At 42.9% G+C, this 134,023-nt stretch overlaps 9 protein-coding genes and 1 pseudogene across 13 annotated transcripts; 5 read left to right on the plus strand and 5 right to left on the minus strand.

Moving 5' to 3' along the window:
• The first annotated feature begins 6,383 nt into the window (after positions 1-6,383).
• LOC311148815 (thyrotroph embryonic factor-like) lies at positions 6,384-11,087 on the plus strand. 2 transcript variants are annotated; one of them, XM_084185810.1, is made up of 4 exons: positions 6,384-6,608; positions 7,272-7,664; positions 8,125-8,342; positions 8,634-11,087. In XM_084185810.1, exons 1-4 carry the CDS (start codon positions 6,569-6,571, stop codon positions 8,847-8,849), a joined length of 867 nt encoding a protein of 288 aa, XP_084041936.1. In that variant the 5' UTR covers positions 6,384-6,568; the 3' UTR covers positions 8,850-11,087. The 2 variants fall into 2 exon arrangements, with proteins under 2 accessions (XP_084041936.1, XP_084041935.1); XM_084185809.1 differs by having other exon boundaries at positions 6,386-6,608; positions 7,272-7,688.
• Positions 11,088-15,970: 4,883 nt separating this feature from the next.
• Positions 15,971-25,174, minus strand: LOC311103333 (protein Tob2-like). Its single transcript, XM_084144891.1, has 2 exons — positions 24,988-25,174; positions 15,971-21,302 (listed from the first exon to the last, which is right to left on the minus strand). Exon 2 carries the CDS (start codon positions 21,024-21,026, stop codon positions 19,809-19,811), a length of 1,218 nt encoding a protein of 405 aa, XP_084001017.1. The 5' UTR covers positions 21,027-21,302; positions 24,988-25,174; the 3' UTR covers positions 15,971-19,808.
• A 1,689-nt stretch (positions 25,175-26,863) lies between these two features.
• Positions 26,864-39,184, plus strand: LOC311144906 (aconitate hydratase, mitochondrial-like). Its single transcript, XM_084181087.1, has 16 exons — positions 26,864-26,903; positions 28,232-28,374; positions 28,623-28,881; positions 29,317-29,409; positions 31,921-32,079; positions 32,219-32,369; positions 32,538-32,642; positions 32,794-32,885; positions 32,999-33,104; positions 33,309-33,466; positions 33,562-33,747; positions 33,851-34,129; positions 34,379-34,570; positions 35,074-35,206; positions 35,617-35,738; positions 35,858-39,184. The coding sequence occupies exons 1-16, from the start codon at positions 26,868-26,870 to the stop codon at positions 35,987-35,989; spliced, it is 2,346 nt and encodes a 781-aa protein (XP_084037213.1). The 5' UTR covers positions 26,864-26,867; the 3' UTR covers positions 35,990-39,184.
• A 1,003-nt stretch (positions 39,185-40,187) lies between these two features.
• Positions 40,188-56,428, plus strand: LOC311137701 (DNA-directed RNA polymerase III subunit RPC8-like). 2 transcript variants are annotated; one of them, XM_084172249.1, is made up of 7 exons: positions 40,188-40,383; positions 40,715-40,829; positions 41,031-41,127; positions 47,147-47,233; positions 54,533-54,596; positions 54,816-55,032; positions 55,675-56,428. In XM_084172249.1, exons 2-7 carry the CDS (start codon positions 40,719-40,721, stop codon positions 55,723-55,725), a joined length of 627 nt encoding a protein of 208 aa, XP_084028375.1. In that variant the 5' UTR covers positions 40,188-40,383; positions 40,715-40,718; the 3' UTR covers positions 55,726-56,428. The 2 variants fall into 2 exon arrangements, with proteins under 2 accessions (XP_084028375.1, XP_084028376.1); XM_084172250.1 differs by lacking the exon at positions 47,147-47,233.
• A 3,472-nt stretch (positions 56,429-59,900) lies between these two features.
• LOC311144141 (cold shock domain-containing protein C2-like) lies at positions 59,901-61,638 on the plus strand (the record flags this gene model as incomplete). The annotated part of the gene is made up of 3 exons (XM_084180134.1): positions 59,901-60,082; positions 61,129-61,251; positions 61,464-61,638. 3 exons carry the CDS (start codon positions 59,901-59,903, stop codon positions 61,636-61,638), a joined length of 480 nt encoding a protein of 159 aa, XP_084036260.1.
• Positions 61,639-63,018: 1,380 nt separating this feature from the next.
• LOC311101393 (phosphomannomutase 1-like) lies at positions 63,019-73,849 on the minus strand. 2 transcript variants are annotated; one of them, XM_084142526.1, is made up of 8 exons: positions 73,482-73,849; positions 71,232-71,349; positions 70,369-70,445; positions 70,049-70,140; positions 69,613-69,712; positions 69,142-69,217; positions 66,870-66,985; positions 63,019-66,511 (listed from the first exon to the last, which is right to left on the minus strand). In XM_084142526.1, the coding sequence occupies exons 1-8, from the start codon at positions 73,560-73,562 to the stop codon at positions 66,389-66,391; spliced, it is 783 nt and encodes a 260-aa protein (XP_083998652.1). In that variant the 5' UTR covers positions 73,563-73,849; the 3' UTR covers positions 63,019-66,388. The 2 variants fall into 2 exon arrangements, with proteins under 2 accessions (XP_083998652.1, XP_083998651.1); XM_084142525.1 differs by lacking the exon at positions 73,482-73,849 and having other exon boundaries at positions 71,232-73,471.
• A 6,398-nt stretch (positions 73,850-80,247) lies between these two features.
• LOC311105285 (guanylyl cyclase C-like) lies at positions 80,248-100,665 on the plus strand. Its single transcript, XM_084147377.1, has 27 exons — positions 80,248-80,488; positions 80,666-80,778; positions 87,558-87,625; positions 87,899-88,117; positions 88,326-88,444; positions 88,636-88,732; positions 88,829-88,934; positions 91,763-91,919; positions 92,551-92,636; positions 92,753-92,870; positions 93,600-93,672; positions 94,055-94,157; positions 94,424-94,486; positions 95,605-95,676; positions 96,109-96,213; positions 96,454-96,540; positions 96,847-96,979; positions 97,112-97,249; positions 97,537-97,625; positions 97,715-97,806; positions 98,598-98,756; positions 98,968-99,160; positions 99,283-99,457; positions 99,636-99,734; positions 99,894-99,988; positions 100,083-100,159; positions 100,267-100,665. The coding sequence occupies exons 1-27, from the start codon at positions 80,278-80,280 to the stop codon at positions 100,469-100,471; spliced, it is 3,252 nt and encodes a 1,083-aa protein (XP_084003503.1). The 5' UTR covers positions 80,248-80,277; the 3' UTR covers positions 100,472-100,665.
• Positions 100,666-103,501: 2,836 nt separating this feature from the next.
• Positions 103,502-106,130, minus strand: LOC311138269 (uncharacterized protein). The gene is made up of 3 exons (XM_084172952.1): positions 105,731-106,130; positions 105,168-105,332; positions 103,502-104,493 (listed from the first exon to the last, which is right to left on the minus strand). The coding sequence occupies exons 1-3, from the start codon at positions 105,822-105,824 to the stop codon at positions 104,186-104,188; spliced, it is 567 nt and encodes a 188-aa protein (XP_084029078.1). The 5' UTR covers positions 105,825-106,130; the 3' UTR covers positions 103,502-104,185.
• A 66-nt stretch (positions 106,131-106,196) lies between these two features.
• Positions 106,197-111,617, minus strand: LOC311138277 (phospholipase B-like 1; annotated as a pseudogene). The gene is made up of 12 exons (XR_014615223.1): positions 111,432-111,617; positions 109,988-110,035; positions 109,662-109,878; positions 109,496-109,579; positions 109,238-109,379; positions 108,993-109,133; positions 108,658-108,802; positions 108,239-108,439; positions 107,699-107,839; positions 107,396-107,580; positions 107,140-107,246; positions 106,197-107,015 (listed from the first exon to the last, which is right to left on the minus strand). The product of XR_014615223.1 is annotated as a phospholipase B-like 1 (transcript).
• A 9,125-nt stretch (positions 111,618-120,742) lies between these two features.
• Positions 120,743-130,586, minus strand: LOC311146442 (PRKCA-binding protein-like). The gene is made up of 13 exons (XM_084182947.1): positions 130,407-130,586; positions 129,794-129,859; positions 127,932-128,043; positions 126,198-126,326; positions 125,123-125,189; positions 124,363-124,452; positions 123,784-123,837; positions 123,593-123,655; positions 123,269-123,402; positions 122,964-123,056; positions 122,786-122,836; positions 122,513-122,657; positions 120,743-121,895 (listed from the first exon to the last, which is right to left on the minus strand). Exons 2-13 carry the CDS (start codon positions 129,832-129,834, stop codon positions 121,639-121,641), a joined length of 1,236 nt encoding a protein of 411 aa, XP_084039073.1. The 5' UTR covers positions 129,835-129,859; positions 130,407-130,586; the 3' UTR covers positions 120,743-121,638.
• Positions 130,587-134,023: the final 3,437 nt, after the last annotated feature.

The following is a 134,023-nucleotide window of genomic DNA, read 5'->3' on the forward strand; positions in this document are numbered from 1 at the left end:
ACACAGCATGGTAGCAACACAACATGACAACAACATGGTAGCGACACAACATGACAGCAGCACAACATGGTAGCAGCACAAACATGGTACAAACATTGTTAGGCACAGACAACAGCACAAAGGGCAAAAAGGTAGAGACAACAATACATCACGTGAAGCAGCCACAAGTGTCAGTAAGAGTGTCCATGATTGAGTCTATGAATGAAGAGATGGAGATAAAACTGTCCAGTTTGAGTGTTTTTTGCAGCTTGTTCCAGTCGCTAGCTGCAGTGAACTGAAAAGAGCGACCCAGGGATGTATGTGTTTTGGGGAACTTTAACAGAATGTGACTGGCAGAACGGGTGTTGTATGTGAAGGATGAGGGTTGCAGTAGGTATCTCAGATAGGGGGGAGTGAGCCCTAATAGGGTTTTATAAATAAGCATCAACCAGTGGGTCTTGTGTTGGGTATACAGAGATGGCCAGTTTACCAGTGATGTGTCCTATAAACAGCATTGGTAGCAAATCTGATGGCCGAATAGTAAAGAACATCTAGCCGCTTGAGAGCACCTTTACCTGCCGATCTATAAATTACGTCATCGTAATCTAGCATGGGTAGGATGGTCATCTGAATCAGGGTTAGTTTGGCAGCTGGGGTGAAAGAGGAGTGATTACGATAGAGGAAACCAAGTCTAGATTGAACCTTAGCCTGCAGCTTGGATATGTGCTGAGAGAAGGACAGTGTACTGTCTAGCCATACTCACAAGTACTTGTATGAGGTGACTACCTCAAGCTCTAAACCCTCAAAGGTAGTACATTTGACATTTTAGTCATTTAGCAGACGCTCTTATCCAGAGCGACTTACAGGAGCAATTAGCGTTAAGTGCCTTGCTCAAGGGCACATCGACAGATTTTTCACCTAGTCAGCTCGGGGATTAGAACCAGCGACCTTTCGGTTACTGGCACTACACTCTTAACCACAAAGCTACCTCCACACCGGTGGAGAGAGGGGGCATTCTTCTTACCGAACCACATTACCTTTGTTTTGGAGGTGTTCAGAACAAGGTTAAGGGCAGAGAAAGCTTGTTGGACACTCAGAAAGTGTTTAACACAAAATCCGGGGAGGTGCCTTCCGGATAGCCTGAGTGCACCTATTTCTCATTTGCCTGAACGACAGCCAGTCAGCCTGAGTATTTGTGTGCTGAGCCTTTCGCCAAATAGTGTTCTTGAGGTGGAGTAACTCTGCCAGATCACAGTTGAATCAGGGGCTGAACCTGATTTTAATTCTAATTTTCTTTATGGGGGTGTGCTTGTTAACAATACTGTTGAAAATATTAAAAAAATAAGATCCAAGCGTCTTCGACAGAGGGGATCAAGCTGATTCTATACCAATTTACAGAGGCCAGGTCATGAAGGTCATTTAGCAAGCGTCTATAACAAATCAGGACAGGTAATTTAACTGAGCAGCCATTACGAACACAGGCTGTAAAACTGATCACTAAGGTCATTACAGAAAACACCAGACTGATACTGATCAGGATTATTTGTGAGGATAACATCAAGGAGAGTAGCCTTTTCTGGGTGTTTGGAATCATACCTTGTGGGATTGGTAATAATCTGAGAGAGATTTAGGGAGTCCCATTGTTTTAAGTCTTGGTTAGGTGGTTTAAGCATGGCCCAGTTTAGGTCACCTAGCAAGACAAATTCAGACTTACTGTAAGGGGCCAGGAGATGTGTGTGTTGGAGCGTGAGTGTGTAGAGTCCTGTGAGTGAGCATAGAGACGATGCAAAAATAAATACAAGCGTCAACTCAGATAGTCCGTGTAGCCATTTTCTTAGCTATTTAGCAGTCTAATGGCTTGGGGATAGAAACTGTTCAGGAGCCTGTTGGTGTCAGACTTGATGCACTGGTACCACTTGCCATGTGGAAGCAGAGAGAACAGTCTATGGCTTGGGTGGCTGGAGTATTTAACGATTTTCCGGGCCTTCCTTTCACACCGCCGGATATAGAGGTCCTGGATGGAAGGGAGCTCAGCCCCAGTGATGTACTGAGCTGTCCGCAACACCCTTTGTAGCGCCATGCAATCGAGGGCGGTGATGTTGCCATACCAAGCGGTGATGCAGCCAGTCAAGATGCTCTCAATGGTGCAGCTGTAAAACTTTTTGAGGATTTAAGGGCCAATGCCAAACTTTTTCAACCTCCTGAGGGGGAAGAGGCGCTATCGCTGTGTGGGTGTGTGTGTGGACAATTTTTAGTTCTTAGTGATTTGGACCTCGAGGAACTTGAAGCTCTTGACCCGCTCCACTGCAGCCCCGTTGATGTGGATGGGGGCTTGTTTGCCCCCCCCCCCCCCGTTTCCTGTAGTCCACAATCAGCTCCTTGGTCTTACTGACGTTGAGGGAAAGGTTGTTGTCCTGGCACCACACTGCCAGGTCACTGACTTCCTCCCTGTAGGCTGTCTCATCGTCATCGGTGATCAAGCTTATCACCGTTGTGTTGTCAGCAAACGGGGGCCGAGCTCCCTGCCATCCAGGACCTCTATACCAGGCGGTGTCAGAGGAAGGCACAAAACAATGTCTGACTCCAGCCACCCAAGCTTCAGACTGTTCTCTCTGCTACAGCATGGCAAGAGGTTACCAATGCACCAAGTCTGGAACCAACAGGACCCTGAACAGCTTCTACCCCCAAGCCATGAAACCTCTAAACAGGACTGCTAAATAGCTAATCAAATGGCTATCTGCATTGAGCCTTTTTTGGACTAACTCTCTTGCACCGTGCACACACTGGACTCTACCCACACCCCAAAACACACACACTACATACGCCCACACACACATAACATGCACACACATGAATACTGAAGCCACACACACACTTTCACACTCACAACATACGATGCTGCTACTGTTTTATCTATCCTGTTGCCTAGTCACTTGACCCCTACCTATATGTACAGTACATAGCTACCTCAATTACCTCGTACCCTGCACATCAACTCGGTACTGGTACTCCCTGTATATAGCCATGTTATTTTCTACTCCCTATACACTGAGTGTACAAAACATTTAAGGACCCCTTCCTAATATTGAGTTGCACCCGCCCCTTTTGCCCTCACCTGATAACCAGGTGGCGAATCGCATCTCTGCATGTCTGGCAGACATATCAGTGTGGATGTAGGATCACCACCTCAAGCTGAACCTCGGCAAGACGGAGCTGCTCTTCCTCCCTGGGAAGGACTGCCCGCTCCATGATCTCGCCATCACGGTTGACGTGTCCTCCTCCCAGAGTGCAAAGAGCCTTGGCGTGACCCTGGACAACACCCTGTCATTCTCTGCTAACATCAAAGCGGTGACCCGATCCTGCAGGTTCATGCTCTACAACATTCGCAGAGTACGACCCTACCTTACACAGAAAGCGGCACAGGTCCTAATCCAGGCACTTGTCATCTCCCGTCTGGATTACTGCAACTCGCTGTTGGCTGGGCTCCCTGCCTGTACCATTAAACCCCTACAACTTATCCAGAACGCCGCAGCCCGTCTGGTGTTCGACCTTCCCAAGTTCTCTCATGTCACCCCGCTCCTCCGCACACTCCACTGGCTTCCAGTTGAGGCTCGCATCTACTACAAGACCATGGTGCTTGCCTACGGAGCTGTGAGGGGAACGGCACCTCCTTACCTTCAGGCTCTGATCAGACCCTACACCCAAACGAGGGCACTACGTTCATCCACCTCTGGCCTGCTAGCTCCCCTACCTCTGCGGAAGCACAGTTCCCGCTCAGCCCAGTCAAAGCTATTTGCAGCTCTGGCACCCCAATGGTGGAACAAGCTCCCCCACGACGCCAGGACAGGGGAGTCACTGACCACCTACCGGAGACACTTGAAACCCTACCTCTTTAAGGAATACCTGGAATAGTATAAAGTAATCCTTCTACCCCCCCCCCTCCCCCACCCCCCATGAAAAAAGAAGGAAAAAAGTGGTTGTTCCACTTGCTATCATAAGTTGAATGCACCCATTTGTAAGTCGCTCTGGATAAGAGCGTCTGCTAAATTATGTAAATGTAAAATGTAGAACAGCCTGAGTTTGTCGGGGCATGGACTACAAGTTGTCGAAAGCGTTCCACACGCTACACCTGTTATCTACAAAGCATGTGACAAATAAAATTTGATTTGCACAGAATTGTTGCTCCCAGCGGTTAAAGCATCTCCACTCCAGTTACTGAATGTCCCAGACACTGTGCATCTCTGCTTTCAAGTCAACACCAAGACCAGTTTGGCGGATGTTAAGATATGTGAGATTAGTTAATTATTACATTTCTCTAAAGAGGGATATGTATACAGACGAATGTAGGAGAGGATGTGCTGGAATCTTTTATTTCAGCTCATGAAACATGGGACCAACACTTTACATATTGCATTTATATTTTTGTTCAGTATAAATTGATCGTAAATGTTGTGATCTGACTAAAGAATAGTCATCTTCAAGTACTGTCTGTACGGGTCTATTAATTTGGCATTTGTACAAGCTTGTCAGAGTCTATATAACTTGTGACTTTTTTTTTAGGGTCAGTGCTAGTCTAGATACAAGATAGCCTACTGACCTATTTCCTGGGCTCATATCACCTGTATTTTAACCTAGATAACTATTTGTGGCTAGTACCTACCTCATGTACACACTTAGACTTTTGTTTACTCTGTAAAAGTTCAGATGTACTGTTACTGTACCACTCTGTTGTGTATCTTGTACAGTGAGTGAAGAGTTGAGCTGTTGCATATAGAGACCTGCTAGAATAACATTGCATTGCATCATATGTTGTGTTGCCATAAATGTTCATATTGTCTGAAGGTCAGACCTAAATCCACTGTACAAACTGTCTTCATACAAAATATGACACTGACCTAAATAGATAAGACATAGGTGAACTAGAACTAAACTAATCAGATTGAATTCACACAATGAATAAAGCCCTTAATTGGTTCCATGTATGTGCAGCATGGGCTACTATGTATTGTTACTATTTTTTGGAATGACTGATGTTTGTACTTTTCAAAAAAGAGCAGCGGTGGAATATGTTCAGTACATCATGTTCCTGTCTGAACATCCTGCAAAAAAAAAAAAACATACTGACGTTGGAGCCCCATTGGATGCGCGTGTGCGCGCGGAAATGTGAGAATATTCGCCTATTGGCATATCGGATTTTTATTGATATAACAATTTTATTTATGTGTTGTAAGGTGAAGGGATATGACTCATGTTCTTCACACATTTCCAATCCAATGGTAGAACGGTTGCGCTGGGTGTAAATAAATGATAGGGACACGCCAGCTGTTCAGTATAGTGCGAGCTCGTGCTTCATAGGCTACCGCGGCTGCCGCCGCCTTGCTTTTGCACGTGCCATAACCACGCCCCTCAACAGCTTGTCTCTGCACGTGAAGGAGAGAAAAGAACACACGTGTGTTGTTTGGCCAGGAGTGTGGATACAAATGTATCAATGTTTAATGTATCCTGTCATCATGTGTTGCAGAGGAGAAACTGGATACAATGCATCTTCATATAAAATGAAAGTAAGTATCCAACGTTGGAAACAGAGATAAAGCCTAAGACAGGGATCATCAACTAGATTCAGATTCAGCCACGGGCAAATGTTTTCTTGAACAGGTGGTCTGAGGGCCGGAACATAATAAACATATATTTTTTTAGACTGCAAATTTACTGCAAGAAGCCTAAACAGATATCATATTTATCTAAAACATAATTTCAAACCTTGATTACATTTGGGAACATTGTCCTGATTAGGGTGCCGTCTTTCGGATGGGACGTTAAAACGGTGTCCTGACTCTGTGGTCATTCAAAATCCCATGGCGCTTATTGTAAGAGTAGGGGCGTTCTCCCTGGTGTCATGGCTAAATTCCCAACCTGGCCACCTAATCATCCCCTATCATTCCTAATTGGCATATATCACTCCTCACCTCTCCAACTGATAGCTGAACCCTGGCCTACGATTTGATGTAGCCTAGTAGTTGACATTAAAGGGGCAACTTAAGTAGCCTATGTCGTGAAGCATCCTTGTCCTCCTCCAGTTCCCAGGGTCAGTGAATGTGCTGTAGCTGGCCATAGCTCTAGAGCTATATGCCTATCTGGTTTTGCTAAATGCAGCCTACAATAGGAGTCAGGAGACACTATGTTCACATTCTGAACGCAATGTACAGTTATTTCTGTACGAAGGATTGAAACGGAGTGTTCCTCCAGCCAATGAGCTCCGGGTGTGTTCTACTGCTTCTGTTTTGACTGGCTCACCAGCGAGTTTTCTATGTCAGCTACTTAATATTAAAAACTACATATGTGAGCAATCCGCGCCGAGTATTTTCTGAAGAGGCGTATAGCTCATGAATAACAAAACAGCGCTCGCAGTAGGCTACGACCGACAGGATCCGTGGTGTTGTTTTGACAACGTTATAATTTGTGAACCAGGTTTCAAAGCAACAGACTGAAACACTGCTTTGCCTTCATTTATATACGGATATTTCAAACAGTGCCTCTGCAGCCTACGTCGGGTCTACATAAATCGTTTCCTATTGTTTTGAAGAAGATTATGGACATTCCCCCACCTAATATTCTCGAAGGCGACGATGGTAAGACTAGCTTATTCGTGTCGTTTTGGATGAATTGAGAGATCCTTTCCAATGTACACATTTTTTATGTGAACTGCATAGATCTGACGCGGACATGTTGACTGGTGTATAGAGACGTATTAGTGCTTTTAATGAGCGTTTGTGTACCACTCAAACAACTGGACACATTGGTTGTTGTTTTGTTTTTTAATCAGCTGTGTTTGATCATTATATATGACTAGTTAAATAGTGGTTCAAATGTGTCAAGTATAGAGCAGTACTGGGGAAGTCAACCCTTCGTACATTGAGTGCTGTGCCAGTTTCCCCTGAGGCACTGAACTGAGGGGGGGAAAAGAACATAAAGTTCTCACACCTCCCTGCTTGTTCTTGGGCTCTGCAGTCAAACCATTTTTCACATACAATATGAGTACATCATTTTCTTACATTTGAAGGTGCAATTCATATTTTTTTCATGTTAGTTTTTGTGTTTAGGGGCTGTGTTGACAAGTCCAGATTTCCCTTCCCGTTGTTTATTGGTTCATGCCCCCCCCCCCCCCCCCCCCCCTTTCATTTCCCTCATTCTGTAATTTCACCACTTATTTTTTTCTACTTCTTTCCATCTTGTCTGGGTTCACATGGTCATGCCCCCTTCACTCATTATGCTCTTCACTGTTATCTCCACAGAAATAGAGAAGAAGAAGTTGTGCTCCGCCGATAACAGCGAGGCCGGTGTTGGAGGGGGCAGTGGTGGGACCGGAGGTACAGGCGTTGGAGGGGTGTCCGCCTCCCTCACCCCTGCCATCTGGGAGAAGACCATCCCCTATGATGGGGAGACCTTCCACTTGGAGTACATGGACCTGGATGAGTTCCTGCAGGAGAATGGCATCCCAGTCACCTTAGAGGAGGAGCTGCAGAAGAGCCTGGCCCAGGAGGAAACCAAGGGGACAAGACCCCCTACCGCCACAGTCACCTCTGACACAGAGACCGTCACACTCACCCTAGAGCCAGCTGAACAAGAGAAGGAAGAAGAAGATGGGGAGGAGGAAGATGCTGTGTCTGGGTTTGAAGCAGCAGAGGGTGAAGTGTCTAAAAATAAAAAAGGTTCATTGTTGGGGCCCATTGTTAAAGGCCCAGACAAATTCTACCTTTGAACTCAGCATACACATATACTGACACTGAAATAGACGCTTGCAACATGCTGACACTAGATACTTACATATTGTATTCAAATGTCAAATAGACGTACCCATAAACCACTGACTCTTGGACACATGGTGTTGCGCACTTGACTTTTCCACACACATGGACACACTTACATGTGAAACCTGAGCTACAGCATTGACAAATAGCAGTATTCATATAGGGCTGACCTTAGAGTGTCTTAAGGAAATAATCTAGCAAACAGCAGTGAATTTTCCATTAACTATAGCCTTCAAGATTATAAAAAACATACTTAACAGCCACCAAAATAAAATAAAAAAGTAAGGTTTCTCCATGGAAATATACTGCTCATTGATTTCAATTTGTCTCCCTCTAGAAGGTAAGTCTGCAGACCGACTCACGCCCACTCCCATCGACCCGGAGGACATTGAGGTGGACATCAACTTCCAGCCGGACCCTACAGACCTGGTGCTGTCCAGCGTGCCCGGGGGTGAGCTGTTCAACCCACGCAAACACAAGTTCTCTGACGAGGACCTCAAACCACAGCCCATGATCAAGAAGGCCAAGAAGGTCTTTGTGCCCACTGAGCAGAAGGTAAGATGATCTGTGAATATTCGTTTCAGGGAGGTGATGAACGATGGAACTGGTTGTTCTGTAGTAGGATAATGAGAATGTAGGCACTGCAATTGGGCACCAAATAATCATTGGTTGATGAAGATTGTAGTATCACTATGTTACACCAGCAAAATGAATGAGCGAGTAGTAAGTCATGAAATAAGGGGGCTTGTCTGGGATTAGGGATGTTTCCACAACACTGATTCTATTATTCTCTATTAAAATCCTCTGTTGATGTCTGGTTCTGTTGTTCAACTCTGTCTCTCACAGGACGATAAATACTGGTCGAGGAGGAAGAAGAACAACGTGGCAGCTAAACGTTCACGTGACGCCCGGCGGCTGAAGGAGAATCAGATCACAGTGCGCGCTTCGTTTCTGGAGAGGGAAAATGCGGTGTTGCGGCAACAAGTGGCTGAGTTGCGAAAGGACTGTGGTCGCTGCAAGAACATCATGTCCCGATATGAAGCCAAATACGGACCATTGTAAGGGACAAACTTTTTCTTTCAAGAAAATAACCGAAAAAGAAAACCGCCCCACAAAATGCAGACACAAACACAAAGGGAATCTGAAATGTACTGCTTTCATGGTGAACACCGGTCACTGCGTCAAGTTCTAGATCCTCTCCAACACGACAGTGGAGGCATGGATACACACTGTCAGTGAGCCAGCCAGCAACATGGCGAGAGGTGGACACGAAGGGTTGTGGAGAGCGACTGGCTCCTACACATACAGGGACTCAATTACGGACACAACATGTATATTGTCTACTGCTAGTCAGGTCTTATCACTGGCCAGAGAAGTCAGAGAAAGGTCTTATTACTGGAGAAAATCAGGCTTGTGAAAAGAAGCGCATTAAAAGTTACACACATTTATAGAGTGTATTAACGGGTTGTTTTGTGGACCAAAGCATGAACATCGTCAGTGATAAGTAGTGAATATTGAAAGTTGTCCCCCTGCCCTGCTCTCCCCCTGTTTGCAGTAACTGACTGTCTCTCTCCTCTGTTTCAAGTACTCGTGCAGAGGCTCTAAAGAAAGACGTGAACTCTTGATTTATTCATAATGGGGTAGGGGAGAAACCAATTAAAAACAGAACGGACAGATCGAGGGTTGCACCTCCGTGATCGTACACAGAGGAAATATTTGATATTGGTCAGAGAAAGGGCGAGATAATGGTGTTGTCCGGTCACAGCTCTTCCTTCTATGTCTGTCTTTGCTTGTATCACACACTGAGGTGTGTGTGTGTAGAGAACTCTTTGTACATAGTCTTCTCCCTGCACCACATAGATTGTGTTACCCCTGTTTTGCACTCAACCCTTCCAAAGCAACACCTTGTGTGTGAAGATTAGATATAGGGTTGGGCAGGTACTTTTTTCCTACTATGACATGACCCACTAATTTTAAGCAATTGTTTATACAAAAACCAACTCCGCTTCTAATATCTTTAACCCAAAATACTGTTTTTTGGGAAAGAGGAGTTTTAAAAAGTAGTAGGGAAAGGACTGTCTTTTCTCAGTATGTTTATTGCTCGTAGGTCAGGCATTTATAAGGGCCCTCACTGGTGGAGGGGTATTTACTATGTATGTTGGTTTATTTCACTGCACACTGCAAGTAGAGGGCACTATCTATTTGTGCCTCGTAGTTTGCCTGGGATTGTGAGACGGTTATTCTGTCAATAACTGTATTTTTATCTTAATTTACTGCTATTCCTTATGTTTGTTGAATAGCCATTATGATCAATGCTGTATTCTAACAATGCATCTATTGATTGATGTGCAGCAATATGTCAGATTATATTTCTTTAGAGAAAAAAAATACAATGAACCAATGACTAAGCAGGGATCTCAATGGACAAACTGTGTTTTTTGATTTTTTAAAACAGGTTTTCAACCAGAATTATACAGGAATATTTGTTTTTTCTAAAGACAATTTCATATTTACCTCATCCAACACTTTCATTATTTAATGCTCCTATCTTATTGGATACCAATAATTATGAATGTTGGGGTGCCTACGACAATGTTGACAGGAATTGTGAGCACAAGAAAGGTGGTTTTGGCAAAAGTTTGTCAAAGTGGCTGTGCCTCAATTAATTGTTGCAAATACTACATAGCAGACTGTTAAGTAAAGAGACTCAATCTCTTAAGTGTCTGATATGAATTTGTGTTCCTGTGCCGGTCTTCATTATGGTAACACATTAGAAACATACATGTGGCAATAATATTCATTTTACTCAATGCTTTGTTTCTGGTGTGTTTCTGTAAAATAACTATGATAGACTCCCGAGTGGCGCAGTGGTCTAAGGCACTGCATCCCAGTGCTAGCTGTGCCTCTAGAGATCCTGGTTCGAGTCCAGGCTCTGTCGCAGCCGGCCGCGACCAGGAGACCCATGGGCGGCGCACAATTGGTCCAGCGTCGTCCAAGGTAGGGGAGGGTTTGGCCGGCAGGGATGTGGGTTCGTTTCCCACGGGGGGCCAGTATGAAAAAAACAAAAAACATGTATGCATTCACTAACTGTAAGTCGCTCTGGATAAGAGTGTCTGCTAAATGACTAAAATGTAAAAATGTAATAGACAAAATGTTGCAATGGCCAAAAGTCATGTGTGCTTCCAATTAAGTTTCCCAGTAATCCTGCTGCACGAAAACGTGTTAATGGTGTAATGTTTGCATATGTTTTACACTAAGTGTATGTACTTATGTCTGTAAATTAAAGGATCAAAACAAATATTTACTGATTTTACTTCTATGGAAGGCATTGCATTGCACTGACATTCTTATCTTGTCTGCTTAGGCAAATAGTTGTTTAAACAGTGATTTTAAGCTTGGGCAGAATCTTGTCAGATCATAGACCAACATTTAGGTATGATAGTCATTTTTGTATGATATCAAGTTACAAACTGGCTTTGATCCAGCTTTATGTAGAAACAAAACTCCTCAAGTTGTCCGAAACTATGTTCATTTTCTTTGTAGAAATTCTTGATGTGCAACATTCTCTGTTGCATCATATCAAATTATGGTCCATTCACAGACACGGTGTATAACTGAAGAATCCATGTGTACTACTACTAGTCTACATACTCTATACAGTGCATTCAGAAAGTATTCAGACCCCTTGACCCTTTCCACATTTTGTTATGTTACAGCCTTGTTCTAAAATTGATTGAATAGTTTTTTCCCCTCTTCAATCTACACATAATACCCCTTAATAACAAAGCAAAAACAGGTTTTTAGTCATTTTTGCAAATGTATTAAAAAATATCATTTACATAAGTATTCAGACCCTTTACTTAGTACTTTGTTGAAGCACCTTTGTCAGCGATTACTGCCTCGCGTCTTCTTGGGTATGATGTTACAAGTTTGGCACACCTGTATTCTCCCATTCTTCTTTGCAGATCCTCTCAAGCTCTGTCAGGTTGGATGGGGAGCATCCCTGCACAGCTATTATCAGGTCTCTCCAGAGATGTTCAAGTCCGGGCTCTGGCTGGGCCACTTAAGGACATTCAGAGACTTGTCCCGAAGCCACTCCTGCATTGTCTTGGCTGTGTGCTTAGGGTCAGTGTCCTGTTGGAAAGTAAACCTGAGCGCTCTGGAGCAGGTTTTCATCAAGGATCTCTCTGTACTTTGCTCCATTCATCTTTCCCTCGATCCTGACTAGTCTCTCAGTCCCTGCTGCTGAAAAACATCCCCACAGCATGATGCTGCCACCACCATGCTTCACCGTAGGGATGGTGCCAGGTTTCCTCCAGAAGGGAAGCTTGGCATTCAGGCCAAAGAGTTCAATCTTGTTTTCATCAGACCAGAGAATCTTGTTTCTCATGGTCTGAGAGTCCGTTAGTGCCTTTTGGCAAACTCTAAATGGGCTGTCATGTGCCTTTTACTGAGGAGTGGCTTCCATCTGGCCACTATCATAAAGGCCTGATTGGTGGAGTGCTGCAGAGATGGTTCTCCCATCTACGCAGAGGAACTCTGGAGCTCTGTCAGTGACCATCGGGTCCTTTTTTTTTTTTTTTTTTTTTAGGGGGTAGATCAGCTTTAATATTTCAGATTGTAACTTCCATCAATGTAATTGTCTGCATCACTTCCAATCCCCCATATGTTTTTTCCTTGCGAATATATATATATATATATATATATATATATACACAGTGGGGGGAAAAAAGTATTTAGTCAGCCACCAATTGTGCAAGTTCTCCCACTTAAAAAGATGAGAGAGGCCTGTAATTTTCATCATAGGTACACGTCAACTATGACAGACAAATTGAGGAAAAAAAATCCAGAAAATCACATTGTAGGATTTTTAATGAATTTATTTGCAAATTATGGTGCAAAATAAGTATTTGGTCACCTACAAACAAGCAAGATTTCTGGCTCTCACAGACCTGTAACTTCTTCTTTAAGAGGCTCCTCTGTCCTCCACTCGTTACCTGTATTAATAGCACCTGTTTGAACTTGTTATCAGTATAAAAGACACCTGTCCACAACCTCAAACAGTCACACTCCAAACTCCACTATGGCCAAGACCAAAGAGCTGTCAAAGGACACCAGAAACAAAATTGTAGACCTGCACCAGGCTGGGAAGACTGAATCTGCAATAGGTAAGCAGCTTGGTTTGAAGAAATCAACTGTGGGAGCAATTGTTAGGAAATGGAAGACATACAAGACCACTGATAATCTCCCTCGATCTGGGGCTCCATGCAAGATCTCACCCCGTGGGGTCAAAATGATCACAAGAACGGTGAGCAAAAATCCCAGAACCACACGGGGGGACCTAATGAATGACCTGCAGAGAGCTGGGACCAAAGTAACAAAGCCTACCATCAGTAACACACTACGCCGCCAGGGACTCAAATCCTGCAGTGCCAGACGTGTCCCCCTGCTTAAGCCAGTACATATCCAGGCCCGTCTGAAGTTTGCTAGAGTGCATTTGGATGATCCAGAAGAGGATTGGGAAAATGTAATATGGTCAGATGAAACCAAAATATAACTTTTTGGTAAAAACTCAACTCGTCGTGTTTGGAGGACAAAGAATGATGAGTTGCATCCAAATAACACCATACCTACTGTGAAGCATGGGGGTGGAAACAAGGGACCAGGACGACTGATCCGTGTAAAGGAAAGAATGAATGGGGCCATGTATCGTGAGATTTTGAGTGAAAACCTCCTTCCATCAGCAAGGGCATTGAAGATGAAACGTGGCTGGGTCTTTCAGCATGACAATGATCCCAAACACACCGCCCGGGCAACGAAGGAGTGGCTTCGTAAGAAACATTTCAAGGTCCTGGAGTGGCCTAGCCAGTCTCCAGATCTCAACCCCATAGAAAATCTTTGGAGGGAGTTGAAAGTCCATGTTGCCCAGTGACAGCCCCAAAACATCACTGCTCTAGAGGAGATCTGCATGGAGGAATGGGCCAAAATACCAGCAACAGTGTGTGAAAACCTTGTGAAGACTTACAGAAAACGTTTGACCTGTGTCATTGCCAACAAAGGGTATATAACAAAGTATTGAGAAACTTTTGTTATTGACCAAATACTTATTTTCCACCATAATTTGCAAATAAATTCATTAAAAATCCTACAATGTGATTTTCTGGATTTTTTTTCTTCTCATTTCAACTGTAAAATTTGGTAGAGGAGGAATAATGGTCTGGGGCTGTTTTTCATGGTTCGGGCTAGGCCCCTTAGTTACAGTGAAGGAAATCTTAACGCTACAGCATACAATGACATTGTAGACGATTCTGTGCTTCCAACTTTGTGGCAACAGTTTGGGGAAGGCCCTTTCCTGTTTCAGCATGACAATGTCCCCGTGCACAAAGCGAGGTCCATACAGAAATAGTTTGTCGAGATCGGTGTGGAAGAACTTGACTGGCCTGCACAGAGCCCTAACCTCAACCCCATCGAACACCTTTGGGATGAATTGGAGCACCGTCTGCGAGCCATGCCTAATCGCCCAACATCAGTGCCCGACCACACTAATGCTCGTGGCTGAATGGAAGCAAGTCCCCGCAGCAATGTTCCAACATCTAGTGGAAAGCCTTCCCAGAAGAGTGGAGGCTGTTATAGCAGCAAAGGGGGGACCAACTCCATATTAATGCCCAAGATCTTGGAATGAGATGATTGACGAGCTGGTGTGTCCACATACTTATGGTCATGTAGTGTACTTCCTATTTTTAGCGCCACCTTTACTGTTGTAGCATTTGACCTTGGGAAGTCACAAGGTTACAAATGATTATTTTTATTTTAGTGTGAAACATCTTGTTAAAATACTCTATTTATTTTGAAATTAACTGGACGTTAGCTTTTGTGATGTCAGATGTTTGTTTTTGGTTCCTTATGTTACACGTTTCAGGATAATGAAGTCTTCTCAGTGAGGTGGTGGAGACTGAATTATTCCTTTTTAAATGGTTCATGAATACAATTACAGTTACTTCCTACCAGAAATGCATAGAAAACCGTTATAAAAAGATACCAACTCCAGGCTGAAACGAATAGCCTAAAAGAATAGCCTATTTTTTACAATGGTCTCTTTTAATAGCTATAATATTCCTGATATGATAAACATTACATTGAGAATATTTCAAACTTTGCCTATCAAGTGCATTTTTTTCTTCTCTTTTATATAAAGATGCATTTCCTGTTGTAGTTTTTAAATCTGTATGTACCCATGTATAGGATACGTATCATGCATATTAATGAAGTGGAATTCAATGAAAGGTGAGCCCTTGCCTGAACAATTGACCAACAGCAGTGATTTTGACCAATGCTGACAGGATGCACATTGTGATGCTGGGAGACAAACAGGGAGCACATCACTCTTCTTGCCTCATGCACACAAACACATGCGCTCTCTATCACACATGCACACACAAAAACAATAGAGATTTGAGGTCCTCTGTTTCTGCTCTGCCTATCACCCTACCTCACCTTCATTAGTATTCCAATGGAGTATGAGATGTTGCGTAATGATCACATCCACACACAGGGGAGCAGTGTTGCATAAACACAGCCTCAAAGTCAAGGGGGGGAGGAGGATGGGCAATAGAGGGGAGGGAGGAGTGTGGAGGGATGAGAGGGGAGGGAGGAGTGTGGAGGGATGAGAGGGGAGGGAGGAGTGTGGAGGGATGAGAGGGGAGGGAGGAGTGTGGAGGGATGAGAGGGGAGGGAGGAGTGTGGAGATGGAGAGGGGAGGGAGGAGTGTGGAGATGGAGAGGGGAGGGAGGAGTGTGGAGGGATGAGAGGGGAGGGAGGAGTGTGGAGATGGAGAGGGGAGGGAGGAGTGTGGAGGGATGAGAGGGGAGGGAGGAGTGTGGAGGGAGGAGAGGGGAGGGAGGAGTGTGGAGGGATGAGAGGGGAGGGAGGAGTGTGGAGGGAGGAGAGGGGAGGGAGGAGTGTGGAGGGAGGAGTGTGGTGGGAGGAGTGTGGAGGGATGAAAGGGGAGGTAATATTAGGTAATATTTTTCTACGGTCTAAGTAGAAGAGTTTGAAATTAGCTATTTGAGATTTTCATATCTGGGTTGAATTATTAATTACACTTCAATTTATTTACATCAATATTAGAACATATTGCAATTATATGAAATACAGACAAAAATGACAAGAGAATTTGATTATTTTCCATGCTTATTTTTGCCATTCTGTTTTATTACAAACTTAAAAAAGAATCTGATACAATAAGAAACTGCAGTAGTAAGTCCCCATTCCCATGGGGGAACACAGAAAACAGGTCATTGCATTTCAGTAGTGAAAGGTTCATATACATCTACAGGCTGTACAGATCAGATACAAAATATGAAAATTATAACAAAATACAGGCAAAAAAGAAAGCACTATATTAATATCTCACTTTTTCAATTATATCCATTTAGTCTTAAAAGTTAAAATCTTAAATAGAAAATAAACGTCTTTATTACAACAAAATATTCCGAAGTGCTAAATAAAATACAAACGTAGATAGATAAGCAAAAAGACAATAAAAACTGTTTTCCCTCACTTTTATTAAATCCTGGTGGTAGAGCAGCCTGCTTTTAAAAAATAAATAAATAAAAACATTTATATGGAGAGGATAGTGTAATCTGTTACTCATTTTTAATGCAAGACGTAAACCAACGGCCAACCACTATACCGCAACAAACACTGTCCACCCAGTGACCAAAAAGCCAATGTTGTGAAACAATATTTATAGTCTTCCTATAATCCATCAGAAGTTCCAACTTCCCTCAAACGTCACAGTCCCCTGGCCTTCCCATTGGCAGACGGTCAGTGACCGCAACATGGCCTCCAAGCCACCACTCACAAACCTCCAGACCCACTTTGCAGGCCCAGGGAATTAAAACACAGCACACATCTGATTACCAAGAGTAATCTGACCAATGTTTTAGCAATGGGGGCTTGTAGGGATTTTGGAAACCAAAAATCTCACTGAATCAACAAAGAAATAAGAAATAAACAAAAAATAGCTCTATCCATTTCTAGGCTGTCCACCACCAGAACTGACCAGTCACTGATCATAATCACGGCACATTCAATGACTATCCTCCTCCTAAACCTGCTTGAAGCACTGTTGACTTATTGAAGAAATGTATTGGAATATTTGTGGTTGTAAAGGGCCAAGACCACCCCCCCCCCTCCCCTCAATTGTGGTCTAGAATATGGCGTTAGTTACACATTGCACTGGACCAGGGTCAGTGTCTGTGTGAGTAAAGACAGTCTAGTTATGGCTATAGTAGCGGGAGCAGGGGAATGTTACCACAATGGATGTGAGGTGAATACTCATCAAGGATTAGACTGCAGGAACGGGTTTTTTGCTTCCCTCAGTCTTTGTGTGAGAATGAAATTGGCAGCCATTTCAGTCACAGTGGGACTGTTCAGGCACACAAATAAGGTTAGTGGTATAGGTTGTGTAAAGTAAAGATGTATAGTCCCGTGTAGCTCAGTTGGTAGAGCATGGCGTTTGCAACGCCATGGTTGTGGGTTCGTTTCCCACGGGGGACCAGTATGAAAAAAAAAAAAAGAAGTATGAATTCACTACTGTAAGTCGCTCTGGTAAGAGCGTCTGCTAAATGACTAAAATGTCAAAATGTAATGGCACTGGAAAATATGTAGATGGAATATGAATAAGGGTCACAATTAGTACAATATTAGCACTACTAAGGGGATTTGGTTTAAACGTGGAGATTTTTGGTTTAAGTGTAAGAAATATGAAGGAACAGGAATCTTACAAGTTATCAGACTGCCCTTAGAAACACACATACTGAGAATGATGCTGTCAGACTTTCTCTCTCTATCCACCCATTGTAAACATTAATCGAAGTCTTCAAAAACCCAATTTAACAAATTACATTTACCCGTCTTTTATTGGACAGATTCTGTACAAGGTACAATACACATTCAATACTTTATTTTCTACATCTTTATTTTTAGTCCCAACTTGCATATATATTTATAGTTATTTTTTGGTAAAAATAACTTCAGCACATAACTAAACAAAGGAAACCTGAACATAAGAAATATATACATATTCCTATTGTTATAATATATATCTCTATCTCTTACCTTTACAAATGTACTTAATTACTTGTGAAAAACACAGGAAAAATATAGAAAATGTAAAATAAATTACAAATGTAAAAATGCACCCTTCCCTCACAACCATTACATTTATAAAAGAGATCTGACCCTCCCCTCCCAACCCCTGGAAGCAAAAAAAAAAAGAAACACCATTTTAATGACTGCATACATGCATATGACCGACTGTCACACAGCAATTACCAGTGTGAGCACAAGTCAAGGGTCCTTAGGTTAGGTTATACACAGATGTTTATGGGCACAATCTAGATAACATTCAGATGATGGCTAGGGACACGTTCCCCTTCCCATTTTATCCAAATACAAATCTCATCGTGACAGAACCAACATTTCCTAGCAGATGCAGCTGTAACATAATGGGCCAATATAAGAAAGACAAAGAAAATGAACGTTTAGCTCCTAACATGACTGGGGGGAATCACATGGCATCTATTGCCCAATAATATAAAGTGCTGGATGTCTCAAAAGGAAAGGTGAGGTTAGGGGGCTGCCTGAACCCTGGTGACATACCAGCCCCCTCTATTACCTATATGGAGCCAGGGTATCACCACCTTCAATATGAGAATGATCTGACATGGCATCATAAAGTGACAAAAACACAGGTTTAGGTAACATTCATAGTCCTGGAAATTGAAATGGAAAACAGCTTTCATTATATGATTCTGGTCTCCCACTGCAGCAGCAACTGGAACAGATAATTAAGGGAATAAAGATCAGGGGAGCTAGCATGAGCCATTGGCTGCAATGCCACTGAAGCTCTACAGAAACATGCTCCGGGTTTTAAAGTGTCAGTCTAAAGCCATTGCACCCAAGATGATAAAAGGTGGTAAAACGTAATCGATGCCCCTGCCTCGCCATCCCTTTTTTCCTCTCCCGTCCTCCTCCTTTCCCTGCAGAGTAAGACCTCTCCTTCATAGTCAAAGTCACGCTAAGCCATTTATCACAATCCCCATTGCTTAACTGCATCCCATCCCCTTCCAACAACGCCCGTTCACCTTCACACACTGCTGACAGATTCTATGGGCCTGTGTGTGTGTGTGTCTGTGTGGGAGTGTGCATGAGTGTGTGTGTTTGGGAGATTGGTACATCGGATATAATGAAGACAAAGATCAACTTCCCTCTCACGTTCACCAAGGTTTGCTGACCTCCCTGGCAGTAATTCTTCCTGTCATGACAGATACATTTCCTCATACCCTGCACATTCAACCCTCCCTATTCCCAAGACACTACACACAGGCTCCCTTTCTTAGCATGTTCCATGAACACATTTCAGAGCTGATGAATGGCAAATACTGATTCCTCACGCCAAACAGATTCCGACATGGTGTGTGATATGTTTCAAGGCTCTAGTAACAGGCCAACTATATTCACGATGACCATAAGCCACAGAAGAGCACATTTAACACTTGTTAGCATGAATAAGTCCTCACCAAAACAGCATAAACCCCACTGTGCATTTGTGGCAACTAAGGCCGAGCAGATTGCAAAGCGCTAAGCTTTCCAAAGCAATCTTACAGGACATTGGTCCATTTTCACAGCATGACAGTGAAGTGCAAAATACCTAACATGCTGCTGTCAATAGTCCAAAGCTGAAGGGCATTTTACTCAGTTGAACATTCAGTAAAAAAATAAAAATAAATGTCTGTGCAATAGGAGGCTGGTTACTCCTCTGGTTAGAGAGAAACTGAAATCAAAATCCTCAAAACAAAATCTGAACAGTAACGATGATATATTTAAATATATAGTGGAGGTTGTAGTAGTAATAAAACTAATTCTACGCTGTAGTATCACTAAGAACAATTTTCGAAAAAAAATACTTGAGCATTACTGCTCTACTGCTGCAACAGCAATACTCATCATAAAGGCTTAGTTGGCCAGCACCACAGGCTGGAAGGCCTGGCTGGGATATTGCAGGTTATACCCCCCTATACCCTCCACAAATGAGGGCTTCTCCATGTAAGAGATCCCACCGCTACCACCAATGATGCCAACAGCTGGACCAGGTGGGGGGCTAGAGAATGGGTCAAAGGAGGGGTGGGAGTGGGCGGGGTGAGGGTGCTGGAAGGGGCTCACGTGTGGTAGCATGGGTGGAGCATCATTGTCAAAGTAGAGGGGCCCTGGGGATGCTGGGTAAACAAACTCTTTGGCATTGGGGGAGAGCTGGCTGGGGATCTGACCCCCCAGGGAGTGCAGGGAGACAGAGAGGGGCTTGTGTTTCAGCAGCACTGGGGGAGAGATGTTAGTGGGGGAACGGGAGAGCATCCTCTGTGGCGGGGGCACGCCTATACCTGAGCTGCCAGCCGATCCGGAACCGCCACACTTCTTCATCTTGGTGGAGCCAAATTTAGTGGCAGCGAAACTGGCCGTGGTGAAGGTGATGGGCTGCAGCGGTGGACGGGTGCTGGGCAAGGCGGGCGTTGTCTGCTGAGAGGGGAGGTAAGGGAGTCCCCCACTTGGAGGGGAAGGTGTGGATGTGTTAGAGGAGTGGGCCGTTGGGTTCGTGGGTGTGCTGGAGCTGGGATAGCTGAAAAGCACTGGGCAGGATGAGGCCGAGAGAGGTGTGGGTGAGCTGGAGAGGGAAGGAAGGAGGACTGGAGATATCTGGCCTCCAATTGGAACAAACACCTGGGCCTCAGGGTTGAATCCTAAGATCTTTGCCTCCTCTACCTCCATGTCACCTTTACTCACTCCACTTACTACTTCCACCATTTCTCCTTCCCCACCTAAGCCGGGTGGATCCTCCAAGTACAGCACCTTAACGGCTCCCTTCTCCCCAATTTGGTAGGACACCTCATAGGGGTCGATCCACACACTCAGCTCTGGGGGGACATTGGCGCGCACTTCCTCTGTGTCCAGTCCGCTTCTCCTGGCAGCTAGCTCCACCACCGGGTCCCTGGGGGCCCCCAGGTGCAGGCAGCGGAAGGCAGAGCCCCGCAGAGGAGCTTCAGGGTACCAGTGGCCCTCATAGCGCGACACCAGTATCTGCTCCAACTCCTCCCCGAAGAGGTCAGCACGACGACGGGGCAGTTTGTTGTACAGGTAGGACACAATGAAATTGAGAGCTACCTTTACCTCTAGGTGCATGACTGTACCTGGCCAATGCAGTTTGGATAGCCAAGTTTTCAAATCAAGTCCAAGATGAGCCAATACTGGAACAGTTATCTCTGGCTTGTAGAAATCTGATGTTTTTTCTCCACTACATGTAATGCAGGTAAGTTGAAGTTCGGCAGAATCTTTAAACCCTTTCCTGTGTGGTCAACATGGACAGACTTGGTGGCCAGGAGGCCAAAAACTAGTCCAACCAGTTGTTTTCAGTTGCCAGGTAACAAGACTTGCCAGGTAACGTGATGAAGAGTCCAACTGGGGGAAAAATAAAAACATGGGGTTAGTCCTAGGGAGGTAAAAGGCAGACAAATAAACTCAGCAAAAAAAGAAACGTCCTCTCGCTGTCAACTGCGTTTATTTTCCACAAACGTAACATGTGTAAATATTTGTATGAACATAACAAGATTCAACAACAGACATAAACTGAACAAGTTCCACAGACATGTGACTAACAGAAACTGAATAATGTGTCCCTGAACAAAGGGGCGGGGGGCGGGGGGGGTGTGTCAAAATCAAAAGTAAGTGTCAGTATCTGGTATTGCCACCAGCTGCATTAAGTACTGCAGTGCATCTCCTCCTCATGGACTGCACCAGATTTGCCAGTTCTTGCTGTGAGATGTTATCCCACTCTTCCACCAAGGCATCTGCAAGTTCCCTGACATTTCTGGGGGGAATGGCCCTAGCCCTCACCCTCCGATCCAACAAGTCCCAGACGTGCTCAATGGGATGGAGATCCGGGCTCTTCGCTGGCCATGGCAGAACACTGACATTCCTGTCTTGCAGGAAATTATGCACAGAACAAGCAGTATGGCTGGTGGCATTGTCATGCTGGAGGGTCATGTCAGAATGAGCCTGCAGGAAGGGTACCACATGAGGGAGGAGGATGTCTTCCCTGTAATGCACAGCGTTGAGATTGCCTGCAATGACAACAAGCTCTGTCCGATGATGCTGTGACACACCGCCCCAGACCATGACGGACCCTCCAAATCGATCCCGCTCCAGATACAGGCCTTGTTGTAACGCTCATTCCTTCGACGATAAACGTGAATCCGACCATCATCCCTGGTGAGACAAAACCGCGACTCGTCAGTGAAGAGCACTTTTTGCCAGTCCTGTCTGCTCCAGCGACGGTGGGTTTGTGCCCATAGGCGACATTGTTGCTGGTGATGTCTGGTGAGGACCTGCCTTACAACAGGCCTACAAGCCCTCAGTCCAGCCTCTCTCAGCCTATTGCGGACAGTCTGCGCACTGATGGAGGGATTGTGCGTTCCTGGTGTAACTCGGGCAGTTGTTGTTGCCATCCTGTACCTGCCCCGCAGGTGAGATGTTCGGATGTACCGATCCTGTGCAGGTGTTGTTACACGTGGTCTGCCACTGCGAGGACGATCAGCTGTCCGCCCTGTCTCCCTGTTGTGCCGTCTTAGACGTCTCACAGTACGGACATTGCAATTTATTGCCCTGGCCACATCTGCAGTCCTCATGCCTCCTTGCAGCATGCGTAAAGCATGTTCACGCAGATGAGCAGGGACCCTGGGCATCTATCTTTTGGTGTTTTTCCAGAGCAGAAAGGCCTCTTTAGTGTCCTAGGTTTTCATAACTGTGACCTTAATTGCCTACCATCTGTAAGCTGTTAATGTCTTCACGACCGTTCCACAGGTGCATGTTTATTTATTGTTTATGGTTCATTGAACAAGCACGGGAAACAGTGTTTAAACCCTTTACAATGAAGATCTGTGAAGTTATTTGGATTTTTACGAATTATCTTTGAAATAATAATAATAATAATAATAATAATATGCCATTTAGCAGACGCTTTTATCCAAAGCGACTTACAGTCATGCGTGCATACATTTTTGTGTATGGGTGGTCCCGGGGATCGAACCCACTACCTTGGCGTTACAAGCGCCGTGCTCTACCAGCTGAGCTACAGAGGACCACAAAGACAGGGTCCTGAAAAGGGGACATTTATTTTTTTGCTGAGTTTAGGTTCAACAGAAGGGATAGTGAGAGAGTTAATTGGTTAGCCAGCCAACGTGGAGGGGGTGTAACAGATGCCGTGATCGAGGCAGAAATCCATGATAATCTGCAATCCCTCAGCTGTCACTTCTGCCAGATGCTCAACTACTCAGGATTACACAATTAGAGAAAGTTCCAAATCAAACAGTGTAAGTGCGAGAGTAGGCTGTGGGTGTACAGTTCACATGTAGGCATGTATTGCATACTGTGAATGGCAGGGTACTGGCTACAGTGCATGAAGGACACCATTTCCCACCATGCAGCATTATTAACGTCATCACAACATGTGCAATACATAGTCCACCTACGCATCATAAACATTGCACTCAGTCACAACCAGCACAAGGAGGGTTTCAGCAGCCAGGATTACCCAGAAAGCTACATTTTTATCTACGAGAACATGGGTATAATGTATGCATCAAGGACGATGAATGCTATATTGTGAATCAGATTAGGTTGACCAAGAAAATATCATTATTGATATGAGATATAGCTACTCTGTTTGCATGCAGAACATTGCATAGATGGCTACCAGATGGGCAAGAACAAGACACAATCGGACTTGTCTTGTTATTTAAGACAGTGTTTCACTTGTGTTAAATCTATGAAGAAACTAATTTGGAGAAGTGTGAAACTGTTCAATAGGAGATGTTTGGAAGATAGCAAACAAACCTCCAAAGATGTTCACTAACATTAGGTGGCAAAACCAGACTTTTGACTCTTACCTTTGACTAAATTTAAACCAATGATAATAAAGTTTACAGTATATCTTCGAAAAGCATTAACCACCATAGTCATTTCCAATATCCAATGTCATTCAATGTCAACCCTACAAATCTGTTCTTTCATGCCAAATGCAGCTGGGACTTTATGTACAGTACACAGTAAAACCTGTCATGGATCAAAATGGATCCTAGTTGTTAATTTTTACAATTGACCTATAGTGCATATACTGTATTATTTAATGCAACATTATTCAACCATGAACATGTTTGTTTATCATGGTTGTGACCTACTACTAAGTAGACTACACAATCCAACAGTAGGTTACATGGCCTAATCTGATTAAATAGTTATTGACATATTGTTTACAGTGCATCATCATCACCACAATAAAGCACACCTTTGTCCACTCATTGTAACAATGTAGCTTATTCAAGTGAATACTATACTTGCATATAGTAACAGAACACATTTCCTTAATTGATTTATGGGCAGGTAGCCTAATAATAAAGAATTTTAAAAAGAGAAAAAGTAGCAACCATGGATGTTGATGATAAGGGGTGTGAAAACAATATGTAGGCCAACTTCGTTAACTCAAGCAAAACAATAGGCTACAGTAAAGCAATAGAGTGATGTGCAATGTGAAGACAGAGTAGCCTATATGGTTTTGAAGTGCCGTGGTGAAGCCTATCCCAAAGGTCCAATAATTACTTATCTCCATGATGGCAATTCCACCTTTAAGCAATAAGGACACATATGATACTCTTATTCTAACAAACTGGAATCCCTTACAAATTGGCACTGTAAATAAATTATAAGGAGACTAATAAAGTGGTAAATGTTGCAGTCTCATGTCATTATATCGACTGATGAGCAGGACTACAACAGCTCAAGAATAAATTGGTCCTGCCCGAAAACAGGAAGAAATGATTAGCTGTATATGAGAAGAATAAATACAACTTGACTCTCAGATACGAGTTTGATGGGTTTTCCGTCTAAAAAACAAACAGAATCTAAAATGGATGACAGAACCAATTACAGATTCAGTTTCTCAAAAGGCAGGGCATCTTTGGAGAGTCGTAAAGCCTCTTAGATTAAATCATGAGGATCCACAATCTAGCCAAATGTACCGTTATGGCTGATATATAAAAATGTATGTCAATGCCATACATGTTTATATGCGGACGCTGTGAATACTTACTAATGCAGCTTGTGTTCAGTTCAGGCGCTTTTAATTCCCGTATTTTACATTGAATTTGAAGGTGATGTGGCTTTTCAAAGTAGTTGTTTAGAAGCAGATATAATGTCGTGTGTTAAATGGGTCTTGAACTGTATGTTCTTCAGAGGGTCTCCATTCCCACAACTGACAGGTTGACTAAAACTGCCCTAGCAAACTTTACTGTTTGACAACCTTGCGCATTTATACAGGACCAATTCGCCAACACCCCCTGTTCTGTGACGTTGGTCTGAATAGGGACTACTTTCTTACATTTTACATTTACATTTTTAGTCATTTAGCAGACTTCTTGATACTATTGTAATGTATATTATCAAATAAACTCATACACACCAAGGAGAGAATAGTCGACCCTCATTAATAAGCCTATAGTTTCAAAAATAAGTAAATAATATGAAATAGGCTACGGTTTATTGAGGATTGCAAATGCTGGTAGATATGATTGAACATATTGGTATGAACAATGGTGGTAAATAATCAAATGCATTTTCCAACTTATGACCGACACAATTACATCCATGGTTCTGCAAAACCAGAACGCGACATCCTAGTTCAGTTGGCGAACGGATATTTGTAACTCCAAGTAAGTACTGTGCCATTGCTAAAAATACAAGCGGTGATAGCAACAGAGTCCCTATTGGCTGAGAAGGGGGAGGACCCGTATTTTACTGGGCTGCAAGGGTGTCCAGTCAGCAAGTAAGTGATATGACGTTTTGCATGAGTTGTGGGTAATGTCGTTCCAACCAGATAGAGTACTGAAAGACAAGTTATTTACAATATTTACGTGAACTTCCTGCTGAGATATATATATATATATTTTTTGTTCTTTTCATTTTAGCAGACGCTCTTATCCAGAGCCTTGTTTTGGAAAATTATCCTGCAGGTGAAATTACATTAGGCTGTAAAGTTACCATATAATATTAGATATTTAGCAGACGCTTTTATCCAGAGCAACTTACAGTTTGTGAGTGCATACATTTTCATATTGGCCCCCCTTGGGAATCAAACCTACAACCCTGGCGTTGCAAACGCCATGCTCTACCAACTGAGCTACATGGTTTCTACTTTTTTCTACTTTCTCCCCCAGAGTGTACCCTACTTTTCAAACATCAATAATTGTTTTCTGACTGTTTATATAATTGTGTAGTTATTTAAATTTGATTTTGTATACTATATCTTTGAATATGCAACAACAATCTATAGCCACATTTCACATAAGGAGAGTGATTAAAAAGGAAAATATTTGGACACATCATTGGTCCAGAACCAGGACAGGTGCTGGAAGAAATATACTGAGTAATGAGTATTCTTGAAAGTAATTCATGAATTTTAAAAAATGGATTCCAAGTTCTCTGTCAAAATATCTTCTTCAGGACCTTCATCATATTACTGCTGTGCCACATCACAGTCATTGTCTTCAGTGGTTTTGTCAGAATATACATACGCTATTATGTAAATATGTCCAATTAATTTGCATCAGTAAAACTCACAGACCCTTTTAAACAGTAAAGGTGCATAAACTGTATGCTAACTATGTGCAGAGTTTATTATAGGGAGCCCACGAGTTCATTATGGGGTGCTGATTTGACAACAACCTTACAGATAAGTACCAAACAAAAACATAAACTCAGTCATTGTGTATATCTTACACTATTGCAACCACTTTGACAATTGTATTCAAATATTATATTTGGACTTTGTCTTATTAGATTCGGTCAAATGATTCACAGAGGTATACACTTGTACACAGTTTTAATACACCTGTCAGGATAAAAATAATAAAGGCATTTAAATTAGGGTTCCTGACGTCACCTGACAGAAACACATCTTAGTCAGTGAACAAAATGGCGTCTTACTGTAGGACTGTCACTCGGCTTCGGGTAAGTAAAACGTTATTTTATATTAGTAAATATATTCAACACTAAACATCAAGTATAGATTTTCAGTAAAAAATGAATTACAAGATATTACTGTCCACAACGAACTTAAAAAAAAAAAAATATATATATATATATATATATATATATATATATATATATATATATATAGTAAACAATCCATCTCAGCGGCTGTCGTTTGGTCACTGTGTCCCAGTCGAGACTGTTACTAACTAGTACTCCATGCAACGGCTACAAGTTAGTCTGGGAAGTGCACAATAACGCTTTATCTATAATGCTGGTTTACAGTACAATGTGTTGTCGAAATGCACTAAATTGAATGCTTTATATTGCACCAACTGTCCAGCTGTTTGCAAGGTGATTCAAGGTTACTGAAGTTTTTAAGTGCGCACTTGTCTGGTTTCCACACTTAATAACAGATTTAGTCAAATCACGGTGTCAGACAATGCGGCACCAAATTAAGCAATTAATCGAACATGAGATGGTCTTATAGAAACCTCATGAAATTATCTGAATGGACACTGTCCAATACTGTTTTGCTACGTCTATAAAAGATATGTGACCAAGGGCCTGCTAATATGAGGTAGATTTTATATTTGATTCGGCAAATTAACATTACAGATTTTTGGTACATTCTCAGTTGGTTGTGATATTCCATTTGTTTACATCTTTCCACTCTAAATAATCAGGCCTATAGGTTGATTCAAATTAAGCCTGTCTGTCTAACATGAGTTAACATGTTGAGGACGATTGGCTGTGTTGATGCAATATTGAAAATCATAGCTAGATTAGACTACTTGAGCTGTCACAAAATTAGCTGTTCTAATGTGTAGGGAGTAGGTGTCTCTTTTAGGGCTAAATACAAACACTAACTTACCCAACACTTAGGCTACTCATTCTAAACTTTAGGTGATGTGTGTTTTGGGGAAATGAGAGCCTGACAAGTAGCTGGCTGACATATTGTTTACTTAGTTAGTGTAATGCAATACTATTCTCTTTACTTGATTAATATTGCTGTCAGTCTCCATTGTGTGAGGTGATGGAACATGAAAGTCACATGGAGATCACGCAGATTGTAGATAAGTCATTTTATGGTGGCCTTTTTTAACTGTCTCTTTGATTGGGCTTTGAGATTCTTTAACCACCATGTTAAAAAAAAACGCAGTGGAACTGGCTTTGAGGTCCAGAGTTGAGTTTGAGGGGACTAGGTCCTATGTTTGCAATGATTAGGAACTTTAAAGCCCCTGTATCCTCTTCCATGATGATGATGTTTCCAAGTTTGATGTATCATTACTAAAAATGTCCTTTAGCTTGTCCTTGGAGAAGGGGCAAGACGTCTCCATGTCTCGGCAGCCTTCAACGCCAAGGCCAAGGTGGCCATGAGCCGATTTGAGCCTGGCACCAACATCAACTATGAGAAGCTGCATGAGAACATCGACATTGTGCGCAAGAGGTCAGTAACTGCCTTTCCAACCTCACACCCAGCGTTCCTCTGTTTACAACCACTACTACTGACATTGCAACTGCTCACTAAATCCTTTGACATTTAGCGTGTTGACTTCTTATGGTCAGCAACACTGGCCACACCGAGCTAACTTTAGATTAGAAAGCATTCCTCCTAGTGAGTTAACCTTTTACTGTATTTTAAGAGTTGAATCCTAACCACACTGTCCTCCCATCCCCGCCCTCATCTCACCTCAGGCTCAATCGCCCCCTCACTTTGTCAGAGAAGATCGTGTACGGTCACCTGGATGACCCCGTGGGCCAGGACATCGCCAGGGGGCGCACTTACCTGCGGCTGCGTCCGGACCGTGTGGCCATGCAGGACGCCACGGCCCAGATGGCCATGCTACAGTTCATCAGCAGCGGCCTGCCCAAGGTGGCCGTGCCCTCAACCATCCACTGTGACCACCTGATTGAGGCACAGATCGGAGGGGTCGAGGACCTAAAGAGGGCGAAGGTCAGTAGGGAGCAGAGGAAACTCAAGGGGCTGTCCAGTTGTTTTTGGGCTGTCCAGCTGATTTCTGTTGGTTGAGATCTAGGGTGTTCTACAGAGGGATACTCTTTTCCATGGTATCAGGAGTTCCTAGGGGTAACCGAAAGTATTGCGTTGGGGCCAAGATGAGCCATATGAGAGGGAATGTTGGTTAACTGCTACACACACATGACATATTTTTAGACAAAGAGAAGCCCTGAGGAATATTTAGCATGGGTGACACTTACTACATCCAATTGCACAGAGGTCAAATTGAGTAACAGGGATTAAAGGGGGAATTAAGGTCTGCAGCCAAATATGTGCTGTGACAGTTACATAAAGGGGACTACCAGCTGAAAATATATTCTCCTCAACTCAACTGACACCCCAACCCCTTCCCACTTGTCCTTTTTAATCCAGGAAGTGAATCAGGAGGTTTACAATTTCCTGGCGACAGCTGGAGCCAGGTATGGAGTTGGCTTCTGGAAACCAGGCTCTGGAATCATTCACCAGGTACCGGTACAATAAATGGTAACTGGTCAGATTGAGCTGCCATGAGACTAATTTGTATTTGGACAATATCCACTTCTGAAATTAGACTAACAACTAGATTAGAGTTCAGGAATACTGCTGTGAAACGAGTAGCAGAATACATTGTTACAGGACTGTTTTGCTAGCACAGACTGGAACATGTTCCGGGATTCTTCAGACAGCATTGAGGAGTACACCACATCAGTCACTGGCTTCATCAATAAGTGCATCGATGATGTCGTCCCCACAGTGACCGTACGTACATACCCCAACCAGAAGCCATGGATTACAGGAAACATCCGCACTGAGCTAAAGAGTAGAGCTGCCGCTTTCAAGGAACGGGACTCTAACCCGGACGCTTATAAGAAATCCCGCTATGCCCTCCGACGAACCATCAAACAGGCAAAGAGTCAATACAGGATTAAGATTGAATCGTACTACACTGGCTCTGACGCTCGTCGGATGTGGCAGGGCTTGAAAACTATTACAGACTACAAAGGGAAGCACAGCCGCGAGCTGCCCAGTGACACAAGCCTACCAGACGAGCTAAACCACTTCTATGCTCGCTTCGAGGCAAGCAACACTGAAGCATGCATGAGAGCACCAGCTGTTCCGGATGACTATTTGATCACGCTCTCCGTAGCCGATGTGAGTAAGACTTTTAAGCAGGTCAACATTCATAAGGCCGCAGGGCCAGACGGATTACCAGGACGTGTACTCCGAGCATGTGCTGACCAACTGGCAAGTGTCTTCACTGACATTTTCAACATGTCCCTGACTGAGTCTGTAATACCAACATGTTTCAAGCAGACCACCATAGTCCCCATGCCCAAGGACTCTAAGATAACCTGCCTAAATGACTACCGACCCGTAGCACTGACGTCTGTAGCCATGAAGTGCTTTGAAAGGCTGGTCATGGCTCACATCAACAGCATTATCCCAGAAACCCTAGACCCACTCCAATTTGCATACCGCCCCAACAGATCCACAGATGATGCAATCTCTATTGCATTCCACACTGCCCTTTCCCACCTGGACAAGAGGAACACCTACGTGAGAATGCTATTCATTGACTACAGCTCAACATTCAACACCATAGTGCCCTCTAAGCTCATCACTAAGCTAAGGATCCTGGGACTAAACACCTCCCTCTGCAACTGGATCCTGGACTTCCTGACGGGCCGCCCCCAGGTGGTAAGGGTAGGTAACAACACATCTGCCACACTGATCCTCAACACGGGGGCCCCTCAGGGGTGCGTGCTCAGTCCCCTCCTGTACTCTCTGTTCACCCATGACTGCATGGCCAGGCACGACTCCAACACCATCATTAAGTTTGCCGACGACACAACAGTGGTAGGCCTGATCACCGACAACGATGAGACAGCCTATAGGGAGGAGGTCAGAGACCTGGCCGTGTGGTGCCAGGACAACAACCTCTCCCTCAACGTGACCAAGACAAAGGAGATGATTGTGGACTACAGGAAAAAAAAGAGGACTGAGCACGCCCCCATTCTCATCGACGGGGCTGTAGTGGAACAGGTTGAGAGCTTCAAGTTCCTTGGTGTCCACATCACCAACGAACTATCATGGTCCAAACACACCAAGACAGTCGTGAAGAGGGCACGACAAAGCCTATTTCCCCTCAGGAGACTGAGAAGATTTGGCATGGGTCCTCAGATCCTCAAAAAATTCTACAGCTGCACCATCGAGAGCATCCTGACTGGTTGCATCACCGCCTGGTATGGCAACTGCTTGGCCTCCGACCGCAAGGCACTACAGAGGGTAGTGCGTACGGCCCAGTACATCACTGGGGCCAAGCTTCCTGCCATCCAGGACCTCTATACCAGGCGGTGTCAGAGGAAGGCCCTCAAAATTGTCAAAGACTCCAGCCACCCTAGCCATAGACTGTTTTTCTCTGCTACCGCACGGCAAGCGGTACCGGAGTGCCAAGTCTAGGTCCAAAAGACTTCTCAACAGCTTCTACCCCCAAGCCATAAGACTCCTGAACAGCTAATCATGGCTACCCGGACTATTTTCACTGCCCCCCCCACCCCATCCCTTTTACGCTGCTGCTACTCTGTTAATTATTTATGCATAGTCACTTTAACTCTACCCACATGTACATATTACTTCAACTACCTCAACTAGCCGGTGCCCCCGCACATTGACTCTGCACCGGTACCCCCTGTATATATAGCCTCCCTACTGTTATTTTATTTTACTTCTGCTCTTTTTTTCTCAACACTTTTTTTGTTGTTTTATTTTTACTTTTTTTGTTAAAAATAAATGCACTGTTGGTTAAGGGCTGTAAGTAAGCATTTCACTGTAATGTCTGCACCTGTTGTATTCGGCGCATGTGACCAATACAATTTGATTTGATTGTTCACTCATGATATCAAACCTGTTATACATTCAGATCTTGACGTTATTGAGCTCAATATGTCAAATGATTGTTGTGCATTGGCTAACAGAGATGTCACTCACCCTTGACAGATAATTCTAGAGAACTATGCCTACCCAGGAGTCCTGCTGATTGGCACAGACTCCCACACACCTAATGGGGGCGGCCTGGGCTCCATCTGCATTGGAGTGGGTGGCGCTGACGCTGTGGACGTCATGGCTGGTATCCCATGGGAGCTCAAGTGTCCCAATGTGAGCTGCTATGACAGTGAACCAACTCACTACATTCTCTTCACCCACTCATTTATCTCTCTTTCTGTATCTATCTCCTTCATACATGTATAAAAATACGGACCTTTCACAAATGTAGTAATAACTCCCTCTCCATCAGGTGATTGGAGTGAAGCTGACTGGTAGTCTATCGGGCTGGACCTCTCCCAAGGATGTTATCCTGAAGGTGGCTGGGATCCTGACAGTGAAGGGGGGCACAGGAGCCATTGTGGAGTACCATGGCCCAGGCGTCAACTCCATTTCCTGCACCGGTGAGGCCAAAAGATAGTAAGGTTTACCTGAACTAGTGAGTAAACTAATCTACGCTATTTGTTTTAACAATCTGCTTGTTTCAGTTGAGTTCGTCCAGTGGTTTGGTCTTGATTTGGTGCTAGTTTGCTTAGAAACTTGATGTGACTTTTCCCACCTCCTGGCTACAGGTATGGCAACTATCTGCAACATGGGAGCTGAAATTGGTGCCACCACCTCTGTTTTCCCCTTCAACCACCGCATGAAGACTTACCTGAATAAGACTGGACGTGCAGGTTAGAACGCACAATAAGACATTCTGGAATATTCTTAAAGCCCTTTATTTCACAATCCATTCAGTGTCAGTCTCACAGCCACTGTTACACATACAGCATAGCCCCTTAGCATTTTTGTATTCTCTTTCGGACTTTTTCCATCTACTCTCAGACATCGCTGCCCTGGCTGACGAGTATAAGGATGACTTGGTCCCTGACACGGGCTGCAAGTACGACCAGGTCATTGAGATCAACCTGAGTGAGGTGAGTCCACTCTGTTATTAGGCTGACATCCATTACATATTTATAGAATATATTCTCAAGGAATAACACACATTGTCAATGCTAACTGTGTGTCTGTCTTCTGTCCCTGGCAGCTGAAGCCCCATATCAACGGGCCCTTCACTCCTGACCTGGCCCACCCAGTGTCTGAGATCGGTGCTGTGGCTGAGAAGAACGGCTGGCCCCTGGAGGTCAAAGTGGGTCAGTATCACACGTTATCTTTAACACTCCCTTGAAAAGTATACATTTAGCTTTCTGTTAATATTCAAGAAAAGCCCTTTAAGAGAAAAGTACAGTAACATTTAATTATCATATATTTTCAGGCTTATTTACATGACTGTTAAAATCACCTGCGCTTCTCCGTTCTTACTCTGTTATTAACCTGATTCCCGGGGGTCCCACTAGGTCTGATTGGCAGCTGCACCAACTCCAGCTATGAGGACATGGGCCGCGCTGCTTCCCTGGCCAAGCAGGCCCTAGACAAAGGCCTGAAGTGCAAGGCCGCGTTCACCGTCACCCCCGGCTCTGAGCAGATCCGCGCCACCATCGAGAGGGATGGCTTTGTGAGTTCAAACCTTTTGGAAAAAGGTCCATTGCCAAACTAGTTGCCCTTTACTTGATTTGTAGGTACATTCTTATATTTGTTTTTCTCCTTTAGTCTAAGATCCTGAGGGATGTGGGTGGGGTGGTCCTGGCTAACGCTTGTGGACCCTGCATTGGCCAGTGGGACAGGAAGGATGTGAAGAAGGGGGAGAAGAACACTATCGTCACCTCCTACAACAGGAACTTCACTTCCAGGAATGATGCCAACCCTGCCACTCATGCTTTCGTCACATCCCCTGAAGTACCAATAATCACAACACACACACACACTTCTTATATTATGATGTCCACATTATGTCCCCTTGTAACTAGCTGCCCTAATAACCCTCCCTCTTCCTATACAGATTGTCACAGCCATGGCCATCGCTGGTACCCTGAAGTTCGATCCTGAGACTGACTACCTCACCGCGGCCAATGGTGAGAAATTCAAGCTGGAGCCACCCAATGGCGACGAGCTGCCTGCCCGTGACTTTGACCCCGGCCAGGACACCTACCAACACCCCCCTGCCGAGAGCGGCTCCGTTATGGTGGACGTCAGCCCCACCAGCACCCGCCTGCAGCTGCTGGAGCCCTTTGACAAGTGGAACGGCAAGGACCTTGACGACCTGCAAGTGCTGATCAAGGTGAGGGAGGTGGAGAGGTGGATGACAAGACCGCTATATGATGAGGAAGGCCTCTTCTCACTGTTTGGCTGAGTTCTATCCTCCACCAAGGACCATGGTTGGAATTGAGATGCCTTCGATGGTGGCATTACTTTCTAATTATTAGAGACTTAGAAACCACTGAGTTGGCAGACAGTTGTTCAGGCATGTGGTGCTGCATTTAGATGGTCATTTACCCTACTGTCTCTTTTCTTCCTTCCTCTTCCGCAGGTGAAAGGCAAGTGCACCACAGACCACATCAGCGCCGCCGGCCCCTGGCTCAAGTTTCGCGGTCACCTCGACAACATCTCCAACAACATGCTCATCGGAGCAATCAACATCGAGAACGACGCAGTCAATAAGATCAAGAACCAGCTGACAGGAGAGTACGGGGGCGTGCCTGATGTGGCTCGCCACTACAAGGTGTGTCAGACATAGTAACTGACAGGAGAGGACCGAAAGAGGCTGTGGACTGTTGGGCTGTCCCAGAATCACAATATTTACATTAGAATCTGGGCGGCAGGTAGCTTAGTGGTTAAGAGCATTGTGCTAGTAACCGAAAGGTCGCTGGTTCTAATCCCTGATCCGACTAGGTGAAAAATCTGTCTGTGCCCTTGAGCAAGGCACTTAACCCTAATTGCTCCTGTAAGTCGCTCTGGATAAGAGCGTCTGCTAAATGACTAAAAAAGAATGACTAAGAAATTCGTGGTCCTCTGTAGCTCAGCTGGTAGAGCACGGCGCTTGTAACGCCAAGGTAGTGGGTTCGATCCCCGGGACCACCCATACACAAAAAAAATGTATGCATGCATGACTGTAAGTCGCTTTGGATAAAAGCGTCTGCTAAATGGCATATTATTATTATTATTATTATTATTATTATTATTATTATTATTATTATTATTAAATTCCCTCTCTGCTCCCTCCAGGCTAACGGTCTGTCGTGGGTGGTTGTGGGGGATGACAACTACGGGGAGGGCTCGAGCAGAGAGCACGCAGCCCTGGAGCCCAGACACCTGGGAGGCAGGGTCATCCTCGTCAAGAGCTTCGCCAGGATCCACGGTACGCTTACAGGTTACATGTGGAGTCACCGAGAGAGAGGGGAGGGTATATGGGTGTGGTGGGGCAAGTGGGTGGGTAGTATGAGAGGAAAAGCTTTTGGTGGGAACCTGCTCAATCTGAGACTATTTGTGTTGAGAGGGAGCTCATGTAGCTATCTTGAGACCCATTGCAAAAGAAGGGAAATATGGTTAGAAACAAGATCACCCACACACTTTGAATGTGCACATTGTTCTCTGACCTTGACTTGGCATGTAATGGATCTGCCCCGCTGTGGTAGAGGGCCTCTCTATTTACACAATGGAGCTCGATACGAGCCAATTCCCCAAGCTCCCTCTTGTTCCCCACTTTCTGTTTTTTCTTTCAGTCTTGCTTTCTTTTCTCCTCATTGCCATTCTGTCCTCTTTTCTCAGAGACCAACCTGAAGAAGCAGGGCATGCTGCCCTTGACCTTCGCCGACCCCACCGACTACGACAAAATCCGCCCCGACGACAAGATCTCCATCACAGGCCTCGCAACCTTTGCCCCCGGCAAGGTGAGCTTCATTGATCATTCAGCCTCCAAAATTACCGCCCTCCATATAATGGGGATGGGACTTGGTAGTATGTGTATTTTACACGGATGCCTTATAGGCCAGCTCTCTTTCTCCTCTAGCCCCTGAAGGGAGTGGTGAAGCACGGTGACGGCAGCCAGGACATCATCACCCTGAACCACACCTTCAACGAGAACCAGGTCGAGTGGTTCCACGCCGGCAGCGCCCTCAACAGGATGAAGGAGCTGCAGTAACTGAAGAGGGTGAAGGGGTCCGGAGGAGCACAGAGAGAGGCGGGCCTGGATATATTGAGGGGGAGGGGCTGCACAGAGGTGGGAAATGGGCGATAGCAGCCTGCCTATCGTAAACATACACACACACCCCATGTCGCTGTACAGATAAAATGCACACGCACACATGCATACAGGATTACTGTGAAAGCACTTTCCACACAGGTAGAGCTGTATACGCACACACGCTCTCACATAACACAGTCACAAGAACCCATGTCTTTGTTTCAGCATAGCATTTAAGTGTTCTCGTTCTAGGCAGCACTGCTCTTGTTGGCATTACTCCCTGTTTGTGTAGAAATCACATTTGTCATGCTTCTTGCCATTGACTGTAGTGCTGCAGTATTCAATTCACTCCTACCTCACAAACACACAGCTAGCTCTCCATATCAGGTCTGTAGCTTGAATCCTGCTCACATTCCTTTACCTGTCATAGTTGATGTGTTAAACTGTTTACTTGGACCTCCACTTGTTCCCTCCAACACAGACAGCTGGTTAACCCAGTTGTACATTTAATTCACTGAATGTATCCCTTTCATTCCCAGGATTTGGAACTCTTCTTAGTTCAATATTACTGCTAGTGAAGATGAAAGTTAATATTTGTTTAGTTAGGTCCATCTATTGTCCACCATGGTTCTAGTGGGCCTCAGGATCTGCCGATTGTGACTGACCTGAATTGATACGTTTTAGTAATTGATTAGAGAGCAAGTCGCCTAACCTGGTTACCCAGGCCTAATAACTGTTCAGATAGTAGATTAAAGGCATCAATGGAACCATTAGATTCCGTGGCCCCAGGACCAGGTTGTAGTGCATAACTTTTTCTTTTTTTTGTAGGGTTTTCCTTTTCCGGCGTTTCTCTTGACCCGTAATCTATTTGAACCCACGGAATTTGGTATACTGTTTGTCACTCCTTTGCATTCTGCACTAACTCTCTACTGCTGCTTTCTCCACATGCTCCATTTGTTTCTACTTGAGGGCTATTGCATGAAATGATATCAGATCCTAGCAGCCCTTTTCTGTGTGTCTCTGTAGGTGGGAGTAAAATGCTACATACTGCTGTGTTGTACTAGTTTTTCCATTAATTTCCATGTGCGTGTCCATATGTGTTAGCTAGCTAATCAGACCATTGCCTGTCCATATCCCTGTCTGGTTTGGTGCTGCCCCTCTGTTCTTGCTAATTCCAGGGCTCCACGCACAGCTTGAGGAGACCTCTTCTTACAAAATGAACGCACAATCTAGTGTCCAGACACCTGTACACTAACACTATATGTAGTAGTATTGTAGACACTCAGCCACACTTTCATTAATACATCGCAAACACTGCACTCCATAGCATCTTAAAGGAAGGGTGTGATTTAATTTGAAAGATGTTCAAGTTCCATAACAAAATAACTGAATACAATGACAAATGTATACCATTATCTGATTTAGGTTATTACATTTGGCTAAAACTCTTGCCATGTATCTACATTTTGCCACTTAAATGGTACATTGTGTGTTTGAGGATGTTGCAGCTAAGTCTTATAAAGTGTGACTGTTTTAAGTTGGCTTTGGGGGGGCCATGACCACCTATTCATTGCATTCGTTGTCTTCTCGTCACTAATTTACTTTAAAGTAATTTAGTGAGTTATAATCAAAGTATTCATGGGATTACTGTGGAGATTTGATTGGCTACTTCCATTAAATCCATTGGTCATGGTGCCAAGATTATTGTAATGTTGCTATCAAAGTTTATTTTCATGTCAGCTTATTTAGCTTGTCAGTGATGAACTGAAGATCTAACTGTCTGTTTTTGTAGTTGCAGTAGGGTGTGATGAAAGTAGAAATGCTATGCCTATTTTGTCCACGAGCATATGGTCTTCATTGACAATATATTCATAGATGAATGGCCATAGCTCCCAAAGTCAAACCCAAATATATTTAAAGGAACTTGGTTTGGGCCTATGTGTAAATTGTGATATAGTGGCACAATGTATAGAGGTGTTCATATGCACTATATTATACAATAGAGAGAGTGTGGGCAGGAGCTGCCTGGTTGAATGCAGAGCCTTTCGTTCTCTGAAACCCACTGTAACAAACAAATAATTTAATCTCCCATCAATTGTCTTTATTAAACTGAAGCCTAAAAGTGTTTTATATCTATTCCCCCTTCCCAATCTAAGGGTTTCACAACTAGTCAAACCACTAAACGAGTGGTTGGAGGTTTTAAATGAAAGGTAAATTATTGATGAAGCACTAAAGTAGGGTTGTCCTGTACGTCTCAATGTTTTGGAGCTCTTGGACCTGTGCTGTACAGTGGTCCGTCTTTGTATGTTGCTCCCAGGTGAAGGTTGGAGTTCTTTACAATGTAAAGGGAGAGACTAGTCAGGTGAGACATGTCTAGGTTTTGTTTTTAAATGATTTGAGAGATGCAGATGAAGGAACCCCTGATTTGAAACAGGATTTGCTCCAGATCGTTGCAACTTTAACCCATAGTTTATGTGATTTAGAGAACATTAACCAATTTATTATACACTGTCATAATTTATACTAATTCGTCATTTCCTCAACCTTAGCTAAGTTAACATGTTGCTGATCAATTCTCTCTGATCTGTCTACTGCAGTTAATCGCCAAAGATGCCTCATGAAAATGCTCCATTACATACTAAAACATAAGTGTTGTTACAGAAAGGTTTGCCATTGGTTTTGTTAGCAGAACTATGTTTCTTCATGTCAATGAACCCCATGTTTGAGTATGAAGAAGAACAGTGTAATGCCAGCAGCGTTCAAGTTTGTCAATTGTATTACTAAAGTAATTCATACATTCTTAACAAATTCACAAAAGTATTTAATGCATTCTCTAAATGGAACCATTCTGTGTACATTCATTCACAAATAACAGCCACCCATGAAGCAGTTTGCTTATACTGTGATGTAATATACAATATGTTGATCCCTGGTTCAGATCTGTGAGTTTCTGAAATGCTACTGTAACATGACAAAGCAAATACTTAATTGTACGCATTTTGTCCTCAGCAAAACCCAAACCTGCGTTTTGTAAACTGCTTTGTTTAATTGGCCTGGCTATTTATTTTCCATTTTGAAACACTGTCAATGTCATACTTCATAAAAATGCTTATTTTGTTCAGACACTGCAAACAATTAAATGCATAAACCCATTGACAGGCATTATTAATTTTCATGTAATCTCAAGTGGTGAATTCCGCTTCACTGATTCCATATATTTGTTTGATTTTAAAGTTGGTTTTGTATTAGGTGATTTGAATGCTTGCAGTTTCATAGCGTGCAAGAGTAAAAGAGATTTTAGGATATTTCCTGTGGTAAATGAATATTTAATAAAGATAAATGTTTGATCTAATTTCTTTTATTTTAAGTTTGTTAAATAATTCAGCAGTTTATAGTTACTATACCAGTAATACAGTTAAAATACTACAATATTCAGAACTGTGAATATAGAATCCCTTAGCTGTAATAGGGGCGGTTTCCCGGACACAGATTGACTAAGAAGTACTTCTATGGAGATTTTCAGTCGAATGACTAGGCTTAACCTACGTCTGGTTTTTCCATTACAGCACCAGGGTGTTGCCAGTGATTATGTTAATGTAGGCTCTAGTCTTGTGTTAATTGTTTGGAGCAGGGCTGTGGAATTGGAAACACAAAAGTGAGCCTTTTTGGTAAAACACTGAGGTAAGTCCCTAGTGGAAATTTGCCATTTTGGTGCTTTTCGAATGAGACTTACCCCCACACTAGAGGTCTTCACGGGTCCAAAAGGTTGGACCCTGACCCGAGGTCAATCAGACGAACACCTTTTTTTGAAGGGTGACCCGAGAACAATTAGACCTGGACCCGATTACAACCAGACCTAGACCCGAACCCATGAACCCATGAAGCCCTCTGAGTGTAAAGACAAATACTGTGTATCGCAATAGTCTGAAGTGGCTTCCTTTCTCTGTGTCCTTTCTTACACTAACGTAGAAGAACTGGGCAGGTGAGAACAAACGTATGAGTTCTCAGATGAGTAGACCAGATAAGGAAAGGAGACCAGAGGAGGAAGCCAAGAACTTTGAGGAACGAGATACTAAAATAAAATTGCTGCTCAAATTAACTGGCAAGTATGAAAAAGCGTTCTGTGCCTTTAACATTGCGATCTGCCGTAAACCGTAATGATAATGTCGTAAATCAACACGTGTAAACATTATTTTTTGATTTTATGAAGCTAGCGACACGAAGATGGGGATTTTGGTGTCAATTTATCTATGATACCAGTATTTATTCAAACTAATAAGATGTTGATCCTTACAGTTGAAGATATATTGTCAGAATGTTAATTTTAGTAGTTTAAAAGATTCAAAGGAAAGGTAGGTAACAGTTTCAGGACAGTTGTTGCTGTGTTAGCTAGCTAGCTAGGGAGATAACATGTTCCTTGATTTAAATTGTTATACACTGGCTATATTGTTTCATTACACTGTAACAATGGAATGGAATATTATAAGGTAGCTGGTAAATGTACCTGTGCTATAGCACTTTACCATATGGTTGACAGGCAGACTTACTGGCATACCAGTATGAAAATGTATGGATAAGAGCGTCTGCTAAATGACTAAAATGTAAATACCACCCTGTCTGAAAGGTATTTTTCTGTGATTCATAGCTACTTTAAATATTGTTTCTTGTTTTTCCACGGACCAGAATCATGTTCGTGGCGGTCGAGATGGTTGACACTGTCAGAATCCCCCCATGGAATTTCCAGCGGCAGTTCAATGAGGCCATAGCCGAAGAACTCAACAAGAAATTGGCCAATAAGGTGAGAGGATGCAGTAACAAAAATACTGTAACCAACTCCCCTATTCATCTGTGGTAGTACAGGGGTTCTGTATATTGTCAGCTCAGTTCATCTTTTAATGTTTGCTTGGCTTAGCCTAACACAATTGTGACATTGTAGTCTTGTTAACTTATCTGTGCTTTATTTATTTATGTTAGGCTGTTTTTACTTGCATGTCCACAGGTGGTTTACCAGGTTGGCCTCTGTATCTGTCTGTATGACATCACAAAATTGGAGGATTCCTACATATTCCCAGGTGATGGAGCTTCCCACACCAAAGGTAAGGAAATTAAAATTTGCGACAGATTTTCATGCGAATATTCAAAAATCAGCATAAAAATATTATGCACCTTATGCACAAACTCACTTATTGCAGATAAAAATCTGTGTGATGACATAGTGCACATAAAAAGCGCTTTTGTGCTTACATTTCCATGTACCGAATAAAAAATGGAAGTTCAATGTTTCCATTGCATTTTCAATTCGACCGATGGTTTTGTCACAAACTGTTACAATAAATAGCAAACTTGCCCAATGTAGTTTTGGCGCATGCTCTCTAGACAACAGTTTGCTGATAAAGTTGACAGAGTAGGTTATATGATGAGATATGGATAAGCGCAAGATCAAATAGCAATCAAATAATACCACCCTCGATATTTATTGGACAAGCTTACTGTGCACTTAAAGGCCCAATACAGCCATTTGTATAATAATATAATATGATATGCCATTTAGCAGACGCTTTTATCCAAAGTGACTTACAGTCATGCGTGCATAATTTTTTTGTGTATGGGTGGTCCCGAGGATCGAACCCACTACCTTGGCGTTACAAGCGCCGTGCTCTACCAGCTGAGCTACAGAGGACCATGTATCTTAATATCAAGTCATTTCACCAGGCAGGCCAAAACTCCATCCCACAAAAACAGGCTGAAATTTCAGGCGGTCTTTTCAAACAGCGCTTACACTAAAAGGGCATTATCATTATTTTCACAGAATATTCCAACCTCATAGTGTGGATATATATATATATATATATATATATATATATATATATATATATATATATATATACAGTGGGGAAAAAAAGTATTTAGTCAGCCACCAATTGTGCAAGTTCTCCCACTTAAAAAGATGAGAGAGGCCTGTAATTTTCATCATAGGTATACGTCAACTATGACAGACAAAATGAGAAAAAAAGATCCAGAAAATCACATTGTAGGATTTTTAATGAATTTATTTGCAAATTATGGTGGAAAATAAGTATTTGGTCACCTACAAACAAGCAAGATTTCTGGCTCTCACAGACCTGTAACTTCTTCTTTAAGAGGCTCCTCTGTCCTCCACTCGTTACCTGTATTAATGGCACCTGTTTGAACTTGTTATCAGTATAAAAGACACCTGTCCACAACCTCAAACAGTCACACTCCAAACTCCACTATGGCCAAGACCAAAGAGCTGTCAAAGGACACCAGAAACAAAATTGTAGACCTGCACCAGGCTGGGAAGACTGAATCTGCAATAGGTAAGCAGCTTGGTTTGAAGAAATCAACTGTGGGAGCAATTATTAGGAAATGGAAGACATACAAGACCACTGATAATCTCCCTCGATCTGGGGCTCCACGCAAGATCTCACCCCGTGGGGTCAAAATGATCACAAGAACGGTGAGCAAAAATCCCAGAACCACACGGGGGGACCTAGTGAATGACCTGCAGAGAGCTGGGACCAAAGTAACAAAGCCTACCATCAGTAACACACTACGCCGCCAGGGACTCAAATCCTGCAGTGCAAGACGTGTCTTCCTGCTTAAGCCAGTACATGTCCAGGCCCGTCTGAAGTTTGCTAGAGTGCATTTGGATGATCCAGAAGAGGATTGGGAGACTGTCATATGGTCAGATGAAACCAAAATAGAACTTTTTGGTAAAAACTCAACTCGTCGTGTTTGGAGGACAAAGAATGCTGAGTTGCATCCAAAGAACACCATACCTACTGTGAAGCATGGGGGTGGAAACATCATGCTTTGGGGCTGTTTTTCTGCAAAGGGACCAGGACGACTGATCCGTGTAAAGGAAAGAATGAATGGGGCCATGTATCGTGAGATTTTGAGTGAAAACCTCCTTCCATCAGCAAGGGCATTGAAGATGAAACGTGGCTGGGTCTTTCAGCATGACAATGATCCCAAACACACCGCCCGGGCAACGAAGGAGTGGCTTCGTAAGAAGCATTTCAAGGTCCTGGAGTGGCCTAGCCAGTCTCCAGATCTCAACCCCATAGAAAATCTTTGGAGGGAGTTGAAAGTCCGTGTTGCCCAGCGACAGCCCCAAAACATCACTGCTCTAGAGGAGATCTGCATGGAGGAATGGGCCAAAATACCAGCAACAGTGTGTGAAAACCTTGTGAAGACTTACAGAAAACGTTTGACCTGTGTCATTGCCAACAAAGGGTATATAACAAAGTATTGAGAAACTTTTGTTATTGACCAAATACTTATTTTCCACCATAATTTGCAAATAAATTCATAAAAAATCCTACAATGTGATTTTCTGGATTTATTTTTCTCATTTTGTCTGTCATAGTTGATGTTTACCTATGATGAAAATTACAGGCCTCTCTCATCTTTTTAAGTGGGAGAACTTGCACAATTTGTGGCTGACTAAATACTTTTTTTCCCCACTGTATATATATATATATATATATATATATATATATATATATATATATATATATATATATATATATATATATATATATATATATATACACACACACACAGTGGGGAGAACAATTGATACACTGCCGATTTTGCAGGTTTTCCTACTTACAAAGCATGTAGAGGTCTGTAATTTTTATCATAGGTACACTTCAACTGTGAGAGACGGAATCTAAAACAAAAATCCAGAAAATCACATTGTATGATTTTTAAGTAATTCATTTGCATTTTATTGCATGACATAAGTATTTGATACATCAGAAAAGCAGAACTTAATATTTGGTACAGAAACCTTTGTTTGCAATTACAGAGATCATACGTTTCCTGTAGGTCTTGACCAGGTTTGCACACACTGCAGCAGGGATTTTGGCCCACTCCTCCATACAGACCTTCAGGTTTCGGGGCTGTCGCTGGGCAATACGGACTTTCAGCTCCCTCCAAAGATTTTCTATTGGGTTCAGGTCTGGAGACTGGCTAGGCCACTCCAGGACCTTGAGATGCTTCTTACGGAGCCACTCCTTAGTTGCCCTGGCTGTGTGTTTCGGGTCGTTGTCATGCTGGAAGACCCAGCCACGACCCATCTTCAATGCTCTTACTGAGGGAAGGTGGTTGTTGGCCAAGATCTCGCGATACATGGCCCCATCCATCCTCCCCTCAATACGGTGCAGTCGTCCTGTCCCCTTTGCAGAAAAGCATCCCCAAAGAATGATGTTTCCACCTCCATGCTTCACGGTTGGGATGGTGTTCTTGGGGTTGTACTCATCCTTCTTCTTCCTCCAAACACAGCGAGTGGAGTTTAGACCAAAAAGCTCTATTTTTGTCTCATCAGACCACATGACCTTCTCCCATTCCTCCTCTGGATCATCCAGATGGTCATTGGCAAACTTCAGACGAGCCTGGACATGCGCTGGCTTGAGCAGGGGGACCTTGCGTGCACTGCAGGATTTTAATCCATGACGGCGTAGTGTGTTACTAATGGTTTTCTTTGAGACTGTGGTCCCAGCTCTCTTCAGGTCATTGACCAGGTCCTGCCGTGTAGTTCTGGGCTGATCCCTCACCTTCCTCATGATCATTGATGCCCCACAAGGTGAGATCTTGCATGGAGCCCCAGACCGAGGGTCATTGACCATCATCTTGAACTTCTTCCATTTTCTAATAATTGTGCCAACAGTTGTTGCCTTCTCACCAGGCTGCTTGCCTATTGTCCTGTAGCCCATCCCAGCCTTGTGCATGTCTACAATTTTATCCCTGATGTCCTTACACAGCTCTCTGGTCTTGGCCATTGTGGAGAGGTTGGAGTCTGTTTGATTGAGTGTGTGGACAGGTGTCTTTTATACAGGTAACGAGTTCAAACAGGTGCAGTTAATACAGGTAATGAGTGGAGAACAGGAGGGCTTCTTAAAGAAAAACTAACAGGTCTGTGAGAGACGGAATTCTTACTGGTTGGTAGGTGATCAAATACTTATGTCATGCAATAAAATGCAAATTAATTACTTAAAAATTATACAATGTGATTTTCTGGATTTTTGTTTTAGATTCCGTCTCTCACAGTTGAAGTGTACCTATGATAAGAATTACAGACCTCTACATGCTTTGTAAGTAGGAAAACCTGCAAAATCGGCAGTGTATCAAATACTTGTTCTCCCCACTGTATACACACAACACAGGAAAATCAGTTTTCACTGCACTGGGCCTTTAACCACCATCATCATTTATTTAATCTGCCTATAAACTCTTCATGCTTTTCCACGGCATGGTGGTAGTAGGCTACAACGTAACATATCATTGCATGACTCCAAGTTTACTTCGACATGATGATTATTATATCAATAGTTGCGGCGTTTCGACCACGATTATCTATTTCACATGGGAAAAATTATCCACCGTTGTCTAGTGTATTTTGTGTTGTTGACATTTTGCCCTCAAATGTGTTTCAATCAGGCCTGTTGTGAGTTAATTTTTTTTATGCGTAATTCATCCGCATGAAATGGTTGGATGGAAACCTGTTTAATGTTGCTGATAGGCCTACATGTTTCATATGAATATTGATTTGGAGGTAACAAGTGAATACATTTGTGGGCTCAATCCTAAAACAACCCTTGACCCTTACCTAAGGTAGAAAAAATACAGGTTAAGACAATGTAATAATTCCATGCGGAGCGTTCGCAAATAAACACATTCATTGGACCAGCGCCGTTGCTGATTCTACAAGATTAGCATTGAAAATGTGACCACTGTCGGGAACTCAAGTAATAAAGAGGCTGTAGATAATTTGAAAAACATTTTAAATTGATATAGTGACAGTAAAACGGGTATGTTATGTGTTTGTTGAGTAGTTAGCTGGCATTCCCAACCATTCTGTTTATTTTCCACATTGATGACGAACTTTCTTTACTGCTAACATTCACTTTGTCATTTTCGCTCCAGTGCTGGTTCAATCAATTTGTTTATTTTTGAATGCTTCTGCATGGAATTATGTTGTTTTAACCATTGTTATCTTCAACCTAGCCTAAGGCACTTCGTGTAGATCTGGAAGAATTGAAATATGCAAAGTTATTATAGGACGCCGATTGGGTCTTTGCTTGTCAAAGAAGATACACTTCAGATAACTATTTGACGCGTCGAATAAGCTTGTTGACAAAACAGGACTTGAATATAATTTAACACGTTCATAAACAAATGTACTGTACTTAGTGTAATCAATGTGTAATAACTATCACTCGTATTTCATATGTCACAGTGATTTACCGATACGTATGCTATGATTCTGGTGAAGTTTTTGTCTCGCGCACCTGCCGCAGCCACACAAGGCAGACACACACTTCCCCAAGCTCTGAGACATTGCTGGTCAGAAGAAAAGCTAGGTAGCTGATGGATGCAAACAATGTTCTCCCCCAAAAACATAGCAAAACAACAATCTGTTTCCGTAGCTATAGTTAGCAAGCTAACTATCTAGCTAGGTGTCATCATCTAAAATACCCCTAATGTATGTAATGCTGGCTGGCTGGCAGGCAGAAGCAGCAGGATCACCATCCTTTCTCCCCTGCCTCTGGGATGGTTGCATGTCGGGGAGAATGTTGGACTACCTAGCTAACATTTTTGATCCTGCTCGTTTGATCCTGATCTTATTTCAAATGCTCACACTGACGTTTTCCCATTCAGTCGAACAAATAATGGCTTATTACCAAAGCAGTATTGTAAACACATTGTGGCCGGTGTGTGTGCTTGTTTGCAGACTTTGATTGTTTTTTACAGCTTTGACGGTGCTACTGACTGTAGTGGTGGCACTTGGCTTGCGCATACAAATTTAGCGCACACAACATTCTATAATAGAATAGTGTCATTTGGCACGTCAAATGAAAAGCTTATTTGACGCGTCAAATAGTGTTATTTGACGTATCTTTTTTGACACGCAAAGACCCAAATGGCGTTCTATAAAGACCCATATTGCACCTTATTCCTATCCAATCCTATCAGATCTACACAAGTGCCTGGAGGGCAGGGCCTAAGGGTTGTTTCTGAGCAGGGACTTTCTCTTAGGACTGTGTCCATTTTGGTGTGACCCTATCTTTTCCCTACTCTGTTTGTTAGTACACTTCAGGTATGTTGTGTTCCACCCTTTCTTGGATGAGATTCTTGTTGGAAAGATCAAGTACTGCAGTCAAGAAGGAGTACATGGTGAGAGAAAGTCCTAATCTTTTCCCTCGCCTTCCAGTTTTCTCACCACCCATCTGAATGTTAAGTCCTAATCGTCCTAATAGCGTGAAGGTGAAATTACAGAGGAGGAACTTCTGGATGCAATTATAGACTTTAAGTCCGGGAAAACTCCAGGGTTGGATGGCATACCAGTCGAGGTATACCAAACCTTTTTGATATACTCAGAGGACCGTTATTAGCATGTTTTAACCACTCCTATGTAAATGGTAGATTATCAGACACTCAAGAAGGTCTGATTTCATTATTACTGAAACAGGATATAAGTGGAAAATATAAAGATCCAGTCCATAAAAAAAATTGGAGGCCCCTTACACTTCAGTGTTGTGATGCAAAATGTATAGCGCATAGAATTAAAAAGGTATTGTCGGACATTATTCATTCTAATCAGACAGGTCTTTTACATGGACGATACATTGGAGATAATATAAGGCAAGTACTGGAAACAATAGAACACTATGAAACATTTGGGAAACCAGGCCTGCTATTCATAGCAGACTTCGAAAAGGTATTTGATAAAGTACGACTGGGGTTTATACACTGCTCAAAAAAATAAAGGGAACACTAAAATAACTCATCCTAGATCTGAATGAATGAAATAATCTTATTAAATACTTTTTTCTTTACATAGTTGAATGTGCTGACAACAAAATCATCGCCAAACCGGTCATGCTGGAGGATGTTGCAGGCAGCAGAACGTTCTCCACGGCGTCTCCAGACTCTGTCACGTGCTCAGTGTGAACCTGCTTTCATCTGTGAAGAGCACAGGGCACCAGTGGCGAATTTGCCAATCTTGGTGTTCTCTGGCAAATGCCAAACGTCCTGCACGGTGTTGGGCTGTAAGCACAACCCCCACCTGTGGACGTCGGGCCCTCATACCACCCTCATGGAGTCTGTTTCTGACCGTTTGAGCAGACACATGCACATTTGTGGCCTGCTGGAGGTCATTTTGCAGGGCTCTGGCAGTGCTCCTCCTTGCACAAAGGCGGAGGTAGCAGTCCTGCTGCTGGGTTGTTGCCCTCCTACGGCCTCCTCCACGTCTCCTGATGTACTGGCCTGTCTCCTGGTAGCGCCTCCATGCTCTGGACACTACGCTGACAGACACAGCAAACCTTCTTGCCACAGCTCGCATTGATGTGCCATCCTGGATGAGCTGCACTACCTGAGCCACTTGTGTGGGTTGTAGACTCCGTCTCATGCTACCACTAGAGTGAAAGCACCGCCAGCATTCAAAAGTGACCAAAACATCAGCCAGGAAGCATAGGAACTGAGAAGTGGTCTGTGGTCACGACCTGCAAAACCAGTCCTTTATTGGGGGTGTCTTGCTAATTGCCTATAATTTCCACCTGTTGTCTATTCCATTTGCACAACAGCATGTGAAATGTATTGTCAATCAGTGTTGCTTCCTAAGTGGACAGTTTGATTTCACAGAAGTGTGATTGACTTGGAGTTACATTGTGTTGTTTAAGTGTTCCCTTTATTTTTTTGAGCAGTGTATATCAATGCCTGGAGCATTTCAATTTAGGAGAATCTCTTATAAATTGGATTAAAATCATGTATAGTAACCCTAGGTGTAAAATAGTAAATAATGGCTATTTCTCCAAAAGTTTTAAACTGTCGAGGAGTGAAACAAGGTTGTCCACTATCGGCATATCTATTTATTATGGCCATCGAGATGCTAGCTATTAAAATCATATCCAACAATTAGGGGTGGGCGATATGAGCTAAAATTCATATCACGATATTTTCCACTGTCCAGACGATATCGATATGATATCACGATATATGACGTAAAAAAATATGAATCACATTTTAATATCCCTTCTTGGTTAAATTATATTAGTTAAGGAAAAATATGTATTTGAACCTTATATAACCAGAAAGAGTGAGGCATTGGACCGTATGGACCTGAAAAGTTTTTATTTGTATTGTGCAAACATGCATTCCGTAAACATGAGGTAGGTAGGCCTATATATATATATATATATATATAAATTAGATATTAAGTAAAATTAAATAAAAAATAACAGGAGATAAAGAAAATAAGGTAATTACAAATTCAAATACGTGTGTTTGTTTTGGCTACGGTCCGTAGATATGTAAAAAACTAACCGTTTGAAACTAAACCTTTCAAGCCTCAACCATCAATTATCAACAATATCAACAAATCTTCACTAGAACTTTCTTCACAAGTTCCGTGCCAGGAATACCAGCATGTTGACTGTTTCTGGCTTTAGTGCTGCCCTGTGACATGTCACCACATTGCCCCCAGTGCTGAATGCCCTCTCAGAGGGGGCACTTGTGGCAGGGATGCATAAGTATTTCTTTGCCAGACAACTCACACGTGGAAAATTAGATCCGTGAAATCGCCACCACTCCAAAGGATCAGACTCGCTGTCTGCTGCCGTTGCCAGAATGTAGCTATTCAGCTCTTGCTCAATGATCTGCCTCTCTGAACATGAGGCAGGTGCACTGCTGGTCTGCTTAAAGAAGCTCCCAAGGCTCTTCTTGGGCTTCTTGCCTGATTGATGAGCAGTGGAAGCTTCTTTCTCCCTGTCAGTGTGATCCTCTGCAAGAGACGATTTTCCCAGGGCTGTGTTCTCCACCAGGAGGGCTTCGGTCTCTGAGGCAGCTCTCACCTTAAAAAATGAAAATAATTAAACTTTATTTGTATAGCACCTTTCATACATAAAATGCAGCCCAAAGTGCTTTACATTTGAAGCAATAAAACAAGAACAAATGAATAAATACCTTAATGTCCTCCAGTTTCTCAGCGGACATGTACCTGGTCTTGAACCTTGGATCTAGAAAGGTAGCCATGGAGAGCAGCTCATCTGTTGCAGGGTCAGTGTACTTGTTATTCAAGTAATCAAGAACCTTGATCTTGATCTCTTTGGTCAGTTCTGTATCGTCCTTGCTCAGATTTAGAACCTCTGCATTTAACAGATTGATGACAGGCTTCAAATAGGACACGCTCACATACGCTTCTCCTGACAGGGCATCTGTAAAGTCCTGGAGTGGCTTCAGTGCTGCTGTGACTGATTCCAAGACCTGGATGTCTTGCCAGGTAGGTACAAGGTGCCGTGTCTTTTTGTCCCCTGCCAGGACCTGTGTAATGGCCTTTTCCTGCTCCAGGACTCTTTCCATCATTTTCAGACGAGATCCCCACCTTGTCGGAGATTCTGTGATGAGCTTGTGCAGGGGCAGGCTTAGTTCATTCTGTGCTGTCATCAGGGCCTTCTGCTTTTTCCAGCTGTATGAGAACGTGCTAACCACCTTTTTGCAAACCCCTGTGGCCCGGGAAATCGCACACCCCTGTGGCCCGGGAGCGTTTTGGACACTCCTCTCTGGAAATTGGGAATAAGAAATCAAAATAATAGGGTGAAAAATAATCGAATCACAATACAATAATAATTAATAATAATGCATTTTTATATAGAAATCACAATACAATATAACTTTTAATCTTTGTTTGAGGATTTACGGCATTTACATTAAACTGTTACACATTTTACAAATCTGATGTGCTTAGATTTAGCCTACGGTACATGGCTGATGTGAGCTGTATTTTTTCTTAATAATAAGCATCATACAGGGTAGGCCTAGGCTACAGTCCTGAAACTTACCAATAGCATTGTGCAGCCTGTGTCCGAAACATCCAAGGTTTGCCCACTTGTTCAGCTGCAATGCCTTGATCATGTTCGATCCGCTGTCGGTCGTCATACAAACTTGACGCGACTCTTTTAATCCCCAGGACGACAGTATGTCCCTCAGCCCACCTGCAATTATTTCCCCGGTGTGGTCGTCTGGGAAATAAGACGTCTGTAGGCACTTACTTTTCAGTTTCCAGTCACCGTCTATGTAATGGATTGTGAGGCTTATATAAGGTTCTGTGGTACGACTTGACCATAGATCGGCAGTAGTGGAGAAGAATGGAATGTTATTTATCTCACTGTAAACTCTGTCCCAGCATTCTGTGTAAAGCTGTGGCAGGCATTTTTGGCTAAAATATTTGCGGCTCGGGATCTCATATCTTGGGTCCAGAGTTTGAATCAACTTTCTGAACCCCTCTTTCTCCACAGTTTGAATCGGTACCATGTCCTTCGCTATGTGATTTGTAATCGCAGCTGTGATGTCTATCCATTTTTTGCTCGTCTTCTCATAGCAAGTACCGGCAGCAAATGATGATATAATTGATTGTTGAGTGCGAGTCTGGCTTGTCTTCGGGCGAGCTCCTGGGCTTACTGTCTCACGCATTCTGGTGCATTGTTCATACTCACGGACATGTATGTTTTTTAAGTGATTGAACAGGTTGGTCGTGTTTCCACCTTTTGCTAAGACAACACGACGACACAACTTGCATAGGGTAGTGTTTTGGTCGGGGTCGGAGATTTTAAAGCCAAACCAGTTCCAAACAACAGAGGTGCCCCCTTTCTTCTTAACCAATTTATCCTCCTGCTCTTGAGCAACATCAATTTCTGTGTTTTCGCTCATCCTGGATTGTAAAGTTTTCCCCCAATAGTTAACCTGCCTCCTAACTGCAGCTGCCTGCACACTTCTTTGTTGCTAGCACTACATGCGTGCAACAAGTGCATGCGACGTGCGCTCATAAAAATAGGTCAACATATTAACATACATTCTTTTATTCGTAAGAACCAAGAAAGGTTGGATAAAAAAAATAAAAAAAAGATGTAGCTACTTAGTACTATCACTCAGTTGAAATTTGGAACAAAAAAATATTGATGCAAAATTCGAATTTATGAATTCTGAATAAATCGCGGTATCCATGATATTGCTAAATCCATATCATGGCGCGGCACAATACCGGTTTTTACTATCAAACCGGTATATCGCCCACTCCTACCAACAATAATATCAAGGGATTAGAAATCCAGAGCTTAAAAATAAAGGTGTCATTGTACACTGATGATTCATGTTTTCTTTTAAATCCACAACTTGAATCCCTCCACAGCCTAATAGAGGATCTAGATATATGTTCTAACCTCTCTGGATTACAACCAAATTATGATAAATATACTATATTACTTATTGGATCACTAAAACATAAAAAATGTACATTACCATGTAGTTTACCAATAAAATGGTCTGATGGTGATGTGGATATACTCGGAATACATACCCCAAATGAAATAAATGATCTCACTTCAATACATTTTGATAGAAAGTTAGCAAAAATAGATAAAATCTTGCTACCATGGAAAGGTACAGTGAGGGGAAAAAAGTATTTGATCCCCTGCTGATATTGTACGTTTGCCCACTGACAAAGACATGATCAGTCTATAATTTTAATGGTAGGTTTGTTTGAACAGTGAGAGACAGAATAACAACAACAAAAATCCAGAAAAACGCATGTCAAAAATGTTATAAATTGATTTGCATTTTAATGAGGGAAATAAGTATTTGATCCCTCAGCAAAACATGACTTAGTACTTGGTGGCAAAACCCTTGTTGGCAATCACAGAGGTCAGACGTTTCTTGTAGTTGGCCACCAGGTTTGCACACATCTCAGGAGGGATTTTGTTCCACTCCTCTTTGCAGATCTTCTCCAAGTCATTAAGGTTTCGAGGCTGACGTTTGACAACTCTAACCTTCAGCTCCCTCCACAGATTTTCTATGGGATTAAGGTCTGGAGACTGGCTCGGCCACTCCAGGACCTTAATGTGCTTCTTCTTGAGCCACTCCTTTGTTGCCTTGGCCGTGTGTTTTGGGTCATTGTCATGCTGGAATACCCATCCACAACCCATTTTCAATGCCCTGGCTGAGGGAAGGAGGTTCTCACCCAAGATTTGACGGTACATGGCGCCGTCCATCGTCCCTTTGATGCGGTGAAGTTGTCCTGTCCCCTTTGCAGAAAAACACTCCCAAAGCATAATGTTTCCACCTCCATGTTTGACGGTGGGGATGGTGTTCTTGGGGTCATAGGCAGCATTCCTCCTCCTCCAAACACGACGAGTTGAGTTGATGCCAAAGAGCTCGATTTTGGTCTCATCTGAATCATTCAGATGTTCATTGGCAAACTTCAGACGGCCCTGTATATGTGCTTTCTTGAGCAGGGGGACCTTGCGGGCGCTGCAGGATTTCAGTCCTTCACGGTGTAGTGTGTTACCAATTGTTTTCTTGGTGACTATGGTCCCAGCTGCCTTGAGATCATTGACAAGATCCTCCCGTGTAGTTCTGGACTGATTCCTCACCGTTCTCATGATCATTGCAACTCCACGAGGTGAGATCTTGCATGGAGCCCCAGGCTGAGGGAGATTGACAGTTATTTTGTGTTTCTTCCATTTGCGAATAATCGCACCAACTGTTGTCACCTTCTTACCAAGCTGCTTGGCGATGATCTTGTAGCCCATTCCAGCCTTGTGTAGGTCTACAATCTTGTCCCTGACATCCTTGGAGAGCTCTTTGGTCTTGGCCATGGTGGAGAGTTTGGAATCTGATTGATTGATTGCTTCTGTGGACAGGTGTCTTTTATACAGGTAACAAACTGAGATTAGGAGCACTCCCTTTAAGAGTGTGCTCCTAATCTCAGCTCCTTACCTGTATAAAAGACACCTGGCAGCCAGAAATCTTTCTGATTGAGAGGGGGTCAAATACTTATATCCCACATTAAAATGCAAATCAATTTATAACATTTTTGACATGCGTTTTTCTGGATTCTTTTGTTGTTATTCTGTCTCACTGTTCAAATAAACCTACCATTAATATTATAGACTGATAATTTCTTTGTCAGTGGGCAAACGTACAAAATCAGCAGGGGATGAAATACTTTTTTCCCTCACTGTATATGTGTATGTATGAGAGAGAAAAAAAACATATGGGGGATTGGAAGTGATGCAGACAATTACATTGATGGAAGTTACAATCGATCTGCAATATTAAAGCTGATCTACCCCCTAGGGAAAAAAAGAAAAAAAAAGAGCCTATATGACTCAGTGCAACAGCATTGTCCATAACGCATAGACCTATGTCTATTCTGGACTAATAGGCCTCATCATGTGAAAATAGGAACACTTGAAAATGCTGTGATTTGCTGATACACTAATCTGGGTCAGCTGCTTTTTATACACCGCCGTCACAGCCCCAGAGGAGTCAGTACACACTGCAATGGGATTCCTACCGACCCTGTCTCTCTCTCAATGTATAAAGTGGATCAACAGGGAGAATGTCTCAGTATGAAGTATAACATTGATGTGGCAGTCTGTCCGTATAGATTTGTTCACACTACCATGTTTTGTTTTACAGTCAGCCTAGGATTCTTTGATGACATCGTCATTCCCCCAGAGTCCCTACAGCAGCCTGCAAAATTGTATCCTACTCAGTGATGTGTGTTTGTGTATTTCTTACCAATGTGTACATTTTACAATTTGTTGCTTGAAAGCTGAGTTGCAGTAGATGGCTCAGGAATACGATAGTGTAAATGTTAATTAACCTCATGTTGATAGCTATCCGATAGACATTTTAGTTTACCTGTAAAAGCGACTGAAAATAAATCCATCCAGCATGCGCTCCTTGACTGCTGCCCCAGCGATGAAACGGAGCAGGTGTGGGTGTGGGAGTATGAGACGGACGAAGGGGCCCATGACCTCTACATGGACCAAGGTGAGGAGATCCGCTTCCGGGTCACAGATGAAGTCTTCCTGGACACGTCGCCTACGGGCCCTTCTGCCGCAGTAACTGACACCCCTTCAGCCCCAGGAGCAGAGGACGGTGGCCAGAAGAAAGAGGCCCCTTACACACTGCTAGTAAGAAAGCGCTCACTGATATAAGACTTATTTCACACTACAAAATATTTAATTACTATTGTTGTGAATTGAATAATTTCAAGTATCCATATACAGTATATGTAACTGAGTTAAATGGTACTGGTAAGCTCACTCAAAACGTCCAGTGAGCAGGTATGGAATGTTTGCTCAGGAGTATAATTCATTGGCTGATCCCTCCTGATGACTTGGAAGGAATTATGTGATCTTAGGTAGCTGATGGATGCAAACAATGTTCTCCCCCAGTCCCACCCAGTTGACTACTTCAAAATTGTGAAAGTCCTCAAGGGCGCTGCCCATGCTAAAACAGGCTTTGGGGCGCTGGAGCTGTATATCTAAGTCTATGGCGATGGTGCTGCCGAATTGGTACCTTTTGGGTAGTGCAACTGGTTAGTACTTTGTCAAGCAGGGTGGTCACTTGTGCTTGCGAAGCAAAGGACCACTCGTTCGAGGAGGCAAAACTGTTAACAGCACAGTGACGTCCGTCACATAGGTGTACTTTTGGTTTTACATCATACATCCTTTTTACAAATGACTATTTTAAGGTATTTTTCAATGCTATGTCAGTTTTCTCTAATAATGGCCATAATTCATCCCCCCCCCCACGCCTTTCTTGTGTTCTAGGGTACCATTAGCGAGCCAGGCTTGGGCCTCCTGTCCTGGTGGAACAGCTAGCGAAAGGGAGAGACCATTACAGTAGAGAAAACAGGGGAGACAGCTGTCAAGTATTCATCCCAGCTGCTTGGACATACACCTTCTTTTTGGACTCTTCTCAGAGTCCCTCCTCCCAGGTGTGCCACGAGGCTCATGGACACAGAACTGCGAGCTCAAGTGGAGGAGCCAGGATTCCCATAATAGGAACTGCCCTATCTGCCTTCATAATGGCAGACCCAAGGACAAGGGATCAGTAGCAAGGATTACTAATAGAGCACACAGACTGGGGACATGGAGAACTGTCTCCCTTGCAAAGGTGTAGATCCACTTCCCTCTGTATATTGTAAATACTACCACCATAACTGTTAACGTACCAGCATTTACACCCGGTGCACATGACAGTAAGAAAGACTGAGTAAAAGGCCCCAATTGGCCTCTTTAGTGTCACCATGTAAGTCTGAGTGAGTGTGCCTAAATATACAATTGTGTGTTGTCTTTGTGACCAGTATAGTGTTTCATCAGTGATCATTTTTGTTTGCATGATTTTGAGTTGGGTTATTTAAGCAATAAGGCCCAAAGGGATGTGGTAAATGGCCAACATACCATGGCTAATGGATGTTCTTAGGCACGAGTGCCTGGATACAGCCCTTAGCCATGGTATATTGGCCATTTATAAACTGGTTACCAATGTAATTAGAGCAGTAAAAATAAATGTTTTGTCATACCAGTGGTATATGGTCTCATATACCACGGCTGTCATCCAATCAACATTCAGGGTTCGACCCACCCAGTTTATAATTGTGAATAGGACATGTATCCCAAAAAGATCATACAAAAATTATAGTTCTTGGGAAGGACTGTCATGAACCCACAAGCACTATACCTCAATGTAATTTGTGTATTTTAGTGGGTGGGAAGTCTGGCTTCTGAAGCACCTAACAACATTTTTTATAAACCATAGAAGCCAGATTCTTCCAGGCCAAATGAATGTATCATATTCTGATCTTGATTTAGGTTATTTTTACTTATACCGTTACATGAAGGAATACATCAGTATAGTTTACAATACGAATACCTCATTGTTTAATGTAATAACTGCTTTGACGTGTATGAGCATAGCAGTCTTGTTATGACAACAAATCTGTCGGCATCACAAACATCACGCCCATTCTCTCGACTCTACAGTGGACAATCAGCCAGCGGCAGCTGCGCAGCCTCAGCAACACCCCGCAGATCAGGGTATTCCGCGGCACTACGCGGATTTATTGGAGTTATTTATTTAATTAATGTTATATAATAGTAACTGCCAAGGCGCACACACCCGTCCTCTACCGACAAACGGACTCTAGCAATGCAGTAAGTAGGCCCATGTTTTTTTAATTTTTTATAATTGTAGAAATATTAAAGTATGCGTGTGCCATCTATTGTTTGGATTGTAGAAAATATGTCGCCTATTCATTACGTGTGACAGCCTTTTTGACCAAAGAATAGGCTATAGGAAATGGGTTGATGAGAATGACGACAACTGTTGGCTATAGAATACCTTTGACTAGGCTACTCATCCTCTCATGCCTATACGGTGTCTGTTCGCGCGCGCCGCCTTTTCGACTGTTCTGGAAATTTGAAAAAATCGGATGATATGCTTGTTTTTGACAGAATCATCTGGGAATGCAGACTGGTCATTCACTTAACCGAAATGCACGCCTCCGCAACATGACGAATCATACAATGTTATGAATATCTCACGTAGAGGGATTTTTCTTGTGATATTAAGACACGTTGAGCCGAGTCAACTGACTATTTCAGATATTTAATTCTGATTTAGCCCAGAGAAAGTCTCCAGAGAAATAGCCTTCACTGTTTCTCTCTTTTTACATTGTCATTTTTACTTCATAAAAACGGATTCCTATCCTTCTTTACACAGTCAATTTGCATTCGTGTGAAAGGATCATCTACTTCTCTAATTTGACAATTTTGGTGTTACAATGTAGCAGCCCTACTGTTTTGGTTTGCAGTCATTATCCAACGCTTTCCCGTATTGCATGCTGACGTCACAAACACACCGCTTGCGTTTTGCCAGCAGCTCTGTCGTCGGCGGTCTATACATGCGCGCTGTCAGAGAACTCTGTTTTACTGTAACCTTGACGATGCAGGCAGAGCGAAAGAATTTAACAATCTTAAACCATGCAAAGCCATCTTGGCCTTGGAGAGTGTGCTGTGTCCTATCTTATTGTGTGCACATGCCATCGATATGCACCACCATGTCTTTGCACCAGTGGCGGTCAGTGCCGTTTATAATGAGGGAGGATAATATTGTTTTTCATGAGCATGGCCTTATTTCTATTACAGCATGTTGGATGACAGTCATTCATATTCCATTCACCCAGTTCAATGGAACATCGATAGGTTTAGGCTACTTCATGATACTCGAATTTTCCCTATACCCATCGTGAGGTTGCTACAACCTAGCCTATGAATGAAAGTTTACAACGTAGGTGCACACAGGTCGAGAGAAACATTTGAGTTGACAGACAGTGACACATTCAATACCGCCTTGCGCACTCTTGCCTGCATCTAGCTTATCTAGGGTGTAATCATTAGTCCAACAGTTGTAAACAAGAGTTTCTATCGGACCAATTCAGATATTTTTATCCCCGTTTCGTTTGCTTCCGTTTAAGAAAAGTTTTTCAACAGAATTGGCGGAATGAATACACCCCTGATCACGCATCAACACAGTTCACATTCATAGCAGCCACTTTGTATTCCTTCTCGCCTCTGTACTCTCCTCCTCTCACCTTTTTCCTTCGTTTGTGGACTTCAATTATCAACACATCAGCTGTATGTGACCTGGCGAAAAAAAACGTTCCAAGCCAAACCATGTCATAACCGCTACACACAGCCTACATCGTTGTCCCCATATTAGCTAAAGTAACATCCTAGTCAACATAGCTAATAGAACTAATGTGTTAGTAAACCCGCTACAATCATGCAGTAACGTTACAGTGTATAGTGGGTTCGATCCCCGGGACCACCCATACACAAAAATGTATGCACGCATGACTGTAAGTCGCTTTGGATAAAAGTGTCTGCTAAATGGCATATTATATTATTATTATATTATAGTCAGTAAGCAGTTACACCGGTGGGCCCTGGTGGCAATAAACTAATCAAATCAAAAGCTTACCTTGACTTGGAAGAGTTCTAGTGTTGTGTTGGATAGTCATAGCCAGCTAGCTAACATAGCATCCCTCTATTTGAGCTGGGTGTTTGAGTAACTAAACTAGCCAGCTTCATTTGCTAAGTAAGTGAAACTGAAAAAAAATGACACTCTCTCTCTCTTGCTTCTCCTTCATTTTTGAAGAAATGTATTTGTTGAAAACTGTTCAACTATTGTCTTCTCTCTCTTTGAGTCAACTACTCACCACATTTTATGCACTGCAGTGCTGGCTAGCTGTAGCTTATGCTTTCAGTGCTAGATTCATTCTCTGATCCTTTGATTGGGTGGACAACATGTCAGTTCATGCTGCAAGAGCTCTGATAGGTTGAGAGGACGTCCTGCGGAAGTTGTCATAATTACTGTGTAAGTCTATTGAAGGGGGTGAGAACCAAGAGCCTCCTAGGTTTTCTATTGAATTCGATGTACCAAGAGGAGGACGGAAGCTAGCTGTCCTCCGGTTACACCATGGTGCTACCCTACAGAGTGCTGTTGAGGCTACTGTAGACCTTCATTGCAAAACAGTGTGTTTTAATCAAGTATTTGGTGACGTGAATATATTTAGTATAGTTTTATCTAAAAAGGATAACTTTTTCAATGTTTTACTGTTTTTATTTTTATGAAATTCACTGAGGAGGATTGTCCTCCCCTTCCTCTACATGTTCTCTGCAGTAGCGATGAACTTCATGAAATCTGTCTTTGTCTCAGTTGTTCCTTCTGGTGTTTATTTTCTTCAATCCACTTTTCGTCAATGTCTTAACACAAACGTACATTTTAGTTTAGTTTGTTTTCTTCTCCTTCCTTCTTCACAGCAGGCCCGTTAAGAAACCTGCTGAAACAAACTGACCTGTGTACCTGATAGCAAGAGATATTAAAACAGAGACAGTGAGCAGACTAACACATAACTGGAGTGTCAGCATCAGGCCAAGTGGTGAAGAACCAGAAGAGTGGTAAGAAGAGCGACCTGGCCCGTGCCTCAGCCATGGCAGACCCCAGCATGACGTCCCCCTCAGAGGCCCCTCTGCGCTCCCCCCGGGCTGCGCCCCTTTCCCTCTCCTTCCCCTTCTTGAGGGAGGGCAGCCGTGTGTGGGAAAGGGGAGCGCCACCCCAGCCCCGGTCACTGCCCAGCCCACTGCCCACCAAACGCACCCGCACCTACTCAGCGTAAGCAACCAGATATGCTGCTCATGAATGCATTTCTGTATTAGAATTTGTTTGATAGTGCATGTTCATTATCGTTCACTTATATGACGTTTATATATAGACTACCTTTCAAAAATGTGGGGTCACTTAGAAATGTCCTTGTTTTTGAAAGGAAAAGCAATATTTTTGTCATTAAAATAACATCAAATTGATCAGAAATACAGTGTAGACATTGTTAATGTTGTAAATGGCTATTGTAGCTGGAAACGGCAGATTTTTTATGGAATATCTACATAGGCATACAGAGGCCCATTATCAGCAACCATCAGTTCTGTGTTCCAATGGCACGTTGTGTTTGCTAATCCAAGTTTATCATTTTAAAAGGCTAATTGATCATTAGAAAACCCTTTTGCAATTATGTTAGCACAGCTGAAAATTGTTGTGCTGATTAAAGAAGCAATAAATCTGGCCTTCTTGAGACTAGTTGAGCATCAGCAATTATGGGTTAGATTACAGGCTTAAAATGGCCAGAAACAAATAACTTTCTTCTGAAACACGTCAGTCTATTCTTGTTCTGAGAAATGAAGGCTATTCCATGTGAGAAATTACCAAGAAACTTAAGATCTCTTACAACGCAAACTGGCTATAACCAGAATAGAAAGAGGAGTGGGAGGCCCCGGTGCACATCTGAGCAAGAGGACAAATGCATTAGAGTGTCTAGTTTGAGAAACAGATGCCTCACAGGTCCTCAACTGGCAGCTTCATTAAATAGTACCCGCAAAACACCAGTCTCAACATCAACAGTGAAGAGGCGACTCCGGGATGCTGACCTTCTAGCAGAGTTGCAAAGAAAAAGCCATATCTCAGACTGCCCATCTTAATCTTTTCTTTTTATTGGCCAGTCTGAGATATGGCTTTTTCTTTGCAACTCTGCCTAGAAGTACATTCCTTAACTTCTTAGAGAATAACTTGTTTTCACAAGCAGTAGCAGAAGGGATATGGTGTGTTGATGTAATGTTTTGTTTAGAGGGGACATGATTCTCTCTCCCCTGTCTCTCCCTCTTCAGCACGGTGCGGGCCACCTCAGGGCCAGCATTTAAGGGCGTGTGCAAGAGCTTCTGCAGGTCACAAGGTCATGGCTTCATCCGCCCCACCAATGGCGGAGATGACATCTTTGTTCACATCTCGGAGTGAGTGGCCATCATCACTACAACAACCTTCTTTAGCTTGGCAAATTGCTAAAATGAACAAAATGCCCAGTTTTTAAGATTCTGTTCACAGCTTTCTATCTCAGAGCAACAATGTAACATCAGTGTTCAGTGTCAGTTCAGAGCAGGAACTGACTGCATATTCATATTGTACAGTAAATGAACATCTAAATCATTAATTCAATCTATTTCAGTATCGAGGGCGAGTATGTCCCAGTAGAAGGAGATGAGGTCACATACAAAGTCTCCCGGATCCCACCCAAAAACCTGAAGGTCCAGGCCGTGGAGGTGAAGATCGTTCATCTGAACCCAGGGACGAAGCATGAGACCTGGTCTGGCCAGATCATCAGCCAGCTAGAGGAGAGCTAGGCTTCAGCGCTGACCTGTTTGTCTACACTTGGGTACAGGGAGGGCTAGGGTGGGAAGGGTGAGGGGTCTGGCTAGGGCAGGCAGGGACAGCCAACTGGTGCTGGAGAGTCTGTCTAAATCAGGTGTACTACAGCTGGGCTGGAACAAAACCATAGATACACTGACTGGCTCCTCAGGACACAAGTTGGCCATTCGTGAACTAGGATGTGGTTGGTACAGACTGGATTGATAAGTCATAAAAGCAAGTAAGGGAGGAGAATATGTTAAATCTGAAGGTACTGGAAGTGGGTGAGGGGACAGAGCGGAGTGGTAGAGGAAATAGAATGAGAAATCCGACACCATTTTGAGGAGAAGCATTACTATTGGTGTGAAATCAAAATGAGGTTGGAGAGAAAAGAACTGATGAGGGTTTAGAGTTACAGAATCGGAAACGTCTGATTGAGAGAGCAAGCGAGAAGAAGGGAGGGAGAGAGATGGGCGTAATGGGAGACAAAAAAAAAATGCAAGCATGGACATTGGAAGAATGATTTATATTTTACTGTGAATGGAAAAGCCACTATTAATAATTTCTCGAGGTACACAACCATCTTTGTATGTTTGCCTTTTATTTATATATATATTTATTTGATAATTTTGTTTAGATTTTTTTGTATCCATTAGTTTTGAGGTTACTGGATTTAAGTTTTGGACATTGTAGTTAAAAGATTGCACTTAAAAACTTGAACTTCCATTCCGAAATACTGCCAAACCGACTACAACTCCCATTAGGCTTTATCATGTAGCAATTTGTAGTCCTGTTTGCAAATTCTAACTCACCATGATGGTATGAGCAAATTACTATAAGGTTTTTGAAACTCTTTCTGAATCTCTTTTCTATTGTCTGAGAGACACTGTAACACACTGTCAATGGAATTGAAATACATTTAAATGTATTTGTTAAAATTCTGATATGGTCATTTGATTTTTACTGAACTGTTATTTGAATTTGTTTCATGTCTGCCCATTATGTTTAGCATTTCTCCATATCTATGCTATTTCTATGCATTTTTCTATCCTTCATTCTTACTCTTCTGGGGTATTTTATTTCATATTTTAGTTTCAGTTAAAATGCCAGATTTTCCATTGGTCACAGTTCAGAGCATTTTCTGTTAGACAAGCCACTGTGGCTATAGTTTACCGTCATTTCTATGTGAGCCTTGAAAGCACACTAAAAACATTTTATGATTCACAATTATGGTGGCTGTTATCCTTATTTAGTATTTATCCATTTATCTTTGGAGTTAAGGGTGTACAAAGTCTGTGACATTAGAATGACATGCCTATGTCTTAGTTATACTTTCCATCTGTTGTACAAAAAACAATGAGTCGCAATTGTCGCAATGATTTTAAAAAATGTATTACAATGAACGTACATATACATAGTTCAAATGAATACAGTACTCAACAATCACATGATGATTTCACAATTAGTGTATGTTGATCAAACTGTACAAGTGAGTCCTCTTGACCTTTATCACAGACGGTTGTGGGAGTGTTACATTTACTAAGGAGGTCATCTGATCCCACAAACATCCGCAGACTTGGGCAATAGCATAATAATCAGGTCAAGAAGGCACCAATTCATAACCACAACACATGGTTTATGAAGGTGACATCAAATGCTAAATATTTAATTTCAGTTTATCTGTTAGGTCACTTAAAATGTGTGAATATTTGGGACAAAGACTGTTATAAAGAATAGTCTATGTAAAATCCAGAATTACATTATAACTTTCAAATTAACCCTGATAAGCCAAAAACATGGCCTATGCTTTATATCATACTGTGACCAGGTCACACCTTCATTGGTTCATTAATAAAGTCACAATCAATCACTCATGGGCCTTATCTGAAATAAATAAATTATAGAATAAAACATAATTGCTTAGATTTGTCATTCAGGAAGGTCTAATGGCCTTTGGCAGAAGGGTCAAGACATCCAGATGATTGGATTTGTAGCAGACGTCATTAACCTTTTAAGATCCAACTAAAGGATGTGTGCCTGTGAATATACTGGGTAGGAATTGAAGAGGGTGTTTAAACCATCTGTGAGATCCAGTTCTTATAGCGGTGCAGACTGAAGTAGCCAGAATCATTTATATGCAATTGCATAGATGAGGCAAGACATCTCTCTACAGTGCCTATACTCTTATAAAAAAGGTGCTATCTAGAACCTAAAATGGTTATTTGGCTGTCCCCATAGGAGAAACCTTTGAAGAACCCTTTTGAGTTCCATGTAGAACCCTTTCCACAGAGGGTTCTACATGGAACCCAAAATAGTTCTACCTGTAACAAAAAAGGGTTCTACCTGGAACCCAAAAAGGGTTCTCCTATGGGGGCAGCTGATGAACCCTTTTGGAACCATTTTTTCTAAGAGTGTAGAAAGTCTACACCCCCCTTGGATATCTTCACATTTTATTGTGTTTAAAAGTAGGATTAAAATTGCTTTAAATGTCTTATTCTTTTTATTTTTTTTTATTTTTTACGATCTACACAAAATGCTCTGTCAAAGGGGAAGACAAAATTCTAACATTTATTTTTTATTTTTTATACAGTACCTTGATTAGATAAGTATTTACCCCCGTGATTCAATACATGTTAGAAACACCTTTGGCAGCAATTACAGCTTTGAGCCATCTTGGGTAAATCTCATAAGAGCTTTGCACACCTGTATTGTGCAAGATTTGCCCATTATTCTTTAAAATATTCTTCAAGCTCTGTCAAGGTGTTGGAGATCATGGCTAGACAGCAATTTTCAAGTCTTGCCATAGATTTTCAAGCAGATTTAAGTCAAAACTGTAACTTGGCCACTCAGGAACATTCACTGTATTCTTGGTAAGCATCTCCAGTGTAGATTTGGCTTTGTGTTCTAGGTTATTGTCCTGCTGAAAGGTGAATTCATCTCACAGTGTCTGGTGTAAAGCAGACTGAAGCAGGATTTAGCCTGTGCTTAGCTCCTTCCCGTTACTTTTCATCCTGAAAAACTCCCCAGTCTTTGCAGATATCAAGCATACCCATACCATGATGCAGCCACCACCATACTTGAAAATAAGGAGGCAATTGCTCAGTGATGTGTTGTGTTGGATTTGCCCCAAACATAAGACTTTGCATTTACGCCAAAAAGTTTATTCATTTGCCGTTTTTTTTTGTTGCAGTATTACTTTAGTGCCTTGTTGCATGTTTTGGAATATTTTTATTCTTCTTTTCACTCTGTCATTTAGGTCATTATTGTGGAGTCACTACAATGTTGTTGATCCATCCTCAGTTTTCTCCCATCACAGCCATTGAACTCTGTAGTTGTTTTAAAATCACCAATTGCCTCATGGTGACATCCCTAAGCAGTTTCCTTCCTTCCTGTCCTGCAGCTCAGTTCAGTTCAGAAGGACGACTGCATCTTTGATGTGTCTGGGTGGTTTAATACATCATCCACAGCATAATTATTAACTTGACCATGCTTAAAGATATATTCAGTGTCTGATTTGTTATGGCGGCAGGTAGCTTAGTGGTTAAGAGCGTTGTGCCAGTAACCGAAAGGTCGCTGGTTCTAATCCCCGAGCCGACTAGGTGAAAAATCTGTCGATGTGCCCTTGAGCAAGGCACTTAACCCTAATTGCTCCTGTAAGTCGCTCTGGATAAGAGCGTCTGCTAAATGACTAAAATGTAAATGTTACCCATCTACCAATCACTGCCCTTCTTTATGAGGCTTTCGAAAAAGCCTATTATTTCACACAGAGTGAGTCCATATAACTTATTATGGGATTTGTTAAGCCAAATATTACTTCTGAACTAACTTAGGCTTGCCTAAACAAAGGGGGTGAATACCTAGGCAACAACAATATTTTAGTTATTTAATTTGTATTAATTTGTAAAAATCGTAGAATTTTATTTTCACTTTGACATTATGGAGCATTTTGTGTAGATCAATGACAAAAAATTACAATTAAATCTATTTCAATCCCACTTTGTAACGCAACAAAATTTGAAAAGAGTTCTAGGGGGTGTAGACTTTCTATACGCACTGTATGTGTCATTAATCTCATATCTCAGTGGACAGGCACAGAGCAAAAAAACACTCTCTCTCTTCTCTCTCTTCATTTCATTGTGCAGTGTTCAGAGACAACACTAATCACTCACTACATTCATAAAGAAAACAAATTATTCAAAACCCAGTTTGTCAGATCAATATCAGATCAGATATCAATATTAGTGCAAAACATAAGTGGGTATTTACATTATATACTCAAAATGTATATACATCTTCACATGATATAAGACATTTTGGTTAATTTGATGTTACATACAAATACAGGGACATGCTACAAAAACCATTGGCTTGATAGATTAAAACCTTTTGAGAAACACTTAGTCATGATAAAAACTGAAAACATTAGTACACTTCCTCACATTGTTTGAGTTACCATCCTTTAAAAAACCCCAGATCTGTTGATTAGTAACTGGCGCTGCCTCTGTCCACATCTCATAGTAATTTCCATGGGAGTCCAGCCAATGTGAATTACTAATGATCCCTTTATGTGTCCAGTGCTAGTTAGAATAATATCATACAACAACAATGAATTGATTACTTTAAAAAGTCTGTAGTGGTTTGACTCCCATCTCCACCTCTTCTCCTCCAGGTGCTCTTAGTACCTGCCCTGAACAACAGGGGGAGCCCAAGGGAAGCTGACTGGGAGAGTTCCTTCTGCACGACTCATCACGACTCATTAGCGGGAGCTTTGAAGAAAATTTCTCGACAGTGCCTGGCTGTGTCCTCTGGTGAGTACACTGTGAAACCAATGGTGCGCGGGTCATTGAAGATCTCATAGTCGTTGCCCCCCTGAACAGAGAGGAGTGTAGATACGGCTTTAGAATCTGCTTGTTCGCAAATAGGTTTGCACTGACTGCCCTTTTCACCCTTGTCGACCTCTTTCCTTGTTTCCTCACTCACTCTTTATCTCTCTCTATGTCTCAGTAAAAGAGGTTGAATAAACACACAACCATCACAAAGCTCATGCAACATAGCAACATTCTTTCAGGCAGGGGTCAACTCCACTTATATTGACAACAACAATGATCTCTGAACTTTAACCTTTGACATTCAAGCCACAGCACAATCCTACTCTCATTGCTATCTTTAGCCTCAGAGCATTCCCCACCATCACTGACACGTCCACAAGGTCCTCCCCTTCACTTACAGACGACGTCTCGTTGCCAAAGAAATAGATAGCGTCCAGGCCCTCCCCCTCCAGCACGTCCAGACAGAGCCTCTTGTCCCAGCCTTCAGGGAACACGTCAAAACTGATGAGACCGCCTGAATAGAGGCACATGAAGGGGAATAATTCAGTCAACTTCAATTTATACATTACAATTTAACATCATGTTACTGAACATAATATTAGTCCCTCCAATAAAATAAACCCTCAGTCATGTTTTAGTGATGATTATTAACGCATTACAACCAGCTATCCCATGCCATGTATGGGATATTTGTTTAGGTTGGTCAATGCACTGATGAGTGAGGATGCCCAATGCATGTAAAATAGGTATGATATTTTCCCCATTATAGGAACAGCAGCTTTGAGATATTTTTAAGACTGCACCTTCAACTGGTCAATGTTGCACATTTCTCTGCAACAGACTTGGAGCCCAACACATTCTCACCTCAAAAAGCATGAAAGGATATTAAAAGCCGCAATCACTGTGCTCAGTTCAGCAGAACAGACTTATTTATGCCCTGTGCATCGACTGTGTGGCGATGGCCTTGACATACAGTCTGTGTCCAGGGATGACAGTCTTACCATGAGGTCACTAACAGTATGTGACAGCCATCAGGCTGCCATGAGGTGGTCTCAGTTCCACAAACACAGCCTGTGGCTGGCTCCTTTCTTTTAATCGCTCTTTCCTTTTCATTCTACAACCAGAGCAGTTCATCTTTGATTTAAATGAGCGGTGAATGTGCATGAAAATCCCTCAGCAAAGTAAGTTTAAATTCTGCGTCTCGCCCATCCCCCCTGCCTTCAGATTCTACTTCATTACCCTCATAATGCTGAAGTGTTTAAAGCGGCAATCAGCAGTTGAAGCAATAACAAAGCGCCCCACCACTGTTTCAGTAAAAATTGTGGGGATGGACTGAAGAAATGTAAGCACTCTCAAATTCAAAGACAGAGCTATGGATGCAAGGACTGACCATCCATGATATCAAAATGATAGTTTTAACCATGTTTTGAGGCTATACAGTGTTTGTTTACATTTACTTTGTTTACAAACTTTGGAGTAAAACTAGCTTATATTTTGGGTTCTGATGGGGTATGACAATTGAACTAAGCTCACTAAGTTATATCCTTCAAGAATCAATGGGTACATATAATTAATTTATTTGTCCAAAAATGGATGTAGCAACTGCTGCTTGACCCTTTAAAGGGAAAGCTCAAAAAGGCAACAGCTAGGGAGGTTTCAGACAATCAGAGGGTGTTTTGGCCACAAACACCCACATCCTCAGCCCATCCCCACCCACTCCCTTCCCCACCCCTGGCCATATACCATAAAGGTAAAAGAAAACAGAGACAGGACAAAGGTGCCTGTATTTGAAGGGACGCTGCAATGTCACTTTTTGAGCTGAGTGACACAGGCAAAAACCTATGGCGTAAGAACAGACAGTGCTGCATAGACATAAACAGCATTGCATTTATTATGTGAAATGTGAACAAACCGAGGCAGGGTAGACGTGCAGATACAGACCATAATGAGCAAACACATAAATCTTATGCCCTAGCCTTCTCATTGGCTCATTTTATCAGGCTCTGCGGGCGGCTGCAGTGCAAACAGCCCTCCAACTGGCTCTGCTGCCAGTGCAATGAGCATCAGCTTCCACATCAGCAACCAGAAGGATTCTCAGTTAACATCAGCAATCAGAAGGATTCCCAGGGCAGTCACTCCGTTAGAGTGAAGTAAGGATGAATGTGTGTGTTTGTAACTACTGCTGCTACTGGCCCAGGGCTTTAACAGAGTGCCTTATGAAGACAACAGCCTTATTTCCAGCAGTTTTTTGCAGCTGCCTGAATTGTGTACAGTTTCACAGGCCATTAAGTAAGTCCCACACCTCGTTACACAGTGAGCAAACACCTAGTCTGACTAAACCTCAGAGAGTGGAGCAGGGGAGAGTAATGTTTATTGAAGTTGCCCCAATGTTGGGCACAATGTGTCCAGTAGATTGACTACGCATGGCAGACAGTCTTTGTGAACTGGCATATAGGAAACAACAGCAAGGAAAAGACAGCAAAGGAGTAAGTACGTTCAAGTCATAACAGGGTTCTATCTGAGAGATAAATGGTTGTAAATTAGTCTTGAAATGTAGATATCACACCATGCACAGGTGGCATACAAAAAAATACTGAAATACAAGACTAGAGGTGTTAATAGTTACACTGATATTAATTCCCAGCTCACATCCTGTGCCAGTTGGCTTACCTCTGGTAAATCGTAGACCCTTCCCAGCAAACTCCTCCTGCAGGGCCGCAACAAACTTCTCCCTGATTTTCTCTCTCTGTGAAGAGGTTAAGGAAAGCGTTCAGACTTCAGACAACCAAGGGTTAAGCCTCTCCGCATCACCCATCAGACCACTAGACCCTCCATAATGTGTGGCTGTGAAACATCAATGGGCTGTCTGTTCAGCCATCTTGAAGGCTCAGCATTGTTTTGACTTGTTTACTCTCTTCTCCTTTTAATAGGAGCCAACATAACAGAATATAAGAGAAAATCATGCCTGCTTGCACTGTGCAGTGATTTGAGGTTATACGAGGTTGAAACATGACTCAATCAATAACACGGGCTTTGTTTGTTTACTCTTCATTTCACACGTTTATACGTTTAGGCGTTTTCCTTAGAAGATAACGATTGGTGTTTGGATCATTATTTAGGCACTCTTATACTGTGTAATACCTTGTCGATTTCAGAGAATTCGATTCGCTCCTCAAGTGTGCAGCTCCGGCCAATGGGGGAGATGTTCAGCATTCCATTGCGGAATTCGATAAAGGTGCCCCTGAGGGCAGAATAAGGCATTAATCTGTAAGAAGAGACTTTAGTGTGGCTTTGTTACAAACCATCATACTAAAATTCTAGAGATTCTAGCGTTAGATTCAGAATTGCTTTGTTTCTCAAGCAAATATGTATTTCCACCCAGATACATATCAATCCTTCTGTCTTAGTCTCTCTGTGATTTCAGCTTGTCAAACTGGAGAACACCCTTAGGAATACGGACAGAGCCAGCATTCCTTTCTCCAATGCCTGCAGCTTTGATGGACAAGTTGTAGTGGCCCTGGGGCCTCTGAATGACTAGACACATGGAAAAGGAGCTGAAAGTAGGTCAGAGTCTCACCTTTTCTTGGGCAGCTTGATCAGCCCCATGTAGCTGAGACAGAAGTTAATGAGGTCCTGTAGTAGTTCCTCTCCTATCTGGTTCTGGATGGCCTGTAGGAGAAAGGACATAGTTCAAATATTTGAACTGTCTTTTATTATTAACACAGTGCAGTTCTCTTAAAGGCATGATCATAACTTTCCCTTCCAGTCTTCATAGCTGAGTACAGTGTACAAGAAAAAAGGTTATCCCTGCATGTTGTTTACATGGAATCAGGTTTAAATGGCTTGTTGGTGAGCCAAAATATATGTTATTCCTTCCCTCACCTCAGTCACACCCACCTGTTTGGAAAGGAGCTTCCCATCTTTGTACTGCACCGTGCCATTCTCAGCAAACACATAGTCAAACTTCCGTATCACTGTAAGAGAGAAAGGGGGCAAATTAGGTAAAAGTGTGTTACTGAGGAGCACTGTGAGAACATTCATAGTAAATAGACAACACAAGCTACCAGCACGTAGCCTAAAAAAACTCCCCCAACTGGAACACAGGCATGTTGTACCTCGTGCAGCGGGATTATTGGTCATTGCAGATTACCACCTATGTAACACTACCTGGAATAGTGCAGTTTAATCTCTGTCCTGTCCATTCACTGTACACATATCTCACATGGCTAGAGTATCAAAGTACTGAGCATCTCAATCAGTCTTGCATAATGTAGTCTGGGGATGATCAGGATAGAGAACTGCTGCTGCAAAAATGAAAACCTTGAATGCACTAGTAGCACTCCCCCTTAAATGTACTCTATTGTTCGTTGCTTTACTTTTGTTGCTGCTCTGAGTGATAACGGTCAGTTGTCAGTGTGTTGGTGGCCAGTCTCCACTGCTGTGTGTAAACTCCACCACAGGGTCAGTGTGTCAAGGTCTCTGGTGGTGGGTGGGAAGGAAGGGAATGTAACACAGGTACATGAGCAAACATGTAACTCCATCTGGGTCCATTTATGGACTGATGTCAAATGAGAGTGGGCTGCCAACATGAAAGCCCCTAAACTGTCTCTCTGCTGAATGTCCCTGAAATAATTTCATGAACATGAAAGCGACAGCCTTTTGGGGTTTGCAAAGCCCTGTGAGACAAAGGCAGTAAGATGGGTTTGAGGGTGAATATGTGAGACTGAAATGAGACCAAAGTGAGAATGAGGAGCGCTCACCTTCATCTCCCTCCCCCAGCTGCTCTGCGATCTTTGAGTAGTCTGATCCGCCCACTATGCCGATCTTCACTTTCCTGCGCAGTGACTGGAAAAACTCATCCAGCTGTGGGTCGATTTTCTGCAGGGTGTAAGCACACACGCACAACGCGTACACACAACGAGTGCACGCACGCACCCACGCACACACACACAGTCTGTACCTGTTTGTGTTGTCTATCATTGAAAACACCGTTTTAGGGACTCATAATATAAACTGTGACAAGATAGGCATTCACAGTCCTGAAAATTGCTTTTCTTGTCTGACCACAAAGCAGGAGAATGCTTTTGTTTGTGAGGTTAGGTAGCATAGACAGAGTGAGATTACCATCTGTCTCTGAAGGAGGAGCAGCTTTGATAGTGTTATATTGACCCTCTGCAGAAATAATCATATTAAACAAGCTTTCCCTCTTGCCAGAGAGACTTTGGCAGACGGATCAGGCAGGGACTGCCTCATACTCACATGAGGAAACTGCATTACATAATACAAGGGCAGTGGGTTTATTCTGCACACTTATGTCTCTGTGACCGACCAACAGCTGTTGAACTGGACACAGCCTACACATGACGGTCATTGACCATTTCTTTACATCACCAGTCCAGACACTGAGACAAGAACGCAGATAGACAAAAAAATATCATATTGTAGGCTGTTACAACAAAGACATAATCTTGTGATGATGGGCAGAGATAAGAGAGATCATCTCAATTTTTATCCTCCTGTTTAATTGAATTATTTGAAGACATGGAGAACTGCCTGTTTTCACACATGACAATTTCAAAGACATTCATTGATGCAGCGTTGTGTAACAGAGAGTTAACTATTTATCATCAAATTCATTAGTAATTTTTTGTTAAACTACTGAAATCATTATGAAAAGCACTAGGGAGCTGTTTCACTGATTATTCATTGCTTATCTGGCATTTCAAATCTGAGGGTCAAAAGAGGCTGAGGACATGACTAATAGGCTAACCCCATTATGAATGTCAACATCCTTGATCAACGTAGTCATAGAGGAAAGAGTATTTAGGGAAGGAACTCCATGTGACTCTTCTTCCCATATACCTAATTTAAGTTGTTTACTATCAGTTATCTGTCCATTAAAGGTCCAATGCAGCTGTTCTTATCTCAATATTAAATCATTTCTGAGTAACAATTAAGTACCTTAATTGTCAAAAAGAAACAAAAATAGCTTCAGAGCTAAGAGCAATTTCTCAAGCAAGAATTTTGCTAGGACTGTCTGAGAGTGGTCTGACTGGGGAGGGGGAAACTAAAAATTAGCTGTTATTGGCTGAGAGGTTTGGAACTCTCTTTCCCATTGGTCTATTAACAGGCATGCCAAAACGCCATCCCTCCAAAACAGGCTGAAATTTAAACAGCTGTCTTTTCAAACAGCAAACAGCTCTTACACTAAAAGGGCATTATTATAATTTTCACCATTTCACAGTATTATTCCAACCTCATAGTGTGACAATATATATAAAACACAGGGTAATCACGTTTTTGACTGCACTGAGCCTTTAAGGATTGGCGCGAACAGCTGCAAGGTAATTGATACTTCACATGGACGGACTTGAAACTTTCAGGAAACAGCAGGGTATTTTGAATAGGCGTAAGCAGTGTCACCGTGGTCTAGGGTTGACCACCACCGGTATGCTATATGAAACTTGACATCATGAGTGTTGTGCAAGTAGGCAACAGTAGCCTACAGTCGTCTTCTCGTACGGACGGACGGAGGACATAACGTTCTTCCAAATTAATTATATCTCTGCTCCATGGGGCGCGCGCGACTTTCAGTGAAATACAAGTTTCAGGTGCAAACGAAGACATTTCATTTTCATTCGGAAGAGTTGGCAGACGGCTGCATTTGAGAACAGTAGGCTACAACCACGGGATTAAATAATATACGAAAACAAGAACTTGGAAGGACAGAAAATAATGGTGTTTGCCTACATTATCAGGAAGTATATCGACAGAAAATAGTAAATCATTACATAACATGCAGGAACATTGCAGACTTTGCAGCAGATAAGACATTGACATTATGCCAACCGTTTTGTGCTATCAAGATGGCAAGGCAATTGGCTAAGCGCCCTATAATTCCTTAAAAAATTGAAAGGCTTAACAAGTTGGAAAGCAACATTAGAAGAAAGAAAATGACAAACAAAACACAATTAATACAATGGGATAATAAAAAACTTTATTTAGCATACCTCTCTCGGTGGGGTAAGAGTTCCGTCCACGTCAAATAAACACAGAATAGTTCTTTTTGAAGAACCCTTTGATTCATCCATTTCTTCTTTTGCAATGATAGTGTTACTAATGTGTAAGTAATCTTCTGGGTAAGAGTGACACTTTTCTGATCTTGCCTCTAATGCAAAACAAAGACTACAGTATATGCTACTGTAAAATGTTTAGCCTACCACTGGTTGGATAAATAATTTATAATTTATGCCATGCGGTATAGTAGATAACGACAAACCATATCCAATAGTTGTTGAACTGTAGCTTATCCTCAGACTGAATAGTTCTGCCACCGTTTTCGATCGAATTCAAACAATCATCACAGCAGCGCGACACGTCTCAGGTTTATTTTGCAACAGTGTCTCGACTCTCGTAGGCTACATACAAACAGCCAATCGCAGCTTCTATGTTTGATGACGCGGAGTGGGCGATGGCAAGATGTTTATACATAGCCCCCTCCCATGTAAAATCAAGACTGATTTAAGACCCATCTCAACAGTGCTCAGACTGTGCCTAAATCTGTACAATGTAGCCTGTCATATAATAAATTCACAGCCCAAGCAATGGAATGATTCCTTACTGCATGTCAGGCCAGCCAGGGCATTAATCAGGCCAGGCAGTGAGAATAGTATGATGAATAACGTTTAGCTGATACATCCATCAAGTGTTGCTTTAATTACCTGTGTAAATGGTGACAGATCTAACTTCCAAGATACACACTCACACTTGGCTCTGTCTGGAGACAGACTGTCTGGATACAGTTGTTGTGCAGGATTACCAGGACATTTGTGTGATCACTTTTATTATCAGTAAGTTAGTTGTCCACAAGAGGGCAGGCTTAAACAATATACATGCCGGTGCCCTATGCAAGCCAAATGGCATAGTGCAGAACAGGTATATCCCGAAGGAGGCTCTGAGGGCTGTTCGATGGATTTGTCTGTTAAGGGTATCTGCAAATAGTCTGTTAAGGGTGGCAATGCAAATAGTCTGGGTAGCCATTTGATTTGATGTTCAGGAGTCTTATGGCTTGGGGGTAGGAGCTGTTTAGAACCATCTTGTCCATTTGTTTTGCATCACTCCTTAGTAAATAGTCCATATTTGAATATTCGAACATCATGAATGGACATGAAAACCACGCATTTTAAATATATAAAAAAATATATTTCTTATTGTTGTTGCATTGTTAAGAAGGAACCTGCAAGTAAGCATTTCGTTGGACCATGTCTATCCTGTACATATGACTAATACAACTTCAAATTCAATTGATTAAAGCTCCTACTGTGTGTCTTTTATCCTGCTACCAGTTATCTTGGTATACCCTTGCTCTATATTTAGCTGATACACACAATGCACCTTAATCTAGGAATCAATATCAGAGGAGCAAATTTGATAGTATTCGATGGTTGTCTATAACCTCATTCACCACTCTCAGGAGAATGGCTACATAGTCATGAGTACAATAAGACTAACAGCATCTGTTGGGATTGTGTTTTTTAAAAATTAAATAGGCCTATCACTAGACTATGCTAAGGAGATACTAGGTATAAGGGCCATCTGGTCAATTCACAAAGGGTTGTCCATTGAGCAACATTTAAGACTAGGTTAGGTAGACTTTGAACTTCTGTTGGCTTTTTTAGTCAAAAAGATTGTTGTAATGTGATTAATGGACAATAAACTGTGGGCAGAAATGCAGACCATACCTCTCACATTTCACAACAGCAATACATGACATCACTGACTTGGCCTGGAATCTATTAGTGTCCTTAATATGTAACAAGATAGTCTTTCTGTGCGTATATATACGTATAGGGAATATAAGACATGTTTTAATATAAAGACACGCTTCAGTTGGCCTTAGTAACATATAATTGATGACATGATGAATATTGAGGCCAGTCACTTAGTCTGTATTTTAAAAGGCCCCATTAATATCAAAGCCATGAATAGATAAGGGTCAGCCCTATGAGGAAGGAGATAACAGAGCAGATACTATGAAGCAGAGACAGGATTACTCACAGTCACAAGTCACAACACACAACTTACAACATGCCTCAATTACTTTACCATTACTCAACTCTCACTTTCCCCTTTATTAAAAATGTGTCAGGGTCCTAGTCGGGGTGCCAGCCTGCTTCTGCAGTATCCAGAGCTTTGTATTATCTGTGTTTTTGCTAAACATTTTATTTACAGGACGGACAGAGATAAATAGGGCTGGCTAAAGGAGACAGACGGTCACTCAGGCCATAGGGATCCCATTATGAGCCTCAGTCACTGAGAAAAAACACTGAGACCCTACAGCGAACAGGAAATACTCTGCTCGGACGTGTGGTCGTTTATTGCCCATAAACACTGTGTGATACACAACAGATCACTCTATGCAGTACGCAATATTTAACTTATTACACAATGTCTTTATGATTTGTATGTGAAAATGTTTGCATGTTTTAAGTAGTAGTACTTCTATTCAAAATTACATTTCTTATCTATAGTATGCCTACAAGTTTTGTCTGTGTTTGTGTGTGAGTGTGTGTGTATGTGAGGAAGCATTTACATAGACATAGCCTTCCTATCTTTTTATCGATGCACTGAAGTGTTCAGTAAAGTCCATATTTCTGAAGGAAACAAAAACATCACCCATAACAGGCACGCGTCATGCCACTCTGTCCAGTGGCAATCAGAGAGCTTTACAGTCACTATAAAAACAATCTTGTTCCTTTAACACATTATTACTCCATTTGCTAATCAACTGGGGTGTTTGTAGACGGAAGCATTCTCAGCTCTCTCTCTCTGTGTGTGTTAATGTGGCAAAATGACTGGGTTTCCCAAACCAACCCAGTCATTACACTCAGATACGTTCAATGTACTGTTTATATACGTTTTTACAGCCCCGGTGCCCAGTTCTCCTTCCTGAACACATCGTAAGAGTGTGTGCAGAGTATTTGACTTGAGTAAACAGAACTAACAGCCCATTGCCTCAGAACAAGATAGAGATACTGTCAGTGTTCAAGGTATTGGGGTGAAGATGTTTTTATGCCAGAAAGAGATGCACACTCAGAGTAAATACCCAAAGGAGTTGATTTGCATAATGGAAACCCAAACAATAAACACACACTGCAAGAGCTTCAGTCATCATTTTCTGTTCAATGAGGAGCAAAACAACAGCAATGTGAGAACATGAGCACTAACAAGCGTGATAATGAATGATACACGTAGAGACTGGGCACAATCTTGGGAGGAGGGCAGTGAGGAGGATAGGAATACAACAACTTAAACACAAATGCCAGCCTGTAAAATGTATTATAGTCTACACACAGGTTCTGCCACAGAGAAGGCATATGTGTTTCTGCAACCCGTTCTCATGATTTTACGTGAACTATACATCTTTTGGATAACTGAAAATAAAACTGGGTAATAGCCTATGAATATCTGAAATGTTTTAGTTGATACAGTTGAAGTCACCTTAGCCAAATACATTTAAACTCAGTTTTTCACAATTCCTGACATTTAATCCTAGTAAAAATTCCCTGTCTTAGGTCAGTTAGGATCACCACTTTATTTTAAGAATGTGAAATGTCAGAATAATAGTAGAGAGAATTATTTATTTCAGCTTTTATTTCTTTCATCACGTTCCCAGTGGGTCAGAAGTTTACATACACTCAATTATTATTTGGTAGCATTGCCTTTAAATTGTTTAACTTGTGTCAAACGTTTCGGGTAGCCTTCCACAAGCTTCCCACAATAAGTTGGGTGAATTTTGGCCCATTCCTCCTGACAGAGCTGGTGTAACTGAGTCAGGTTTGTAGGCCTCCTTGCTCGCACACGCTTTTTCAGTTCTGCCTTTCTTTCAATTTCCTATAGGGTTGAGGTCAGGGCTTTGTGATGGCCACTCCAATACCTTGACTTTGTTGTCCTTAAGGCATTTTGCCACAAATTTGGAAGTATGCTTGGGGTCATTGTCCATTTGGAAGACCCATTTGCGACCAAGCTTTAACTTCCTGACTGATGTCTTGAGATGTTGCTTCAATATATCCACATAATTTCCCTTCCTCATGATGCCATCTATTTTGTGAAGTGCACCAGTCCCTCCTGCAGCAAATTACCCCCACAGCATGATGCTGCCACCCCCGTGCTTCATGGTTGGGATGGTGTTCTTCGGTTTGCAAGCCCCCCCCCCTTTTTCCTCCAAACATAACGATGGTCATTATGGCCAAACAGTTCTATTTTTGTTTCATCAGACCAGAGGACATTTCTCCAAAAAGTAAGATCTTTGTCCCCATGTGCAGTTGCAAACTGTAGTCTGGCTTTTTTATGGTGGTTTTGGAGCAGTGGTTTCTTCCTTGCTGAGCGGCCTTTCAGGTTATGTCGATATAAGACTTGTTTTACTGTGGATATAGATACCTTCATACCTGTTTCCTCCAGCATCTTCACAAGGTCCTTTGCTGTTGTTCTGGGATTGATTTGGACTTTTCGCACCAAAGTACGTTCATCTCTAGGAGACAGAACGCGTCTCCTTCCTGAGCGGTATGACGGCTGCATGGTCCCATGGTGTTTATACTTGCATACTATTGTTTGTACAGATGAATGTGGTACATTCAGGCATTTGGAAATTGCTCCCAAGGATGAACTAGACTTGTGGTGGTCTACAATTGTTTTTCGGAGGTCTTGGCTGATTATTTTAGATTTTTCCATGATGTCAAGCAAAGGCACTGAGTTTGAAGGTAGGCCTTGAAATACATCCACAGGTACACCTCCAATTGACTCAAATGATGTAAATTAGCCTATCAGAAGCTTCTAAAGCCATGACATCATTTTCTGGAATTGTCCAAGCTGTTTAAAGGCACAGTCAACTTAGTGTATGTAAACTTCTGACCCACTGGAATTGTGATACAGTGAATTATAAGTGAAATAATGTCTGTAAACAATTGTTGGAAAAATTACTTGTATCATGCATAAAGTAGATGTCCTAACCAACTTGCCAAAACTATAGTTTGTTAACAAGAAATTTGTGGAGTGGTTGAAAAACGAGTTTTAATGACTCCAACCTAAGTGTATGTAAACATCCGACTTCAACTGTATGTCTCTCCTAAATGTGTATATTTCACAAAATGTTGTAGTGTGTATGCTTTAAAGGGGCAATCCGCAGTTACTACATCAATTTTTGGACTTATAAATGAGTGATATGTACCCATTGATTCTTGAAGAATATAACCCATAAATATCTCATGAGCTTAGTTCAACTGTCGTACCCCATCAGAACCATAAAATATATGCTTGTTTTACTCCAATATTCTAAACAGTGTAAATGTAAACAAAAATTGCATAGCCTCAAAACATGGTTAACGCTATCGTTTTGATATAATAGATGGTCAGACCTTGCATCCATAGCTCTATCTATGAATTTGAGAGTGGTTACATTTCTGCAGCCCCATTAATCAGCTTTTTACCGAAACAGTGGTGGGGAATACACGTTGTTATTGTTTCAACTGCGGATTGCCCCTTTAAATGGCTAGAAAACAGTTTTATAGGCTTGCAATCTACCTGCTTTTATAACCGACAAATTTATCAGCAACACACAAGGCATCCATTTTATGGCCTTTGTGACCTTTGCCCCTCTCTCGGCAAAAGCTCTCCCTTCTACTGAACATGGAGTTTCTGGGACATTCTAGACTGTGTTACTGTGTAATAATTATATGATTTCCATTGATTTCACATCACTGTTTGTCCTCAATACGATTTCACATCTACCTGTTTGATTTTCACATGCCTCCTTGTGAACTGGTCAACATTCCTTTGTCTTTGTTTTCATCTCTTGTATTTTCGTTTCTCTTAATTTTCATTAGGAGAAACACATTGTTTCCTCCAATTCCTTCTACTAGTCAGTTGAAAGTTGGATATAGGCCTACTCACCTGTGTCCTATACAAGGAAACAATAGAGACTCAATGAAGGCCATGCTTAAAGAGATCAACTCTCAGAGGCAAGAGATTATTGCAGGGCCTACAAGAAGCTAATAAGGGCAATTACAATGTTTCTATAGGGTGTTCTGCATACTACAGGATTCTTCCCATAAGTTGACAGGGTGAACAAATAGCATGTTTATAAACATGATTAAATCATTCAGTTTCATATAGAGATATATAAATAAAGGAACTGTAGGTGTCAGGCATAGCTGCCCACCCTCTTCTGTGTGCACAATCTGTCACCTGGTGGTTGTTCATTAACGCGTGGGACAGAGTGGCTGACGTGCTATCTCACTGACATTGAAGCGCTCAATGGTGGATCTATTGCCTTCGCTACTGCTTCAAACCTTTCTACCTTTCTAGTAATATCAGAGGGTTGTCTATTTTTTTTAAAATGTACCCTTACTTTAATCCACAGAGTTGGTTGAGCTGACATAACGTTATTTTTATCCCGTTTTTTCTTGTTTTACCTCAGCTCTGGTAGGAGTGTCTCCTGTGATTGCAACTAACTTAGAGTGTTCATTCGTTTTTAGTTTTTGAAGGTCTAACCATTGTTTTTCATTTTATATTTAGCCTATCTAAGAATTGAAGTAGGTTACTCATAAAAATAAAATAATAATTACATTCTGATTTTTTAAACAATATTTTTTCTTTTTACTAGTTCTAACTTTCTACCTTTTTGGTTTGGAGTGGCCTGCAGCCCTTAAGGGGGTGTCTTCAAAGATGTTAAGAATTTCTACATCTGGATTTAGATAGTGGAGTCTTTTTTACAGTCTTTTTTACAGTCCTGTTCTATACAGCATCAAAATGCTGCATTCACATTGTTTTCTGTGCGTTGGAGTCTTATTTGTGGCACTTGTTGAGAGCCGAATGCTGGACAAATGCATAAAATCAAAACCCAAATACACCATGAACGTTGTACTTTTGGAGGATGACACCTCATACTGGAGCCTAGGGTTTGTAATGGGTGCAGTGTTGAAAGCAATTAAAGCGGACAGGCAACTGAACATTGCAGCAGGTACAGAAACATGTATTTATTTTTTAATTTGAACTTACTTTAATTTCAACATTAAACGAATGTGTCAGTGATAAACAAAATTCAGCTGTAACCTATCACACAAATCTATTGGACATTTCATTATGCTTGATAACAGTTATTATCTCATCCTCCTACAACACTCTCTCCCTTGTCAAGGTTTGAACATCACATTAACGGCTAATTTCAATGGGTTCAACACCACGCTGTACAAACGCAGGGGCTGTGGGAGCAGCACCTGTGAGGGAGTGGAGATACTCAAGTCCCTGCATGTGAGCCAGTCTTTTTTAGACTGTAATGTCCATTCCCATCTTGATACCATCTCTTCCAGGAGACCATTGCTACTTGAATATATTATATGTTGACTGACAGACTGATTTAGATACAGCTTCATGAGCACTTGGCATTCTCTCAACCAGCTTCATGAGGAATGCTTTTCCAACAGTCTTGAAGGAGTTTCCACATATGCTGAGCACTTGTTGGCTTCTTTTCCTTCACTTTGTGGTCCAACTCATCCCAAACCATCTCAATTGGGTTGAGGTCAGGTGATTGTGGAGGTCAGGTCATCTGATGCAACACTCCATCACTCTCCTTGGTCAAATAGCCCTTACACAGCCTGGAGGTGTGTTTTGGGTCATTGTCCTGTTGAAAAACAAATTATAGTCCCACTAAGCGCAAACCAGATGGGATAGCGTATCACTGCAGAATGCTGTGGTAGCCATGCTGGTTAAGTGTGCCTTGAATTCTAAATAAATCACAGACAGTGTCACCAGCAAAGCACCCCCACACCATTACACCTCCTCCTCCATGCTTCACGGTGGGAACCACACATGCAGAGATCATCCGTTCACCTACTCTGCGTCTCACAAAGACACAGTGATTGGAACCAAAAATCTCAAATTTGGACTCATCAGACCAAAGGACAGATTTCCACCGGTCTAATGTCCATTGCTCGTGTTTCTTGGCCCAAGCAAGTCTCTTCTTCTTATTGGTGTCCTTTAGTAGTGGTTTCTTTGTAGCAATTCGACCATGAAGGCCTGATTCATGCAGTCTCTGTCAGAAGAACCGATGTGGATGTGGTGGAGGAGTCAGGCGCAGGACACAGAGGCTTCGTCCAAACAGACTTTACTAGTCCAAAGTGCAACAATACAATACACAACCTCGAAAACAAACAGAGGCGAAGGAATTACGCAAACATGCGTAACACATTAAACAAAACAAACAGAGCGCAAAACACGCAGCTCAGAACGACAGGCAGCCAACAACACACAATCTAACCAATACAAAACAGGGAACTTATAGGACACGTAATCAGCACACAAACAGACACAGGTGTACACGACAGACCAAAGCAATCACACCAAGAAACATTCAACGGTGGCAGCTAGTACTCCGGGGACGGCGAACGCCGAAGCCTGCCCGAACCAGGAGGAGGAGCAGTCTCGGCCGAAACCGTGACAGTACCCCCCCCGGCCTCGGGGACGGCCAGGAGGACGCGGACCCGGGCGCGTGGGATGCCCACGGTGGAACTCAGTCAGGAGGGATGGATCGAGGATGTCCCTCCTAGGCACCCAGCACCGTTCCTCCGGACCGTACCCCTCCCACTCCACGAGATACTGGAGACCACTCATCCGGCGCCTCGAGTCCAAGATGGTCCGGACCCTGTACGCCGGGGCCCCCTCGATGTCCAAAGGGGGCGGAGGGGTCTCTCCTATCTCATCTTCTTGGAGTGGGCCAGCTACCACCGGCCTGAGAAGAGACACATGGAACGAGGGGTTAATATTTTTGTACTCAATAGGCAGTTGTAACCTGTAACACACCTCGTTCAATCTTCTCAGGACTTTGAAGGGCCCCACAAACCGCCGACCCAGCTTCCGGCAGGGCAGGCGGAGGGGCAGGTTTCGAGTCGAGAGCCAGACTCGATCTCCCGGTGCGTACACCGGTCCCTCACTGCGGTGGCGATCGGCGCTCGCCTTTTGTTGACGGATGGCCCGCTGCAGATGGACATGGGCAGCGTCCCACGTCTCCTCCGAGCGCCGAATCCACTCGTCCACCGCATGGGCCTCGATCTGGCTCTCGTGCCACGGTGCCAGGACCGGCTGATACCCTAAAACACACTGGAAAGGTGTTAAATTGGTGGAGGAGTGGCGGAGAGAGTTCTGGGCCATCTCTGCCCAGGGGATATACCTAGACCACTCCTCCGGCCGGTCCCGGCAATAGGACCTCAGAAACCTACCCACATCCTGGTTGACTCGTTCAACCTGCCCATTGCTCTCTGGGTGGTACCCCGAGGTAAGGCTCACCGAGACCCCCAAGCGTTCCATGAACGCCCCCCAGACTCTGGAGGTGAACTGGGGACCTCGGTCAGACACAATATCCTCGGGGACCCCATAGTGCCGGAACACGTGGGTAAATAGGGCCTCGGCGGTCTGTAGGGCAGTAGGGAGACCCGGCATTGGGAGGAGACGACAGGCCTTGGAAAACCGATCCACAACGACCAAAATGGTGGTATTCCCCTGGGAAGGGGATAGGTCGGTCACAAAATCCACCGAGAGGTGGGACCATGGTCGTTGTGGAACGGGCAGGGGATGTAACTTACCCCTGGGCAAATGTCTAGGCGCCTTACACTGGGCGCACACCGAGCAGGAGGAGACATAAACCCTCACATCCTTAGCTAACGTTGGCCACCAGTATTTCACGCTAAGGCAGTGCACTGTCCGGCCAATACCTGGATGTCCAGAGGAGGGTGATATATGAGCCCAATAAATAAGACGATCACAAACCTCGAGCGGAACGTACGTCCGCCCCACAGGACACTCGGGGGGAGTAGGGTCGGTACGCAGTGCCCGCTCGATTTCCGTATCGACCTCCCATACCACCGGAGCCACCAGACAAGACTCCGGCAGTATGGAAGTAGGCTCAATGGACCTCTCCTCTGTGTCATACCGCCGGGACAGGGCGTCTGCCTTACCGTTCTGGGACCCTGGGATGTATGTGATCTTAAAAACAAACCGGGTCAGGAACATGTTCCACCTAGCCTGATGAGGGTTCAATCTCCTAGCTGCCCGGATGTACTCCAGGTTACGGTGATCAGTCAGAATGAGGAAAGGGTGTTGAGCCCCCTCAAGCCAATGCCTCCACACCTTTAGGGCCTGGACTACAGCTAACAGCTCCCTGTCCCCAACGTCATAATTGCGCTCCGCCGAGCTGAGCTTCTTGGAGTAGAACGCACAGGGGCGGAGCTTAGGTGGCGTGCCGGACCGTTGTGACAGGACTGCCCCAATACCGGTCTCGGACGCGTCTACCTCAACTTGGAATGGTAAAGAGGGATCCGGATGCGCCAGCACCGGGGCCGAGGTGAACAGGTTCTTCAGTTTGACAAATGCCCTGTCCGCCTCAGCTGACCACTGCAAACGAACCGGACCCCCCTTTAGTAGGGACGTAATGGGAGCTGCAACCTGTCCAAAGCCCCGGATAAACCTCCGGTAGTAATTAGCAAAACCCAAGAACTGCTGCACCTCTTTTACAGTGGTTGGAGTTTGCCAATTACGCACGGCCGACACACGGTCTACCTCTATCTCCACACCAGACGCGGACAACCGATAACCCAAAAAGGAGACGGACTCCTGGAAGAACAGGCATTTCTCTGCCTTGACATACAAGTCATGCTCCAACAGTCTTCTCAACACTCGGCGCACCAGGGCTACATGCTCGGCTCATGTAGAAGAGTACACTAGGATGTCGTCGATGTACACTACCACACCCTGCCCATGCATGTCCCGGAAAATCTCGTCAACAAAGGATTGGAAGACTGAAGGAGCATTCATTAGCCCGTATGGCATGACGAGATACTCGTAATGACCCGAGGTGGTGCTAAATGCTGTTTTCCATTCATCCCCCTCCCTAATGCGCACCAGATTGTACGCGCTCCTGAGATCCAACTTTGTGAAGAACTGCGCTCCGCGTAATGATTCCGTCATAGTCGCAATCAGTGGAAGAGGGTAACTGTACTTAACCGTGATCTGATTGAGACTACGGTAATCAATACACGGGCGCAAACCCCCGTCCTTCTTCTTCACAAAGAAGAAACTCGAGGAAACCGGGGAAGTGGAGGACCGTATGTATCCCTGTTCCAAGGACTCGGCTATGTAAGTCTCCATAGCCGCTGTCTCCTCTTGAGACAAGGGATACACACGGCTCCGCGGAAGAGCCGCTCCTGTTTGGAGATTTATCGCACAGTCCCCCTGTCTATGAGGTGGTAGCCGTGTTGCCCTCGTTTTGCTGAACACAAGTGCTAAGTCCTCATACTCGGGGGGAATGCGCATTGCGGGCACTTGGTTCGGACTCTCTACCGAGGTCGCCCCTAAGGAAACACCTAGACATCTCCCTACACACTGGGCAGACCACTCCATAAGAGCCCTCTGTTGCCACGCAATAGTAGGATCATGGGCGCTTAACCAGGGAAGCCCCAGCACCACGGGGTACGCAGGAGAGTCAATCAGATAAAACTGAATGATCTCCTCATGACCCCCCTGCGTCGTCACCTTAAGTGGTGCTGTGACTTCTCTGATCAGCCCCGACCCCAACGGCCGGCTGTCTAAGGCGTGGACAGGAAAGGGGGCTTCTGCCGGCCGAAGGGGAATTCCTAACCTATAACAAAATGCCCGATCAATAAAATTCCCAGCTGCGCCTGAATCTACTAGCGCCTTATGCTGGGAATGAGGTGCCACCTGTGGAAATCTCACAGGAATACTCATGTGACCAACAGAGAGCTCTGGGTAAGTGGGGCGCCTACTCACCTGAAATGACTCCCCAGTGCGTGACCTGTTGTCCCCTCTCCCAGGAGACCCTCCCCAGCACCTGGCCGCGGTGTGTCCTCCACGGCCACAGTTGGTGCAGGGGGTGGCCCCCCTCGGGTTCTCTCTCCTCCTCTCTCTAGCGCCAGCACCCCCGAGCTCCATGGGAATCGGCTCGGAGGTGCTGGAGGGTGGAATGGACGACCCCCACTCGGGACGTCCGTGGGTAGCCAGCAGGGTGTCGAGACGGATGGAGATGTCCACCAACTGGTCGAAGGATAGGTTGGTGTCCCTGCAGGCCAGCTCACGACGAACAACCTCTCGTAGGCTACACCGGTAATGGTCGATGAGGGCCCTCTCATTCCACCCCGCATCCGCCGCTAGCGTCCGGAACTCCAGTGCGAACTCCTGTGCGCTCCTCTTCCCCTGTCGGAGGTGGAACAGACGCTCCCCCGCTGCCTTCCCTTCAGGTGGGTGATCGAAGACAGCCCTGAAGCGGCGGGAGAACTCCGCGTAGGTGATGGTAGCGGCGTCTATTCCCCTCCATTCGGCGTTGGCCCACTCCAATGCCTTGCCGGATAGACAGGAGATGAGGGCGGAGACGCTCTCGTATCCCGAGGGCGCTGGGTGTATGGTAGCCAGGTAGAGTTCCACCTGCAGGAGGAACCCCTGACACCCGGCTGCAGAACCGTCATATGCCCTCGGGAGCGAGAGCCGAATGCCACTGGGTTCCGGTGCTGAGAGAGGAGGACTGGCCGTTGGTGATGGGATGGTGTAAGAAGGCGTGGGCACCTCTCCAGTAACCAACCGGCGCAGAGTGTTGGACACCTCGTCCATGGCGGCCCCAAGTTGCCGGATCATGGTGTCCTGATAGCTGATCCGTTCTTCCAGCGACTTGGGTGCCGCCACTGCTCCTGCTGACTCCATAGTTGGTGTGTTGTTCTGTCAGAAGAACCGATGTGGATGTGGTGGAGGAGTCAGGCGCAGGACACAGAGGCTTCGTCCAAACAGACTTTACTAGTCCAAAGTGCAACAATACAATACACGACCTCGAAAACAAACAGAGGCGAAGGAATTACGCAAACATGCGTAACACATTAAACAAAACAAACAGAGCGCAAAACACGCAGCTCAGAACGACAGGCAGCCAACAACACACAATCTAACCAATACAAAACAGGGAACTTATAGGACACGTAATCAGCACACAAACAGACACAGGTGTACACGACAGACCAAAGCAATCACACCAAGAAACATTCAACGGTGGCAGCTAGTACTCCGGGGACGGCGAACGCCGAAGCCTGCCCGAACCAGGAGGAGGAGCAGTCTCGGCCGAAACCGTGACAGTCTCCTCCGAACAGTTGATGTTGAGATGTGTCTGTTACTTGAACTCTGTGAAGCATTTATTTGGGCTGCAATCTGAGGTGCAGTTAACTCTAATGAACTTATCCTCTGCAGCAGAGGTAACTCTGGGTCTTCCTTTCCTGTGGCGGTCCTCATGAGAGCCAGTTTCATCATAGCGCTTGATGGTTTTTGCGACTGCACTTGAAGAAACTTTCAAAGTTCTTGACGTTTTCCGTATTGACTGACCTTCATGTCTTAAAGTAATGATGGATTGTCGTTTCTCTTTGCTTATTTGAGCTGTTCTTGCCATATTATGGACTTGGTCTTTTACCAAATATGGCTATCTTCTGTATACCAACCGTACTTTGTCACATTACAACTGATTGGCTCAAACGCATTAAGAAGGAAATACATTCCACAAATTAACTTTTAACAAGGCACACCTGTTAATTGAAATGCATTCCAGGTGACTACCTCATGAAGCTGGTTGAGAGAATGCTAAGAGTGTGCAAAGCTGTCATCAAGGCAAAGGGTGGCTAATTTGAAGAATCTCAAATATAAAATGTATTTTGATTTGTTTAACACTTTTTGGGTGACTACATGATTCCATATGTGTTATTTCATAGTTTTGATGTTTTCACTATTATTCTACAATGTAGAAAATAGTACAAATAAAGAAAAAGCCTTGAATGAGTAGGTGTGTCCAAACTTTTGACTGGTACTGTATACCGTCAATGACTATACTGAAACTAAACTGTAATTTCGGTCCATTGGGCAGATCAGGAGGACCTATAAGATTAATAAAGATGACATTATTTTAGAAAGAGAAATGAGACAGGGACGAGCCCTTCCCCATTACTCAACAACATGAGTGCCTATGTTTATATACGGATTTGTTTGTGCTCCAGGCTAAAGGTGAGGTGGGATGTGCCATGCTGGGACCCTCCTGTACATTTGCCACTTTCTTTATGGTGGAGTAAGTTCTCTCTCTGTCTTGTACGCACGCACACACGCATGTTAATGATCCCTGTCTCTGTCATCCCCATTGAAAAAGTATTTGTTTTGCCTGATTATTAGTAGTTGATGATGTGTACGTGTGGTAAATGACCCACTTGGTGATTATGATAATAGCGTTTATTGTTATGCTGGTTTATAATATCCTGTCCTGTAAGATAAGGACAGATTGACCTGCAGGTCATGATCCCTCTATTTGGAGAACTGTGTGACCCCTGGTCTGTGTGTGTCTCAGTGTGGAGATAGGCCTGACCCTGACTATCCCCATCATCTCTGCTGGGAGCTTCGGTCTGTCCTGTGACTACAAGGCCAACCTGACCCGCCTGCTGCCCCCGGCACGCAAGATCTCCAACTTCTTTGTCCACTTCTGGAACTTCACCAGACATGGTCTGAAGATGCACTGGAAGAGGGCTTATGTCTACAAGAAGGCAGACCAAACTGAAGATTGTTTTTGGTGAGAGGGAACACCTGTGCATTTGAAAGGGAATTTCCGCCATGTACACACATACAGACAGTACAGAGATGCTCATTGCATGTGTATGGTAGACTGTAACACTGTAACATACATATCTAGAGTAAGTTTGATGCCAGGGAGAGAAGCGTTTATTGTTGGGTGCTCCATGGTGCACCGTTACATCACTTCCCTTTTGCCATCTTCATAGGTACATCAATGCTCTGGAGGCACCCTCGGTCCAGTTTGCTATGTCAATCTCAAGAAAGATGCTACGCAGCAAGACAGAGCTAAAGAAAGCTCTTCAGTCTGAAAACAGACACAGCAACGGTGTGTGCCTCCCTCTGTCTTCTTCAATACCTTCTCAAGTCTTATCCATGCTTTACACACCAGCCACTGGTTCCACCCCGAATAGGAAGTAAATCAATGGTTACTTAAAACAAAACTTTTGTAACCTATCTACATGCTTTTAGGTGTTATTTCATCATACAGCTTTATCACCCCTGCACAATGTTTTTCAGTATTCATTCTCTGTGGAACCCCAGATGACATCACCACTATAAAGAATGAAACAACGATTCCCCCAGAAATTGTCTTCATCCTCATCGATATCTATAAGTGAGACTGGTTTTGGTAGTTTGTTACATTGCATTGCATTGTTTTTTAGGGGACCATGATTGAAAGTTGAAACCATGTAATTTTTCTATCTCCTAGCCACAGGTATCACACTAACATGACTGCCAGCCCAAGCATGGACAATGTTCTGGTGCTCACCTTGCCTGAGAGACAATACAACAACACAATAGTTTACAACAGCACGGTTAGTCCCTGCTCCACTCATCTGTCTTCATTCCTCAGTTCTTCTGACTTCCTAATGTCTGAACAGAGATACCATCTCTCTCTGTCTCTCTCTCTCTCTCTCTCTCTCTCTCTCTCTCTCTCAATTCAATTTCAATTTAAGGGCTTTATTGGTATGGGAAATGTATGTTAACATTGCCAAAGCAAGTGAAGTAGATAGTAAACAAAAGTGAAATAAACAATAAATATTAACAGTAAACATTACACTCAGAAGTTCCAAAATAATAAAGACATTTCAAATGTCCTATTATGTATATATATACAGTGTTGTAACAATGTGCAAATAGTTAAAGTACAAATGGGAAAATAAATAAACATAAATATGGGTTGTATTTACAATGGTGTTTGTTCTTCACTGGTTGCCCTTTTCTTGTGGCAACGGGTCACAAATCTTGCTGCTGTGATGGCACACTGTGGTTTGTCACCCAGTAGATAAGGGAGTTTATCAAAATTGGGTTTGTTTTCTAATTCTTTGTGGATCTCTGTAATCTGAGGAAAATATGTGTCTCTAATATGGTCATACATTTGGCAGGAGGTTAGGAAGTGCAGCTCAGTTTCCACCTCATTTTGTGGGCAGTGTGGACATAGTGTCACGCCCTGGCTCTGGGGACTCTAATATGTTGAGCCAGGGTGTGTAAAGTCTATGTGTTTTGTTCTAGGTTTCACATTCTAGTATTGTTGTTCTATGTTGGCCAGTGTGGTTCTCAATCAGAGGCAACGTGATTCAGCTGTTGCTTGTTGTCTCTGATTGAGAACCATACTTTAGCAGCCTGTTTCCCCACAGAGTTTGTGGGATCTTGTTTGTAGTCTGTTGTGTTAGACCGTGAACTGTCACGTTATCGTTTTGTTGTTTTTGATCGTGTCTCTAATAAAGAGTATGTTTGCCTGCAACGCTGCGCCTTGGTCCTCATCTCTGTTAGACGATCGTGACAGAAGATCCCACCAGAACTGGACCAAGCAGCCTAGTGAGGAGCAGAGAGGGTGGACTTGGGAACAGTGGAGGAAGAGCTTCGACTGGGTCAAGCCGAATGAGGAGCTGAATGGCGGGAATTGGAAGCAGAAGAGCGAGAGTTGGGCGAGAACTATAGAGGCCTGGCCCACGGGGAAGAGAGACTCCCAGAAATTTTTTAGGGGGGGGCTCACGACGTCGGGGCAGCAGGAGGCCGCGATAGAGCGGCCCAGCGGGTTGGCAGAGGAGGCCGCCAGGTTACGGGGGCCACTGGTCGAAGAGGGGATGGAAGGTGTAGAGGCACGGCGAGAGGTACTGGGGTGTGTTGCCAGTCCGGTCCGGCCTGTTCCTGATCCCCACGTAGGGCCAGTGGTGTGTGTTCCCAGTACGGTCCGGCCTGTTCCTGCCACTCGCACCAAGTCTACGGTGCGCGTCGCCAGCTCGGCCCGGCCTGTTCCTGCTCCCCGCACCAAGCCTGTGGTGCGCGTCGCCAGCCCAGTTCGGCCCATTCCTGCTCCCCGCACCAAGTCAGTGGTGCGTTTCGTCAGCCCAGCTCGGCCCGTTCCTGCTCCCCGCACCAAGTCAGTGGTGCGCTTCGTCAGCCCGGCTCGGCCCGTTCCTGCTCCCCGCACCAAGTCAGTGGTGTGCTTCGTCAGCCCGGCTCGGCCCGTTCCTGCTCCCCGCACCAAGTCAGTGGTGCGCTTCGTCAGCCCGGCACGGCCCGTTCCTGCTCCCCGCACCAAATCAGTGGTGCGCTTCGTCAGCCCGGTCCGGCCCGCTCCTGCTCCCCGCACCAAGTCAGTGGTGCGTTTCGTCAGCCCGGCTCGGCCCGCTCCTGCTCCCCACACCAAGCCAGTGGTGTGCGTCATCAGTCCGGCACGGCCCGTGCCTGTTCCACCGGTGGCTGGTCCGGCACCGGTCAGATGCTTCACGCCGGAGCTAGAGCAATCCGCTCCACCAGTGTGCAGTCCAGCTCCGGCCAGCGGGGCCAGACCGGACCAGGGGTACTTTGGGGGGTTGGAGAGGGAGCGGGGATCGGAGCCGGATCCGCCGCCTAAGCGGAGTGCCCACCCGGTCCCTCCCCTGTGGTATTTGGTGGGCGCGGTCGGAGTCCGCGCCTTTAGGGGGGGGTACTGTCACGCCCTGGCTCTGGGGACTCTAATATGTTGAGCCAGGGTGTGTAAAGTCTATGTGTTTTGTTCTAGGTTTCACATTCTAGTATTGTTGTTCTATGTTGGCCAGTGTGGTTCTCAATCAGAGGCAACGTGATTCAGCTGTTGCTTGTTGTCTCTGATTGAGAACCATACTTTAGCAGCCTGTTTCCCCACAGAGTTTGTGGGATCTTGTTTGTAGTCTGTTGTGTTAGACCGTGAACTGTCACGTTATCGTTTTGTTGTTTTTGATCGTGTCTCTAATAAAGAGTATGTTTGCCTGCAACGCTGCGCCTTGGTCCTCATCTCTGTTAGACGATCGTGACACATAGCCTGTCTTCTCTTGAGAGCCAGGTCTGCTGACGGCAGCCTTTCTCAATAGCAAGGCTATGCTCACTGAGTCTATACATAGTCAAAGCTTTCCTTAAGTTTGGGTCAGTCACGGTGGTCAGGTATTCTGCCACTGTGTACTCTGTTTAGATCCAAATAGCATTCTAGTTTGCGCTGTTTTTTTGTTAATTCTTTCCAATTTGTCAAGTAATTCTCTTTTTGTTTTCTCATGATTTGGTTGGGTCTAATTATCTCTCTCTCTCTCTCTCTCTCTCTCTCTCTCTCTCTCTCTCTCTCTCTCTCTCTCTTCCTGACTGCTCCCCCTCTCTCTTCCTGACTGCTCCCCCTCTCCTGTTGCAGGAGTTAAATGACTATGTGGCGGGGTACCATGACAGTGTGTTGCTCTTTGGCCATGTGCTGAGGCAGAGGTTGACCAGTGAGCTGAGAGGCAGAGCGACACAGCCCCCTGCCACGGATCTCCCCGATGTAAACCCCTTCAGGAATGTCTCCTTTCAAGGTATAGGAGGGCCTAATGACCAGAGCCATGGTCCATCCTGTCCTCAGTCCTCCATTTAAACACTATAACAATTTAAGTCAGGCAATGGTGAGAACCTATACTTGTTAGACTTGGCAAAGCTGCTCGGCGGCAACCTTTAGCATCTGATCTTTGACTCTCGTCCAACGGGAACTTGCACAAACCAGAACAGTAAATGTTTCATTTTTGTCACACCACCGTCATTCTCCACACAGGAACGAAAGGCCACACATTATGCAGGAACCCATTCACTTTGATTTATTTTACAGTTCAGTACATGGCTAATTAGTGTGTTCTCTCTTGGCTGACCTTTATGGGCAATGTTTCAAATTTTGTCCATTTACAGCTGAGGACCATAGTAATTCAGGTGGTTATATGTCTTCCGCAACCTCTTGTATTAGATAACATTTCCCAACCTGAACCTTGAATATAGCACTAGGTCGTAGCCTCAATTTCTTTGGAATTATTACTCACAGTGGTGTGATTATTGATGCTATAATGAGGGAGCAAATGGTTGTTAAGGGCAGATGTTCCGGTCAAGAGTTTTCTGCTCAGGAGGATAAATGGTGATACTCTTAAAGGGTTAGAGATAATAGTGTGTGTCTGTGTGCAGGTATGGGGGGACACTACGTGCTGGATGAGAATGGGGACAGGGACGTGAACTTCTCTGTGATTTATACCTCCACCATCGATAAACAGGTACTCTTCATCCAATGTAACTGTTGGAATGGTCACCATCTCAGTCCCCTATTAAACAGTAGCAGGACATCGTTTAATGATCACTTAATAATGCTGTCATTGCACCTCTCCTCCAGTACAAAACCCTGTTTGTGTTTGATACGTCCATAAATGAGACCAGAGTGGAGGACAGCACCCCCTCACTGCCCTGGCCTGGGTCCCAACTGCCAGATGACAAGCCAATCAATCGTAACGGTAATGACATCTACGCTCTAGTAACAGGCCAGTAGCAGCTTCTACCCCCAAGCCATAAGACTGCTGAACAGTTAATCAAATGGCTACCCGGAGTATTTGCATTGACCCCCTTATTCTATTCTTATTTGTTCTTATTTTTGCACTGACTCTCTTGCACAGGCTCGATGTACACTCACTGGACTTTAACCACACACTCACACATACTACACTGACACTCCAACACACACACACATGCCTATTGATGCCAGACACACACACACACACACACACACACATTCCTTCACACTCCTCACATACGCTGCTGCTACTCTCTGTTTATTATCTATGCATAGTCACTTTACCCCTACCTACATGTACATATTACCTCAATTACCTCGACTAACCCGTACCCCTGTACATTGATTCGGGTACCGTTTACCCTTGTATATAGCCTCTTTATTGTAATTTTATTGTTACTATTTTTCCTTTAGTTTATTTTTTAAAAAATCGTACTTTTTTAAAACTCTGCATTGTTGGTTAAGGGCTCTTAAGTAAGCATTTCACGGTAAGGTCTACATTTGTTGTATTTGGCGCAAGTGACAAATACTATTTTATTTATAAACACTAGTGCTACTAGTAACAGTACAAAGTTTATTCTAGTACACAAGCTCTTTTGAAGTTTGTGTTACGTCTTGATACGAAGATACAGTATTGGTGGGGGGAATACTTATTTTATGTTTGTGATTCCAGATCTGAATATCATTGTGATCGTCCTGAGTGTCAGTGTTGTGGTGGTGACTGCCATCGCTCTGATCTTCTACAGGTAAAATATGCACCACACCAACCTCTGTCTTCTCACTTCTGTCCAATCACATTGTTACTTGACAACATGTCTCACTCACCTCTGTCTTTGTCTATTTATTATTATTATTATTATTGTTATTATATTTACCCTTCTGTTCAGTCACTTTAAACCTGATTACACAACTGTCACCAGTATCCCTGACATTGATTGGTACTGATATTGACCTTGTAAATAATGTATATTTTCGTGTGAATTTCTTTTATTCACAAGTGTATATGACTTAGTATTACTGCATTGTTGAGGAAGAGCTTGCAAGCAAGCGTTTCACTGCACTGTTTACACTTGCTGTATCCTGTGCACGTGACAAATAAACTGATTTGATTTGATTTATGGCCAATAGGCAGAACATGAAGGAACGTCAGAACCAAAAGAAGTGGTCCCACATCAGCCCAGACCTGATTGATCCGCTGGATGGGAAAGAGTTAAGCCTGGTCTCACTGAAGGTGAGCTCCTTCACCTCCTTCTTGTCATGATGTTTCTGCCTGTCTGTTTCTATTTATAGTATGTCATCTTTCAAACTTCCATAATGCATGGTCAATACAAGCTGGTGTTACGCTGATGTTGGTTTCAATTATTTCATTTACACTCTGATACTCCCTGTTTTCATTAATACCCAGGGATCTAATTGGATGCCTATAGTCTTGTGATATTTTATTATTGTTGACAGTTTATTCCACATTATTTATCCCTTTTTCTTTCTATATATCAGATTGATGAAGACAACAGGAAGGACAGCTGTTACCAGATTCGCAGGGGTCGCTATGACAAAAAGGTGCCATTACTCTCTTTGGTCCATAAACTGACTTAAACACATGGGTTGAGTTGTCATATCAGGGTCGTTCCACTAAAAGATTGCCTTTTGCGTCTCTTTGATATTTTCAGTAGAAATTGTGCACCAATATTGCATTTTAAAAACCTGATATATTAAATGAAGTGCCCTTTAATATAAACCACATGGAGAATTCAATACATTAATAAATACTTTCTAAAGTGCAAAAATTCTGCATTTTGACATGTCCTTTCGTGCACCCTCTGTGACCTCTAGGAAGGTTTTAACCCACTTAACCCCAAATTTCTCCATGTTTTCACTATTATTGTAAAGCCCTAGTTATTTTGCTGCTTTGACAAAGTCATTTCTGAAGATTATTATTTATTTCATGTGATTAGAGATTCATTGAACATCTGTCCCTCATTTTAAGGTCAACCCTGTTACTTGAACTGAACTCTCGTTAATATGGTATAACTATTATTTTTTCAATATTTATTTCAAAAGAAACATCATTGATTCAGAGCGGTTGGGTTAAATGCGGAAGACACATTTCAGTTGAATGCATTCAGTTGTGCAACTGACTAGCTATCCCTTTTCCCTTTCCCTTAATAGTCAAATCATAGTGTTAAAGCAGGTGTGCTGGTTCTACTCTTTTTGGCAATTTTCTGGTGTTTTGTGGTGGAAAACTGAGTGGGTCGAGCATAACACGTTAACCCTGTTACCCATAGATAGACCGGCTAGAAATGTTTGAACAATTACAAAAATATTGTGAAGCTTGCGATCAATTGCAACCCCCTGTTGCACACAACAAGCTTCCATTTCGCCTGTCACAAGGGGATTATGGCTGATTTAAGATTAAATCGTCAACCCTGTAACTTTATTTGGCACTTACTATAGTAATATTTTTATTTAATCTCTTGAGATGGGGGAAGGTGTTTTTCATGAAGTTGAATATGTGCTCTTTGTGACAGAATGTTAAAATGAGGTGAAATCATTTTATTTTTTACCAAGTTAAACTTCTTGAAAGGCACTGAATTGGTGGAACGACTAACCAGTAACTACTCTCAAAGGCTGATATGGGCATAACTTCTACTCTATTATTATCTATCTATTATTTTCAGCCCGTGATCCTGAAGGAGCTGCAACACACAGACGGCAACTTCAGTGAGATCCAGAGGATCGAGCTCAACACTGTAAGGTTCTTGCTAGTGATGTCACTTCCTCTCCCCCTCGTAGTTCCTCCTAACCTGCCGATTCAAACATTAGTCCAGTCAGCTGTCCACTGATCTAGTGTCCATTTTGAGTGTCTATATGGCCCGAACTCAGGGTCAACCCTATATTTGCTTATCTTGATGTGGTGTGAACAACAGAGGTTTGCGGATTCGTGTATGTGTGTTTTATGGCTTTGTGGCCCTATGGAGGAATATTTTATCTACTTGTCAATCAGAGGAGATAGCCTATGTGACCTTATGTGAGCAACTAGGTGATAAAAGTAGAGTGTGTAAATGAGTGTGAGGAAGTCGAGATCACCCATGATATGATGTCTTTCACAGTGACACCTTCTCTCTCTCTCTCTCTCTCTCTCTCTCTCTCCTGCTTCCTCTCTCTCTTTCTGCCTCTCTCAGCTCCTGCGTATTGACTACTATAACCTGACCAAGTTCTATGGCACGGTGAAGTTTGAGTATGGCCTGTTTGGAGTGTTTGAATTCTGTGAGAGGGGATCCCTGAGGGTAAGAGAGTATTACTTTATGTTGGGAATCAGTGGCCTGCTTTCCACCCACATATCTTTTATTGTGCAATAAGCCATTGACATTTACACACATATTGTTTACAGGACTCCTTTACAGACAGGGCTTGGGTCACAATCACAGTTACATTCACTCAGTTTTCAAATACCCTACCAGGCAGAAACAAAAACACTCAAGCATAAACGGAACTGCAGTAAACTCTGTCATTCACTGTCTTTACAGTATGTCCTTAATGACACAATCTCCTATCCTGAAAACACCTTCATGGACTTGGAATTCAAGATATCAGTCATGTATGACATAGCTAAGGTATGTTTATGTAGTTTGGTTGTACTATGTGTTTACTGTGGGTAAATGCACTCAAATTGTAATATGGTGTAGTCCAGTGGTTCCCAACCTTTATCGCTTACTGTACCACCAACTGAATTTTGCTCTGCCCAGAGTACCCCTGAAGTACCCCCTCATGTGCATTTTACCAGTCTATGGTCTCATGAGTCTTCTCAAGTACCCCCTGTGGATAGGCCAAGTACTCCCAGGGGTCCTAGTACCCCTGGTTGGGAACCACTGGTGTAGCATGCTGTAGCTGTGTGTGGCTCACCCTGGTGGCGGTTTCAGGGCATGTCCTACCTCCACTCCAGCAACATTGAGGTCCATGGCCGACTGAAGTCCTCTAACTGTGTGGTGGACAACCGCATGGTGGTCAAAATCACAGACTTTGGCTGCAACACCATCCTCAGCCCCTGCAAAGGTGAAGCCCACTGCCCATTTTTTCCCTTAAAGCAAATGATTCAACCTGAAAGTATTATGCCATGAAGTTAGTAAAAAACCCAACCAGGGGAGTAATTTGATATCCCACTCTGGTCCCTCTCCTTTCTGTCAGACTTGTGGACGGCTCCAGAACACCTCCGGAAGCAGGGGATCTCCCAGAAGGGGGATGTCTACAGCTTTGCCATCATCGCTCAGGAGATCATACTGAGGAAGAAACCCTTCTTCACCCAGGCCTGCTCCGACATTGCAGGTAACAACGGTCTGGTGGCTAGAGTCAGAGTCATGCAGAACACTTTTTAGCCATGGTAAAAGTTATCAAGTTTTTTATGTCTATGCATCTCACACTGGTAATTTAACAGCGTCTCCTGCTGGCCATTACATGTAAATACAACGTCTGCTCACTAGGGATCACTGTCATCAATTACCATTCTAGGGATTTTGCAAAAGGAGAGTGAAATTCTTATTTTTTTTACTGTAAATGAGAAAATGGCTGTGTTGAGATTTGTCAATTGAATTCCCCTTTCCTTCCTCCCCCAGAGAAGCTGTACATGTTGCAGTACCCAAGTGGGACTGGCTTCTTCAGGCCAGATCTAAACTTTGAGACAGCAGCAGTAAACGAGGCAGAGGTACAAGGCCCCTCATAGCATTTCTCACATACGCATGCATATCTGTGTTAGTTTGTATGTATGGTTGTCATTGTACGTGTCTCCTGCAGCTTTACATGCTGATAAAGAACTGCTGGGAAGAGGACCCGGAGAGGAGGCCAGACTTCAAGAAGATAGAGGGATCTCTGGGTAAGATATTCAGGTAAGCCTCCCCCCAAGAACAGCCTCAAAACCACCCATCCTTAGGACATGGAATCTACAAGGTGTTGAAAGCGTTCCACAGGGATGCTGGCCAATGTTTACTCCAATGCTTCCCACAGTTGTGTCAAGTTGGCTGGATGTCCTTTGAGTGGTGGACCATTCTTGATACACACGGGAAACTGTTGAGCATAAGATACCAAGCAGCGTTGCAGTTCTTGACACTAACCAGTGCGCCTGGCACCTACTACCATACCCCATTCAATGGCACTTAAATATTTTGTCTTACCCATTCACCCTCTGAATGGCACACATATACAATCCATCTCAATTGTCTCAATGCTTAAAAATCCTTCTTTAACATGTCTTCTCCCCTTCATCTACACTGATTGAAGTGGATTTAACAGGTGACATCAATAAGGGATCATAGCTTTCACCTGGATTCACTTGTTCAGTCTATGTCATGGAAAGAGCAGGTGTTATTAATGTTTTGTACACTCAGTGTACATTCAGTCAATCAAAACCCTTTTTACATACCAAAAGCCATGGCATGTTGACAGCTGCTTTGTGTTCAACATACAAACGTTTTAGAATTTTAGAGTTCTATCAATTCTTTATTCATACAAAAGTTGGAGTGATAAGCAATCTCCAATTTGGATTTTTCCCTGGTTAAAGAAATGTTCTGAGCTATTGGGCCCTTTTAACATCCAAAAGTGGTATGTACTATGCAAAGTTTTATACAACTTAGCATCATAGAGATATGGTTATTTGTTTCCATGTTCCACAATCGTTCAGCAACCTGCACAACCAGGCTAATGAGAGCTACATGGACAACCTGATCCGCCGGCTGCAGATGTACTCCAGGAACCTGGAGCACCTGGTGGAGGAGAGGACCTCTCTGTACAAGGCTGAGAGGGACAGGGCTGACAGACTCAACTTCCTGCTCCTGCCAGCGTATGTCATGCATCCCAGCTCAACCTTAACCCTAACTCTAACACTAGCTTCATGTCCACATCCTGGTTCAACCCTCACAACCCTAACAACCCTAATCCTAGCCTTAACGCTGAACCCTAACACACCTGCCAGCCTATTTAGCCTTTGGAAGCCAACAGAACGATAAGGAGTCGCTCAGCTTAACCTCCCGTCCCCCTGCTTCTCTCCTCAGCCCAGTGGTGCGTTCCCTGAAGGAGACGGGCAGTGTGGAGCCAGAGCTGTTTGATGAGGTGACGGTCTACTTCAGCGACATTGTGGGCTTCACCACCCTGTGCCAGTACAGCACGCCCATGGAGGTGGTGGACATGCTCAACGACATCTACAAGAACTTTGACAGGATCCTCGACCACCACGATGTATACAAGGTAGTTGGGACTGAGGCTTGACATGTTCACATACTAAAACAGAATCAATAGTACTGTTGTTAATGTAGTATTATGCAACTGAATGCATTCAGGGTCATCGTCTCTTCCTCTCTCTCTGCCAGGTGGAGACGATCGGTGATGCGTACATGGTGGCGTCGGGGTTGCCACGGCGGAATGGCAACCGGCACGCAGTGGACATCGCCCACATGGCCCTGGACATCCTGGCTTTCGTAAGGACCTTCCAGCTCCAACACCTACCGGGCATACCCCTGTGGATCCGCATCGGGGTGCACTCAGGTACCCCATCTCAGCACAGTACAACTGGCCCAAACACAGTAGTTTGTATAGAGCTGAACCTTTCCCACAATTTAGTTTTATTATAAGTACATAATATTGGGCCAATACAGTCCTGTTAGCAACACTTTCATTGCCTGCAGTGTGTTTAGCTGTGTCACTGTGTCTGGTGTGTTTACAGGGCCGTGTGCGGCGGGCGTGGTGGGGAACAAGATGCCACGTTACTGTCTGTTTGGAGACACAGTCAACACTGCCTCACGCATGGAGTCCACAGGCCTGCGTAAGAGACAGCACACACAGACACCGACACATCAAACATAACCACTGGGATGAACACTTACATACATTCTCCTCAGCTATCACAGGCACAGCTCCATTCTAGCAGTGTATATTCAGCATAGTTCGCCATAGGATGACACCTCTCATGCTTCCTCTCCAGCACTAAGAATCCATGTCAGCCAGCCCACCATAAACATCCTCCAACGGACAGACTGCAAGTTTGAGTATGAGCAGAGAGGAGAGACCTTCCTGAAGGTAAGCTGGGTTCATAAAGCTATGAGAAGGTTTTGTGAGAATAGAGTTCAGATCATGACAACAATGTGTGTGTGTGTTTGTGTATGTGTTACAGGGTAAAGGCAATGAGATGACATACTGGTTAACAGGGGTGACAGGGACAGAATACAACCTGCCAACGCCCCCGACAGTGTGAGTAGAAACCACCCATCCTAAACTTACACTGTATCTATCACCCATATCTATAGCATTATGTATGTCAAATAATCCAAACATATTGTCCCTGGTTGTCTCCTCAGGGAGAACTTCCAGAGGCTACAGCAGGACCTGTCTGAAATGATCGTGTCCAGCCTGGAGAACAGAGGGCCGGGGACCAACAGCATGGAGAAGAGGAAGACCCTCTCCACCAGAGTCAGGAGGAGGGAGACCAACGGGAGCCGGGAGGACGGCCTGCCAGAGTACCTGCACCTGGCCATCACAGACATTCCCAGCACCTACCTGTAGTCACCCAGGACCAGACTGCTTCCTGTGGAGATACAGGGCCCCTACACTCTGTCAAATGGTGACAGTGGAGTCAAGTAGCCTTATATTCACTTGATACAATAGCTAAAGTATAGCCTTATACTTAGGAAACCTGACTATTTCCGAATGACTTCCTGGGTAAAAGACGTGGCTTTCTGATTTGAGCTAAAGGTTATTTTGGGTCACATGAGCAAAATGTGTGGTGACGTTCCATAAATAGTTTGTAATGGAGATGCTTTAGGCAAAACCAAAACCAGTAAACCAAGGAACTGGATGGTACTCCTCTATTTTAAGAAGCCCCTGAAGAAAATACAAATATGAGTGTTGCTGCATTTTCTCAGCAATCAACAATGAACAATTGTTCAAAACAATATCACTGATTATCACTGAAGCGTAATAATAATAATAATAATAATACTAAAGCTTAATATTGGCATCAATAACATGATGATTACATCTTATAAATGATGTATACACAGTGTTAGGTTATAGTTTCTCATTGTAATCTCTGTGTATTTTATTGGGTCATAGTTTCTCATTGTAATCTCAGTTCATTTTATTGGTTCATAGTTTCTCATTGTAATTTCAGTGCATTTTATTGGGTCATAGTTTCTCATTGTAATCTCAGTGCATTTTATTGGGTCATAGTTTCTCATTGTAATCTCAGTGCATTTTATTGGGTTATAGTTTCTCATTGTAATCTCAGTGCATTTTATTGGGTCATAGTTTCTCATTGTAATCTCAGTGCATTTTATTGGGTTATAGTTTCTCATTGTAATCTCAGTGCATTTTATTGGGTCATAGTTTCTCATTGTAATCTCAGTGCATTTTATTGGGTTATAGTTTCTCATTGTAATCTCAGTGCATTTTATTGGGTTATAGTTTCTCATTGTAATCTCAGTGCATTTTATTGGGTCATAGTTTCTCATTGTAATCTCAGTGCATTTTATTGGGTTATAGTTTCTCATTGTAATCTCAGTGCATTTTATTGGTTCATAGTTTCTCATTGTAATCTCAGCGCATTTTATTGGGTTATAGTTTCTCATTGTAATCTCAGTGCATTTTATTGGGTTATAGTTTCTCATTGTAATCTCAGTGCATTTTATTGGGTTATAGTTTCTCATTGTAATCTCAGTGCATTTTATTGGTTCATAGTTTCTCATTGTAATCTCAGCGCATTTTATTGGGTTATAGTTTCTCATTGTAATCTCAGTGCATTTTATTGTGTTATAGTTTCTCATTGTAATCTCAGTGCATTTTATTGGGTTATAGTACGCAATGTGTTTTAATCCTCAAATTTGATAGTCTGAAATGCTAATACATCTTAATTTTAAAGCCCCACTATCTTTATAGGGTTTCCAACCTTCATTAGTAAAGTGTGTGCCCTGAATTGAAACCAAATAACTTTCTGTAAATAGTTGAGTATACTTTTGTTTAACCAAAAACCTCAGAGAACGTCTTTCTTATCAAAATGTACTATATTGTACAGTGGGGAAAAAATGTATTTAGTCAGCCACCAATTGTGCAAGTTCTCCCACTTAAAAAGATGCGAGAGGCCTGTAATTTTCATCATATGTACACGTCAACTATGACAGACAAAATGAGAAAAAAATTCCAGAAAATCACATTGTAGGATTTTTTATTAATTTATTTGCAAATTATGGTGGAAAATAAGTATTTGGTCAATAACAAAAGTTTCTCAATACTTTGTTATATACCCTTTGTTGGCAATGACACAGGTCAAACGTTTTCTGTAAGTCTTCACAAGGTTTTCACACACTGTTGCTGGTATTTTGGCCCATTCCTCCATGCAGATCTCCTCTAGAGCAGTGATGTTTTGGGGCTGTCGCTGGGCAACACGGACTTTCAACTCCCTCCAAAGATTTTCTATGGGGTTGAGATCTGGAGACTGGCTAGGCCACTCCAGGACCTTGAAATGCTTCTTACGAAGCCACTCCTTCGTTGCCCGGGCGGTGTGTTTGGGATCATTGTCATGCTGAAAGATCCAGCCACGTTTCATCTTCAATGCCCTTGCTGATGGAAGGAGGTTTTCACTCAAAATCTCACGATACATGGCCCCATTCATTTTTTCCTTTACACGGATCAGTCGTCCTGGTCCCTTTGCAGAAAAACAGCCCCAAAGCATGATGTTTCCACCCCCATGCTTCACAGTAGGTATGGTGTTCTTTGGATGCAACTCAGCATTCTTTGTCCTCCAAACACGACGAGTTGAGTTTTTACCAAAAAGTTTTCAACTGACCATATGACATTCTCCCAATCCTCTTCTGGATCATCCAAATGCACTCTAGCAAACTTCAGACGGGCCTGGACATGTACTGGCTTAAGCAGGGGGACACGTCTGGCACTGCAGGATTTGAGTCCCTGGCGGCGTAGTGTGTTACTGATGGTAGGCTTTGTTACTTTGGTCCCAGCTCTCTGCAGGTCATTCACTAGGTCTCCCCGTGTGGTTCTGGGATTTTTGCTCACCGTTCTTGTGATCATTTTGACCCCACGGGGTGAGATCTTGCGTGGAGCCCCAGATCGAGGGAGATTATCAGTATCTTGTATGTCTTCCATTTCCTAATAATTGCTCCCACAGTTGATTTCTTCAAACCAAGCTGCTTACCTATTGCAGATGCAGTCTTCCCAGCCTGGTGCAGGTCTACAATTTTGTTTCTGGTGTCCTTTGACAGCTCTTTGGTCTTGGCCATTGTGGAGTTTGGAGTGTGACTGTTTGAGGTTGTGGACAGGTGTCTTTTATACTGATAACAAGTTCAAACAGGTGCCATTAATACAGGTAACGAGTGGAGGACAGAGGAGCCTCTTAAAGAAGAAGTTACAGGTCTGTGAGAGCCAGAAATCTTGCTTGTTTGTAGGTGACCAAATACTTATTTTCCACCATAATTTGCAAATAAATTCATTAAAAATCCTACAATGTGATTTTCTGGAGAAAAAAAATCTCAATTTGTCTGTCATAGTTGATGTGTACCTATGATGACAATTACAGGCATCTCTCATCTTTTTAAGTGGGAGAACTTGCACAATTGGTGGCTGACTAAATACTTTTTTCCCCCACTGTATATGAGTGGGGGTAACATTTCCACATAATAAGTTTGTGTTTTGTTAACTGTGATGTGTCAAATATATCCCCAATTTAATAGCAGTTGTCACCTTTACTTCTACAGTATCTAGAAGTGAGTTATAAAGTTAATGTAAATGTTATTCCTTGTTTTTGCTCATTTTAAAGTAATATTTACAACTGGTTTTACATTGACATATCGCCAAATTGCATAATTTTGCTGCATTTTATGAATTCCATGTCAATGTTTTTCCACATCATACACAAATGTACAGCACAATAAATAGCCATAAAATTGGCCAGATAATACCTTCGTTCTAAAACTACCAGCAAAATCTACACAAGAGTTAAAATATAAATATCCTATAACAGCCATGTTATTATTGGAGTTAACCCAATCTACTCAGATTTGTCTTATTGTCTTAGACAATATTTAAGTATAGAAACACAAGTACATAGTCGCCTCCCACAGTATAGGCTTACAGGTTTGTCATTACACCTTTTACAAATGTAAAAAAGTACATCTAAATGACTATATTGTACCAACAATACTGCAAAGAACAAGTCCTTTTGCTTGACAATGGCCATGTGGTTTTATATGTCAAAACGATGTCCTCTCAGTCGGAGCATTGCACAGTCTTGGTGGTCACCAAAGCAGCATCCCCCAGCTCAGTGGCAGGAAGTGGGATCCAATGCTCCCTCAGACCGTTGCACATGAACACGCCGGTGACCTCCCCAAGAGCGCCACACCCCGAGGCCCCGCTGTAGGTGGACGCCTCCTGCCTGAAGCATGTTTGGGGCCCACCGTTCAGCTGAGGACAGGTTGTAGGTACCTCCTCTTCTCTCTCTACCACGGCTGCTGTACAGTCTCTCTCCACAGGCGGCAGGGCTTTAGCTGGAGGGTTAAGTCCTGCCTCTGGTTCACCTGGAGCAGAAACAAGCATTACCCAGCATTATTCCTCCTAAAGAGAAATCTACATCAACATGATAAAGAAGACCTATACCTCTAATCTGAATCATTGAATAATTGGCAGCAATTGGATAGAGTTAAGAAGAACGTTCTCTCGGAAAAGCAAAATTAAGAAATGTGTATACAACAATGCCGGCCCTCTACCCATGACCCAATTCCAAACATTGTTAAGTTAAATGGTTGTTCTATGTCTTCTAGCTAGCTCAACACAGTGAACTGTGAGCAGGAGGGGTGTAAATGAGGGCTGGTATTCAGGGCATGTATCCCCATATGTTATGGAGCTAACCTAGTAATCTCATTACCGTTCAGTGGTGTACTCACATGTAGTAGCAACTGTTGCCATTTGGGTGTTTTATTTGTGTGTGTGTGTAAGTATGAGTGTGTGAGGTCATTGGGTGTGAAGAATAAATTTTTTGTCCTCAAAAACCAACGGATGTGTGTTAAGAGTAAAATAAACAGTAGGGTAGTCCCCAGAGAGCCTATCAGAGAGGGGAAATGAAACTAGAGGAGCTTCATGCTTCATTTGTCTTCAACCCCACTTCACTCAAATGAAAGCACTGAACAAGACACTTGCTGTGAAACACAGATAAAAATACACATTCTCCATTAGCCTCAATGGCATTCCTTACCTGCAGTGTGATTGCGCCTTGCCTGCATTTTGTATATGATGAACCATAGAAACAGTGCCAGGATGGAGCCGTTCACTGCAACTACCACTGATGTCCACACAGCTGGACTCACTGCCGGGTCGTACTGGGGAGGAGCATCGCTACTCCATTTTACAGGTGGGGATTCTGGTGGAAAGAGATGACAACAATGTCCCCATAATACTGTATCAATGTCACTTATCAATGACTATGCTGCATCCATCGCATAGCCAATGGGGAGGATATACAGTTTAGCTCCATATCAATGCCATACCATAGAGAAGCCAGTGAAATTAATATTTTTCCAAAAGAAGCACTTGCAGACAATAAGTGAGGATAACAAAGATTAGCACTCTATTCAATCTGTATCGCTTTAGAAATGTAAAGGTAATTTCCTATTGCGCCGACATCTGCAGCGTTTACCGTGAATGCAGTCTCTGCTAACGTGGGAACATTGCCTTTCAATTCCAATCATGTTGTAATGTTGAATTTCCGTGATACGGATTGAATAGAACCCTTAGGCAAACCAGAGCACTGAAACTCACCTGTGGCTGGCTTTGGCTGAGGCCTTGGCCAGGGGACACAGGTGATGAGCAGTTTGTCCCACGTTGTGCCCGGATTACAGGTCTTCTTTGCCATGGCGATGCCTGGTCATGTAATTAATGCCCACACTAGAGAAACCTGCTGCCTCACTCTGTCCTCATGGAGCGGTGTGTGTGTGTGAGCCAGAGAATAACATTCAGTGAAACCATTTGGACCAGACAGAAAGAGACAGGGTAAAAGAAAGGGCAACGGAGGGGAGGAGTCCCTCAACAGACGTTTCAGTTCTTCCTTTTGTAGGAAAGGATGAATCACCAAATGTGTCCCCAGAGAGCGAGAGAGATAGAGAGAGAAAGAGAGAGAGACAGAGAAAGAGATCAAACTTAAACCAGAAAAATTTATATTTGACTGGATAAGATGTGTTCATCTGAGGGTGCACATAAAAGTGAATAAAGATATGAAAGTTAGGGGCACTGTTCTAATTTATTTAATTATATACATTTCTGAAGTGCAGCTTTGCAAGACATCATTCATGAAAATAAGTTCAAAGATATTCTTCCATGTATAAAAATAGAAACACCCACCGTAGCAGCAGGCCATGCAACAAACATGAAACCCTGGGAATTGCATTGATATTATCATTTAGTGAATTCAACATATGACAACATGATTGTAATTAGTTTCACAGTCAGGATTTGATTATAATACAAAAGGTACTGAATTTTAATCTAGGTTTAGGTCATTGACCTGAATTTTAAAAGATGGCACCGAACAAACTAGGCTTCAGTCATTTTCTACATTGATTCAGAGTGTTTCAAAATATGTCTAAATGACAGCAGTACAGCAGCAACTCGTAGTCAATGTCCAAGACATAGGTAAACTGAGTGCATGAAGAAAAAAGCAGGTAGGCTATTGACAAAACACACATAAAATAAGAATTCCTTGAAGCTTGATCATTATTGCAGTAATTCCCCCCTGAGGCTGAGTTACTATATCGGACTATAAATAAAGATGATGGTGTTAAAGTCTATCTGCATTAACCTCCCTCCTCCATTACCCTAACCCCATAGGCAACTCTTCCAACCTTTTCCCTCCTACCCTATGGCACCTCTCTTAGGGCATGAAGAGTGCAGGCTGCACGCTGATGAAGGGGAAGTCGTAGTGGTCTGGCAGACCCTGGTGAACCGTACTGTTAAAGTCCTCCCAGGAGAAGGGAGGGAGGTCGCCCTGCGTCGTGGGCCCGTTCACCGCCTCCGCTCTGAACTCCTGCGCCATGTGGAAATCAGTCACCTACAGGGAGAGAGAGAGAGAGAGAGAGAGAGAGGGACAGAGAGAGAGAGAAGAGATGTTTATATATTACATGATCTTAAAATATTTAGAGATTGAACTGAATGAACGCTAGTAAAGGTTCTGCCTTGGTGTCATAGCATCCTCCGGGTCTGGAGTCTTTCTCCCTCAGGTCATTACGGCAACAGATGGACTTGCATGGGTCACCCTTGGAGTAGGGGTCATTTTTGTAGTCTGAAAGAGAAAGGAACAATTAACAGCTACTCAAATTGAGAGCTGAGAGAACATGGGGAGGAAATTAACTAAAGGAACTAACTAAAAGCTAACAAAAGTAAAAACAAATGGCCACAGGTAAGGACAACAGCAAGGAACGTATGGTGCACCGTTGTATCTCATGATGTGTTTGAGGGAGTCTAGGTCCTTAACCTCAGCCTGGTCCCGGCGAAAGATCTTTGCTCGGGGGCAGAGGTCATAGGAGAAGTCCTCCCCGTACTCCTCCCACATCTTCCCATAGCCACTCAGGGTGTATATCTTTGGGTGGAAAGGCACATTATAGGAGGCCAGTAACCTGGGGGGGAGGAAGATCTTGCTCAATTACTATCTCCTCAAGGGATTTTATCTCTGCTAAGTTTATGGTTAAGATGTGCATCTATTGGCAGTACTATATCCATATCCGTGTGACTCACCCCTGCGCAGGGCCTGAGTTTGGTCAGAGAACTCCACCAGGCCAGGAATCTGCTCCACCACTATCAGAGCCCCGTCCTCTATACTGTGGCCCAGGGTCACTTTTCTCATGTCCACTATCATGTACTGGTTGTTATAGGTGCCTAGAGAGGGAGGGAGAGTGAAGAAATTTGTGAAAAAAATGCATTGGAAAGATGTACAACAACTGTAGACCATTATCAGTCTCCCGAGTCGCGCAGTGGTCTGAGGCTGTGCCATCCTGGTTCGAATCCAGGCTCTGTCGTAGCCGGCCGCGACCAGGAGACCCATGGGGCGGCGCACAATTGGTCCAGGGTAGGGGAGGGAATGGCCGGCAGGGATGTAGCTCAGTTGGTAGAGCATGGCGTTTGCAACGGCAGGGTTGTGGGTTCGATTCCCACGGGGGGCCAGTATGAAAAAAATTATGTATGCACTAACTGTAAGTCGCTCTGGATAAATGTCTGCTAAATGACTAAAATGGATAAATCAGGATAAGATTGAATGTGTCATCCTCCTTCCCTCACCAGAGTTGTATCTGGAGAAGGTCTTGGCCCACTGCTCCCCAGTGTGTGACAGGGCGTGGGCCAGAGGCACCCTCTGCCAGGCCAGCAGGCTGTGGGGCGTGACCTGGGAGAAGAGGGACGTGTTGAAGACGTTGTTGGTGGTCTGGGTCATCATCAGGCCACTGCCCAGGAGGTAGAAGTCATCCAGAGACACCAGGAAGCCTGGGGGGAGGGGGCGGGGCTCACAGTGTGTGTTTCTGTACTGATTAATTCTGAAGCTTGTTAATAACATTGACAGTTTTCATACAGGCTCGAAAGATACACATTTATATGAAAATGTAGAGTGGCTACACCTAGCGCTTCCAAAATATTGAAGTATCTCTTCAGCCACAGGTAGCGCTTATACTGTCACAGTGGCCATTATACGGTGCTGTACCTACCTGGGTAGCTGCTGAAGGACAGCTTGCCCGTGGCAGTGTGGGGTTCACTGAGGTAGAAGTCCCAGTGCTTGTAGATGCGCATGGTGGCAGCGTATGTGTACCAGCTAGAGTGGGCAAACAGCAGGTTCTCAAACCCAGGGAGCATCTAGATGGGGGAGAGAGAGTCTGGTGTTGAGTACTATAGAAACATTGATTGTAATGGATAGAGGGAAAACCATATTGAGTTCTACACAAGACTGATGTAAGTCAATAACTAACAGATCCACACTATTTGATATAACTAATGATCTGTCCAGAAGAAATCTCTCAACAGCAAGAAAATAATGACCTCTAACCTTAATGAGGGCAGAGCAGTGGCCCATTCCTGGTAATTTAAAATGTCAGAGAGGAGGCTCAGTGCCAGGAACCAGGGCTGGAATCAGGTCCAGCAGATCTCCCACCGCATTCAGGAACTGGACAGCAAACAGGGACAGAGGCTAAGGTGGGGGAGACACCATGCAGAAAGAGGTTAGAGATCACATTGTGCCACTGAATGATGATCCATGAATCTATTTATCCATGCCTAGACATATCAGCACACCTCTTTCCCTTGTTTTTTGGCCCAGTGTGCGACCCCTGCCTGAAGTCCATCCATCTGGGCCACTATGAAGCCGGTGTGGTGCCACAGAGGATCAGTGCTCCTGTTCAGTTTCACCTGCTCCCTGGTCCAGGAGTCCTGCTTCCTGATAGAGCCACAGAGCAGAGCACATTTAACAACTCTCAAAGGACAGGATGTGGATCTGACCTGGCTTTTCACTATGGTTATTGGCTATCATGCCTGAGGAGAAAAAACACTCACGCCATGAAGTGCTCCACCGGACCTAACACTTTGGGGTCCTTGATCAGCTGGGGATACATGTTGGCATAGTGACTAATCATTTGCCTGATGGAGAACAAAATAAGATTAAACATGACAATGTCGATCAGAAATTGAATTGACATGCAACAATGTCCGAGGCACTTACGGTGCAGTGAGGAAGCCCTTTAGGTATCCTGCAAGGAAGTAGGTGACCTCGTCATGCTCAAGGGTCTCCCCATACCCTGCACGGATCTCCAGTACACTCCAGCCCATTTGAGAGAGGCTGTCATTGAGGTATCCATATGCATCCCCCTCTTTTTCCATTACTCCTTCTTTCAGTAGGAGTAATGTGCCAGTAACCGAAAGGTCGCTGGTTCTAATCCCTGAGCCGACTAGGTGAAAAATCTGTCGATGTGCCCTTGAGCAAGGCACTTAACCCTAATTGCTCCTGTAAGTCGCTCTGGATAAGAGCGTCTGCTAAATGACAAAAACATTTTTTATAATGTGTAGCATCCCAGTACACAGTGGCTGCTTTCATCTCTGTAAAGCAGTTGACAGAGATGTCAACTTTCAACATAAACATTACAGTGCTTATTGTTTCTATTGACATTATCAAATCAAAATGTATTGGTCGTGTACACAGACTTGCAGATGGTATGGCAGGTGCAGCGAAATGCTTATGTTTCTGGCTCCATTAGTGCAGTATAGCCAAATGTTTAAAAAAACATTAAATTAATAAATATCAGAACAAAAACAAACTCATTGGGGGGAAAAACACAACTAAGCTTTGGAATTCCCTGGTTTATCATTGGTTTAAATTGATTCATTTCTGCATTTAATGGAACAAATTGTCTCGACCACAGTACAACCCTGTAAGTTTCACTGAGTTTCACTATCTGAGATGTCAGTCAGCCTACTGTGTGTGTTTGTGTGTGTAAGGGAAATTCTCATAGACTTAGCTAAGAATAAAAACGGGCAGTCAAAGAGTCTCTTGCAGTACATGTTGTAAAAGGTAATCTAATAGAAATATCTGCATAGACGCCTACAGAAAACCTCAGAATAACCTAATGGCAAAAGGATACTACACTGAACAAAAATATAAATGCAACATGTAAAGTGTTGGTCCCATGTTTTATGAGCTGAAATAAAAGATCCCAGAAATGTTCCATACGCACAAAAGGTTTCTCTCTCAAATGTTGTGCACAAATTTGTTTACATCCCTGCTAGTGAGCGTTACTCCTTTGCCAAGATAATCCATCCACCTGACAGGTGTGGCATATCAAGAAGCTGATTAAACAGCATGATTATTACACAGGTGCATCTTGTGCTGGGGACAATAAAAAGCCACTCTAAAATGTGCAGTTTTGTCACAATGCCACAGATGTCTCAAGTTTTGAGGGAGCATGCAATTGGCATGCTGACTACAGGAATGTCCACCAGAGCTGTTGCCAGAGAATAAATGTTCATTTCTCTACCATAAGCTGCCTCCAATGTCGTTGTAGAGAATGTGGCAGTATGTCTAACCGGCCTCACAACTGCAGACCACGTGTAACCACGCCAGCCCAGGACCTCCATATCTGGCTTCTTCACCTGCGAGACCAGCCACCCGGACAGCTGATGAAACTGAGGAGTATTTATGTCTGTAATAAAGGCCTTTTGTGGGGAAAAACTAATTCTGATTGGCTGGGCCTGGCTCCAAAGTGGGTGGGCCTATGCGCCCCTGGCCAGTCATGTGAAATCCATAGATTAGGGCCTAATTTATTTATTTCAATTGACTGATTTCCTTATATGAACTGTAACTCAGTACAATCGTTGAAATAGTTGCATGTTGCGTTCATACTTTTGTTCAGTATATTTTGCAGGCACGTGAATCCATGGTCGTCTCTGTATACAAATGCAGTTCACGAAATAACTTCGGCTACAATGTTTCACTTACTGTCAGTACTGGCGAAGGTCGCAACAACATTGAAAAAAACTAAAAGATACAGCCTCTTCATTTCTGTTCGATGTACATAAAGCTCTTGATGCGTGATTTACAGATAGGAAAATTAAGTGAATGCTACCTGAATAAGTCACACTATTCACAAAATAGAAACAGGGAAGAGCTGAGAGTCTGGATCAAGTTTACGGTTTCCTTATTGGTGGAGCTGGTGCGGAATTTATCACCAGTGTGTTGTGAACAACAGCATGAGCAGCAATAGTGGAATCGGCGTTTCGCCTTCAAAATAAAACTCCCAAATTGAAACTGATGCAAACGGATACAAATAGTGGAATCATACCACAATTGCACTAAATAATGCTAAACAAGGTTGGAATGTTGTTATATAAATTCAACAAAAGACAATTATTTGTTAAGTTGACAAAAAAAAGTCAGTTGAAATTGCACTGTGGATCGGTGGCGGTCGGTGTCGTTTAAGAGGAAGTATTTTATTTTTTCATGAGCACGGCCTTATTTCTATTACAGCATATTGGATAACTCATTCATATTCCATTCACCCAGTTCAATGTAACATCAATAGGTTTAGGCTACTACATGATACTCAAATTTTCCCTATACCCATCGTGAGGTTGCTACAACTTAGCCTATGAATTAAAGTTTACAACATAGGTGCCCACAGGTCGAAAGAAAAATTTGAGGTGACAGACAGTGACACATTCAATACCGCCTTGCACACTCTTGCCTGCATCTAGCTGATTTAGGGTGTAATCATTAGTCCACTTGCAAACAAGAGTTTCTATTGGACAAATCCAGGTATGTTTATCCCCGTTTCGTTCCGTTTGCTTCTGTTTAAGAAACGTTTTACAACAGAATCGGCGGAATGAATACACCCCTGATCACACGTAAACACAGTTCACTGTCATAGCAGCCACGTTGTATTCCTTCTCGCATCTATGCGCTCTCCTCCTCTCACCTTTTCCCTTCGCTTGTGGACTTCAATGCACAACACATCAGCTGTATGTGACCAGACGAAAAAAAAACTTTCCAAGCCAAACCATATCATAACCACTACACACAGCCTACAAACTCCTCCCATTTCATGGGTGCACAATTCATAGGTTAGGCTGTACAGTGCATATAAGTATTCCCCCAATGAAATTCTGAATTAAAATACATCCACAGTGCGATTTCAACAGATTTTTTCTTTTTTCTTATTCAAATTAACTAATAATTGTATTTTGTTTAATTTATATAACAACATTCCAACGTTGTTTAGCATTATCTAGTCCAAATCGTGCATGTTTTCACTATTTTTATCCGTTTGCATCCGTTTCAATGGGTGACTTTTATTTCGAAGGCGAACCTGCCGATTCCACTATTGCTGCTCTTGCGAATGTTGTTCATGACACACACGTGAATTTATCTCGATTAGTTAACCTCTGTCTGGATTTCGCACCAGAAGAAAGATCCCCTTGTATCAGCCTACAAAGTGAAACAACAATACCCTACTAAAGTCATTACACAATATTTGCATACATTACCAAATACATAATCCAGAATGCGATTAATGATCCAATCATAACGCCAATGAATTAAAAGGAAATTTGAAGCTAAAATTAGTCCACCCCAGATGGGACTCGAACCCACAATCCCTGGCTTAGGAGGCCAGTGCCTTATCCATTAGGCCACTGGGGCGCGTGCGAGCAGGATTTGCTCATTCCCTTAAAATGGACAACATAGCTTAAATCACACGTAAACATGACTGAGATAAAAACAGATTGAGGTTGGATATTCGACGGATATTCGCCTGTAGTTTTCCTTACATCCACCAACAGCAGTTAGGGACCGTCAACATAGTGACAAATCTAATTTTTCAAATGTCAATAGCTCTTTAACCATTACTCCTAAAACGTTCAAAACTGTTTCTAGCTAACCCGATGGCAGAGACACATATTGCACACACTTTCTTGTGGATTTACATCTCGCACTATTTTAAATTATTTATTTTAATTTTGAAATTCAATAGCGCCTTGGTCATGTGATCCACACACCTCAAACAATGTTCATAATGTAAACACAGTGTGCCTACACATTGCACACCCTTTTGTTTGTCCATTTGCATCTCATGAGATTTTACAAGAATTTTAAAACGTTTCAAATTTCAATAGCTTCTTAGTCATATGACCTAAAACCCTCAAACTACATTCAGAATATCCACTCAGTAGCCTTATATGTAACACAACCTTTTGTTTGTCCATTTTCATCTCACACGATTTTACATATATATTTTTTCAAATGTTCAAATGTCGATAGCTCCTTGGTCATGTGACTTACAACCCTCAAACTACTTTCAGAACATCCACTCACTAGTCTTATATATTGTACACCCTTTCATTCGTCCATTTTAATCTCAGGTGATTTTATATTAATTGTTCTATGTTTTTCATTGTTTCGAATTTCAATAGCTCTCTGGTCATGTGACCTACTGACCACAAACAAGGTTCAGAATGTCCACTGACTACCCTTCTATTTTGCACACCCTTTAGTTTGTCCATTGTCATCTCACACGTTTTTACATTTTTCAAACTTTAGAATTTCAATAGCTCCTTGATCATGTGACCTATTGGACTCAAACAAGGTTCAGAATGTCCACTGACTACCCTTCTATATTGCACACTCTTGTTTGTACTGTAATCTCACGTGGTGTTATGTAAATTGTTCATAGTTTTGAATTTCAATAGTTCCTTGGTCATGTCAATTACACAGTGTGTGCAGTGGATATATACCCATATTGCATAACCTCTAGTTATGTATCTTCTATATTGTTGTACATAATATTAGTTTGACAATTAGGGGGTTCAGTCCAGTGTTGTGTTTACCCTTTTCTTTACTGTTTATCTATAATAATTGGTAGTTCTGACAACTTATTTTCTTTTTTTCTTTTTTCTTTATTTTGCCACAGTATTTAACAGCGGTACACAATAGGAGAGAGAAAGAGAATATCTCCTTTCATCGTTAATATCAACCATAAAGGAAAAGGGCAAAGTACAAGAGTCATGTTATTAATTGTCCAAAGCAGGGATGGAGAGTGAACTGCACGGTCAGTAAGGTAGGCTGCAGTGGGTTTGCTGGTCAATACATACAGTGGGGAAAAAAAGTATTTGGTCAGCCACCAATTGTGCAAGTTCTCCCACTTAAAAATATGAGAGAGGCCTGTAATTTTCATCATAGGTACACGTCAACTATGACAGACAAAATGAGAAAAAAAATTCCAGAAAATCACATTGTAGGATTTTTTATGAATTTATTTGCAAATGATGGTGGAAAATAAGTATTTGGTCAATAACAAAAGTTTTGTCAATCCTTTGTTATATACCCTTTGTTGGCAATGACACAGGTCAAACGTTTTCTGTAAGTCTTCACAAGGTTTTCACACACTGTTGCTGGTATTTTGGCCCATTCCTCCATGCAGATCTCCTCTAGAGCAGTGATGTTTTGGGGCTGTCGCTGGGCAACACGGACTTTCAACTCCCTCCAAAGATTTTCTATGGGGTTGAGATCTGGACATTGGCTAGGCCACTCCAGGACCTTGAAATGCTTCTTACGAAGCCACTCCTTCGTTGCCCGGGCGGTGTGTTTGGGATCATTGTCATGCTGAAAGACCCAGCCACGTTTCATCTTCAATGCCCTTGCTGATGGAAGGAGGTTTTCACTCAAAATCTCACGATACATGGCCCCATTCATTCTTTCCTTTACACGGATCAGTCGTCCTGGTCCCTTTGCAGAAAAACAGCCCCAAAGCATGATGTTTCCACCCCCATGCTTCACAGTAGGTATGGTGTTCTTTGGATGCAACTCAGCATTCTTTGTCCTCCAAACACGACGAGTTGAGTTTTTACCAAAAATTTATATTTTGGTTTCATCTGACCATATGACATTCTCCCAATCCTCTTCTGGATCATCCAAATGCACTCTAGCAAACTTCAGACGGGCCTGGACATGTACTGGCTTAAGCAGGGGGACACGTCTTGCACTGCAGGATTTGAGTCCCTGGCGGCGTAGTGTGTTACTGATGGTAGGCTTTGTTACTTTGGTCCCAGCTCTCTGCAGGTCATTCACTAGGTCCCCCCGTGTGGTTCTGGGATTTTTGCTAACCGTTCTTGTGATCATTTTGACCCCACGGGGTGAGATCTTGCGTGGAGCCCCAGATCGAGGGAGATTATCAGTGGTCTTGTATGTCTTCCATTTCCTAATAATTGCTCCCACAGTTGATTTCTTCAAACCAAGCTGCTTACCTATTGCAGATTCAGTCTTCCCAGCCTGGTGCAGGTCTACAATTTTGTTTCTGGTGTCCTTTGACAGCTCTTTGGTCTTGGCCATAGTGGAGTTTGGAGTGTGACTGTTTGAGGTTGTGGACAGGTGTCTTTTATACTGATAACAAGTTCAAACAGGTGCCATTAATACAGGTAACGAGTGGAGGACAGAGGAGCCTCTTAAAGAAGAAGTTACAGGTCTGTGAGAGCCAGAAATCTTGCTTGTTTGTAGGTGACCAAATATTTATTTTCCACCATCATTTGCAAATAAATTCATTAAAAATCCTACAATGTGATTTTCTGGATTTTTTTTTCTCAATTTGTCTGTCATAATTGACTTGTACCTATGATGAAAATTACAGGCCTCTCTCATCTTTTTAAGTGGGAGAACTTGCACAATTGGTGGCTGACTAAATACTTTTTTTCCCCACTGTATACTGAACATGTAACTACAATAATGGTGGCCAGATAATCAATGAATTACAATTTTATATTGACAAATTACACAGAAATTGTAGACCTTTAATCTTTTCCAACATGCCAACAGACACTTTACTTAAAATAAGTACAAAACATTTCACAGTGTTAACTTTCTCTTTATCCCTGGTTGATGTACATTTCAGAGCCTCTTCAGTGTGGAAGGGGTATAGCATAAATTTTCAACAACAAAGACAGCACTTCCAGTTTGTGTTCTTCACTCTGTTGAACACCTTTGTATTCATCCCTAGGCACAGCACATGGAACCACCATTAGCATGCAAAACATTCAATCTAAAACAGAACGAAGCGTAACACGTTATAAATAATATGAAATATCAATGCAGTATGACAAATTAGCCATCCATTGTGTTATATCATAAATTGTCTTACATGCCGTCACTGTTGTCAAAATATTATAAACATGTTAAATGAAGTTACTAATCCAGTCAGTCTTTGGGCCAGGTTCTTTATCAGTAGCACACATGAAGCAGTTGTTGGCTTTGTTGAACTCTGAAATTATAGGCATGAACTGAACATATGGTTGTCCCACACAACTACATAAAAATAAAGAATGTACATTTACTTTGAATAAAATGTCATTACATACCAGACATTTTTAGTATATCCTCAGCCATTTCTTTTCGTAGTTGCTCCATATGTTTTTGTGAAGGTTCTATATGCATTTGGGAGGGGATATTGGGGAAGTTCGTACAACTTCCTTGGCGATCTACACCAAAAAAGAAAATAGAGTTTTTGACCTAATTGTCACATAACAGCTAACCATTCATTATTGAAAATATAACTATCAAACCTGCATTACAAAGACCCCGCAGCTGAAGGTGTCCTGCTGCATGGTGTGAGTTATTTCCCCTCCTTTCCACTTTATGTCAACCCAGTCGTCTTTTCCATGGCGGGATCTTCTCATTTTGAAGTATTCTCTTTTTTTATGTGAACATAATGGAATTCTGATTAGTTATAGGCAAATGAATACACAAGCCAAAACTGTATGCTGTTTTCCTTATCAGTATAATCTAGTAGAGGTAATTTCCTTTATGCCTCATTCTACACACAGCCTAAATTATAGGCACTAAACCATTTACAGGAGAATAATAAAAGTAGCATATAGGATCCAACCCTATCACAGAGTGAATAAATGTAGAGCGTTTGTAGACTTTAAGAAAAAAATATTAAGTGACAGTTTCATCAGAACGTGCTTAAAGAAAGTCATATCACAAAGATCACAGATGACAGTGCCCACCAAGTCTATGATAATAGATAATTAATTGTAAGCACATATTTAAAGTGTGTTTTGTCAAAATGCGATCTGAAAATGTCAGTTGTTGAACATAATACTTATATTTGCCATAGCAATTTATAAAATATGCAGTTGATGAATATTCCATTTACCAACACGAAATGTCGAATGGACATTCCCACATACAGTATACACATACATAGATGCACTTTTCAGCTACGTTTTTACCACTCAGAATCCAGAATGGATATGACAATGGGGCCAGCACAGGACCTAATAAACCCTTACAACAATCTACTTTTTGATCTTCTTGACTTCTTATCTGGTAAACTGCTACTGTGTGTCAAGAAAGGAGCCCCAATTAGCGGTTAGTGTACTCCAGTAAAAAAAGTATGGTTTAGATTAGAAACTATTGCCCCGGGTCCCCGTTCATAGGGACTAGTCAGTGGTAGAATTGAGTTGGCACTTTATTGGCACAAACACACACAGACCCACAAGGTTGAGGTCACTCATGGACAGTAATTAGTGAACAATGTTTTTTTTTTTTTCCCGCATTGACGCATTGTGTCTTCTAACTGTCCAAGAATAGGATCCAAAGTGTTAGGAAATATTTGTTCCCATAGATACAAAGGAGGATGTCTCGCATACCTCTGGCACTTTAGTCAGACTGCCAGACTGTGTAAAAACGTTATGATGGGGCCGGCAACGGAGTTCCCATTGGCCAAGCACCACGGAAACCAATCAGGAGAGAAAGTAAAACCACAAATGCTTTGAATGTGAAGAACATTATACAAATAATTAAGCATAAACTAAAATATATAGACATTTCAGAGAATATTGGCTAGTTAGAAGGATTGTTTATCGATATTTAAAACAAACGTAATTACATTTGCCTTTGTTTTTATCTTTCTAATATATTCTGGCTACATGCAATTTAATGGGTCATTGTCACAAAAATGCCTTGTTAGGGAGATTAAGTATCATACATAAGGTGTTATTTAGTCAAAAAAGTGTATTATTGCTGACAATACTGTGTTTACGTGATGACACATCTTCACCATTTATTTTAAAGTGACAGAATATTTAAGTGTATGTCATCAGAAACATTCAACTCCAATTCCAGTTAACTACATAATGATATTACATGTCCTTAGACTTGGTTAGGTGCACATCTAATGTACTTCTATGTTCATCCTTCATACTGTATGACATTTTTTTTCTCCACGATATGTTTAGAATTGTGATTGAAAAAATGCTTATTGTCATGTTATGACTAGTCTTTATTACCTTACCCACAAGCCATTTGTGGGGTTGCAGAGTTTTAAACTCTGAATGATGGAGAAGGAAAGAGGACGTTTTGTCTGTAGACCTCACAACAGCAACCACCACCTCGCAATTCTTTCTCCGCCACAGAGCTGTGACCTGCAATACGCAAATGAAACACATTTAGAAGAGGTATTGTCCACTTAAACATGAACTGAAAACAATCTATCACAATCCTTTAACATTTGAAAAAAATAACATACCTGGCCTGCAGCCTCGTTGTCTTGGAATGATGTTGCCTCATCCATTCTTTCATCTTTCTTGTGGTGTGCCTTCCCTGCTGGTTTCTTTTTACCCTTCTTCTTTGGCTCAGGTAATTGTCTGGGAGGCTGGAAATATTTTAACCTGGACTTGTCAGGTGAGTATTTTCTTGTCTCTTGGCCCACTGCTCCTCTTCCTGGTCCAATGACTTCTTGTTGTAGGGGTATTTAGTGAACAGTGATTCTGGCAGATCATATTTTATTATGCACTCCCTATACCATCCTTGGAGGGAGGCATGCATGTTCAAAAATGAATTCAGCTGGACGGAGGAATTTCTTATTTTTCTTCTTTTGCAAAATTGAACGCTTCAGGATCCAGAACCACTGTTCCACGTAGCAGTTGGTGTTCCGTGATTTCACTGATTGCAATGTTGTGTTGGTCACATTACAATATCTTGTAAGGTCACCCAGCAGTATCCCACTCCATAGCGGGACAATGGCCATGTAAGTGTCCATTAAACAATTGATTATCCCAGGGCAGAAAAACATTTTCAGGCCCTGTCTGTGTCTCCTCCAGAAAACTCTGTGAATGTTTAAGAACTGACATGAATTCACGTGTGAAGGGAGATTGTCCACATATTGTTTAGTTTTTTGCTGACATTGCACTTTCTTCATAACTGTTATCTCTCATCACGTCCTCCACTTTCACCTTCTCTGACTTCATAATACTCTCATCTAAATGCTTTTCTGATTCATCCACAAGATGACTTTTATGTTGTGATTTGAAAAGCACACACGTGTCTAAAGACATCTTTGAGCCCATTGTCATTTGTTTTCTTCCAAAATCCCTGGGCGACAGCCTTAAGGATGTGGTCAGAGCACAGATGGAGCACTGTGAAGTCTTCGCAATCTTCTGTTTCCTCCAAGGAAACTATGCTGTGGACTCTGTTTAGATAAGAAGTGATGCTCTCTTTGTTAAATGAGAGCAATACACTTCCAATCAGCACCCAGCTGAAATCAGCCTCCACCTGTCTCACCTTGCAGCTTGTCATTTGTGAGACCTTGCGTACTGTCTCCATTAACCAAAAGGTTATTGTTGGGATGGAGTGCTGAACACTAATCATCTCGGATTCAGGGAGGGGTGGTTTATCCTTGCCCATTCCGGGCAGAACCAGAGCATAGTACAGAACTTTTACTTTGATTGCTAATCTTAGACACAACCCCACCAGTGGCATCAAGATGAAGAGTCACTGGACTGCGCTTTCTCAGATGTTCATATAGGATATTCAAACCCTCTTCTGTGTACAAGTGAACACCAAAGCCAAGGAGCTATTGAAATTAGAAAGTTTGAGAAATTAATGTAAAAACGTGTGAGATGGAAATGGACAAACTAAAGGGTGTGCAATATAGAAGGGTAGTCAGTGTACATTCTGAACCTTGTTTGAGGTCAGTAGGTCACATGACCAAGGAGCTATTGAAATTTGAATGTAAAATAAGTTTGTACTTTGTTTACGCTCCCTAACTAGCTCACCTAGGAATACAGAATGCTGCTCAACATCATGACACTTATTTGGAGTCTGTGGCTCAAGTGGTTTGAAAGCTATTTAGGTTTGAAAGCGCAAATATCTGACGAATATCCAACCCGAAACTGTCTTTACCTCGGTGTAAACGTGATCCAAACAATCCAATTATATTTTGTATCTTGATAACACACAGAATGGCTACCAACCTTTTTTTTCAGAAACAACTTTATTAATTACATCTGAATAATTCATGTATCCTTCTTTTATCTACACGACATGTAACATAAACAAAGACAAACACAGAAGAGCCCAACACAAGATTAAAACCCCCATAAGAAATAAAAAGATTCAGTATCTTCATAAAATAAGTCATTCTGGAAGCTCCAGCAATGTAAATTCCGGTATATTCTTTATATTGTAAATCCCTTATGAGCCCATGGTTTTCACAATGGATCCATACTGTTTATGAATAATACATTAAGCATAGCGCAAAATAAAAACAATTTACACAAAAATATCAAATTGGTATGTTCTTCAAGGTTCACTTGGTTTGTGGAACTGAGCAAGAGTAGCAATGTAACCAGATTACAGCTTCACCACAAAATCAATACAGTTCAGTTTTTGACAAATCAAAACATAATAAATAAGAGAACAAAGGTCCCTTTGATTAAACACATCCCTCTACTGCACTTGTTTTATGCTTATTGTACTGTAGTGGAGCTGAGAATCTAGTCTTGGGTGCAGCAGCGAGACAGAGAAATGCTTAACAATGATGGAAAAAGACAAGTGTAACAAACACACTGTGCAATTATAACATTTCATTTGACAGAGGTTCCTTCAAAATGGTCATACAGTTTAAAATGCTGGTTGGGCCGAACCTAGCCATGATACACTCATCCTTTACAAGTGATTTGTACATCACTACTATGTTCAGCTCCCCCATTAAAATGTAATGTGGCTAAGTGCAATTCACAGTAGTATTTTCCAGTGTGATGAATTTGCTGACCATTTAAACATATTTAACTAATCATTGCTAAATAAATGCAGAGTGAGTGGCAGTTGGTAGATGTAGAAGGTGGACTGATGCTCCAGAAAACAATCACATAAACTCTCAATAATCATCAATCAGTTTTTCAGCACCGTTCTCAGCCTGCTTGCCAGCACCCCCATCCTGTTCTTCACTTCCTCCTCCTCCCTCCTCCTCCTCTTCTGTGAAGGAGTGTGACTGGCTGCCGTAGTTCATCATTGTGCGGGAGAGGTCCACCTCGATGGGGAAGACGTCAGCCTCCTTCAGCACGGCGTAGCACTCGTCGTAGTAGCGCGACATGCCCGACACAAAACGCTGCAGCTGGAACACGATGTCCTGGACTGAAGGGAAGCAGGGATGGAGACGGATGTTAACACACACCCTTCCTTTATACCACACTTTAGATTGATCACTGCAGAAAAACAGATCTGGTATTTCCTAGCAGTGCAGAGGTAAAATACTGTCTACAATTAGTAGAGAAACGCTCAGTCTGATACATTAGTAGAACGTGAAGCAGAGAGTGAGGGACTGATCGTACATTGGATAAAAGTAACCCACTGGACACAGATGTCAGTTCAACGTCTAGTTTTGATTTACATTTGGTTGAGTTGTCAACTAACTTGAATTCAACGTAAAATAAAAAAGAATTATAATACAAATTTGGGTGAACTAAAAAAGACAAAATTCCCTTACGTTGATGACTTTGCAAATCCAATAATTTTTCCACATTGATTCAATGTCCTCACATTGCATTTTTTTGTTGAAATGACGTGGAAACAACGTTGATTCAACCAACTTTTGCCCAGTGGGAAGGCTTTTTCTTTAGATCCATTAGTAATGGGCAAACAGAGAGAGACTGTTTGGAGAGATACTCTGTCCACTTATTAAAGGTAGCCGGACAGAGCGTTAATGGAGAGGATGATTCTCATAGGTAGACAGACACAGAGAGAGAACAAACCATGTTTCTGGTCCAGTAGCTCAATCTTCTCTAGCACATCCTTCCTCATCTTGGCGAACCGAGCACGGGCCTCCTGTCGACACCGCAGCACAAGCCGGTACTCATAGTTACCGGTGCCGACGCGATACATGGGCTCTCCCATCGCCTAAGGAAACACACAGGTATTTAAGAAAAACAAAATCACAAACACGCTACAGAGATCCACTTTGTTACTCAATGATCTCAGTGTTTATGTATGGACTACAGGCATAAGTAGTTAGGTAAGGTACTCACAATGCAGCTGTACTCTTCATCGTCCATCTCCTTCACTTTCAGACAGTAAGACTGGAACACAAAATGGATTCACTTTTACTCCAATGACTAACACATTAGAAAGAAATGCTTCGCTACAGTTTAGACCCTGCTTTTAGTTGATCAATGTTGACATTTTGAATAAGGGGTCTGCTCTCACCAAGTACTCAAATTTGACATCCAGGTATTTGCGGATGGTGAGCTTGGTGTCTGGTATAGCCTTATGAAGGTAGGTGTTCAGGTCATGGAGCATCTACAAAACAGGAGACAGAGAGAGGAACATGATTAGTCCACATGTAGGAGTTGATTCACTATATATACACATGTAAGGATGTGTGGGGATGTACGTTATCTAATCAAGGTATATGCAGGAGTGAATGCAAGCTTGTTGGAGTGTTCACATATGAATCCTGTTAATGGTTTGTGTATTGATTTGACTGTTTGTTAATGTCTTCTACTACTCACTGGCTTGATGGTCTTTAGCAGCTGGATGCCATACTTCTCCATGTTGCGATGGGCCTCAGCAAACTTCACAAAGGCCTCACATGCTGCAGCCTGAGGCTCCCGTACCCCGATCACAGAGAACACATCCCCAAACGCTGAGGGTCATCAAGGCAGAGGGAGAGAGTGGAACAATCAAACATCTAGTCTCATCGCATGCAACTCATTACAATAAATACAAACCTGTTCACTTTCAGTGTGAGGGAGCTTGAGTATGATCATTATACACTGTGTCTATATCTGTAGTTTAATATAATGTTTGTGTAGTTTCAAGGCATGGTAACTCACCTCTGTGAGTCTGAGAGAGTTCAAAGAAGGCTCTGAGCAGTCTTTTTGTGTGCTCCATCAGGCCTGTAAGGAGACAAACAAGGACAGTGGTGCATGAAGAGGGGAGAGAGCATGGAGAATGTCACACATAATAACATTACAATCGAGGTCAAATGTTTGTGTGAACTTGTATGACACCTTTTAAAATATACCTTTGTACAGCTCTGCGGTTTTCTCCAACTCCTCCAGTCTCTTCACCAGCCCATCTGAAAAAGAAAAGGACCTAGTATAAGGACACTTACAGTAGTGGCATAGTGCCCCTCCCCAGTCCAGAAGATATCAGTAATCATGAGATGGAACAGAGCTTATACAGCGGCCGTGGCCGAATTCCCATACTAGCGTACTAGATAGTATCCGAAAAAATGACATTTTATAGTATGTGCATTTTTTAAAAATAGTACTCCGAATGAGTCATCTAATGCGTGATTGCATTGACTCATGCCATTCGTTCATTTTGTTACAGCGCGTTAATTTATCTGATTATCAGCTGTTGTCAAACACGTGAGTTGGAAAAGACAAGTGAATTCTACTAGATCAAATGGCGAAATGAGTATGCAGTTTAAGTATGTAGTACGCTAGTATGGGTATTCGGACACGGTCAGTGTCTTAGGGGTGATGTCAACAGAATTGGCTTCTATTGACTGTTTTCAATGTATGGAACGAGGAAAGAAAAGTTGGAAAAAAATAAGAGAAATCTATAACATGGACAGCGTGTTTTGTCCCAGTCTCACCATTGCAGAGTATGGCTCTGCTGAGCCCCAGGGCGTCGGCTGTACCAGAGCTCATGTTCTCCACCAGGCGGTGCTTCACCTTCTTCAGCACTAAAACACACCAGATAACACACAACACAATGTAAAAACATACTATGATGGGTAGCATCTGTCTGTCTGGTGAGTAAGGACAGTACTCTATCCATATACAGGTAACTGCCAACATAAAGGAAACACTTCAGTAAATGAGGAATACTGTATAATGAAAGCAGGTGCTTCCACACAGGTATGGAATTAACATCCTGTCATGCTTAGCGTCATGTATACAAATGCTGGGCAGGCCCAGTTGCCCATTATTTTGGCTACCATGGCTAGAAGAAGAGATCTTAGTGACTTTGAAAGAGGGGTGATTGTTGGGGCACGTTTGGCAAGCGCTTCAGTGACGAAGACTGCTCAATTGGCTGATGTTTGACGATATGCCATGGCCGTGTCAGTCACCCGATCTCAACCCAATTGAACACTTATGGGAGATTCTGGAGCGGCGCCTGAGACAGCGTTTTCCACCACCATCAACAAAACACCAAATGATGGAATTTCTTGTGGAAGAATGGTGTCGCATCCCTCCAACAGAGTTTCAGACACTTGTAGAATCTATGCCAAGGCGCATTGAAGCTGTTCTGGCTCGTGGTGGCCCAACACCCTATTAAGACACTATGTTGGTGTTTCCCTTATTTTGTCAATTACCTGTATATTTTAGAGATATTTATTCTGCGACTGTTACCTATGTCCAGTGACTTCCCCTGTTTGGGGTCAGCCTGCAGCTTGTTGTAGTGGATCGTTGCTTCTCCCTGCAAAGACAAGAGGAATGCATGGAAGAGATAAGGAAGTCAGTAACTCAAACACCACCTCAATATAATAAAAAACCATGATGCAAATCCACATAGATACTTCCACCAGGGGTCATATTACTCAAACTAAAATATATAGCCTACGGGTTCCCCCAGACAATACAGTATTGATAGATCTACCTAACCTGACATTGGCTCCCTCCCCTGGTTAGTCTGGGGACTCGAGTGACAGAAAGGTCATGGGTCAACCAGATATTGCCAAACCATCCATGTGTACTAAGTGTGTCTGCAACTAATTTAAACTGAAAATCATGAAGGACAAGACTGCACAATATAGCAGTTATTTATGCCAAACAAAGGTGCTTCTGCAAGTGTAGAAACATAAGAATTACAGATCCTCTGATAAAACTGCACAAAGTTTGCAAGTAATATCAATAAATACCACTGTGGCGATTAACTCAGTGGGCATAGCAGGCAAAAAAATGAAAGAGTCAGCAAAGCCTAAGGGCAACAATGGCACATTCTAATCCTTTAATACAGACAGTGGAGCATCTCTCCCCATCTCTCTAATCCTGAGCACAGACCATGGTGGGGTAGTCATTGAACTCACATAGCTTCCTGTGTCGTCACAATGGATTCAAAAACAACATTGCCACTCCACACTGGTGACGTGAGGGCCCAAACTCCTGGCTATTGTCCTGTTCTCACTAAATGCGCTGAGCGATCTGAGGTGTCCCTCTTATTCAACGTCTAATAGTGACCGCAGCCCTTTTCAGACTGACTGGTCATTTACTGGTAAAAAACACAGAATCCAGGATAAAATACAGTGGCTTTGGACTTTTAATTTGTATCTACTGGTAAGTGCTAGTCTTGTCAGTGTTGGTATATGGTTTGCCTTATGGTTTGGGTTGTGTGGCTATCAAAAAAATAACTATAACTGGTTTGTAGCATTTTGTAGTATCAAACCAAAATTGATTGAAAAGTTGATTCGAAGCCCTCTTATTGTACCTGGACAGCCTGAATCATCTTTGCCACCTCCACCTTTGTCTTGCCCTTCACAGGTTTGCCGTTCACTCCTGTGATCTCGTCGCCAGCCGCCAGAGTCCCCTCCAGAGCAGCAGGGGTGTTGTCAAAGACCTGACAGAGATCCCAGTTACAGGTAAAGAATATATCCAATAATTACAAAAACCAAGCCATAAGAGCTTAGAGCCTTAAAACAAAATGCTTTAAGAAAGTTCAAGATAATGGGTTATACAATGCATCCATAATCTAATGTTTCTGACTTAGTTAACACTCTGGATACATACACTTAACTCGTTTTTCAACCACTTCACACATTTCTTGTTAACAAACTATAGTTTTGGCAAGTCGGTTAAGACATCTACTTTGTGCAAGTAATATTTCCAACAATTGTTTACAGACAGATTATTTCACTTATAATTCACTGTATCACAATTCCAGTGGGTCATAAGTTTACATAGACTAAGTTGACTTTACCTTTAAACAGCTTGGAAAATTCCAGAAAATGATGTCATGGCTTTAGAAGCTTCTAATAGGCTAATTGACATCATTTGAGAATTGGAGGTGTACCTGTGGATGTATTTCAAGGCCTACAGTGGGGAGAACAAGTATTTGATACACTGCCGATTTTGCAGGTTTTCCTACTTACAAAGCATGTAGAGGTCTGTAATTTTTATCATAGGTACACTTCAACTGTGAGAGACGGAATCCAGAAAATCATATTGTATGATTTGTAAGTAATTAATTTGCATTTTATTGCATGACATAAGTATTTGATCACCTACCAACCAGTAACAATTCTGGCTCTCACAGACCTGTTAGTTTTTCTTTAAGAAGCCCTCCTGTTCTCCACTCATTACCTGTATTAACTGCACCTGTTTGAACTCATTACCTGTATAAAAGACACCTGTCCACACACTCAATCAAACAGACTCCAACCTCTCCATTGTCCTGTAGCCCATCCCAGCCTTGTGCAGGTCTACAATTTTAGCCCTGATGTCCTTACACAGCTCTCTGGTCTTGGCCATTGTGGAGAGGTTGGAGTCTGTTTGATTGAGTGTGTGGACAGGTGTCTTTTATACAGGTAATGAGTAAGTTAAAGCTTGGTCGCAAATGGGTCTTCCAAATGGACAAGGACGCCAAGCATACTTCCAAAGTTGTGGCAAAATGGCTAAAGGACAACAAAGTCAAGGTATTGGAGTGGCCATCATAAAGCCCTAACCTCAATCCTATAGAAAATGTGTGGGTAGAACTGAAAAAGCGTGTGCGAGCAAGGAGGCCTACAAACCTGACTCAGTTACACCAGCTCTGTCAGGAGGAATGGGCCAAAATTCACCCAACTTATTGTGGGAAGCTTGTGGAAGGCTACCCGAAACATTTGACCCAAGTTAAACAATTTAAAAGGCAATGCTACCAAATACTAATTGAGTGTATGTAAACTTCTGACCCACTGGGAATGTGATGAAATAAATAAAAGCTGAAATAAATCATTCTCTCTACTAGTATTCTGACATTTCACATTCTTAAAATAAAGTGGTGATCCTAACTGACCTAAGACATGGAATTTTTACTAGGATTAAATGTCAGGAATTGTGAAAAACTGAGTTTAAATGTATTTGGCTAAGGTGTGTGTAAACTTCTGACTTCAACTGTAGCTACTGAATCAAGAACCAAACACAACCGCTCTAATGGTCTGAGGTACAGTATAGAGGTACATAATACCTGGACAATGTAGAGACAGGGACAGTACTGTGCCCCACCCCCGATGCTGATCCCTATCAGGTTCTGAGCATCCTTCTTCAGGGATACAGTCCCAGGGACTGTAGGGATCCCCCTGTTGAAGAAGAATCGGAGATCCTTTTAATACATTGTCTGTCTAGTGTCTACAATATGATTTGGGAAAGCAAGCGCTGTCAAAGCCAATTAGATGAGATGTACACTGCATTTGGAAAGTATTCAGACCCCTTCACTTTTTCCACATTGTTACGTTACAGCCTTCTTCTAAAATTGATTAAATAGTTTTTTCCCCTCAGTAATCTACACACAATACTCCATAATGACAAAGCAAAAATAGGTTTTTAGAAATTTTTGCACATTTATAATAAACCCCCCCCCCCCCCCCGGAAATATCACATTTACATAAGTATTCAGACCCTTTGCTCAGTACTTTGTTGCACCTTTGGCAGCGATTACAGCCTCGAGTCTTCTTGGGTTTGACGCTACAAGCTTGGCACACCTGTATTTGGGGAGTTTCTCCCATTCTTCTCTGCAGATCCTCTCAAGCTTTGTCAGGTTGGATGGGGAGCATCGCTGCACAGCTATTTTCAGGTCTCTCCAGAGATGTTAGATCGGGTTCAAGTCCGGCCTCTGGCTGGGCCACTCAAGGACATTCAGAGACTTGTCCCGAAGCCACTCCTGTGTTGTCTTGGCTGTGTGCTTAGGGTCATTGTCCTGTTGAAAGGTGAACCTTCGCCCCAGTCTGATGTCCTGAGCGCTCTAGAGCAGGCTTTCATCAAGGATCTCTCTGTACTTTGCTCCGTTCATCTTTCCCTCGATCCTGACTAGTCTCCCAGTCCCTGCTACTGAAAAACATCCCCACAGCATGATGCTTCCACCACCATTCTTCACCGTAGGGATAGTATTGGCCAGGTGAGCAGTGCCTGGTTTCCTCCAGATGTGACGCTTGGCATTCAGGCCAAAGATTTAAATCTTGGTTTCATCAGACCAGAGAATCTTGTTTCTCATGGTCTGAGAGTCCTTTAGGTGCCTTTTGGCAAACTCCAAACGGGCTGTCATGTGCCTTTTACTGGAGGAGGGGCTTCAGTCAGGCCACTCTACTATAAAAGCCTGATTGGTGGAGAGCTGCAGAGATGGTTGTCCTTCTGGAAGGTTCTCCCATCTCCACAGAGGAACTCTAGAGCTCTGTCTGAGTGACCATCGGGTTCTTGGTCACCTCCCTGACCAAGGCCCTTCTCCCCGGATTGGCCAGGTGGCCGGCTCTAGGAAGAGTCTTGGTGGTTCCAAACTTCTTCCATTTAAGAATGATGGAGGCCACTGTGTTCTTGGGGGCCTTCAATACTGCAAAAACATTTTTGTAACCTTCCCCAGATCTGTGCCTTGACACAATCCTGTCTCGGCGCTCTACGGACAATTCCTTCGACCTCATGGCTTGGTTTTTGCTCTGACATGCACTGTCAATTGTGGGACCTTATATAGACAGGTGTGTGCCTTTCCAAATAATGTCAAATCAATTGAATTTACCACAGGTGGACTCCAATCAAGTTGTAGAAACATCTCAAGGATGATCAATGGAAACAGGATGCACCGGAGCTCAATTTCGAGTCTCATAGCAAAGGGTCTGAATACTTATTTGTATTTTGTATACATTTGCAAACATTTATAAAACCTGTTTTTGCTTTGTCATTATTGGGTATTGTGTGTAGATTGAGGAAAACATTTTATTTAATCGATTTTAGAATAAGGCTGTTACGTAACAAAATGTGGAAAAAGGGAAGGGGTCTGAATACTTTCTGATAGCACTGTACTTGTAGAACAAGAAAAGGATGCAAATCATATTTACTTACAGTTTGTCCTCCTCCAACTCATAGTCCATGTCTGTGAACATTCCAGGACTGTTTATCCTGTATAATCTGGATACGAGGAAAACAAGAATGGCATTGATTAATCTATAAATATATATATATTTAAAAGTTAACTAGTTAACTCACACAAAATGCCATCTCAGGTTAAGTTTGATGCCACAGTAACTGTAACAGAATGTGTGGGCAACAAATATAAGTAGAAAACGTTCCTTTATTTGCTGGCAAGAAAAGTGACTTAGCTAGCTGCTGTCAGTTAATGATGAAGCCAACACAACTGGTAGATAGCTGAGCCTAGCTTGAACCAGTACCTGGGCTTGAGTAGATGACGAATATGACGAGATCGTTGTCTCCTCAAGCCCAGCTAGTAGTTACTGGTTCAAGCCTAGCTAGACTATGTTGTCGCAAAAGTCAACATGTACTTTTGTAATGAAAGCAACAACAACAAAACTGGCAACGTTAGTAGCAAGCTACCTCCCTAAATAATGCTTAGCTTACTTGCTAGCTAGGCTACCTAACGTTGGCAGCTATGGCAGCAGCAGGTGCATTGCAAATGAGCATGATACAAATGAAAGGTGGCCATTGGCCAGCTATTTACCTCCGACACAGTTGATAACACGCGCGTTGTTATCTTCACACAAACGTTTATCTCATGCCTCTGGGGAATGTTTCTTTAAATGTACATTTTATTTGAGATTATTTTGTATTTGTTCGAACCACTTCACTGGTTACTCATCTGTCAAAAATATGATTCTGTTTACTTGTCCTCGTCACATCCGAGAATTTGGCGGAAACTGTCTTCTTCTTCTTCGTGTTCTTCTTTGGGGTTTATCGGCGGTTGGCATCCAACGTTATCGTGCATTACCGCCTCCTACCGTACTGGAGTGTGGGCCAGAGACAGGGAGAAACTAAATCCTACCTGCCAACCCCGTTTCTCTTAAAAAATATAACAAAATATTTTAGACTATATCTAATGACGTTCTACTCAATATACTCTTTAAACGAATTTCCTGTATCCCCTTCTCCCTCATACTAGATCTCATCCTCTCTCTTTCCCTCTGATACTGCCCACACCGTAGCAATACATGCTCCACAGTCTCTATTTCCTTACAATAATCACACCTCCCGATGGATGCTTTCCTATCACATGTAATGTCTTATTCAACTGGCTGTGTCCCAACCCTTAATCTTGTAAAAATAGCCTCCTCTCTTCTGTCCCTTCCTGCCGTCCTCCCCTCCCCTTCCCTTCTTATCTCTATTCCACTGCTCCTGCCATCTCTGCACCATCACTGTATATATCATTATTTTTGCCTCTGCCTTGCTCATTGACACTTCAACATCAACATCCCCACTACTAAGTGCTTGTTTAGCCTGTTCATCTACTGCCTCGTTCCCCTCCACCCTCACATGGGCTGGGACCCAAGTAAATCTTATCTGAATACCCATCTGTTTAATCCTGCCATGGGTTTGTAGCACCTCATAAAGCAGGTCTTGTCTGCTACGTGAGCTAAAGGACTGGAGACTCATTAACACTGCACATGAATCAGAGCAAACAACTACTCTGTCTGGCTTAACTTCCTCCACCCACTGCAAGGCCAACAGTATGGCCAAGCAGAAACTGTCAATGATTATTTTTCCTTTTCCCCCATAGAGATGGTCAGTGCTATCTGGGATCCTTGGGACGTCCCCACCCTAACCTTAACCCGTACCCTAACCATAATCCTTACCTTAACCATTTAACATTTCTACTTCAATGGGGTAGGGACGTCCCAAGGATTCCGGATTGCAAGGACCATACTGCTTTTGACTGGATTTCAATATAATATAATCAAATTCATGAAAACGCTGTCATTTAAGATATGTTTAAAATTGTATTTGTGGATTCATCTTGTAGTTGGCCACCAGGTTTGCACATCTCAGGAGGGATTTTGTTCCACTCCTCTTTGCAGATCTTCTCCAAGTCATTAAGATTTCGAGCCTGACGTTTGGCAACTCGAACCTTCAGCTCCCTCCACAGATTTTCTATGGGATTAAGGTCTGGAGACTGGCTAGGCCACTCCAGGACCTTGATGTGCTTCTTCTTGAGCCACTCCTTTGTTGCCTTGGCCGTGTGTTTTGGGTCATTGTCATGCTGGAATACCCATCCACGACCCATTTTCAATGCCCTGGCTGAGGGAAGGAGGTTCTCACCCAAGATTTGACGGTACATGGCCCCGTCCATTGTCCCTTTGATGCAGTGAAGTTGTCCTGTCCCCTTGGCAGAAAAACACCCCCAAAGCATAATGTTTCCACCTCCATGTTTGACGGTGGGGATGGTGTTCTTGGGTTCATAGGCAGCATTCCTCCTCCTCCAAACACGGAGAGTTGAGTTGATGCCAAAGAGCTCGATTTTGGTCTCATCTGACCACAACACTTTCACTCAGTTATCCTCTAAATCATTCAGATGTTAATTGCCAAACTTCAGAAGGGCCTGTATATGTGCTTTCTTGAGCAGGGGGACCTTGCGGGCGCTGCAGGATTTCAGTCCTTCACGGCGTAGTGTGTTACCAATTGTTTTCTTGGTGACTATGGTCCCAGCTGCCTTGAGATCATTGACAAGATCCTCCCATGTAGTTCTGGGTGGATTCCTCACCGTTCTCATGATCATTGCAACTCCACGAGGTGAGATCTTGCATGGAGCCCCAGGCCGAGGGAGATTGACAGTACTTTTGTGTTTCTTCCATTTGCAAATAAAAACTGTTGTCACCTTCTCACCAAGCTGCTTGGCGATGGTCTTGTAGCCCATTCCAGCCTTGTGTAGGTCTACAATCTTGTCCCTGACATCCTTGGAGAGCTCTTTGGTCTTGGCCATGGTGGAGAGTTTGGAATCTGATTGATTGATTGCTTCTGTGGACAGATGTCTTTTATACAGGTAACAAACTGAGATTAGGAGCACTCCCTTTAAGAGTGTGCTCCTAATCTCAGCTCGTTACCTGTATAAAAGACACCTGGTAGCTAGAAATCTTTCTCATTGAGAGGGGGTCAAATACTTATTTCTCTCATTAAAATGCAAATCAATTTATAACATTTTTGACATGCGTTTTTCTGGATTTTTTGTTGTTATTCTGTCTCTCACTGTTCAAATAAACCTACCATTAAAATTATAGGCTGATCATTTCTTTGTCAGTGGGCAAACGTACAAAATCAGCAGGGGATCAAATACTTTTATCCCTCACTGTATCTGAATATACTGTTGATTCATAAAATCTATTCATTGTTGTATTTGTCAAGGGCAGATCGTGCACTTTAAAGTAACTGTCCAGTGTTTCCAGATTTCTATGAAATATGATCTATAATTCATTAAATATTAGTGAAATAGTTTTTTCCTTCAATTTTTTATGTTATGTTAAAAAGCTGCTTTTCTGTGTTTGAATGGTGTGGGCGTACCCAACAACAGAATGGTGTGGGCGTACCCAACAACAGAATGGTGTGGGCGTACCCAACAACAGAATGCTGTGGGCGTACCCAACAACAGAATGGTGTGGGCGTACCCAACAACAGAATGGTGTGGGCGTACCCAACAACAGAATGCTGTGGGCGTACCCAACAACAGAATGGTGTGGGCGTACCCCAACAACAGAATGCTGTGGGCGTATACCGGTCATTAAAAATATTAATGACAAGTAAACAACTTAATGGCCAGCTCAGCCAATGAGCCAATGAGAAGTCTCGGCCAAAATTGTGTCATCACATTATACGAGGAAATAGCAAGCATTTTTTAAACGGTCTGTTTGAGATACAAGTTTAAGGTGGGGTTTGAAGTGTGTTTTCTTTCTCTCAAATTTATGCTTTGGCCACAAAATATAAGGAAAGGATGAGTTGATAACATTATTTGGGTATGAGTTAACACAACATGAGCTTTTAAAAGTGAGATTTTTCACTGGACAGTCAGTTACTTTAAACACTGTCATTACAGCACCACTAGCACTACACCTTGTCTTCTAGGTAGATACAGTAACCTATTGTAGTTTAGTGTGTGACGAAGAGATTATCTCACTCATTATAATATACAGTGCAGCACTACACAGTTGATTACTGATCGGAGTGACTTTGATCAAAGATCAGGCTTTTCAGTGTGAGTAAAAGCATCAGTTTAGTAGGCAACTATCTTCACTGCCAGTCTGCCACCAAGCTTCTTGTCATAACCTAGTATCAGGGTGTGAGTGAGATAATGTT

Source organism: Coregonus lavaretus, assembly GCF_964263955.1.
Source record: "Coregonus lavaretus genome assembly, chromosome: 2".
Taxonomy (NCBI): domain Eukaryota; kingdom Metazoa; phylum Chordata; class Actinopteri; order Salmoniformes; family Salmonidae; genus Coregonus; species Coregonus lavaretus.

Bases quoted from the DNA above. Each gene is read 5' to 3' on its own strand.
- LOC311148815 (XM_084185809.1), top strand. From the start codon at position 6,569: ATGGACATTCCCCCACCTAATATTCTCGAAGGCGACGATG. The intron at 6,609-7,271 runs GTAAGACTAGCT...TTATCTCCACAG, and splicing joins TATTCTCGAAGGCGACGATG to AAATAGAGAAGAAGAAGTTG. The intron at 8,343-8,633 runs GTAAGATGATCT...TGTCTCTCACAG, and splicing joins TTGTGCCCACTGAGCAGAAG to GACGATAAATACTGGTCGAG.
- LOC311103333 (XM_084144891.1), bottom strand. From the start codon at position 21,026: ATGCACCTAGAGGTAAAGGTAGCTCTCAATTTCATTGTGTCCTACCTG.
- LOC311144906 (XM_084181087.1), top strand. From the start codon at position 26,868: ATGGCGTCTTACTGTAGGACTGTCACTCGGCTTCGG. The intron at 26,904-28,231 runs GTAAGTAAAACG...AATGTCCTTTAG, and splicing joins GGACTGTCACTCGGCTTCGG to CTTGTCCTTGGAGAAGGGGC. The intron at 32,886-32,998 runs GTGAGTCCACTC...TGTCCCTGGCAG, and splicing joins TTGAGATCAACCTGAGTGAG to CTGAAGCCCCATATCAACGG.
- LOC311137701 (XM_084172249.1), top strand. From the start codon at position 40,719: ATGTTCGTGGCGGTCGAGATGGTTGACACTGTCAGAATCCCCCCATGG. The intron at 47,234-54,532 runs GTGAGAGAAAGT...TTTGTTTTACAG, and splicing joins CAGTCAAGAAGGAGTACATG to TCAGCCTAGGATTCTTTGAT. The intron at 55,033-55,674 runs GTAAGAAAGCGC...CTTGTGTTCTAG, and splicing joins AGGCCCCTTACACACTGCTA to GGTACCATTAGCGAGCCAGG.
- LOC311101393 (XM_084142525.1), bottom strand. From the start codon at position 71,451: ATGATAGACAACACAAACAGGTACAGACTGTGTGTGTGTGCGTGGGTG. The intron at 69,218-69,612 runs GTATTACACAGT...ACCTCTTCACAG, and splicing joins AATTCTCTGAAATCGACAAG to AGAGAGAAAATCAGGGAGAA. The intron at 66,512-66,869 runs GTAAGTGAAGGG...CTCTCTGTTCAG, and splicing joins TTGGCAACGAGACGTCGTCT to GGGGGCAACGACTATGAGAT.
- LOC311105285 (XM_084147377.1), top strand. From the start codon at position 80,278: ATGCTGCATTCACATTGTTTTCTGTGCGTTGGAGTCTTATTTGTGGCA. The intron at 96,214-96,453 runs GTAAGAGAGTAT...CTGTCTTTACAG, and splicing joins GTGAGAGGGGATCCCTGAGG to TATGTCCTTAATGACACAAT. The intron at 97,250-97,536 runs GTAACAACGGTC...TTCCTCCCCCAG, and splicing joins GGCCTGCTCCGACATTGCAG to AGAAGCTGTACATGTTGCAG.
- LOC311138269 (XM_084172952.1), bottom strand. From the start codon at position 105,824: ATGGCAAAGAAGACCTGTAATCCGGGCACAACGTGGGACAAACTGCTC. The intron at 105,333-105,730 runs GTGAGTTTCAGT...TCTTTCCACCAG, and splicing joins TCAGCCAAAGCCAGCCACAG to AATCCCCACCTGTAAAATGG. The intron at 104,494-105,167 runs GTAAGGAATGCC...TTTCTGCTCCAG, and splicing joins AAGGCGCAATCACACTGCAG to GTGAACCAGAGGCAGGACTT.
- LOC311146442 (XM_084182947.1), bottom strand. From the start codon at position 129,834: ATGTTCACAGACATGGACTATGAGTTGGAGGAGGACAAACT. The intron at 126,327-127,931 runs GTATTATGTACC...GATCTCTGTCAG, and splicing joins CCTGTCTCTACATTGTCCAG to GTCTTTGACAACACCCCTGC. The intron at 125,190-126,197 runs GTACAATAAGAG...TTGTCTTTGCAG, and splicing joins AGATGATTCAGGCTGTCCAG to GGAGAAGCAACGATCCACTA.